This window comes from Schistocerca piceifrons, chromosome 7 (genome assembly GCF_021461385.2).
Source record: "Schistocerca piceifrons isolate TAMUIC-IGC-003096 chromosome 7, iqSchPice1.1, whole genome shotgun sequence".
Classification (NCBI taxonomy): Eukaryota; Metazoa; Arthropoda; class Insecta; order Orthoptera; family Acrididae; genus Schistocerca; species Schistocerca piceifrons.
In genome coordinates this window covers 447,887,203-448,019,116 of record NC_060144.1, presented here as the reverse complement: position 1 = coordinate 448,019,116, position 131,914 = coordinate 447,887,203, and the positions used below count along the sequence as shown (strand labels likewise).

The 131,914-nt window shown below is 43.3% G+C and overlaps 1 protein-coding gene across 1 annotated transcript; it reads left to right on the top strand.

Annotated features, from left to right (window-relative positions):
• The first annotated feature begins 10,563 nt into the window (after positions 1-10,563).
• On the top strand, positions 10,564-126,488 carry LOC124709003 (UDP-glycosyltransferase UGT5-like). Its single transcript, XM_047240636.1, has 8 exons — positions 10,564-10,717; positions 55,314-55,458; positions 74,205-74,409; positions 92,368-92,549; positions 92,646-93,105; positions 109,825-110,038; positions 110,121-110,340; positions 126,212-126,488. The coding sequence occupies exons 1-8, from the start codon at positions 10,564-10,566 to the stop codon at positions 126,486-126,488; spliced, it is 1,857 nt and encodes a 618-aa protein (XP_047096592.1).
• Positions 126,489-131,914: the final 5,426 nt, after the last annotated feature.

The following is a 131,914-nucleotide window of genomic DNA, read 5'->3' as shown; positions in this document are numbered from 1 at the left end:
GCAAGGAAATTATTGCAGTCTGAATATTGGTCAAAATTTGTCGCATTAAGTCACGACAGAATTAGGGGTACACTTTGAGTCGACTTGTTTGACCGGATTTTGCATCAGTAATCTTATAATTAATTTCGTTTGAATCAGCACAAAAAACTGTACAGGGTCTCATCTTACTAACCATTCTTATGAATTGGTTTCAATTTTATGAGACCCCAAAAATGGCATTTTGTCTGATGTCGCGCGCATGCGAACTTACTACCCTTCAGACAAGGGGGTGTAGATCAGCAAGTATTGCAGCTAGAGGCTTGAAATCTTGAGAAACTTAATTTAGCACTTGACTAGTGCTACAGATAAAATTTGAAGAAAATTGGAGACATGATGGTGGGAAGGTTTAGACCACTTGGCATGGAATGACCCTATTGCAGAACATGCTTTGCAGTCAGGAGACAGCAGAAATGGAATTTTACTTTAGTCAGTAGCAAGCCAAGGTATGCATCTGATCTCCAAAAAAGCTAAGCTTTCCTTGAAGATGCCCTCTGCAGAAGGGGAAGGAACACTGGATATAAGAAGAAATTATTTGACAATGGCATAATAGTCTGGAAGATCTCGTTAAGTATGACATCTGCCGCTGTGAAATTTTATAGTTTAAATCTAATTCACATACTATTTGCATGCAGCATCCATTTCACTTTGACGATGGTGGAGGTGCATAGTGGCATGGAATCCACAAAACAACCAAGGCATTGAGGAGTTATCAAGTTACAGAGTGCCACATTGCAGCCCAAGTGAAGGGGAGTGGTCAGATTGGAGGTAAGACATACACATGTAACTCGATGGATACCCAGATGTGCCCAATACTATTAACATTAGATCATCTGAGGGACAACAAAAACACTCTGATATCCATGGAGTGTACCTCAAACTGCTATGGCACAATTCAGAAGTGATGAGACTGCCTGAGTGATGTAGGACAGGAATAAATGGATACTCATAATGATTAAACAGAATTTGGATAGATCAGGTGTGCTTGTTATTCCAATTGATTTATAATGAGGAGATTCTCAAGGATTCACATGGCAGAAAACAAGAATACACATTAAATATTGACAAAGAAAGAAAAGATATGGTGATGTATCTTCCACAGAGCCCTACTGAAATAGTCCCCATGGATGTGGAATAAGTAAAAAAATCTTAAACATATTTTCATTCGAAAAGAATAAAAACATGTCACACAGCACATGAATGTTTAATACACTGATGTGCTTAAGACAATTCTTATGCTGTTGTACTCACATCTTCAGGTAGGCCTAGAAAAATCATTTTAAAACACTTATTTGCATTCATTGAATTACTGCACTGAATTTGTACAGAAGTCAGGTTTTTTATAATGCTCTTATTATCTGGTATTATTAATAAGATATGCACATTAGTCAGTTATATTAAAAAATTCATCAGTTGAGTAGAAGGAGTTGGCCACCAATAAAACTTTTAAAATGCTCTTAAACTGAACATTGTTGCTAGGTAACCTTTGTGGACCACAGTAAGCAACTTTAAATCTCTGTGAAGACTTGAAAATTTTTCAGGGGATAACTCTTATTTCTAGTACTGACTCCATGAACTGAGCTGTTGATTTGAAAAGGAAATGTATTTGCAATGATAAACTTCAGTCAGGAATATTTATGTTGAGGTGGAACTTTGGGCTGGTTACACCAAACAACACCCATTTAACAGTAGTTCATTTATTCACCTAAACATATCAAAGGCTCACAAAGAACTGAACATGGTGGACACTACCAAAGACCATGCTCAGAGATCAAAGATGAACGCGTATCAATGCTGGTGTCGACCTCATCGGCGCCACATAGCCCCCCCCCCCCCCCTGCAGTACGGAGTACTCTTGATAGGCCAGGGGAGGGGGGGGGGGGCTGAGTAAGGGTAGATCTTGTGAAGGAAGGTTCGGCCACCGAACCTGGAAGTCGTTGAAGCGAGCCGGGTGTCATACCGGGCGTGCTGGTCGTACGGCGACAGGTAGACCAGCGGTTTGCAGGTGGAACGGTGCAACGACAATGTCTCCAGTGAGCGTGGCAAACACACGAAGCACGTCCAGGTCGATGTCGGGCGGGAGGGGAACACATTTCACCAGGTGGCAGGGAATGGTGGAGGTTGTGTCATGAGCACTGGATGAAGAGAAACACACGACGAACAGAGTATCATCGTGCAGTATTATTGAGATGCGGATTATGTCCGAGAGGACAGGCACAAACACCTTGAGCAAGGGCATGTTCAAGATGGGGGGGCGTGAGAAGCCTTGACAGGGTGAGGCAGGTGATGGTGGAGAGGTCGAAGGGACTGATGAAGGGCCTGGCAGTGAGGGTGTGATTGTAGGTAAGCTCGACGTGGGGAGCATGTGGTCACTCAACAGAGTGGATGAGACCAGAGTAGAGGGTGAGGTCAGAGGAGAGCTCGACGATTGGAGCTGGAAGTCACTCAATCCGATGTGGAGGGAGTGGTCGGAATGTCGTGAGCCACGACAGTGAGTGGTGTCATCGTGGCCTGAAGGGGGGTAGAAGAAGGCTCGACATGAGCAGGCTTAAGTCTGTTGAGAGAGACTATAACAGCTGAATCTTTCATCTGGATGTCATAGGTGTTGGCTGAGCACCAGAGAACTAAGAACGGGCCGGTATATGGAGGTTGGAGGGGAGCATGGACAGTGTCATCTCGGAGCATGACGTACTCCCAATTGTCAAGAGATTTCGGGACGTGAACCTTAGTGCGGGAATGGCTGGCGGGCGGAGGGATATGGAGATTGATGAAGTGGCGTCTGACATGGTCCACGAAGGAAGGTAAGTCAGACTGAGGGAGAGAAGCGGAAGGGCTCACAATTTCGCCAGGGAGAACAATGTTCTGGCTGTATATGAACTCGGCTATTGTGCCATGAGGTCTCCCTTATATGAATGCAGAGTAGCACAAGGGGAAGGGCCTCTGTCCATAGAGAGTCATGGCATCGAAGAGCCGCCTTGAAAGTGTGGTGCCAGTGCTCGACTAGCTCATTACTTTGCAGATGATATTCTGTGGTACGGATGCGCTGGATGTTGCAAATGTTACCAATCTCATTGAACAGGGCTGACTCAAATTGTCTGCCCTTGTCAGTCATGATGATAGCTGGACATCCGAAACGCGATACCCATGACTCAATGAAAGCTCGAGCAACAGATTCTGCCGTAATATTGGGGAGGGGGACAGCCTTGACCCAGCGAGTTGTTCGGTCGATAGACGAGAGAACATAACGAAAGCCGTTAGAGGGGGAGAGAGGGCCAACAATGTCAATATGAATATGCTGGAAACGCCCAGAAGGGGTCGAAAAGGCGCCGAGGGGGGGGGGGGGGTGAAGTGTGCTTGTGTACTTTGCAGTGTTGGCACGCGACGCAGGAACGTGCCCATTGCTGGCAGTCCTTGTTGACATTTCTCCACACAAAGTGCTCCGCTATGAGGTGAGCGGACGCATGAACACCCCGGGGTGGGCTAAATTATGCAATGCGTTGAAGACAGCTCGACGGAGCATGGCTGGGATGAGGGGGTGTAACGCGCCCGTACTGTCGTCACACCAGATCTCACCAGAAATGCCAGGGAAGGTGGTGTGGACGAAGTGTAGTGAAGAAGTAGAGTCTGAAATCAAGTTTTGTGTTTCCTTGTCGACTCGTGAAAGGAAATCAGCAACTATATTGTCAGCACCTTTTATGTGTCTGACATTGGTGGTGAACTGAGATATGGGGTCAATGTATCTGAAGCGGCGAGGAGGCGGGTCAGCTAGCGGGTTTGTAATGGCCGCAGGCAGGGGTTTGTGGTCCGTTAAAACATAGAAAGGGCATCCCTCAACGTCAGTCTTAAAATGCTTGATCGCTTCATAGACCGCGAGCAACTCCCTGTCAAACACAGAATATTTCCATTGTGCATTGGTGAGCTTGCGCGAGAAGAACTGCAGAGGCGAAGTTTGGCCGCTGATTGTCTGGCTAAGGACAGTGCCGATGGCACTATCACTCGCGTCTGTGGTGATGAAAAGCTGCGCATTGGGATGAGGATGCGCGATGGTGCAGGCCTCGGCAAGAATATTTTTGAGGGCAGTGAAAGAGTGTCATAGCAGGGGTCCACGGAACGGGCCGAGATCCAGAAGTGTTGGTGCCTGCCAAGGTGTCCGTCAGTGGAGCGTGAATCTCTGCAGCCCGAGGTAGATGTCGGCGATAATAATTAACCGTCCCCAGAAAGCGCCAGAGCTCTTTGAATGATGAAGGTCTGGGTAGGTTTAGTATTGTTTGCATTTTCTCAGGGGGCAGTGAAATGCCGTCGGCAGAGACCCGAAAACCAAGAAAAGTGACAGCGGGTTGATGTAGCTGCAATTTGTCCTGGTTGGTCTTGATGCCTGCTGCCGCAAGAGTGTTCATAACAGTTTGCACATGTCGAATGTTGTCCATGATGGAGGAGCTGAAAACAAGAATGTCATCAAGATATGCAAAGCAGAATTTTAGGTCGAATAGCACTTTGTTGATGAAGCGTTGCCAGGTCTGGGTTGTGTTTTTCAGACCGAAGGGCATGAATCAAAATTGAAATAACCCCATCGGGGTGGTGATTGCTGTCTTCTCGATGTCTTCAGGTGCCATGGGGATCTGGTGGTAGGCCCGTTTGCAGTCAATGACAGAGAATGTGGTCGCACCTGCGAGGGAACTGGTAAAGTCGGTAATGTTGGGTATGGGGCAGGTGTCCATAATTGTTTGTGCGTTTAGTCAATGGTAGTCTCCACACATGCCCCAGGACCTGTCTTTCTTGGGTGTCATATGTATGGGCATAGACTGGTTACTGGCAGAGGGTTCAATGACGCTGGAGCTTAGTAGTTCAGAAATCTGATTTTTAAGTTCGGAGAGGCGCTCGGGACAAAGTCGACGTGGTTTACTGGAGATCGGGGGACCTGGCGTGAGGCGAAGCTTGTGAACCGTGTCGTTGGTGACGATGGAAATGTTGCCGGCGGCACGGGAGGCGGTTTGTTTACAATGTGTGGCAGGCGGGGCAGATGAGGCGTGGTCCTGGTGTTTGGAGCCACTCAGCGGATCCGGCGGGAGCCGAGGTGGCGAAGTGTCCCAGGAGTCGACGTGACAAGATGGCCACCGGCACAAAGACGTGGTACCATGGTTGGGTGAGCTCGGTAGAGCTCGTGAGCCGTTAGCGAGTCCATTGTTCGAGGGGGGCGGCCTGTGGCAGCACCGTCGCGGGCGAAATGCTTGGTGCGAGTGCACTGTTTATGTAGTCGGTGGCGGTTGCACGGCGGCGCTCAGGAGCCGAAGTTGCATAGTTTGAGGTGCTCTCCGCGAGGGGGGGGGGGGGGGGTAGGAGCCGTCAATTCGGGAACACGTGACACTCGTCGCACATGCGCACTTGTGTCCGGCCGAGCGTCAAACACTGCCATGTTAGGAGGGTGTGGCCCTGTGGAACTGTCAGAACACGTTATGGCAGCATTGATAGCACAGTTGTGAGGGGGTAGTGGAAGGTAAACACACGGAGGCTCGATTGCTAGGACTGCAAGCAGATTCGGCGCACTTACTGACCTTGCTTTGTCCTTACTGTAGTGTCTGTAATTCCTTTGCTGCATCAGAGAGCTGGAGCTGTGTTTTGTGGAGCCAGAGGGAGAGCTCAAAGTTTTCCTTGTGTAGGCGAGTGACGTGTTCGAGCTCGGTAGGGGACTTGTGCGTAGTTTCTTGTAACGTTGTCGACAGAGACAAGCATGTATGGATGAGATGAGCCCGGACTGATGTGTCATGGGTGGTTGCTCGACGGAGCACAGGGGAAGTGAGTCTTGGACGGATGATGAAACATGGTGTTTCACACTAGGTCCGGTGAAAGTTTGTGGTGTCACAAGAAGTCAATGCCTAGTATAGGTTTGTCAGTTTTGCACACCAAAAAAGTACACTCGAGTTTGCAGTTTGTGGAGAGTGAGACAAGGTGGGAAGTTGAACCCGAGCATTGTAGTTTAGTTGAATTCACTGCTTACAGTGAAGTGTGATGAGGGCGGGTGTTCGACGACGCTAAGGACGTAGGCAGCAGCGAAACATCGGCGCCTGTGTCCACTAGGAAAAGGTATTCCGACGAAATGTCTTTAATGTAAAATCGTCCGCAATTATCCGGTCGTTCCTGGACAGACTCGATCACTGGGGGGTGCCTGTCACGTTGTGCGCAGGAGGCGGCACCCGGACCTACCTGCGATTGGCGTTTGAGAAGTAGCAGGGTGGTCTGCAGTCCTGCGCCGCGTCACCAAACCGTGTGTGGAAGCAATAGTACGGGTAGTGCGGTTGCATTTCCTGCGGAAAGTTCATTGCCAGTGGCAGTGGCCGAGGTTCGGTTGCCGCAGCAGGTTCGGTTGCAGGAGGGGGCGTGACCATGGGCGGAGCCGGTGATGTCCCAGTTGCTTGTTTACTGCTTCCCGGAGCGGGCGGAATGGTCGGCACAGTACGGCCCCGGCCTCGTCTGGCCACAGGGCGATGAGCTTGAACCTGAGACTTGTCAGGTAGGCAGTGGCTGGCGAAATAGAGCAGTGATGCATCGTGTATCTTGTCAGCAATTGTCATTCTTTGCTCGACAGGTTCAGGAGACCTTTGAGCCGCAGCTAAGCGGATGTGAGGAGATTGTTTATCTGACCAGATGGCGAGGAGAGCTGTGTCAGAGAATAGATCGTCGCTGACCAGGGCATGTAGTCGTCTCCGGAGCTGGGAAGGTTTGTCGTTGTCTAGCTGCTCGACATGGAGCACTTGCCATATTGCTGCCTCAGTTGAGCGTGCAAGCTGGCGTAGAACTGTCTTTTTGGCTAAAGTGTACCGGGTAGATGAGTCCGGGGCGTCGACCAGGTCAGCAATCAAGTCCTCCTGGTCGTGCAGGTGGGTGATGAGGCACAGAAACCTGGTTGACTCGTCGGGTTTTTAATAATCGAACACTTCGTCCACAATTTTGAACCAGGTTGTTGCCCTGTCGGGATTAAATGGCGACAGCGTCGGTAAGCGTTGTAGAATGTTCAGAAGAACAGGTTGAGTTGAATCCGTTGGGGCACTGCCTGCATCGAGCTGTTGTTACTGTAGTATTCCAGTAGAGTGTGCCTCCAGGGGATGTGGCAACGATGGCTGTTCAGGTGGCAGTGTGAAGGTGACATATTGTGGTTGAGCGCGATCCATCGTGACACAGAAGGCCAATGCGGGTGAGACATCGTAATGTGTCGATTGTGGTTGCAAAAGCTCAACACGTTGCAGGTGTGTTCAGATTGACGCGTCGCAGAAGACCGACGCGAATGAGACACCGAGATGTGCCGTGAACGGTAGCGGAAGTTCGACTGGAGCCAGTGCGAGGGCGACAGGTAAGAAAAAGCTCAAAGTTTGAGAACACGTGTTAGTCCACGGAAAGCTCAGTGTATGATCAGAGCTGGGGCCACCTGTGTTGCACGGAGGCTACGGAGGTGGGGGCTGTCTACAAGCACAGTGTGGGAAATGATGTCGAACGTGGGATGGAATGTGTGAATGTTCACTGTACATAGTCACTCAAAACGGTGTGCGGATAAGGTGAATGTCATGGCACAAAACACTAAGGTGTAGCAGTGGGATGGAGATGGAGGTCAGACACAGATAACAAGTTATTGTTCCTGTCGCAGGCCAAGGTATCAAAGTAGGAAGGCATTTGCTGATGCTGGACCGAGGCAGGCATGGGCATGGTCAGATGTTGAGGGGGTAGCCCTGTGAACGAAGCAGTTCCAGCCACGTGGCAGGTATCCGCGTGGTACTGCACGGATTGCGACGTGGCAAATCGTTGTCCTGGTGGTAGTAGGTTGTCCGACAAAGGATTTGCAGAAATTGGCATTGGTCCCACACTGCACGGAGATCCCTAGGAGGTAACTGCACAGTCGATGAGGGAAGGCACATGTAGTGGGAACAAAGGCGTTTGATAGCCGGAGTCATGTGCACTCCTAACCTCACTTATTGTTGCAGGCTCGAAAACGTCCGGCGTAATCGTCGAGTGAGAGGCATTGTGTTGCAGTCCTGGTGGGTGTACATCGTGTGCAACAAGATGCATGTCGATCACAAAATCCGGCGTTAGGCGCTGGGCCAAAGTCATTGTTCGAATGCTGTGTCGATGTAATACACACAGTAAAACGGCGAAAATGGAAGACATTACAACTCGGGGTCACCAGTGAGATGGAAGTTCGGATTGGTTACACTGAACAACACCCATTTAACAGTAGTTCATTTATTCACCTAAACACATCAAAGGCTCACAAAGAACTGAACATGGTGGAAGCTACCAAAGACAATGCTCAGAGTTCAAAGACGAATGCATATCAATGCTTGTGCCGACCTCATCGGCGCCACAATGTATTGGGGAGCATAGTTGATATCTTCAGCTCTTTGAACAGGTCTCTGCAGAATGTTCTTGTGTTCACATTACAAGTAACTTGCATTAAATGTTTTTGGTCTGAGAAAATTTAGATTGGCTTGATGAATTACCCCAAGAAATGATCATGTACAACATTATGGACTGAGAGTAAGCAAAGTTTGCTAGATTTTTTATTTTTATGCTAACTGCTTCAAGTCAACATTAGCACTGCAAACAGGGATTTGTTTTCCAAAGTTCTATGGTATGCTTCTTGCAGCTGAATAATTCCAAGAATTTAACACTATCAACTTCCTCTCTCCGCTTGTCGTTATTTTTTAAGCATCTACTGGAGGGGTGGGGGGGGGGGATATCTTATGAGTTCTAAGCTGTATATAGTATTTTTTTAAAGTTGATTGACAAATAATTTGCTAGGAACCTTTTATTAATATCCATGAAATTTTCATTGATTGATCTTCCTAATGCTGTACTTGATTTGCTATTTATCACAATGTTCATGTCATCTGCAAACAGGATCAGTTTGGCATCTGATTACGTTACTGATGAAAGGTCATTGATACACACAAAAGAAGTAAAGGCCCTAAGAAGAAACCTTGTGGGACACCACACGTGATTAGTTCTTGGTTGGATGATGTCTGACAACTTAATTCACATCTCTTACCTAAGGAGATGTATTCTTACCATTTAGAAATATATGGTTTGAACCATTTTGCAGCATTTCTTTTTGCATCATACGTGAGACTATTAGGCTCCTGAATCATCACAGTGACATTCTGTTGGGGTTCTCAGTTTCATCCACTGCAAACATCTCCCACATGAGCGTCTTTTCACCACGTGCATGGACGGTGACTAGTTGACAAAAGGGATGCATTGCCTCAGTTGATTTGCTGTGAGTTGGTATTTGCAGAGTGCGCACAGTATAACTTGTCCCATACTTGCAAAGACAAAGCGTTAGGAGAGGGCACAAAGGTAGTGTTGGCATGTTAAGTGTTAATTATTTTCTATGTCTTGTAATATGTACGCTAGGTAATTTTATATATGTTACATGTTCCATGCAATAATGCTAAAATAGGTACTCTGTGTCAGTCAGTTATTTTCTTATCCAAGCATGCTGTAGTGCTGTACATAAGTGAATGATATATTAAAGTGTTCTCCTTTATATACCACAAAATAGTTACTTATCTTTAAAATAAGAATTTATCAAGAGGTTATGGGCCCAGAACGAATCTATAAGCTTGGCTAGATAAACGAAAGCATAAAACTGGATATGTAACTATTCGTCTGTTATTTTTAAAGAGCGCACAAACAGGTCAGTGATGCTTTGCATATCAGTAAATAGTCAGAAGTAGCGTCAATTGGCAAATTAGTGTCACGATAATTAAAGTCGCGAAAACTTTGTTAATCGTCAAAGTACAGTCAGAAAAGTCAGTTACGTGTATTAATTTCACAGACAGTAGAGTTTTTACCCGTAACCAATGGATTTTATCAAGTCACTGTTGGAAGTTTTGTCGGAGGATCATCACGGAAATGTTAACTACGTCTCTTGGCGATTTAAACTAGATTTAACATTAAAGTCAAAGAAATTGTATTCAGTAGCAACCGGAAAGGAAACTAAACCGACAGGAGGAGAAACTGATCAACATGTAAAAGCTTGGATTGAGAAAGATCTTGAGGCACAAATTTTTATAGGTTTAAATGCCGGTAGCAACATAGCCAGGAAAATAGCAAATTACAAGTCTGCTAGTCAAATGCTTAAAAAATTAGAAACGCTACATGGCAAGAAATCAGATTTGACAATTGAAGGTTTGCAGAGAAATTTCTTTAGTTACAAATACGATACGAGTGTGTCTGCTATTCAAAACTATGCATATTCAAGAATATGCGGAAGATTTAAGACAATTTAAGTTCGATGATTTAAATTCAGTTGCCACACCCATGGAGTGTGGAATGATGACAGATGTAGTAAATCTTATCAACGATGAACCATTGGAAAGGACTGAACCTTATATAGAAGTCTACTGTCTACTGTATCTTGCAACAATATCACTTCCGGATATTAGTTTTGTTGTTAATTACTTAAGTAGATTTAGTAATAAACCAGTGGTTAGTCACTGGAAAATGGTAAAACGAATTTTTCAGTGCCTAAAAGGAACTATGAAGTATGGCATATTATTTGATGGAGGCTCAACACTGCTTGCTTATCCTGATTCTGATTATGGTGGTGATTTTGCAACCAGATGCTGCACCAGCGGAGTTCTTATTATACCACCAGCGGAGTTCTTATTATGCGAGGAGCGCCCACTGTCTGGTAAGCTCGAAAGCAACGTCTTGTGGCAACTTCAATTGCTGAAGCAGAATACCGAACTGCTGTCTCTTCAATCGATGATATTGTTGGATACGACGCCTTGGACAAGAACTTAGAATTTCAGGCTTGAATAAACCAACGGAACTTTGTATTCTAAATCAAGCCGCAATACATATGCTGAGCAATACTTATGAAGGAAAAGTTACAAGAGGCAAGAAACACATTGAAATTTCACGAAAGTTTATTCAACAACACATGGGAACGACTGTCAAACTGAAACATGTAGACAGTTCAAGTCAACTTGCTGACGTACTCACTAAGCAACAGACTGTAAAAGTGTTTCAAGAATTAAGAAGAAAAATAATTAAGGAGGTGTGTTAAGTGTTAATTATTTTCTGTGTGTTGTAAAATGTTAAGCAAGGTGCTTTTATATATATTCCATGTTCCATGCAATAATGCTGAAATAGTTACTCTGTGTCAGTCAGTTGCTTTCTTATCTAAGCATGCTGTAGTGCTGTACATAAGTGAATGATATATTAAAGTGTTCTCCTTTATATACCGCAAAATAGTTACTTATCTTTAAAACAAGAATTTATCAAGATGGGGGTTCTGTTGTGAAGGACCACCACAGAATCACCATGCAGTAGGAGAGGTGTAGTTCGACAACTGAAGCCTTTGCACAAATATATTCGTATATCTCGCACAATTTCTGACGACTGCTAACTAGTCTGGAAATGAACATATTAACAGGCAATGCCCATACGGCCAGTAATTAGATATTCGATTCAACAGTTCCTCACTATATACACTCCTGGAAATGGAAAAAAGAACACATTGACACCGGTGTGTCAGACCCACCATACTTGCTCCGGACACTGCGAGAGGGCTGTACAAGCAATGATCACACGCACGGCACAGCGGACACACCAGGAACCGCGGGATTGGCCGTCGAATGGTGCTAGCTGCGCAGCATTTGTGCACCGCCGCCGTCAGTGTCAGCCAGGTTGCCGTGGCATACGGAGCTCCATCGCAGTCTTTAACACTGGTAGCATGCCGCGACAGCGTGGACGTGAACCGTATGTGCAGTTGACGGACTTTGAGCGAGGGCGTATAGTGGGCATGCGGGAGGCCGGGTGGACGTACCGCCGAATTGCTCAACACGTGGGGCGTGAGGTCTCCACAGTACATCGATGTTGTCGCCAGTGGTCGGCGGAAGGTGCACGTGCCCGTCGACCTGGGACCGGACCGCAGCGACGCACGGATGCACGCCAAGACCGTAGGATCCTACGCAGTGCCGTAGGGGACCGCACCGCCACTTCCCAGCAAATTAGGGACACTGTTGCTCCTGGGGTATCGGCGAGGACCATTCGCAACCGTCTCCATGAAGCTGGGCTACGGTCCCGCACACCGTTAGGCCGTCTTCCGCTCACGCCCCAACATCGTGCAGCCCGCCTCCAGTGGTGTAGCGACAGGCGTGAATGGAGGGACGAATGGAGACGTGTCGTCTTCAGCGATGAGAGTCGCTTCTGCCTTGGTGCCAATGATGGTCGTATGCGTGTTTGGCGCCGTGCAGGTGAGCGCCACAATCAGGACTGCATACGACCGAGGCACACAGGGCCAACACCCGGCATCATGGTGTTGGGAGCGATCTCCTACACTGGCCGTACACCACTGGTGATCGTCGAGGGGACACTGAATAGTGCACGGTACATCCAAACCGTCATCGAACCCATCGTTGTACCATTCCTAGACCGGCAAGGGAACTTGCTGTTCCAACAGGACAATGCACGTCCGCATGTATCCCGTGCCACCCAACGTGCTCTAGAAGGTGTAAGTCAACTACCCTGGCCAGCAAGATCTCCGGATCTGTCCCCCATTGAGCATGTTTGGGACTGGATGAAGCGTCGTCTCACGCGGTCTGCACGTCCAGCACGAACGCTGGTCCAACTGAGGCGCCAGGTGGAAATGGCATGGCAAGCCGTTCCACAGGACTACATCCAGCATCTCTACGATCGTCTCCATGGGAGAAAAGCAGCCTGCATTGCTGCGAAAGGTGGATATACACTGTACTAGTGCCGACATTGTGCATGCTCTGTTGCCTGTGTCTGTGTGCCTGTGGTTCTGTCAGTGTGATCATGTGATGTATCTGACCCCAGGAATGTGTCAATAAAGTTTCCCCTTCCTGGGACAATGAATTCACGGTGTTCTTATTTCAATTTCCAGGAGGGTCAACGAAAGCGAAACAAGATTAACCACACACTCACAAGACAAAAAAGAGGTACAAAACGAACCATAGTGCCCGATGTCATTTACTATGATACTGCAATGTAAAATAAAGAACATGTGTCATATAGAAATTGTGTGTCAGTCCTTTGGCAACATGGTTGGGTATAAAACCTAAAAATAAAATTATCATCTCCTTCATCCATATCTTTCCAAAGTAGTGAAGCCTTGGGGATTATAAGCGGCGATCAAAAAATTTCCGTTCGAATGCCGTACAGTCCAGAATCGCTAAATGAATTAGGCAAAATCACCAACATTATTGAGGCAATCATCCCACCAACGAAGCAGGTTGAAGGGTTGAAGTTACACTTTCGGTAAGACACTGTGTCCTGCCTTGAAGGCCTTTTTTAAGGGACTGGAGGTGTGATAATCTCATGGGGAAAGATGAAGACTATAGGGCGAGTGCTCGAGTACTTCCACTTTAGGTGGCGTAACTTCAGTTTTACGACATTTGCAACATAGCGACGTGCATCATGAAGCAGCAGAAGCCCTTGTCGCAGTTTTCCCCGGACGTTTCGCCTTAATTGCACTCCATAGTTTCTCCAGCATTGCATAAGTACCGTTCCCCAGTGATGGAGACACCAGGTTCCTTGAAATCAATAAGCAATGGGCACTGGTAAACAAGGAACAGGCTGAGAATCACCTTTCTTGCAAATGGATGGATCTTGAACTTCTTGGGACGAGGGGATGATGGACTAGAGTACCGTTTTTTCGACGCTTTCATCTCCGGTTCCCAGTAGTTATTGTATGTTTTATTTCTACATTAATATTATCTACAGTTGGTCTTAACATAACATATTATTATATACACAATACAAAACATTTCGTGTGACTGTGATTATTGAAAATGTACGACCTGTTTTGTGTCTCAAGATAACAGGTCTAAAAATTCGTGGCAATAAATTGAATTGAAAATTATAAGGAATTCAGGCTTTCTCACCGAATCCAGTTGATGAAATTTTCTTGGGTTATCAGCTGAGTCAAGGCATCGTTCTGTGGCAACGTTTCGACACGTTTCTTACTCATCATCTTCAGCCGAAGTTCAAGTCCACTGCGTGTCCTTATAGCAGCTGGCCAGTCTTCTCTGCCTCGTCCTCAACGGTTGTGCCAATTACGCCACTTCGGAAGGGGTGTGACGGACGTGGTGGTGGGAACTTGCAGCGCGTTGGAGGGTACGGGCATCGTGTCCTGGCGCTGCCTGTCTATTCCATCTGCTACCTTCGTCGCCTTCACATCAGAGCGTTCTTGGTGTATTCTTGCAACCGCCACATCCTGTGTGGAGTTCAACTGGAAACCACTATCGTAGTTGACACATAGATCCATATCATCGCTTCCTCTTTGATGATAGAGTCCCAGAACCCGTTCACCTGGCACAGCACCTTAGTCTAAACCAAGTTAAACAAGTGACATTTGTAGAGGGTGTGCTCTGCGATTGCAGATTTGTCCGTTTGGCCAAAAGGTGAACGCTTCTCGCATGTTCTGAGTGGCGCTGCAGAATACGCCGCTGAATCTCGCCGATGTATTGTTTGCCACATCCGTAGCTGATGCTATAGACTCCAGGTGTCTGAAGTCCTAATTTGTCTTTCATTGAGCCGAGCATATTTATGAATTTAGCCGCCAAATAGAAAACGGTTCTGATGTTATTTTGCTCCAAAATCCTGGCAATCTTGCCTGTGGGTTGTCCAGTGTACGGTAGGAACGCCAGGCACTTTGTGTCTTCTTCCATGTCGTCTTTCTTTATCTTGTTCGGATGGTGAGCGCTTCTTTTCTGTATCTCCGACTAGCTCGGTGGGCAGACTCCGCTTGTCACCAAGGTGGTGAGCATGGATTTCCTCGTTGTGCTGGATGGTGGCAGCTGCTAGTGTTTAAGTACAGGTCCATGTGGGTCTTTTTTCTATAGACAGAACGTCCCAGCATGCCATCAGTTTTATTGTTTATCAGGCATCCGTTTTCTTCTACCTCCATAGTGAACTTTATACTGTCGTGTACGCCGTTGAGGTTTTCTGTGCCACGCTGCCACACGACGAAAGTAGAACGCCTTTGGTTTTAAGCACGTGTTTTCAAAAGCCTTTTCTTCGATGTGCTCCATGTACAGTTTTGCGATACCAAGTGCTGACGGTGATCCCATAGTGACTCCGTCTAACTGTTGGTGGTAGTGAGCAAGTGTCAGAACAATTCCATAGTGTCTTGGCTGAAGTAGCTTTCTAGTGATGTCAAGGAGTCTGGTAGCAGTATCAGTATGAAAAGCGACGTGATATCGAAACTAACCAGGAGATCACACTTGTCCAGGTACATTTCTTGACGCACTTTCAAATGAATTTTTGACATGGTGTGAAAAGTGACTCATGAGAGGCTTTAGTATCTGCGCCAAGTGTTTAGCTGTCCCATATATTGGTGAATTCATCGTGTCCACTATTGGATGTAGTGGGACTCCCTTCTTGAGTATCTTTGGGAGGCCATACAGCCGCGATCGTATGTGCTCTTGTGTACAGCCTTCTGATCATACCCTTGACCATTCCTGACTTGTTTACGAATGAAATGATCTTCCTTGTCACCGTTTATATAGGATCCTTTTCTACATTCTTGTAACCTTGTCTCAATCTGCTCCCAGTATTCAATTGTCGTAGCAGTACTATCGCGTTGTCTTTATCGTCTCCTAAGTCGACTGTGTATTTTCTTTTCTGCATTCTGCCGCAGAAATGTTAGTTTTCAGCGTATTTGCTTTGTCAAAGACCCTGTAGGTTTTTCTTTCCAGCTCTTCAGCAGTATTGGAGGGAAGTCCCCCAATGGCTTACTTGGCGCTGCTGCAAAATTTTGTCCTTTTGACAGCACGTATGTTGTCGCCTTATCTAATTACTTTCCAGTCAAATTGATGATGGTCTTCGAGTCCATAGTGTCGGTATTCTGCGTGTGAGCCCCTGAAAGTTGGTGGAACTTGTTGCATTACTTCAAGGTAGCTTCTCACTTGCAGAGTTCATCGGATGCAAAGATGTTTCGATTCACCCACTCCCACGTGCAGGCGAGAGACTGGATGCCAGCTGCACTTGGCAGCGAATAGAGTACGTCCGATTTTATCAAGTTCAAGCCTCGTGGTGTGTGTATGTTCCTGCATCAGGGCCGAACTAGCACGTCGACGAACGGGTTCTGGGACTCAATCATCAAAGAGAGAGTGGAGATATGGGTCCATGATGATCTTGTCAGCTGGTACAGCAGTTTGCAGTTGCAGCTGAGCTCTGCATGGGATGTGACGGTTGCAAGAATAAGCCAAGAGCGCTTTGGTGTGAAGGCAGCAGGTAGAATAGACAATCAGTACCAAGATGCGACTCCTGGACCCTCCAGCACGCTGTGAGTTTCCCATCCCTATCACCGTCTGTAGCTCTCCGCACCACTGTCTCTGACATTTCTTCCGGAGGCGGGTAATTGGCACAGTCGTTGCAGATGAGGTAGAGAAACCCGTGGCCAGCGGGTATAAAGACATACAATGGACATGAGCCCGACATTCCACCTGAAAATGATGAATGGGAAACTTGTCAAACATTGTCGCAGAACGACGTCTTGACTCATCTGATAACCCGAGAAAACTTCATCATCGAATTGAAAATTGTTTGTAATAGATAAGGCTGGCCTCCCAGGTTGACCGGAGTATGTGTCGAATCGCGACCAGCACGAAATTTGTCTCACCATTCAACATTGGTGGTTTTCGACATATATGCCGCCACAGATACATTCTTCATTCTCCAATGGCTGGCTACCAGTGTCTGTTCTTTAACAGTCAAGAAAAGAATAACAGCACATTGGTCCTGTTTGGACGCATTTGGTAATAATGTTGCCATAGTTCACATTTCTGCGTTTACTGCATGTTCGTTGGAAAGACACATATGCCACACTAAACCCTTGCCTAGATGTCAGTGCTAATATACCAGCATGAGAGTAGCACAATGTCGCACATATACTGCAAAAACGCCCCCAAATGGAAACTATTTTATCGCTGCTGATGCTTGTAGCTATGTTTGCTTCCCCTTCTTTAATCACTTTTTTGAGTCACTGAAATATCAAATAGTTCTTGAAGCCCTCTTAGGCACAGCTTTTAATGAGATTTTTGCTTCCTTATTTGTGTCTTCCAACCAAATTTAATGGCAGTACACATCATTACATACGTTTGACGATGAACAGCTTCCCTGCACCTATGGTGTACAAAGACCGCAGTGCCACACTGAGACAGCTTTGAGAAGCTTCAAAGTGCATGGCTTGGCAGACAACTGAGGTGACCCTCCCTTCAGAACAATTGGATGGACTCGGCCAGTGATGACGACGAGAATGCATTTCTGCACCGTTGCCAAGTTATTTTGCGCGACCAGTACCCTATCCTCAGCGTGTATCATTGCTCGTCAGTCCAGGAGACTCTGTCCATGGTTCGAGCATCCAACGTAGTTTAATTTTTGTGTGTTGTTAACGATTAGTGAATGGTGGTACTCAGTGGAACGATGGTTTCTGTTCCTCATTGCGATGTGGTGGGTTTAAGTTATAAAGGTAAATATGTTCCTCTTTTAAGAGCCTCTGACACAACAGTGGAGAACCGGCTGCTTCAAACCTCATGCTGCCTTCCTCAAAAAAAAAAAAAAAAAAAAAAAAATTTGACACTATGATTCGTTCTCTTTTAATACAGAACATTCTAAATCCTTTTACCGAATTCCTATACCATCTCCTTCTCAGTGCCACTGTCTCTGCATGTCTCTCTCCCCTTCTGTCGCCTTTTTCTCCCATTGATTTACACTAAATCCCACTCCTACTGTCTCCTCTGTCACTTACACTGTCTCCTTTGTCTTCACCATATCTCGACCGCTCAGATATTCTAGGTTCGGTTTCGTTAAGTTCGCCTTTCTGGGAAGGTCCAGAACCCCCTCCCCCCCCCCCCCCCCCCCAAGCCTATGTGTGGTCTACGTACATCACCTTTTTTCATATGCACTGTATCCTCTCTCTTTTGGTTCTATCTCTATACGTCTCTATTTGCATCTCACTGACCGTCAATATATCCTCTCTATTTGGCTTCCATTGTTATTGTCTTCTTCCACCGTACTCCACACTGTCACTGTCTTCTCTCTCTTGCTCTGTCACTATCTCATTGCTGCTCTCTTTCATCACAAAAACACGACTATATTCGCATATCAAATTTTTCGTGAGGAAAGCGAAATGAGGATTGAGGCAGCTGGTTACCCACTTTTCTGCCAGAGTCTTGTAAAGAGGAAACATATTCGTCTTTTTCATGCTCCGACTGGAGCATTTTACCGATGGTTCCCTTCTTTTCCCTGCTACAGCAGAGTGTACTGCTTATATAAAACGAATTCTACAAGTCAGCAACGTTTTGACAGTTTATTAATATACTTTGACACATATAAACAACGAATAAGTACGTATAATAGTCCGCCCGGATAGCTGAGTGGTCAGCGTGACGGACTGCCGTTCTACGCGCCCAGGTTCGATTCCCGATCAGGGACTGGGTGTTGTGTTGTCTTCATAATCCTTTCATCCCCATCCGGCGCGCAGGTCGCCCAATGTGGCGTCGATTGTAATAAGACCTGCACCAAGGCGGCCGGACCTGTCCTGTAAAGGGCCTCCCAGCCAATCACGCCAAACGCTCATTTCCATTTCCAGTACATATAATATAAGGTTAACACAAAATCGATTGCTTCACGTTTTTTCTGGATTCTTTTCTCGTCGATCGCAGTTCTTCGAAAACTCCTAGTTTATGATTTGTATCTTAAAAGTAAAAATGTGTTTAGAAATGTTTTACTGAATGTGCTCTCCGTCCAGTTTAATAGAATTTTTGGCAGTAATTTTAAGTTGTTTTCAGGCGACTTAAGGCCTTTTTTAGCCCATTTTTTGTCGTTGATGTACCACTTAGGGCATACTTTGTAAGTAGGCTGTTTAGGTTTTTATGTTGGTAACGCCACGTAGCGCTCTGTCTGAAAATCACTGACTGTGCTGTATGCAATCTGTGGCTGGTTGGCATTGTTGGAATATTCGCTATTGTAGTGTTGGGCAGTTGGAGATTTCTACGGGGATGTTTCAACTTAAAATAGGCGTGAATGGTCCATTGCGCTGACATAAGTCATGGGATACCTCCCAGTATCGTGTTGAACCTCCTTTTGCCCGGTGTAGTGCAGCAGCTCGACGAGGCATGGACTCAACAAGTCGCTGGAAGCCCTCTGCAGAAATATTGATCCATGCTGCCTCTAGAGCAGTCCATAATTTGCGAAAGTGTTGCCGGTACAGGATGTTGTGCACGAACTGACCTCTCGATTAATAACTAATATAAACTCCTCCCGAACAGGCCATGAAGGCCCAACGACACTGACCAGCCGCCGTGTCATCCTCAGCCCATAGACGTCACCGGATGCGAATATGGAGGGGCATGTGGTCAGCACACCACTCTCCTGGCCGTACGGCAGTTTTCCGAAACCGATACGTCTCAATCAAGTAGCTCCTCAGTTTGCCTCACAAGGGCTGTAACTTCTCGATTGTGTCCCATAAATGTTCGATGGGATTCGTATCGGGCGATCTGGGTAACCAAATCATTTGCTCGAATTGTCTAGAATGCAGAATGTTCAAACCAGTCGCAAACGATTGTGGCCCAGTGACACGACATTTTTGTTTGGGAACATGAAGCCGTTGAGTGGCTGCAGATGGTCTCCGAGAAGCTGAACATAACTACGAGGCGTGTTTTTTTAAGTAAGTACCGTTTTGAAAGACGTGCTAAGATATCTAAATAATTTTATTTTTAATGAAAGCCTGTACCTTGATCTACGCACTGTCGCCATTACAGTCTAATTCTTTCTTGTTTACGTTGTGTACTGAGTGTTTAAGATGCCTCCGATAATCGTGAGTCCCGCCGACTGTGAAGTACGGGCTGTTATAAGATTTCTTAGTGCTAAAGGCCTAAAAGCGATCGATATCCATCGTGAGATCTGTGCAGTTTACGGAGAAAACATTATGAGTGATGGAATGGTAAGAAAGTGGGTGAGAGCATTTAAAGATGGCCGCACAAATGTGCATGATGAACAACGGAGTGGGCGTCCTTCGGTCGTTAATGGAAGTTTGGTGCAGGAAGTGGACAATAAGGTGAGAGAAAACAGACGCTTTACTATTTCCACCTTGCGGGATGACTTTCCTAATGTTTCTCATAGTGTTTTGTATGGCATTGTGACCGAGTACTTGAATTACCGAAAACTGTGCGCACGTTGGGTACTTTAAATGTTGACGGATGTGCACAAAACGAAACGTTTAGACAGTGCATTGACTTTCCTTGAGCGGTACCACAACGACGGTGATGATTTCTTAAGCCCAATTGTTACGGGCGATGAAACATGGGTGGCCTACGTCACACCAGAATCAAAGCAACAGTCCATGGAAATTGAGCAAGGGCATCGTTTTGCTGTTAGACAATGCCCGTCCGCATGTGGCGAATCAGATCGAAGATCTCATCACATCTTTTCGCTGGAAAACTCTAGATCATCATCCGTACAGCCCTGATCTTGCGCCCAGTGACTACCATCCGTTCCTTGCACTTGAAGAAACATCTGGGCGGTCAGCGTCTTCAAGATGATGACGAAGTCAAAACAGCAGTGATGCAGTGGTTAACAAGTCAGGCGGCAGACTTCTATGAGGAAGGTATTCAAAAGCTGGTACAACGTTATGACAAGTGCCTCAATATTGACGGAAATTATGTTGAAAAGTAGATTAAGGTACAGGCTTTCAAGTAAAAATAAAATTATTGAGATATCTTAGCACGTCTTTTTTTAATTTCAAAACGGTACTTGCTTAAAAAAACACGCCTCGTATTTCCAGTCAGTGATCGGTTCAGTTTGACCACACGATACTGTCCATTCGATGTAAACACACACCACACCATTACGGAGCCACCGTCAGCTTATACGGTGCCTTGTTAACAACTTTGATCCATAGCTTCGTGGGGTCTGCGCCACACTCGAACTCTACCATCAGCTCTAACCAACTGAAATCGGGAATTATCTGACCAGACCTCGGTTTTCCAGTCGTCTAGGTTCCAACCAATATGACCACCAGCCCAGGAGAGGCGGTGCAGGTAATGTCGTGCTGTTAGCAGAGGCACATGCGTTGGTCGTCTGTTGCCATAGCCTATTAACGCGAAATTTTCCCGCACTGTCGTAAGGGATACGTTGGTCGTACGTCCCACATTGATTTCTGCAGAAATTTCAAGCAGTGTAGCTTGTGTCTTAGCACTGATATCTCTACACAACGCCACTGCTTTCGGTCGTTAAGGGAAGGCCGTGGGCCACTGCATTGTCCTTGGTTGAGAGGCAATGATTCACAGTTGGTATTCTCAGCACACTCTTGGCACTGTGGATCTCGGAATATTGAATTCGCTAACGAAATGGTACGTCCTATACGTCTAACTTCAACTACCACCCCGCTTTCAAAGTCGGTTGATTCCCGTTGTGCGGCCATATCACGTCGGAAACGTTTTCACATGAATCACCTGAGTACAAATGACAGCTGCGCCAATGAAGTGCCCTCTTTCCCTTGCGTACGTGATATTACCGCCATCTGTATATGTGCATAGCGCTATCCAATGACTTTTGTCACCTCAGTATATATTAACTGTAAATACGTCAGGAAATGCATCCATTATCTGCTGTATTGGTCGTGAAGAAACATAACCTTTTTGTGAAAAATAGTTGCAATAACTTTGATTCTAATGTGACTAAGGCTCCCTCAGACCAGTATTCTGTAGGAAATTGTAAAAGATACTCAACTGTCATTTCAGTCTGCTTCTCGTTCCGGAATTACCATTGCGAGCGATGTGGAATAACATTCTTCATTCTTGCATCACAGCAGTTAATTTTGTTTTTGAGGGACGGACATTAAAATATTGCCTCCGGTTAGTCTTTTATTAGAGTAACAGACCATAATGCAGATACACGGAGTTCTGCTGAAGTCTTATTTTTCTGTCGCTAAATGCGACTGAAATCCTTAGCAATAGGTACTTAAAGTGTGTGAAACATGCCAAGTCGCACTATAAATACGTAAGAACATAAAATTCTAGTAGGATCACGAATAGTAAAGTCTTGTTATATTCAAGCAATTCAAACCGATTTACATCCTACCAGTATATCTTTACATAGGACTGCAGTTATATTTATTACCACTGATAATTAAATTCATTTCCTTGTTTTCTGGCACTGAACAAATTTGTTGCGAGTTTCGTTCTTTTTTTTTAGTAAATTATGTTATTATTGACATGTTTTTCACCAATACTCACGTCCTGTGGAGTGCGTTGTTTTTCGGTAGCTGTTTGTTCCAATTGCCTCCCATGTGAGTGACAATAAAAACAATAAAAGCCTCAAACACGATCGTGTTCGATATTTAGCAACGCTGACATCGCAGTCATTCATAACCTGAACAGAGCTGCTGGCGGTAGCACAGCTACACGTGTGACGTTATTATTCGTTTTGTGCGCGAGCAGTTTGAAAACACGGTCTTTGTGAGGCTGCTGCTCTGCTTTTGTCTGTCGCTGTGGGAACAGAGAAGCTGCATCTCTAGTACAGATGTGTCAGTCAAAAATTTGCGTAATTAATATAGTGATATACTCCGAATCTCGGGATAACGGGCACGATATTTCGGCAAACAATCATCGAGTGCGCTGATGAACATTCTTTGCGAAATATTGCCGAGGTCCAGTTGAACACCCATGACATAAATTGTCTTCATCTACGCCAAAAAGAATGACAGAGTCACAATAAAAAGTATTTTTCCTTTGCAGTAATTTCTTTTTCGAGCTGTGAACATCTTAGGCGCACACCCGCATTTTGTAGTACGTGTTATTTACTGCGTTAGAAATTATCACGTCTCTGCCGAAATCGTGACAAATTTGCAACAGTTTTGGCTGTTTGTGGTGCGCCTGCACATCACAGGAAGGGAAAACAGCCTTAAAATAATTTGGCGATTCCATTACAGAGTTTCTCTGAATTCTAGACTCTCGCAGTCAGACGGGAATGCCAACTGAACTCTGCCACTATTTACGCTTGCGTTAAATGAAATCCCCGTTGCATCAGAATCTTCTTGAGACTTCATTCGCCAGGTGTACTGAGACTGTATTTGTTCATAGCTCACCTGTGCTGCGTCAACGAGACGTCGTACTTCATGGGAGTGTTCATCGAAAAAGTGCATTGGTTCAAAAATTGTTTCAAAGTTTCCAGATGTACTAAAAGCTGTATCAAATTTCAGTTTACGTTATACAAGGTGACACAGAAAAACGGGAACATTTCCACAATCCAATAAAACTAGAAGTGATGAAGGAAAGAAATTGCATTCTTAGTCATTTAAACCTTACAACTTTGCTATTTACGAAACAATGATGTCATTTATCTTTTTTTTAAATTACGTCCTTTAGATGGAGTCTTCCAGTATGACTACATTCGTGAAATCTGCTGTTGAGATTCCTCATTGACCGCTGCAACATCTCAGCTGGGATACTGTGAATTGCATCCAGAATTCTCTGTGTTAACCCATCTTGGTCGAGTCGTGGAGACTTTGCTCTTGATGTAACCCCACAAGAAAAAATCACAAACGGATAAATCTGGCGATGTAGGGGGCCAGGGAATGTTACCGAATTGTGAGATCACACGGTTGCCAAACAATTCTCGCACATATGCCACTCATTGCCGTGGAGTGTGTGATGTCGCTCCGTCCTGTTGAAACCAGGCTTCTTGAACGTTTGGAACGTTGTTCAATGCAGGTGTAACGAAAGTTTCTAACATCTCCACGTAACGATTGGCATTGACAGTTATTGTGTTTCTTTGTTCATTTGCGAAAAAATGCGGTTCGATAATGCCATGTGATGGAACACCACACCATACTGTCACTTTACTTGCGTGTAAAGGGCGCTCATGTACGTCATTAGGATTTGTGTTTGTCCAATAACGGTAGTTCTGTTTATTCACATAACCTGTGAGATGAAAATGTGCCTCATCTGACATCCAAAACTTGTTTAGAAATTCATAGTAATCGTTATTTTTGTTATCATTTGTTGACAGAATCCTAATCGTAACCGGTAATCGTTGTCCTTCAATCGTTGCACCATCTGTAGTTTGTACAGATGAAATTTTAAATCAAGATGAAGAATTCTGCGAACACTCCTGAGACATTCCAACCACAGCAGCTTGCTAACAAACTGAATGCCGTGGGCTCCGTAAGACAGACTCGCGTACAACATCAATGTTCGCTGGAGAATGCACACTTCTTGGTCGACATGTTGGTTTCTTCTTGTGGGCAGATCCAGTCTCTTCAAAGTTATTGATCCAACATTTTATCGCGTATTTCGATGGAACGGTATACGTCGTCCTAAATTATAAAAACGTCGAAACTCCTTCTGCGCTGCTACCATACTATCATTGTTTTTATAAAACATTTTTATGGCTAACACACACTGTTGCCCATTCCACTGATCCATGACTACTGAAATGGCGGACTGTTTACTCGCTGTCACGAACCCGCAGTGCTGCCACCTGCAAACATTTCTGTTATTCTTTGTCATCCTGTATTTAAATTTCTAGAAGGATATGTATTGATACAAAGTGAATGCACGTCGTTTAAAACTTATCACTAACTACAACTTGATATAACCAAAGCGTAATCGAACTCTCTGCTCTTTTCTCTCCAAAGCTCAATGCCTTGCGATGCAATGTGCGCTTTCCGCTCTGACAGCGGTGACTTTCACACAGCCCACCCACGAAAGAGCGGTGTTCCGGGGTGCCGGGGATGTTCGATCTTTTGGAGGCGGAGTGCTATGTTCATCTCTGGCCTGCTTCCTGCCGTCCCTGTGGGGGAACGCCGTCTCTTCCTGCCGTCCGCTCGTGAGCTCTTCATCTGCCGCCAGAGTGTGCGCGGGTTTCACTCTGCCTAAAGAGACGGTCTACCGTTTGCCTTTGACCTCTGTCTGTATTGAATGCTCGCCTCTCAACAGTACTTTGTACGACCTGAATAAGGTGGGTGTAGTAGTGGTCGAACTGCGCCCATCCTCAGCATGACATGCAAACGTGAATGAAGCTCCTTGTGCAAGAACGTGCTGCTGCTCCCAGGTGGTGAACTAGGTCAAGAGCGGAGCTTGGATGTGTGGTGCCGTACTTGTTGTAGGATGTACGGTAATTCCCCTGTGACTGACTGCTCATGTGCGACGAAGAATTCTGCTGACAGAAAAATGGTTCAAATGGCTCTGAGCACTATGGGACTTAACATCTATGGTCATCAGTCCCCTAGAACGTAGAACTACTTAAACCTAACTAATCTAAGGACATCACACAACACCCAGTCATCACGAGTCAGAGAAAATCCCTGACCCCGCCGGGAATCGAACCCGGGAACCCGGGTGCTGACAGAAGCAGGGTCATTCTGTAAAGCAATTCTGCCATAGAAGCTCCCAAGTCCGGTTTATAAGCCGTGCATATTTCCAGTAGAACCAATGGCAAAGCCGAGGTCCAACTGTGTGTATGGCAAATGATTGTGTCCTATAAGATCCGATGCCAACACTCACCTGTTCCAACATTTAAATTTTTGAAATTTTTGAAAACATAGTCAGCGATCTTAAAATTTGTTAAAATTAAATTTTAAAACAGTCTTTGTCGCAATTTTTTATTATCTTTTATTGGAGTGAGTGACCGGTTTCGACTCTTTCATAGAGTCATCTTCAGATTCCAGAGCGGTGGATGGACACTGCCAGACGAATATAACTGCTCAAATACTCACTGGTTGGTAGGCAGTTGCGTGGTGACACTAAAATCTGCATAGTCTGGACAGCTCCAAGAATGATGACGAATAAAACTGTCTCTGGTCTGCAGTAACAAGCAGAAGTTAAACAATCCGCTCTGTAGCCAGGAAGATCTGTGTTACTGTCTCTGCCGATTTGTCCGATAGTGACAATGCTTCAGCCCAGTGTGTATATCTGTCCACGATTGTTAGCAGGTAATAACACGATGTCAAACTGGTCGTGAGAAAACCGTTCTGTCACTGGTGGAGAAATCCCCTACAGGTGTGTGGACGTGGCGTCTGACTTTCCAACTCAGCCGAGGTGTGTATGTATTTGCCCATCTACGGTAATCTTCCCTTATTCTCAGCCACACAGATAAGCTTTATAGTGTTGCTTGCATTCAAGTGGGTTAGCCCACGAATACTGTCAAAGAATGACTTCCACAGCCCACTGAGGACAAATGGCCACGCCTTGTCTTGTGAGACGTCACATGAAACTTCAACCCATGTTCATGCCAATAATACTTCCCTAAACTGCAGTCTCTTAGAAACATTTTGCTGTTACTCTTTGAGCTGGGGTCAAGTGCTTGTGTCCTTGCTAATTGTTCATAATCAGTCATCTGGGAGATTGCCTATACTCTGGACAAGAAACAAGCAACCATGTTCTCCGTCCACTAATGTGCAGCAAGTCCATGATAAATTGGCTGACAAACTCCAACTGCATGAATTGCCATGGGGAGCAACTGTCTTCATTCTAGATGAATGTGAAAGTTACCAGTTTTATGATCGGTGTAAACTGTAAATGCTCTAGCTTCCACATGTGGACGAAAGTATCTCACTGTCTCATATATGACCAGTAACTCCCCCTCATAAGCACTCCATTTGTCCTGCACTGTAGTAAGCTTGAGCGAAAAGGACCCTAAGGGCTGCCAGAGCTTGTTCACTACTGCTTGAGGACTGCTCCAATTGCCTATTGGCTGGCATCGCTCATTGTAGCTAATTGTGCGTGTGGAACATGATATGATAACAGGATTGCCTTCCTCAGGCTGGATTTGATTTGCTCAAAAGCCTTCAGCATTTCAAGGGTCCATTTCAGAGGTTGTCGACCTGTAGCATCTCTGCCCGCTAGTGATGCTGTAAATGGTACTTGCATTTCGATTGTTCCTGGTAGATGCTCTTGGTAGAAGTTAACCACTCCAAGAAACCTAAGTTGTTCAAAAATCAGTAGGGTATGGAATTTTCAATGAAAGTGTCAGTAGTGGAACAAGAGTGGCACCAGCACATTTGATTAGTGCGTGTTGCCTACATCAGGGGCAGGTATCCACTCAGGGGCAAACCTATTGTTGTCTTCTGATTGATGGGTACTTAACCTATTGTTCTGCTAAAAGGATCTGTCCTTTTATTTGACAGGCACTTAACCTATGCTCCCCCTACCCCCCTCACCCCTCAAGAAACCTCCCCCCTCTCTGCTACAGCTATACTTTCAGGTTTATGTTATTAGAATAGTCCCTCTCACTCTTATCAATTTGATTGTCTGCTTAATTAAATTGATCAATTAATTAACCTCTCCCCCATGGTAAACCACCTCCCCTCCCACCGTCTCTCTCGGAAATTGCTGGGAAAAGACTCAGTTGATCAATCATTTGGAGGGAATTCGATTATAGTGTATGGAATACTGTTTAAACAATTTGTGCAATGTACAGAATATTGTTTAGTTATCTAAGGAAGTGTAGGGGATTATATTTTATTTATTAGTTAATGAATTTGTCTGGAAATCGATGGCTATGTATGGAATGTTGTTTAAACAATTTAGACAATGTGTGTGTATTGTTAATTTAAACCATTTAGGGGATTCAAGGCAGTGTATGGAATATAGTTTATTTATTTATTTAAAGAATTTTTCAAAAAATCGAACACCAACCCCAACATCCCATCACCTCCCCGCCCCCTCCCCTACTCTACCTGGAAATTGGCAGCCCTGCTGTGGAGAGGATGGATACAAGGAAGGGAAATTCAAGGGTATATTGCTCTTATATATATATATATATATATATATATATATATATATATATATATATATATATATATATATATATATAAACAGTACACAGGGCTTGGAATTCACTTGCTCATCATTCTCTGCTGTTTGGAAAGATGCAGGTCTTGTGAGAAGTAATAACATCGATTGCATTTCTCTTTTATTCCGATTGCGTAAGGAATACCGTCATGAAACACACATCACACGTAATTATACAGAGTTAAAAACCTTTCGATCACGAAGCACTCACCGCCCGCCATCAACTGTCCACTGGACCACACAGGACGCTACCGCAAACGCTTCCAGGAGTCAGGATGCATTGGCGGCCCCCGCAAAGTGACGACACGCTCGTCTGTTGCCGAACTACGTGTAAGAGTCAGGTCGGGTACCTCAAGGATGAGGCGGCGGCATCCCTTTGATACAAGACACTTGAGAAACACCTGTCGGAATACGTGTTCACCTAGGCACCGTCGCTGACGCGATGATGCAGAGGTGCACGTCCAGCTCTGAGAGAGATGTAACGGGGCAGCTCGTCCAATACTTATCAGTCCCTTCCCAGGATTCATAAAGTGCTGCACAAATAGTTAAGTGTCGCTTCTGTAGGAGCTTTCGTAATGTCTCAGCTTGCCTGCAAGGAAATTCTTGCCCTCTGGACCTGTTTACGAAAATAGTCCAGAATAACACCGAATACATTCTTCCTGATGGTCCTAACGTGACACCACGTTTTCCCTTCCTGGAAATCGTGACGCACTGCTTTCAAACCGGTAAACGTTCTCACCGCTAAAAGCCCTCATCATGTCTGTGCCCGCTCGTGAAAACACCATTAACCATAACCATTGTTTGGAAAAAGAGCACTGTCTAAGCACAAATGGGAAAATCGGAAGAATTATGCAAACAGAATTCGAAACACTCTCCTACAGAAGAGAAGAATGGCTGGAATTTTCAGTGTCCTACAGCTACTGGTCTGGAGATATCCTAATGTCACAGTGGCGGATGAGTGACGGCATCCCGGCCAGAGATGGTTGGTCTGCTTCAACTTGTCTTTGAACACTTGCTTTCTCAGAAGTCTCCGTAGATACCTCGTCCCCATCTTGTTCGAGTCATTTTGGTTTAACTACAATTAAATATTAGGATTGCTGCCACAGTCTGACACCGATCGATGTACAGGTAATGTCTCCTCTTGACGGCTGTGGTTCTGGAACGAATCTCAGTATCTATAGGGCACATAATTTTCCACGTAAAAATCTCTCTCACACCCTCGCGGTTATCGAAGTGCTAAATCTAATCACGATAGGACACGAACTCATTTTCTCTGGTCATGCCACAACATAAACCACAGTAACATTACACTGCAATATATACACATTTTACATAAACAATGTAGTTATCTTTTATATCTGTACAGCAAACAAAAAAAATACGGTGTGTATACACACACACACCAGCTATATGTCTCGATTTTCCTCAGTCCTAGGAAATCATCTGACAAAGTCTACGAGTCAGCGTTTCTGGAAGGCGCTGCACCCTGCCAAGATTCTCTCAAACATGTGTTATGAGAGACAGGCGTCTGGCACTATGTGCGATGATGAATACCGCACCCGCGGACGTAATGCTTGGAAAGACATCTCCGACGCGGTTGGTGTACTGTAATCAACATCACTATCGATAGAACAACAAGGAAAATGCGAGGGTATGCTTAGAGGTGCCGATGAGGGGACGTATTGTTACAGCCATATTGCCTGTCCTGTTTGCACACTATAGCAGGTCCAGTTGAACACTTGCACTACTATACTATATTGTGCAGCTGTTTACGAAATGAGTCTGTCACCACTTACGCTCGGATATACTCCTCAGTGCGTTGAAATCACAATTCACCATGTTCAATCTATCCTTCCATTATGACTAGACATATGTAATTTTTTTTTGTTTTTACATGAGTAGTAGACTGATTACTTCCCACAAACGTATGTCGCAACATAAGCCATGGTACCTTTACGTTCTAACAGCAGCATAACATTTCTGACTATCAATTATAGGGTATAAAAAATTATGATACCTGCACCAGCAGGGTGTCGTTTTCGCACTGCAAAAAAGCCTCCCGCCATTACGTATTTGTCGATGAATAAAGGCTGTAATTACAATTTGCTCACACAACATAATTCCGAAGACATAGACTGGAAATTATTTCTCTAGAAACCCAAAACCTTAGCGAGGTGGAGCATGATGTAAACCATTGAGTAACTAGAAACTTATTCTGTATGCGAAGACCTTTATGTGAAAACTCGAAAAAAATAGAGGAAACTGATATTTCCACTCGTGAATACCGATGTAGGTGATGAAACAGATTCGCAATAATCCCTATAAATTACAAAGGTGTTTCTCATGTCTAGAGAACCTGCAATCGTGTCTTCCGCCCGCCTTTCACCTACTAGGTGGACACACCACAATCGATGCTCTCTCAACTAAATAAAGACGCGAAATGTGTAGAAGCAGTCAACCGGATAATTTATATGGGAGGGAATAATGGTCCAGCGCAAACACACGTCGATATTCAATCTTCTCAAATTTCCGTGCGATCACGAAAGCTATCCAACACATACTAAGTGTTAGTTCGCTATTCGGCCGTCTAGAGGGCGAAACGGTTAAGTCAGCTACATTCCTGCATCCCAACAGGCCTCTCCATTCAGACAGCTTTTACCGTTAGCCGGAAACGTGAATCATTCCCACCACAGGCCACCGCAGGCGCGCCACACACCCCTAGACAGAATCGTCCTACATATTTGATCTCTATACTTACAGTTAAATGTCACTGATAGCGGTCTCAGTTGAATGACATTCGACAATGAGCGTAGTATCGGAAATGCACCCTTCTGACGGCTGTGGCTCTGGAAATAGAAACATCTGTACCATTCTTATGACTTGACATAATCTTCTCTTAACTCAGTATTCCTCGTCAAATCCATACCTTCCTTACGACTGGACACAGTCATTTCCTTTGCACATGTCGGAACACACACACATACCTTATAAGCCTGATGCTCAAGGTGAACATATCATGAATCCCCTACTACTAAGTATAATACTTCGCCAGTAACTAATCGCTGGCGATACGAAATAATACCGACCGAAAATCAGCGATGGATGAACATGTCTCATACGTTTTTCTTGCGAGTGGTGCCACTGTGACTTAGAAAGAGAGACGTAATCGTCTTACAAACCGCCAGATGTTAGAAAACACGACCATATTACTATCACAAGCGGTTTTGGTTGTACAGGTGCACACAAGTATCCATGTTAAAAGCTGTACTGGCTTTATAAATCGAAGTATGGCATTACCTCCGAATGAATTGGTTTTACCAGGCAAATAAAGCGACACTGGATATAGACAGTGATCATGGATCCACACTCGAATGCCAACTCTGGACTACTGCGGGTCCTGGGAGCCATCCGCGACACATGCACATACACAGACATACAGAAAAGAGAGCAAACGCACTGCAAATGTGGAGTATATGGGTGGAGGTGACTGGATGCAATCGAGTACAGTGCTATACTATGCCTCCCGTCACAAGAATAGCGCATTTGCGCTAGGTATTGGCAGCTGTACTACATTTACAACCAATTTTAGAACACGAAACGAGAGGTTACGTCATGATTGCATGGGTAGAACTGGCATAAAATCGATAGAATTGAGAAAAATCATGGGAGAATACATATAAATCGACGGAATGTACACCGATGTGTTGGGAAATTGAAGAAGTACTTGCGTGTCTTCTGATTGGCGCAGAACAATTTGTACATAGGGACAAGTATGGGAGAGCAAAGGGGACCAGGAAAAAGTAACTTTTTTTTCTGTCGAGGCAGTATATCTACAGTATGTCTGTTGAGATAACAGTGATACATGCGAGTTGACTACTGTATTTGACGATTTTCAGGAAGACAGAGAACCATCTGCTTTTAAACTTACATGCATCTGCGTTAAAGGATAACAGAGCGTGGATGGAGCTGTAATGAGATACGATTTAATGGCAGATTGATGATGCTTTCTAGGGAGGGACAAGTTGTTGCATGCCATTTGATCATTTTTTCCGCTGTTCTGTCAGGATGCATCAGACACATGACATAGCCTGCGTTCGGCTCGTTTACAGCCTTGTGTTCTGTATGTTGTGACTTAAGAGCACTGTCTACTTGCGATCGTTAACGGCAAACCTCTCGGCCATCAGACGACTTGTATCTCATGTGTGATGCAACGTACCATCCAGTTTCGACACATTCCTCTAAATGAACAAAGATTAATCTGATGTACTCCATTCCCCTGTCGCATCTTGGGTATAAAATCGAGAGTTCACTTTCATAACTATGATGATTCTAAGTTAGCAACAGGTGTTTGTGAGACACTGCAATCCCCATCCTGGACAGATCTTTGCATCTACATCTACATCCATAAGTGTGTTTAGAGAGTTAGTGACGGCATGACATACAAGTTCACATGTTGAACGCTGCTATGCATCTATCTGTTTCCTTGTAAGAGGTTTTCTTTGTTGCTAACGATCATTTTATGTAGGACTGATGTGGGCACAGTATAATTCATCTCTTGAAAGCTATATTATTCTCGTATGATGCAGAATCGATATTTTAAGGACGTAGTTTTTCATTTTACAGTTTGTTACCATAGTTTATCGTAGAGAAACCGCCAAGAAGGAAATATATTTCATACATTGGAATATTAAGGCGCTACATTCCACACGACTAATAAGCTGGAAACTGAAGTGATCTAACATTATAGCCTGTTTTAAGTGCAGAACCATGTAGCCTCAGGAGTGGGTGTGTTTATGTTCTCTCTTACCAATACCCTCCTGGTACTGATCCCAGACACTACTACAATACTTTAGAATTGATAGTGTAGTTGGTTTACGTAAAATGCATCGAACTCCATCCGTCTGGAGCTCCATCATGCATAAAACCACCCATTTCTTGTTCTTCTTAACCATCTGCTATTACATCACAACACTTTCAAATTTACTACTATACACTGATAAGGGGTACTAACCTCCTTGACAAGAGCACGTCTGAAAAAAAAAAAAATTATGCACTTGGATGGGCGGGAACTCGGCAAGCTCCATTCATTCAAGAAATGTGGAATGTATTGGTCTACTTCTGACTGGCTGCAGATTAAATCGGTAATGGTGCTGCAGGGAAGATTGATCAAAGACAGTGCGAGGGGTTTTTCAGTCTCTTATTTTATGCTAAGACTGCGAGAATGCTCTGTGACTTCCATCCGCATAGAGACAGATCGAACATTATGCACTATACTTCAGGTGCTAGAAATATGTTGAGCACTGTCTGGTGTACTTTGATTATGTATATGTTCGAGAATTAATAGTGAATGGATGTACTGCAGATTCATCTATCTACATTCGCAATGACACTCTCAAAGTAGAGAATGGGTGGTTTAGCGATGATACTGAATCTGGGAAACATGCCATTGCATCATTGGTCAGTGTTTAAATTACTGTAAAATTCCTAAAATTGTTCACACTATCAACTGAGATGCTTATTATTGCAGTACATGGACGGTGTCTTTTCCATCCCATTCATCCACTGGTACGCAGTTGGTCACCACATAATGATTGACTGACATCGTTTGTTTGAGATGGATAAAGAGTTTGGTGGAGGGGCGACACCTTTTGGGGGTGGCTAGCACCAAAACAGTGATCACGTACATTACTGTAATATGAGAAATCAGTTGAAACAGAATGCAGAGCCATCAGCTATTCCGCCACTGCGACAGATGAGTTTAAATGTAGAGGTCGTCAATCACCTGCAGACTGCAGTTTGGAAACTCTCCACAATGCCGCCAAACTCTTCCAGTTTCCTTATGTTGTAACTGTCTTCTATTTAAAATCATCCAGGGTGTGTGGTGTGTTACGGTAGCAGCAGTAACAACTTGATTCACACAATGCGACATCTAGTTTTCTGCAAGAGGGAATGGATCAGAACATGTTAATGTCAGTTTAGAACCTGACATAGACCTCGAAGTCATGGTGGAAAAACAAAATGTATGGCAGTGTGCAAAGCGTGTTACAGTAGAAAAAAAAAATGTTTCAAACAACGATGTGGTGTCACAGGGATCATTTCTTGTGGCTTATAGTATAGTCTGTGTTATACGGTCATCCTCCTACAGTAAAGGCGATGCAACATTAAACCGGTGTGTGCAGTGGATCCTTTATATTTAATAGGATCGCGACATGTGCTCAGTGTCGGCACACATAATGTATTTGTTTTCGATATATGGGAGCAGTGAGATGCGTAAAAATCTTATCATGTTCTCTATTGGATGAAGTTAGTTGAGCTTTTATAGTTCGCAATTTTTCTCTGTTAGATGGTACGGAATAAAAATGATAGCATGTTGGGGTGATAGACATGAGTGGGTTCTGAGGGACGTGGATCTGCTTCGGACTGTAGTATCTGTATGTAGTTTGGGGATGCACCACAATCCAGTAGCAAAATCCTCATCCTTCTCCCAGCTCCTGTACTGTCTTTTATAGTCTCTATTGCTGCAGGAGCAGGCTTCATTTGATGCTGACCTTACACGTTGTACACTCTTGGCGGAGCTATGACAACTTGTTCCCATTTCCACCAAATGGTCAAAACATGGTCCTGTCGCACTAACTCAAGTCACTCTGTTTCTGCACGGGTTGAAGAAGGTGGTGGATATAGCTATCTATGGCTTCTGCTCAATCCCGACTTAAATTGGAACGATCACATGCATAAAGTTGCGGAAATGGCAGCAGTTGCAAGATGCATAGGGACTACCTAAAACCACACTGGAATTTTACTGTAGTAGACAGGTTCCAGAAAGGTGACTCGTTTCGAGATCTGAGAGTGCCAGAAATATGATTCACTAGTGGCTGTATCATTAAAGGACTTCTCCATAGAATCCAATGCGGATATGTGGTTGAATGGAAAGACTTGATTCCAAATCATAGACATAATTTCTAGTGGATAGCGTAACACTAGAGATCTGAGGAGCCTGTGTACATTTCTTACGACCTTAATCAGCACACCATCTACTGTTTGCGATCCTTCTCGATCAACCATCACCTATAATCCAGTGGATATATCGTGACAGCTCTGACATGGTAATGAGACAGAATATGTTACAAATACTGGAGAAATATCTAGCGGCAGCATGAGGGAGTTGCAAATAGCAGTTTCATACCACGTTCCTTAGCTGAATTACTTTCAAAATTCAGCAATTTTATCGCAAGGTTGCATCGTGGGCTATGTGTAACCGCACTGCTGGTCTCATAATATACACTCCTATGATCACCGTCTATATTCAGTCCTTGTGGGACCTCAACTGACGCATGTACGTGGTTCGGCAGTTGACTGCCTCGTCGTCACTTCACAGGGGCCACCAGTGCATCCTGACTCCTGGGAGCATGTGCAGTAGCGTTCTGTGTGGTCCAGTGGACAGGGGATGGTGGGTGGTGCATGCATCACGATCGAAAGATTTTTAACTGTGTGTAATTACGTGTGATGTGTATTTCATGAGGGTATTCCTTGCGCAATCGGAATAAAAAAGGAAATGCGATCGATGTAATTACTTCTCACAAGACCTGCGTGTTTCCAAACAGCAGAGAAAGATGAGCAAGTGAAATCTATCCCCCACAAGCTGATTTTTTAAATAAACGAACAATATACCCTTGAATTTCCCTTTGTGAGATCCTTCTTCTCCACAGCAGAGTAGCCAGTTTCCAGGTAGAGGAGGGGAGGGGGAGAGGTGGGGGGGCGAGGGGAGCAGGGATGAGTGGCAGTGGTGGTTATCGATTTCCTGAAATTTTTTAAACATAAATAGATAAACTATATTCCATACACTGCCATGAGTCCCCTAAATTGTTTAAATAAACAATACACCACACATTGTCTAAATTGTTTAAACAATATTTCATACACTGCAATCGATTTACGGACAAATTCTTTAACTAAATAAGTAATCCATATTCCATACACTGCCATAAATAACTAAACAATATTCTGTACATTGCATAACTTGTTTAAACAATATTCCATACATTACAATCGAATTCCCTCCAAATGACCAATCAACTGAGTCTTTTTTCCCGCAAATTTCCGAGAGTGAGGGTGGGGGAGGAGGGGGTTTACCAGGGGCTAGAGGTTAATTAATTGACCAATTTAATTAAGTACTCAATCAAACTGAGAAGAGTGAGAGGAGCTATTTTAATAACTCAGACCTGAAAGTGCACCAGTAGCAATGATTGGGGAGGTTTCCCGAGGTTGGGGAGCTGGGGGAGCAATACATTAAGTGCCTGTCAATCAAGAGGAAGGATCCTTTTAGCAGAACAATAGGTTAAGTATGTGTCAGTCAAAGGAGAACAATAGGTTAAGTAGCTGTTAAACAAAGGAGAACAACAGGTTGCCCCTGAGTTGCATACTTGCCCCTGATGTACGCAACCCTCACTAACAAAATGCGCTGGTGCCGCCCTTGTTCTGCTACCAGCATCTACCAGCCGCTGATACAGTGATACCCAGAAATGTATTTCATGTTGCCAATGTGTGCACTTTGTCTCGTTGACTATGGTTCTGCACTTACTCATGTGCTCGAATACAATCTTGACGTGTTCTTCACTCAAGAATAATAATATGTCGTCTAGGTACAGGAAAATACACTGTAATTGTCATAGCACTTCGTTGATAAACTGCTGCCATGTCTTTGGAATATTCTTCATCCACATATATTCAAAGAAACCGAAGGGTGTTATCACTGCTGTCTTTGATATGTCATTTTTCATGATCGGTATCTGATGGTTACCTTCTTGCGGTCGATCGTACTAAATATTATTATCCCTACCAGTAAGGTTCAAATGGCTCTGAGCACTATGGGACTGAACATCTTAGGTCATCAGTTCCCTAGAACTTAGAACTACTTAAACCTAACTAACCTAAGGACATCACACACATCCATGCCCAAGGCCACAACGGCTGGCCCTTACCGGTAAGTTGATAAAATCCCTGATACTGGTTATCGTGTAACAATCTGGGACTGCATGGGCATTAAGTATCTGGTAATCAGCACATAGCCTCCAAGTACCATCCTTTTCCTTCACCAAATATAATGGCGAAGGCCACGGGCTGTCAGCTTTGGGCCCGCATCTCGTGGTTGTGCGGTAGCGTTCTCGCTTCCCACGCCTGGGTTCCCAGGTTCGATTCCCGGCGGGTCAGGGATTTTCTCTGCCTCGTGATGGCTGGGTGTTGTGTGACGTCCTTAGGTTAGTTAGGTTTAAGTAGTTCTAAGTTCTAGGGGACTGATGACCATAGATGTTAAGTCCCATAGTGCTCAGGGCCATTTTGTCAGCTTTGGGTAACATTCCCAATTGCCGCAAGTCTTCGAACTCTGCTACGGAACAGTCAGAGGCTAGCCTCTGTGGTCACTGTGAAACTTTGTGACCCTGTGTCATTTGACTGTAGCGAGCCATGCTGTGTATTAGTTGTGTAGGTGACACATCTGCTATTACAAAGCTTGAGTGACGACTCTGGCAGAAACCCAAAATTACTTTTATTGTACTCTTATTTGCTGTGATGAGGCCAACTTGAGGGGACCTGTCTGTTGCTGTGCAGCTTCCTACCAGCAGTAGACTGACGTCTCACGTAGAGTCTATGAGGCAGTGACAGTCTGCCTTCAAGTCTCTGATGTACGGCCTAGGAGACGGGGTAGGTAAGTGAGATAACTTACTATGCTCACTTCCCTGCTGCAGGCACTTTCGTTGAGCCTCACGGGCCGCTGTGGCTATTGCTGGCCGCTGACACCTTTTGGGTAAGTGCGTGGTGCTCTGCATCTCACAGCGTCATCGTCGCATCGCTGATATTACCAACAGACCTGCTGCTGAAGATCAGTGTGGTGCATCCTGCTTTTTTTTCCTTATGTGTCGCAGGATGAGCTCTTCTCGCCCTCTAAAAAAGTTGATATCTATTTACATCTGACTGTTTCCCTCTGTGGATAGCTGTCGCCTCCTGGGTTTCCAACTCGTCAGCAACCAATGCGACGCTCGCAGTACTTGAGGTCTTTAATGTTGCATAAACTTTGTCCACTAACACTATCAGCGCAGTAACATAATCTTTTATGCACATAACCACTGCTGTTTTGACTGCTCGCGGTAGCTGCTCTAATCACATGTGCCCCGGCATTCCGTCCGGTAATTCTGCGTCTCGAACGACGGCACGGAAGTGCCACATATACGCAGCATGATTATTCTGCAATTCACAATTAGGTGCCTGGCAGAGAATTCACCGAACCACCTTCAAGCTATTTCTCTACGTTTCCACTCTTGAGCAGCGTGTGGGAAAAACGAACACTTAAATCTTTTGTGCTCGCTCTGTCTTCTCTTATTTTATTGTGGTGATTATTCCTCCCTATGTTTGTGGGCCTCAAAAAAATATTTTCTCACTCTGAGGAGAAAATTGGTGAACAAAATTACATGAGAAGATCCTGCCACAACGAAAAATGCCTTTGTTTTAATGATTGCCACCCGAATTCACATACATATCCGTGGCCCTCTCTCCACTATTTCACGATAGTACCACACGAGCTTCCCTCCTCTGAACTTTTTCGATGTCTTCCGTCTATCCAATCTGATGCAAATTCCGCACGCTTTGGTTTGCGTTACCCAGAACATTATCTATGTGGTCATTCCAGTTTGAGTTATCCGTAATTGCAATTCTTAAGTATTTAGTTGAATCTGCAACCTGTAGATTTGTGTGATTTATCGTGACCGAAATTTAGCGGATTCCTTTGGTATTCATGTGGATGACTTCACACTTTTCATTATTAAGAAAAAATTGCCACTTTTCGCACCGTACAGATATTTAGTCCAATTGTTTTACAACTTGTTTTGATCATCTTATGGCTTTATAAGACGGTAAATGACAGCAGCTCTGCAGCAATCTAAGAGTGCTGCTGGGATTGTCTCCCAAATCGTTTATGAAGATTAGGAACAACAGAGTGCCTATAACACTCCATTTGGGAATGTCAGATAATACTTGTGTTTTACTCGATGATTTTCAGTCAATTACTACGAACTGTGACATTAATGACAAGAAATCACGAATCCAGTCGCACAACTGAGACAATACTCCATAGGCAAGCAATTTGATTAGCGGTCGCTTGTGATACGCTGTGTCAAAAGCCTTCTGGAAATATGAAAATACGGTATTAGTTTGACATCCCCTGCCAATAGCAGTCATAATTTCGTGAGAGGGCTGTTTGTCAATAAATTGTTTATTTCGATATACAAAATGTATAATGTTCGAACACAGTATCCCACTGCAAATCCTACTGCAAATCGACGTTAGCGATATGGGTCTATTTTCTTACTGGGCGTTGGTATGATTGACAACTTTCCAGTCTTCAGACAGAGATCTTTCATCAGGCAATAGGTTGTATATGATTGCTAAATATGGAGCTATTGTATCAGCGTACTCTGAGAGGACCCTGACGGGCACACAGTCAGAATCGGAGGTCTTGCCTTTGTTAAGCGATTTAACCTGGTTTGCTTCACCGTGGATATCTACTGGCACTAGATCTTTGTTCGAATTCAGCAATAATTACTTTTCTTTGGTGAAAGTATTTCCGAAAACCGTTTGCAGCAATTCTACTTTAATGGCACTGTCATTAGTAACGTCACCATACTGTCGCGCAGTGAAGATGTTGATTGTTTCTTTCCGCTGGTGTACTTTACGTACGGCCAGAATCTCTCTGGATTTCCTGCCAGAGTTTCGTGTTGGAAAGTATTAAAAGTATCTTGCATTGAAGTTCGTGTTACATTTCGAGCTTCAGTAAAACTTCGCCAATCTTGAGGGTTTGCGTCCTTTTAAATTTGCCAAGCTTTTTTCGTTGCGTCTCCCACAATGTTCTGACCTATTTTGTGTACAATGGGGGATCAGTACCATCTCTTATTAATTTATATGGTACATCTCTCTCAATTGCAGTCGACAGTATTTCTTTGAATTTAAACCACATCTAGTCTACGGTTACAGGAGTGGAGACTGTCCATTAGAAAGGCCTCAAGAGAATTTTTATCTGCTTTTTTAAATACATGTATTTTGCGTTTATTTTTGGTGGGTTTGGATGTTGCGGTAGTCAGTCTCGGTACAACAACCTTGTGGTCACTAATCCCTGTATCCATCATGAAGCTCCCTATTTGCTCACGATTATTTGTTGCTAAGAGGTCAAGTATGTTTTCGAAACCATTTACAAATGGTTCAAATGGCTCTGAGCACTATGGGACTTAACTGGTGAGGCCATCAGTCCCCTAGAACTTAGAACCACTTAAACCTAACTAACCTAAGGACATCACACACATCCATGCCCGAGGCAGGATTCGAACCTGCGACCGTAGCGGTCGTGCGGTTCCAGACTGTAGCGCCTAGAACCGCTCGGCCACCACGGCTGGCGCAACCATTTACACTTCGAGGGGGCGCCTGAACTAATTATTCAAAATAATTTTCTTATAACGTATTCGGAACTATTTCGGACGACGTTCTCCACATACTTCCGTCTTTAAACATGTCTTTTAGCCAACATATCGAGGGCGCGTTGAAGTCACTACCAACTATTGCTATATAAGTGGCGTACTTATTTGAAATAAGGCTCAAGTTTTCCTGGAACTGTTCAACAACAGTATCATCTGAGTCGGGGGCGTCGGTAAAAGGAACCAGTTATTCATTTATTCTGGTTGTCAAATATAACCTCTACCCATACTACCTTACAGAATCTACCTACTTCGATTTCACTACAAAATGGTCAGAAGTGTGTGAAATGCTGAGGTCATCGGTCCCTAGACTTACACGCTACTTAAACTAACTTAAATTAACCTATGCTGGGAACAACACACACATCCATGCCCGAGGGAGGATTCGAACCTCCGGTGGGGAGGGGCCACTCAATCCACGACATAGCGCCTCAAATCGCGCGGTCAATCCGCGCGGCTATTTCACTGCAAGGTAAACTACTTGTGACAGCAGTAAACACTCCACCAACAACTATATTTCATTTTTGAAATATGGAAAGTTGGCTAAAGTCGGAAATAAGTTACGCCGAAATTTTTATTATATATATATATATATATATATATATATATATATATATATAAGCTTCAGTGCTTTCTATTAGCGCTTGGAGACCATCTAACCTAAAAAAGTACCCAAACCTCTCCACACTACCCGAGTAGCCGTTTCCTGTGTGTAGTGGACTCCTGATCCATTAAGCGTAACTCAGAAATCCACCACCATATGGCTCAAGTGAAGGAATCTGCAGCCTACACGGTCGCAGAACTGTCTAAGCCTTTGATTCAGACCCTCCACTTGGCTGTGTACCAAATGATCTCAGTCAGTACTGTCGACGATGCTACACATGGCGAGATGCACCTTCATCTCGCAAGCAAGATGCGCAGTCTTTACTACCTCAGCTAGCCGCCCGAAACCATAGAGAATCTCTTCTGATTCAAAGTGACAATCATCTTAGTTCCGACATGAGCCACCACTTTCAGCTGGCTGCACCCTGTTCTCTTCATGGCCTCCAGAAGCACCCTTTCCACATCTGGAACGACTCCTCCTGGTAAGAACACAGAATGCACACTGGATTGTTTCCCATCCTTGGGAGCCACATCCCTAAAGGGTCCCATTACGCGCCTAACATTCGAGCTCCCAACTACCACTAAACCCAGCCTCTATGGATGCCCAGATATTGCAGGCTGAGAGGCTTTCTCTAACAGTGCGAGGTGCAGGGCTAGCAGTGTATTTAACACAAAATTCTTATAGAATCTTCATATATAAATGATGCTCTAAGCGCGCCCCCCCCCCCCAATTATAGCTCCGACTTTTGCTGTTGCACATGGATTAAAAAGAACTACGAACTGACTGGAATCGACCCTGCAAGTGGAGTAGAAAAGTGTTTGGCACCTGCAATAATTTAATTTGATAAATAAGTTAAATAAAGGAAAGTTTCATTGAAGTAGTGAGAAATGAAAGGGTTGCTCTACCGTTTAACAGAATGACAATTCTGTCCGAAATAACAATATGATTCATTATGACTAAACTCAAAATAATAAACAAAACATATGAAACATTTACAATACATCAAATTGGCTCAAATTGGATACTCAAATAAATGCTGTGAAGGTGAAGTTGTCCCTAAACTAGATTGTGACATTTATGACGAAGTGGTATGTGGAGCCAATTCCTTGCAACTCAAATCTTAAGATAAACACACAGCTAACCCAACATTAATTGCTGCTACAGTAGTGAGAACTCAGACAATGAACACCCAAGACAGAACAAAGTTAGAAAAAGACGAACAGGCGCGCTCTGCTGAGCTCTGATTATCACCTAGGAAAATCCCTAATCTGCCGGTGCTGCGGACATACATTACCAAGCTGTCTTCTTAACTGCAAGAACACGATCTGGTGTACTGGAGCCGATGGCTGTTTGCTTCGACGTCCCGTCGTGGTGATGATAATGTCGCGAGTATAGCCCGAAACACATTATCCTGGTCTGGTTGTTCCAGACTAAAGACTTCCTAGCAATACAAATGCGCCTCTGAGGGAGATGAAGAAGGCTCGCCACACAATCACTGACGGTACAGTGATTGATTTTAACAAGCGAAGTCACACAGTAATTCCGATAGAGTCAACTTTAGCCAAAACTGCTCAAGACAACATAGGCCGCTTGTACACAGAACGCTCAATTGCCAACTTTACTCGGAAAGTTACGTTGAAGTCGAAACTTCAGCAACTTCGGCAAACAGTTACAATTAAATAAAAGTATATTAGACAGCCAATGGAAGGCAGGCTGTCCAGAGCAGTGAGAGCTCAGTCTTGTAACCTACTCTGACCGAAAGGCGAGAGCCGACTCCCACAAGAGCACCCGTACAAACCAAACACAGAACATTCCCGCCCCCACGACAGGGGCCGTGGTTAAACGTTCCAATGAGCAACTCGAAAACCGGCGGAAAATTCCACTCTATTGCCAAAGCACTACCTTTCCACCAATGGAGATACTTGGCGCCAATTTCTGCGCCGATTTTGCTACGTCACGGAGCTATGCCCTGAGCAAGCCAATCACTGTTACGAATTTGCAGAAAACGCTGGAATTTGCCCGCCAAGACTGCCTGGGAACACAAGTCTTTACCACGCCTCGCCAGTAACCCGCCAGAAACGGTTTTCACTAAGTTTCTGCGAAGTAACGGAATCTCTAGCCCAGCCGCTCCATCAGGCCCCTGTGGGCGTGTCGCCGCCGCTCTTATGACAATGTTGGCGTCTGGAAAGCATTCACTCGACTCCCTCACACCCGTCAGCTTAACCCTTTCAAGATCAGCTGAGCCCACCTGTCACTGGACCACCCGGGTGACGAGAGACGCTGCGTGGGAAGTCCGTGTGTGAGGGAATAACGACTTTTCACCTCATGCAATTAGAGAGGAAGATCGAATTACACAGAGAAATATGAGAGGGGGCTCATGCCACCTCTCAACAGGGCGTGCAACTTTATCTGGCTCATGATCTTTGTCAGCCACAGATAACACCTGAAACCTATTCGTCAGATGAACCAGGGTTGCCCTACAGTCAGCTCCCTAGAAAGTCCTTCATCGCCCTGGTTCTCCTTGGAGTGACCTCTCACTCAACCACCAACTTCTGCGTGGGCACCACCCAGGGCAGCCACAGTAGTGGACCAATTGGGAAACACATGGGAGGTGCTGGATGTCCCCATGATCCCCACATCTGGTCCTCCACAGTAAAGCTCATTGGCAATGGCCTCAAGCTGCGTGACTGAGGCCAACACTGCCTGGAGCTGTGTTCGAAGGGTCACCAACTCAGCTTGTATCTGAATACTGTAATCACAGTTGCTATCCATACCAAAACACGGCAAATCTGTACACTACACAGTTATTAGATTGATAGACTCTTCCTGATAAGCACACAAACATGCAAGAAATTAAGAAAGTAAACTAATGTCTACCACGTAACTGACTAGAAGTCGCTTCTGTTTGAAGCTCGTAAATATAAATATGCAAACAAACAGTGTACTCGACTTATCTGCAGGGACGTTTGCAGCTGTCGCCCTGTTTTTTGTTGTTGTCACAATCCTCTTCAATGACCGTATGTCATGATCGTCGAACAAACACTTTCGTCCGTGTTGTGACATAGTAAGCTGTGGATAGCTAAAGGAACTAAAATTTCGTGTAAGAGGAAAAGTTAAATTTATGTAAAGGTCAGAGTAAGTCAAGATCCGACATTACGAGCATACTACAAAAAATAGTATAGCATATTAAGGAAAGTCATTAATATGTCCAGAAGTAAATAAGGCAGATAATAAGGTTAAAACTATATGAGACATTGTCCAACAGGAGACAGGACAGCCAGTCAGTGTGCAAGATTCCATAACAATTAAACTAAGTAACAAAGTTGTGACTAATAAATCACAAGTTGCAAGTACTTCTAAGAATCACTATCTAAACGTTGCGGCAAATATAGGATTAAATGGTTCAGTTGAGGAAGCAAGAGAATATATTAAAAACGCCATTCCACAAAACTTTAAACAACTAGAAGTAGCACCAACATCCTTCACTGAAATTAGTACAATGATAAAAATTCTAAATAACAGAAAATCTTCTGGGGTTGATGATATTTCAAACAGAATTCTGGAATTTTTTTCCAATTTAATAAGTGATGTCCTTAGTGAAATGCATCATTGACATAGGGAATTTTTCCAGACATGTTAAAATGTGCAATTATTAAACCACTTCATAAGAAAGGTGACAAGATGGACTTAAACAATTATCATCCAGTTTCTTTACTGACATCTCTTTCCAAAATATTCGAAAAAGTAATGTGTTCGAGAGTAGTCATACACTTAGCTGGAAACAATTTGCTTAGCATCACAGTGTGGATGCCAGAAAGGTTGCTTGATTGAGAATGCTATTTATACATTTACTCATCAAGTAGTACAAGCCTTAAATAATATTACCTGTTCGCATTTTTTGTGATCTCTCCAAGCCTTTAATTGTGTAGAACTTGATACTCTCTTAGAAAAACGCAAATTTTATGGAACTGACAACTTTACACACAACTTGTTTGGATCATATTTAACAAACAGAATGCAAAAGGTTGTACTAAATAATTCAGACAATGTCGAGAAGGTAAAAAAGTATAGTAATTGGGGTAAAAACACAAAGGGAGTCCCACAGGGTTCAATTTTGGGTCACTCCTATTCCTTAAATATATGAACGACCTTCCAGTTAGCGTCTTGGTACGTTTTGCAGACGATACTAGTGTTATAATAAATCCTATTAGAGAGAAAAACAGAAGAGTTAGAAAATGATATGTTCCAAAGAATTATTAAGTGGTTCTCTTAAAAAGAACATTCGCTAAATTTTGAGAAAACACGCTACATTCAGTTCTGTACAACAAATAGTCGTACCAGCAATTGATGTAGCACATGAGCAGGAGTCAGGAAGTAGGGTAGAGTGCTCCAAATTTTTGGGTGTACATGTTGATGAAAACTTGAAGAAGCATATTACTGAGCTTCTCAAACAATTAAGTTCAGCGACTTTCGCTGTTTGTATAATTGATCCTGGCATATTTGACATGTTTTCCACTCAATAACGTCGTATTGAACAATTTTCTGGGGTAGCTCATCACTGAGGAAGAAAGTATTGGTTGCACAAAAGCGAGCAGTAAGAATAATAAGTGGTGTTCACCCACACACTTCATGTAGGCACTTCTTCATGGAGCTGTGCTGCCACAATACACATTTTCGCTTGTGAAATTCATCACAAATAATCCATTACAGTTTGAAAAGAACAGTGATGTACATACCTACAACACCAGAGAGAAAAATGACCTTATTACCCATTATAAAAGCTGTCATTGGCTCAGAGAGCAGTTCAGTATGCAGCAGTAGAGATTTTTGATCATTTGCTCATTACCATAAAATGCCTGACAGACACCGAAGCAAATTTTAAATCTAATTCAAAATCATTTCTTCTGGACACTCCCTTCTATTACACTGACAAATGTGTACTTAAAAAGTGGTAGCTAGTAAAAAAAACCCTTGTTTTTATTGGTATTTGCATGAGTAGTAAATGATGATGTGTTCATTAACGTTAACATAAACATACATACATATCCCGTAAGCTGACTCGTTCGACATCGTTTCGATAAAAGAAACGTCTATGGAACTAAATCAGCGGATTATGTTTTTCCACTTTCCTTGGTTACGACATACGTGCACCAACAATTTGGTCAAGTTCGATTTCACTGAGCTCCGACACACGTGCAACGTACTGAGATTATTACATAGGATCCTTTTTTGGTCAAATACAACAGCTCAACCTGCTGGTTTGGCCAGCATCTGCATTTCTCGCGGTGCTTCCATATTTTTGTCCAACCGCTGTATACCAATGGAGTAGGCAATGTCCTATTCTTAAGCAGGTCATTATCATTTCCTTCCAGTTGTGCGGCTGGCATGAATTTCACAGTGCCTGGGTGGTCGGCGTGATTGACCGCAGTTTGTCGTTTACCACCTCCAGCCATTCATCTTCCCAGTTGTGCATGATACTTCTGTCTGGAAATGGGATGATAGCGTGCATAGGGACGCCACACCAAACCACGACGCATTCTCTATATTCCTCTTTCGATGATTTATCAGTTTCATCATTTACCCAGCAGAATACCAATTACCTACGTTGTTTATGAATTTGCTGTAAGGCATCCTCGACAGTCTGAATAGATTTTCCTATTGTATTTATTTGCTGTACAGACTGCAAAAAACGTTATGGAGACGTGGAAGATGGGGGACAGTGGACGGCCTTAACATGACGGAAATGTAATGGCTGCTGTACGAATAACTGGAGATGATCGTGTTGTGAACCCAATGGCTCCCAGCACCATCATGCCAGTTGCTGTCCCTATAACGATATCGAATACAAACTGGCTACGTTCATCCTCCTTAGAGACTGATGTGTACACAGAACTTAGACGCGTTTGAAAAGTCGATGTGGTTCCACATCTGTGACCAGTGTTGTCGATTAATGAACCCACGATAGGCAGAAATTTGGCCCACCACTACTGGTGCGTTTCTCTGTGCTGCCATATCAAGGGAAGCTGCAACAATGGTCACCATGATCATACTTGGTGGTGGTCCATTCTTCACCAAACTGTTCGTGTGGATGGTTGTCTTGCTTAAAACAATCCCATTTTCTAAGTCAATGAGTGCCATGTCGCTGTACAAGCCTACACGACTGAACGGACAATGATTGAGTTTCCTCGAGAGCTTATCATTTGGTGCCACTGAGATCCTGCATGGCGTTAAGTATGGCCATCTGAACCCTTTGTTTCTATGTTCGCATGGTAATCAATGAATCTCGACTACATAGTCCAGTCACATTAATGTGATCATCTATTAAAAGCCTGAGTAGCCACATTTTGCAGTGCGGACTTGCAGGAACAGAGGTTCTGGAAGGTAATGTCAGGCAGTGATGATGAGCCATGTTGACTCCAGTGCCATGACCAGATGTACTAGGTTTCTCGGTTGAGGAGCCATGGCGAGAACAGACCGATCGAAATGTTCCCACAGATTCTCAACTGGATTTAAATGTGAGAAGTTTGGTGGTCAGAGGAGTATGCTAAAGTCATCCTGGTGCTCCTCGAACCAAGCATGTACACTGCGAGTTGTGTATCACATTGCATTGTCCTGCTGGTAGATGCCATTGTGCCAAGGAGAAAACAAACTGCATGTAGAGATGGACATGGCGATAAGGATGGAGACTTTCTGGTGTTGATCAATTGGGCCTTCAAGAATGGAAAGGTCATTCCGGGAGTGCCACGTAAACATTCTCCATACCACAACGCTCCCTCCTGGTTGCAGGGTGTTTCGCTTCAGACGTTTCAAGCCGTACACACCTAAGGCCATATGTCCGATGGAGCATGACACGAAATCCATCTGAGAAGGCCACTTGTCGCCACTCAGCGGACGTTCAGTTACGGTATTGGCGTACAAATTCCAGTCTTCGTCGCCGAAGAACAGCAGTCAGCGTGGGATGCATGAACCAGGTGCCTGCTGTGGAGGCCCATACGCCACAATGTTCACTGAACGGTCATTGAGGATACGCTGTTGGCAGCCGTTTGGTTCATTTTTGCCGTCAGCGCTCAACAGTTGCACGTCTAATTACCCATACACATCTCCACAGCGGTCTCTCACTCCTGTCATCTAAGACCCGTGGTACACCAGACTTGCCTTGACACCGGTTTTGGATAGCGACATTTTGCTACGTACGGTATACTTTAACCATGACGGCACACAAACAGTTTACAAACATAGCCGTTTCGGTAATGCTTCCATACTTAACATGAAAGATAGTGATCTTGATCTTTTGGACGTCACATAAATAACTCCATTCCCGCATTACGACAACAACTGCACTATTTTCCGCAACCTCGACACGCTTTATAGACCCTCCACTGCTAGTGCTGCCACCTTCCGTCTGTGAGTGGTTACGACAAGCTGATATCACACTTAGGTGGTTGTCACATTAGCGTGACTGAACAGTGTAATGCAAGCACCAGTTTCGTGAACGATAAATGGCAGTATCGATAGGCCACGATCCTACTGCTATTGAATTCTTACAAGAGAGACAACACAATCTTGACACAAACAAAAATGATTTAAATGTGATTCCTGAATGAGAAGACCGATGCATACTCTTTTCTTGTATACAGACTGTAAATGGCATTATTCCTATCTACTTTTTGCGGTTTTGCTGAAATGATAATCACTTATGTGTACAACAATCTCAGTTTTAAGTTTGTCACACGCCAACTTCACAGTATAAGAATTTTAAAGACCAGCTGTGTATTTAACAGCAATTCTGAGTGAGTGCTCAAGTGTTACAGGAAATTTGTGACTGTGATTAGTGGCTAACTCGCAGGGGAGTGACAAAAATCTGGAAAAACTGCGAGAAATTAATTCTTGAACAGTGCAAATCCTAGATAAGCCTGCAGGTAGCGCTGTTGCGTTTGCTGACAAATGGTACCTGTGCAATGTCCTCAATACGTTGCAATTGTCAGTCGTGATGAGAAGAGTGTTCTGTGCAGTTCTGAGAGCATTATGTGGGAGCCAACTGAGTTCGAATGTTGGCAAGCTGTTGGTGCTCACGAGGCGGGTGTCTCCGTAACGAAGATAGCCGAAATGTTTGGTTTTCCAAGGGGCACCGTATTGAAGATTTATACCACTTGCAAGGAAAGTGGAAAAACATAATCGGCTAGGCCACAAAGTGGACGAAATTGTGTCTGAGTGATCGTGACATACATACTTGAAGAGCATTGTGGTGAACAGCTGCATAAGTCAATGTAGAACTAAATGTCGCATTCGCGATCCCTGTCAGCACCAAAACAACACAAAGGGAGCTCCATAAGCAGGGAATGTCAGGGCAAGCTTGGATTCTAAATCAACACAAAAGTGATACAAATGCCCATAACAGGGAAACGTAGTGCCTAAGCCTTAAAACCTGGACTATGAATCAATGGGAGAAAGTCATTTCTACATCTACGTCTACAAACATACTCCGTAATCCACCATACGGTGCGTGGCGGAGGGTACCTCGTACCACAGCTAGCATCTTCTCTCCTTGTTCCACTCCCAAACAGAACGAGGGAAAAGTGGCTGCCTATATGCCTCTGTACGAGCCCTAATCTCTCTTATCTTTGTGGTCTTTCCGCGAAATATAAGTTGGCGGCAGTAAAACTGCACTGCAGTCAGCCTCAAATGCTGGTTTTCTAAGTTTCCTCAGTAGCGATTCACGAAAAGGACGCCTCCTTTCCTCCAGAGACTCCCACCCGAGTTCCTGAAGCATTTCCGTAACACTCGCGTGATGATCAAACCTACCAGTAACAAATCTAGCAGCCCGCCTCTGAATTGCTTCTATGTCCTCCCTCAATCTGACCTGATAGGGACCCCAAACGCTCGAGCAGTACTCAAGAATAGGTCATATGTCGGCAGATTTTCGTGACTAATGTTTCTCCTCGTGATTGCATAAAACAAGCAAAATGCACATTACTACTTCAGCTAATGTTAAGGTGCTATGTCGTACATTTTAACTTCAAAAAAATGTTCATCAGTGTTAAGAGCAAACTATTTTGCCTCAGTAGATCCAAGCATGGCCTGGTGGAATATTACGTCTAGGAACTGGCAAAGTTGTGGAAATATCCCATATCAAATACTGACGTTTTGAATGCGTATCTAAAACGAATTGCACAAGACTTTTCATTGACGTACAATACATTTAAAACAGAGATAAAGATAACAGATGAGACAACAGACTTTAGCCACGAATGTTTATTAAGATTACTACAAGACCTCTCAAGGAACCAAGTGTTGAAGAATAATACTGAGAAAATTTATGAACTGAATCAACAAAATTCTACCTTTTAGCACAGTCCATTTTCGAATGTAATATCGCAGCGAACTCATACCATAATTGTAGATTAATCCTACAATATACGGATTCTTTCCTACAGTGGGCACACATTATAAAATTGTTGATGTACCTAGCAATCTCGTATGCCTTCCAGCGACTGTTCAGACGTTAGACTATTTTGAGTTGAATATTGTAGATCAGAATGATGATGTATTCGATTTCAGCGGTGAGGAAATCGTAGTATGACTACACTTGAAGCAAAATTGGTATAAAGTATAAAACTGATGCACACACTTATCAGAACAACACTTTTCAGTGGAAGCAGAGCACGATAACACGTGAGGATTACGAGTTCCTTGAATTAACAGAACTGAAACCTTACAATGACGTCACTTGCTTTAAGAACTAGTTCGATATGAACGTCAGATCATTTGTCAGGAATATTTCTCCCACAAATCTTTTGCTTTTGTGACATTTAATAACAGCAACTGGATAAGAATTCTCGTCCAACATCAATATCATTTAATACTACTTAGCAAGAGCTTCTAGTATTTGGAAGCAAGATTTTAGATGAAGCGTGCAAGACCTCCAGTAGCAATTTCACAACTTACGCATTATGTGTTGACCTTTCTACACTCCTGGAAATTGAAATAAGAACACCTTGAATTCATTGTTCCAGGAAGGGGAAACTTTATTGACACATTCCTTGGGTCAGATACATCACATGATCACACTGACAGAACCACAGGCGCATAGACACAGGCAACAGAGCATGCACAATGTCGGCACTAGTACAGTGTATATCCACCTTTCGCAGCAATGCAGGCTGCTATTCTCCCATGGAGACGATCGTAGAGATGCTGGATGTAGTCCTGTGGAACGGCTTGCCATGCCATTTCCACCTGGCGCCTCAGTTGGACCAGCGTTCGTGCTGGACGTGCAGACCGCGTGAGACGACGCTTCATCCAGTCCCAAACATGCTCAATGGGGGACAGATCCGGAGATCTTGCTGGCCAGGGTAGTTGACTTACACCTTCTAGAGCACGTTGGGTGGCACGGGATACATGCGGACGTGCATTGTCCTGTTGGAACAGCAAGTTCCCTTACCGGTCTAGGAATGGTAGAACGATGGGTTCGATGACGGTTTGGATGTACCGTGCACTATTCAGTGTCCCCTCGACGATCACCAGTGGTGTACGGACAGTGTAGGAGATCGCTCCCCACACCATGATGCCGGGTGTTGGCCCTGTGTGCCTCGGTCGTATGCAGTCCTGATTGTGGCGCTCACCTGCACGGCGCCAAACACGCATACGACCATCATTGGCACCAAGGCAGAAGCGACTCTCATCGCTGAAGACGACACGTCTCCATTCGTCCCTCCATTCACGCCTGTCGCGACACCACTGGAGGCGGGCTGCACGATGTTGGGGCGTGAGCGGAAGACGGCCTAACGGTGTGCGGGACCGTAGCCCAGTTTCATGGAGACGGTTGCGAATGGTCCTCGCCGATACCCCAGGAGCAACAGTGTCCCTAATTTGCTGGGAAGTGGCGGTGCGGTCCCCTACGGCACTGCGTAGGATCCTACGGTCTTGGCGTGCATCCGTGCGTCGCTGCGGTCCGGTCCCAGGTCGACGGGCACGTGCACCTTCCGCCGACCACTGGCGACAACATCGATGTACTGTGGAGACCTCACGCCCCACGTGTTGAGCAATTCGGCGGTACGTCCACCCGGCCTCCCGCATGCCCACTATATGCCCTCGCTCAAAGTCCGTCAACTGCACATACGGTTCACGTCCACGCTGTCGCGGCATGCTACCAGTGTTAAAGACTGCGATGGAGCTCCGTATGCCACGGCAAACTGGCTGACACTGACGGCGGCGGTGCACAAATGCTGCGCAGCTAGCGCCATTCGACGGCCAACACCGCGGTTCCTGGTGTGTCCGCTGTGCCGTGCGTGTGATCATTGCTTGTACAGCCCTCTCGCAGTGTCCGGAGCAAGTATGGTGGGTCTGACACACCGGTGTCAATGTGTTCTTTTTTCCATTTCCAGGAGTGTATTTCATGATATTAGATGAGAGTTAATGGCTGCGAGATCGACCGTACAAGAAACTCTAGAATAAAATTGACCTTAAAAATACGTGATTGCAACTTCAGACCTTACTGCTGTGCAAAATGCAATATGGCTAACAGACGGATTGATAAGATGTCACTTTAGCGTGTGCATCACACTCAAAACGTTAATGGGGTTAAGACATAAAAGAATTACAGACATTGGCTGCAAGCGCGCATTGGTTGCAATCAAAGGGGAAAGTTGAAAATTTGGTCCAGACTGGGATCCCAGTCCGGGTGTCATGCTTAATAAGCAGATGCTCTGACCACTGAGCCACCCAGACACCGTAGTGATTGCAACTGCACGGACTACTCTAGCAACTCTGCTGCCAGGCCCAAATTCTCAACTTATCCACACACTACCAGTGTAGTACCTTTTGCCCATTATACTCATTACTCGCGACATTTCGCCGATTCTCGTAAATGTTCCAGCCTGGTGTGCATCTGCTCTGAAGGGATCATTCGCTGTATCGCCTTGATTATATTCAGGGTGGGCCATCTGAAGTTTCGGATGAGATTATCTCGAAAACTATGCATCGGGTAAAAATAGTGGGTAAGACAAATTCGTAAGCTCAGAGGGCAACATCAAATGACACTACACGTGACCCCCAGCCCCCGCCCCCTTTGGTGGCGCGGGGGGCAACTTTTAAATCTTAAATGGAAACCCCCATTTTGTATTGCAGATTCGGATTCTCCATAAAAAAGTACTCAAGTCTGAAACATTTTTTAAATCATTGTCAGATGGCGCTGAAATCGAGAAAAATTAAAATTGGGGAAGAACTCCGATTTATTCTGAATGATCCGAGAAGGACGCATCAAATCGGTACAAAATGTGCACCAATTCTTTCATTACGCCAAATTAAGCTATTTTTTACACAATGTATTCTATCCAACAGTTTTTGATGGAGGGAGGCGGAATGGTATTTAAATCTCGTTAGGGAACTCTTCACAACTGGATTACTCACCCGATTGTGGCGCTACCGTGGGCAAACTGCGAACTGTGGCTCAGTATAAAGGTCGGTGCAATGTGATCAGACGACACTTCAGTTTCAGATTGTGAACCGTAAACATCAACGGACGAAAGTTAATTATTCTTTAGCGAAACATGGCTCACTATCGTCCTACAAAGATTGTTGATATGATGTTAATTTTAGGTGAATGCCGTAACAATTACGCAGCAACTGCGCAACTGTATGCGGATCGTTTTTCAAACAGACGACATCCAATCGAAAACTTTATTCGAAATTGTACTCAACGAGCTCGAAATGGATACATGCACCGTCCACCTCGTCATCGCGAATACAATGCAAATGACGCTCGTACCCTTACCGTTCTCGCCTGTGTTCAACTGGATCCCGAAATTAGTAGTCGTGCGATTCAGAGACAAACTGGAATACCGAAATCAATTGTTTTGATGATTTTGAAGGTACATAAATATCATGCGTATCATATCACACTGATACAGGCATTAACGCCGAAAGATATGCAAATACGCGTGCATTTCTGCCAATGGGCCTTGGAAATGATAAGAGGTGACAATGATTTTTTTTAGATAAGTTATGTTCACCAATGAAGCCACATTAAAAACGATGTCGAATTAAATCATCTTGATTGTCTCTATTGGTCCCCTGTCAATCAACACTGGCACAGACCCGCTGACAATCAACACAAATGGTTGTTAATGGTCTCGTGTAGAATTTTAAACGGCTAACTGATAGGACCGTATATGTTTGACTGAAATGTTACTGGGGAATCTTATTTACAACTTCTCCGCGATGATTTGTTGGAGCTAATGGAAGATGTTGATTTAGAAACTAGTCAACGAATGTGGTTCCAACAGGACGGAGCAGCTCCCCATGTTGCTAAACACGTGCGGAACGTTTTAAATTTCGTTACCCTGGTCGGTGGATAGGACGCGGTGGACCAATTCAGTGGCCTCCACATTCACCAGACCTAACATCTCCCGATTTTTGCTTGTGAGGTTATTTTATAAAAGACAGCCCACAACCAGAAACGATATGGAGCAACGCATTCAAAGAGCGTGTGCAGCCATACCACGGGATGTGCTGCTCAAAGCTGTGGACAGCTTTGGCAGACGATTGATTTTATGCATTGAAGCAAATGGGGATAATTTTGAACAATTTCTTTGTGGCTAATTTCATTAATCAAGCACCCCAAATTGTGAGAAGCAAGGGGACTCACACTAATGAAGCACCCCAATTATAATTCGAGGCTACTGCATCAATATGAATAGCCAGTCTGACTCTCCGAATGGTGGGTAACTGTCTGTCAGATGATGACAACGAGGCTGGAAGCATACCATCACCGCTTTCTGACAATGAAACTATGGCTTTCCTCATGAATGATTCACAGGAGTTGACTATAAATACACACATTTATGTTCATATGTGTGTGTATGTGTTTTAAAAATATTGATTCACTTTTGCAAACAATGTTTATATGATAGTTTCTTTTTTTCTAGGAAATATGAATATTACACACGAGCAGGATGACAATGTACCATCAGCATCCTGTGATGATGAAATATGGCTTTTCTAGTGTATTATTTGTGGGAGTGTGAACATAGGTGTACACACACACACACACACACACACACACACACACACACACACACACACACACACACATATATATATATATATATATATATATATATATATATATATATATATATATATATAAAATAATTTATGTTTGTAAACAATGGTATAATAAGATGCATTCTATTTTTCGCTAGGTGATATAAATGCCATATGTGAGTGAGATGAAATTATTCCATCGCAGTTCTCAATACATAGTATTACTTCTTCTGTTTCTTGTTCTTCTTCCACAGATAATTTATGCCTGCATGATATGACACATCTTATTGTTTTTTCAAGATGCACTTGACAAGAACACAATGAAAGATGTTGAGGCTCAGCTGAGAAGGAAACCATTGGAATACATGAATAATAATATATTCAGTGGTGATGGCGATGTACAGCTGAAATTCCACACTTGCTTCTGCAATGTTGATGACTCAGTGTAAGTTTACAAAATCTTTGATGGACGCATATGTCTATTGTGTGTGTTACACACAGGATACTTATCAATCTCACATCTTCTTTTGCACAAGTGTTGGAACCTCCATGAGGTGGCCTTGCACCATCAAAACAGCACCATAGCCAGACTAAACTATGATGTGTTCGTTGCCCTGCACAATCCACTGATGATGATACATTAGTTTTCCCCCCAAAACCTCACACAGGCTGCTCGAGTGCTGGACAGACATGACTATGATGTGTCCCAGTGTGCGCCATTGACTATGACTGATTCGCCACAGGTGGGCCCTTTGACGATGATGCATTTGCCCCAGCCTCGACTGCTATATACTGTACCATACCAACATCGGCATCAGTTTGTATCTAGTAGTCGCAGCCCTACAGCCTGCTGTGTTACGATCAGCAGGTAAATCTTGCAACCACATTGGACTACTCTGAGCCTGCAGGTACTTTTAGAGCAAGATCTTACAAGCTCACATTGACGACACTAATTCGAGCTTCTGATTTCCTCTCACTTTCTTTAATGTCTGTCAAGCCACTTTGGAAAGAGAGGCCCCTGAAATCGTCGACGACCCGCAGTGTCCCGCCTATAGGTGCAAGCATTTCTATACTGTAAGCTCACACTTCTCTCCCCCCCTCCCCCATTCCCCATTAAAAAAGGCAGTGATGCTGAACAACATCACCAAAATTTGGAGGAAAAATGGAGTGATGTAGTGGGGTTAGTGAATTGCAGAGTAGTTCAGAACTTTTGCCAAGAGTGCATATTTGACCGTTTTTCCAAATGCAGGAAAGAGAGTCAGGTAAGGCACTTGGCCATGTACCTGATCTCAATGTGTACCGACATATTTTTGATCTTCTTAATGGTGGTTCAGTTTCATCCCTCCTCCAAAAGGAATTTTCGCTAGAAACATATATTAGAACCTAGATGTGGGGAATAAATATTCCTCTGCATGGTCAATTCTGCCCTCCAATAGAAATTACTCGAAACATGTATATCTTACATATAATTACAAAAGAAGCTAATGTTTGCCGGCATTACAACTTAAATTGCATCCCACTGCCTGTCGAAATCGATGATACGCCAAAGTACGAGAGGCAGAAACCTGATTTATCAATTCATGTTTATGTATTGGATGTAGATAAAAGCAAGCCAGAAGAAGATGATGAGCGGGAGCATTCTGTAGAGAAAGAAGTGAGACATAAAGTAACTGCTTTCCTTTACTGCTCCAAAGTAGCTGGTATGCATCCCTAACACATAGGTAGGTTGCTATTCTCCAATGGTGAGATGCAACACTACATCTGGATCAAAAACATGGCCTGCCTATTTTCCACCCAGTAGAGTAAAAAAAATGCAAGTTATTTTCTCTGTAGGTGCACTAACTCTCTTACTAAGAGCAAGTATCCAGAAAGACCTTTGACTGATTGCTCTAGCTGGGAATCTGTACATGAAATGCCTAAGGAGGCAAACAATTTCTTAACGTTTAACAATGCTCACCACCACGAGCGCTGCACGGGGGATTTGGCCAATGTGTGCTCAGGATGTAAAATGGAAGAACCTGTGAATGAGGGAGGAGCAGTACAGGCCATTTGAAGATTTCAGTTACATCCTTGACTTGTTTTAAAAAACAAAAAAACAAAAACATCTATTCACATGCCATGCAGCAATCTCTGCAATTTGGAATGTTCTGATGGCTGTCCAAAGCGAAAATGGTCAGATTGGAGAAAAAGATCCAAGATGTGGTGGCGGATTCTGGTGAACGCCTTGTGTTGGTGGCAGACCTGGTATATCTTACCCATTTGCGTGACACGCTCAGCATCTTGCCGCTATGTCCAAAGCACCTAGTTCTGCAAAATATTTTTGTATCCGAGCTGATGACAACACTGGAGAATAAGGAGAGATACATTCTGCACAACAGAAACCTCCGTCAATGTCTTATTTTGGAGATAAAACTTATTAGAATCACCCATGGCATCTACTTCAAGCTCCATCTCTGTTTGAAGGAGGGCACTGATGTAAATAGGGCTATCTGGATGTTAGATTTTGACAATGATGTTTTCAGTTACTGAATAGTTCTGTTTTCGGCAAAATCATGAAAAATGTTAGGAACGACTATGAAATTCACTTAGTTTATCGCTGGGAGGGACGTTATGCCTTCAGAGATTACATCACCAGGACAAATTTTATGTGGGCCACAGTATTCGATGCAGAGCTAGTCTCTGTCCAGATGGCTAAGGTTCCAGTGGACGTCACGGAGCATGTCTATATAGATGTATGTATTCTGGACCTCACTAAATTCCACATGTACTGATTCCACCACGTGTTTGCAGCACAAAACTTTGCTGATTCCATATTACTTTATATGGATACAGACAGTTTCATCTACTTTCTGGAACATTGTAATCCATATGAAGTAATTATGTACAATCCCACAGTATATGTAAATATATGTAGTTTTTCTTCACCTACTTCTGGAAATTCAGTTGATAATAATTATGGCTTAACACCTCAAAACAAGAAGGTTGTCAGCCTGATAAGATGGTGAACGGATTGCAGATGTGGAGTTTGTAGGGCTCACTGTCAGATCTAAAATGTATGCATAACATATAGATGTGCATGTCTCCCAAAGGTGAATTAAGCGTGTGCTTTGTGTGATCCAAAAGACTTTCAAGGTCTAAGATTACTAGAAAAGCCTGTGCGAGGGCATTAGCTGTGCTCCACATTTTTTGCTCCTAGGTAGTCTTTCGATCATAAGGCCATACTGCACTGCTGCTGAAAGTCAGTCTATCGTCTCATAACTATATATGGTTGATCTGTGTAGATGGTATTGGGACGCTCCCATTCTCACACTATTCAGAGTGGCTGAGTATGTGAATGTATGTTTATTTAAAAATAGTGGATGTGTATGTGAATGTGTGTGGAATAGGTGGATGAACCATATGTCATAGATTTGTGTAAGACTGAATGATTGCACACTAGGTGTTGTATATGTTATATCTACTACGTGCATGACTGCACACTATGTGTGTGTGTGTGTGTGTGTGTGTGTGTGTGTGTGTGTGTACATTATATGTAAATGTCTGTAGTTTTTCTTCATCTACTGCTGCTGGTTTACCCGTTTCCCAGTCATTGTAAATATTGTATAGGGGGGACGTAAAACGTAACACAGAAAAAATTGAAGTGTATATAGATGCTTTATTAGCTTTAGTGTAAATAAATTGTATTTCTGTACCTGATAGTATTAGTTCAAAAAGAAATATATATATTCATCTTTAAAGTCCGAAAAAGACGCATGTAAGTCATCTTTTTAAGGTAGAAAAAAAAAACGTTGAAAATTATTGTTCATAAATGAAACAATTTGTTACATTGTTATTCTTTACAAAAGAACCAGGTCACTTACTACAGTGTATAAAAGACTAGAAACATGCAGCTGCTCAAAACGAACGGTTGGAATTAATTTGCTGTAACAAATACCCAAACTCTGATCCCTTCACTTCAGAGTACGAGCGACTACTTTTTGAGCTCTTGCCTGACGTTATAAACTGCAGTGTTGAGTACATGGGTCGGATGTATTGTCTTCACCCATGAGGGATAATTCATTCTGTATAACCATTTGGATCACTGTTTTGGCGTTGATGAATTCTTTACTTTGCATACCTCCTTTTGTCTATGCTTTCACTGCGTGTCCATCACTCGACCATATTTATATCAGAGTTGCTTCATGGAAATTGGTCTCATTTTTTCTACATTGTGTTATATGCTTGGACAACAGCAGTTAATTATGCAGCGCTTTTGCTACTGTCTTCCTTAGAATTTTCACAGCATTACAGGCAGGGCTACGATATTCGATTCTCCGACGAATGAAGTTGCAGGAACAGCGTCATTGAAATTAAGGCTCTCCATCACGCCATCTTATAGAGTATCAGATTTTCATACGTTGAAGGTTACAAATGACAAGAAAAGTTGCCCTGCACGTGCTGAGTCTAGAAGGCAAGGCTTAATACATGAAGATAGGTAATCACGCCGTGTTTGTATTCAGTGTTCAAACCTAAATCTTTCAGGATCACTTCAGAATAGCCCCTTGTACTTGCCAAAGTTCTGCTACATACAAAGTATCGTTATGTAAGTCACATTGCGTTTCCAGGGCACCCTGTTCAAACATCTGGGGTTAATTTCAGGGCAAGCCATGTTTAAAGTATCGAACATCTAGCTCCGCATTTTCGAAATGTACGATTTGAACATTGTTCGTATTTTTTGCAAAGTTCAAACTACCTATTTACAAAAAAAAAAAAAAAAATAATAAAAAACGCCTTTGGAAGAGCGAAGGAAGACTTCAGGCAACGCCTCGTTGACATAGATAATGACAGAGTTCTACAACACCATTGCTTTTTTTTTGTTTGTAAACTTGATCAAAAGGACAGGAAAAGAGGAGATTAGCCTTTTACTTCTCGTCGGCGGTGAGTTCATTACAGACGTAGCACAAGCTAGGGTTAGGAAAGGATAGGAAGGGAAATTGAATATGTCGCTGTCAAAGGAACCATCCCGACATCCGGCTCTCTTGATTTAGAGAAACCACAGAAAATGTAAATTTGAAGTGCGGGATCTGAATCACATCCAGTCGAATGCGAGTCTTGTGTCCTACCACTGCGCCACCACAATCGGTTTATGGGCAAGAAATATACGAAAATGTAAAATAATAGCTTACGGAGTTTTCTTCTCATAAAGTGATTCCTGCACCCAACAGTCTAAACTACGAGTATCCTCCATTTCCTGAAACATAGTATTAAGGGCTTAATTTTGGCCGGGACGCACCTGAGATTTAAAACAGTACACGTGTATTAAACGACACTGGAACTTGAGAACTGTTGAAATATTGTAGTGACGTTTATTTTCAAATATCTTGCTTATTTGTAGTAATGAATATGAACTTTGATCAGTTCAGTGGTAATACAACTCTATCATCAAAAAAATGGATCAAATGGCTCTGAGTACTATGGGACTTAACATCTGAGGTCATCAGTCTCCTAGAACTCAGAACTACTGAAACCTAACTAACCTAAGGACATCACACACATCCACGCCCGAGGCAGGATTCGAACCTGCGACCGTAGCAGTCGCGAGGTTCCGGACTGAAGCGCCTAGAACCGCTCGCCCACCGCGGCCGGCAATCAGTAAAAGACAAATGACATCTAAAGCGTTTACTAAAGATCTAACTCCGTGCTGCATGTTTTCCTCCTAATTCTTCGGGGAGTTGGAAATGTACGTGACTCCATTGATGAAATTTTGTACATAACACAAAAAATTATTGTAGTCCAAAGAATTGATGGTTATCCACACAATATGTATATCTGTTATAGATAGATTACTTGGATTCTTAAAAGGTAAGCATGACTCAGATAACCTTTAGCAAAGCATTCTGTATTAAGATGATTATAAACGTGACCCATTTCTGAAGTCGCAGATCTAAAATTATATTCCTATACGATTCAAGTTGACCTGTGTCCAAGAGAATGATCAAAATATAGGAAATAAAGCAAAAAAATATTTAGAAAAGGTATTTTTATTCATACACCAATAATGCTTATTGATATTGAGTGTGAAAAATCCGGAGTAGGAAATCAAAAGTGAGAATATAGCTGGTTATAAATAAAATAACCGGTCATAAAGAACCTTTGACTAATCTTCCTCGAAAGCGATAATGAAGCGAACAAATTATAATATATAACGGAATGCACACAATACCTTACACGGACGGCATCCTGTGAAACGAAGCAGTGCTCCAGGAAGCACTGCGTTTTTACGGTAGGAGACGGTGACGGGGTATTTGATTCCACAACAGCGGAAACGTCTCTAGCCAACTTGACATCAGTACTTCGAACAAGGCAATAAAGGACGTCGGCACTGTACACAAGAACGGCTTTTTCTCCATCTTGTTTTGATTCGCGAAACAGCAGCGTGGTCATTGTTATAGAAAGTAGAACGGCTTAACAGCGCTCCACAATCGAATGCCTGGAGTTAAACATTTTCCAAAGAGGCGACACAAAGCTACAATAGCTAAACGAGAGGTTTTGCGGAATCACGGAAATTACTCCTAGAAGTGTATGAGCATTCTGCAATGAACAAGAACTCTGTACCCCAGATTCCAGACGAGGGAGGGGGGAGGGGCGTCGAGCTTCCCTCTTGCCCCCCCTCCTCCTCAGCTGACGCCTATGAGCGCCGTAATTTCCCAAGAACATCTACACTAATACCGCAAGCGACATTACGGTGGGTGGCCGAGGTTACTTCTGGTACCACTAACTGATCCCCCCATCCCTATTCCATTCTACCATGGCGCGTGGAAAGAATAATTTTATGTAAACGTTTGTGTGTCCGCAGCTCGTGGTCTCGCGGTAGCTTTCTCGCTTCCCGAGAACGGCGTTCCGGGTTCGATTCCCTGAGGGGTCAGGGATTTTCACCTGCCTCGAGATGACTGGGTGTTGCTGTGTCGTCTTCATCATCGTCGTTCATCCCCATTACGGTCGGAGGAAGGCAATGCGAAACCACCTCCACTAGGACCTTGCCTAGTACGGCGGTGCGGGTCTTCCGCATCGTTCCCCTACGCTCTGTCAAGGAGTATGGGACTCCATCAGATGTCTGTGTTAGTTCAAATTTCTCGAAATTTCTCATCTCACTGAGTTGCAAACAAAAGAAATCCAATATATTGTAGAGACTGCTGTAGTCACAGTATTTCCCGTTGTCCTAGCAGAGCTAAATCTACAGTTCAGCCCACATCTCGTGGTCGTGCGGTAGCGTTCTCGCTTCCCACGCCCGGGTTCCCGGGTTCGATTCCCGGCGGGGTCAGGGATTTTCTCTGCCTCGTGATGGCTGGGTGTTGTGTGATGTCCTTAGGTTAGTTAGGTTTAAGTAGTTCTAAGTTCTAGGGGACTGATGACCATAGATGTTAAGTCCCATAGTGCTCAGAGCCATTTCTACAGTTCAGTGGAGTAGCCGATAATCATTGCTAGCAAGTGAGAAGCGCGGTTCCAGATTCCAGGAGAGGGGCTAGTGCTCCCTCTTGCGTCTCCCTCCACCCGCACCAATATTTGAGGACGCCCATGTACTGGACGCACGTTCTCTCAGCAACAATGCAACTTTTTGATTGTTGCGGCTGCGAAAACTGATCCCTACCATGCTTCCGCCACAGCACACGCCGAATCAATAATAATGTCGTGTGACGAGGGCCTCCCGTCGGGTAGATCGCTCGCCTGGTGCAAGTCTTTCGATTTGACGCCACTTCGGCGACTTGCCCGTCTATGGGGATGAAATGATGATGATGAAGACAACACAACACCCAGTCCCTGAGCGGAGAAATCTCCGACCCAGCCCGGAATCGAACCCGGGCCCGTAGGATTGTCAGTCTGTCGCACTGACCACTCATCTACCGGGGGCGGACGCCGCATGAATGAGAAACCAGATTGACGCAGCCAATAGCGTAAGGCGCGCTTGTTTGCGGCTGGCAGCAGTTGAAAACATGACGTCACAGTAACGAAGACGAGGCCCACGAAAAAAACAGGCCACGGTGCGTACGTCACGAAGGTAGTCCTGAACTCGCTCGCTCGCTCAGCTCAGCAGACAAAATGCGTTTCTAAACCTGTTTTCTCGCAGCTGGGCGTGTAAGTACTAAGAGAATTGCATCTTCCACTAGAATCTGCTATTATGAAGTCTTACTGATTAACAGTACTACAGCAAAATTTAATTTGAGATCAGTACTCGATATAAATGGTATAACGCTTTGTTTATAGCAGTTAGTCTCTTCTGCTTAACAGTACTCATTACATGCTGGAAGTGGTGCATTATGCACCTGATTATCATTTTAGCATGATTTTATTTTACTGTACGCAAGTACAGCGGTAACAAATTACAAGTAGGCCTATGGACTTCCCATCATTATGGGACTAATAACAGTAAGATTCCATAGTAGCGGATTCCAGTAGAAAATTCAGTTTTAGTTTGTACAGACACGTCTAGTTACGAGTTAACAGGTGAAGAAAAGTAGTTTGTCTGCTGATTGAGAGCGCGAGCAGAGCTATGGGAGAAAAGTGACACTGATAGGGGGACAGACGCCAACAACTGTTGTTTAAAATATAATTTATCATTGTAAGTTTTATCACAAGTTTTTAAAAATAGAAATCTGTGATTTTATGCCCTAGGTAGGGGAGGGGTGGTGTGGGGGGTGGGGGAGACTGTGTGAAGAGGTGCGTTCCGACACCTAAAAGTTGAGAAATTAAACTCTGTGTTATTATACCGTCTTCTGCAAAGTTGAGGGAAGTAAGAAGAAGAGTTGGGAATGCAAAAAAAAAGTGTGTGAAATCTTATGGGAATTAACTGCTAAGGTCATCAGTCCCTAAGCTTACACAATACTTGACCTAAATTATCCTAAGGACAAACACACCCACCCATGCCCGAGGGAGGACTCGAACCTTCGCCGGGATCAACCGCACAATCCATGACTGCAGTGCCTTAGACATGGGAATGCAGATTTTGTGGTCTCCGTGGTGATAACTTCAACAACCAAATACTCGCACAACGCAGAAAAGATGCGTATTCTGAACTAGAGTTGTCCTGTTATGATGACTAATCTGTAATTTATATAACGTTAAACGCGTTTTCAGGAGATAACTATTCCGATGTCCAGGTTGACTAGGTGGTGTATACCTTCAGACATACGTGACATATGACGTCTGTCAAGGCGGAGCAAGGAGATATAAATGCCACAGAGATCGCAGCTGTGGCCAGAAGCCGTCAAACTACTGCAGACACGAGGTCGACGACCGTTGTTGTCATCACCATTGCCAGCACACACACGCCTTCTGTTTCGCTGCTGTTACACCATACACGAAACAGGTGACAGGCTTTTACGTCACAACATAGCAATTATTTTTCTCTCGTTAAGGGATAGGCCGTTCTTTGATGATTGTGTTATAACGGAGGCGCTCTTCTGTTGTGTTCGCTGTATTTTCTACTACTATTATACAACATTACGTGGGAGCTTTTCCTTGGTATGTTGCAACATGGAGTTTCTCTTACATTCCTTGCCTTTTTCATTGGGGCTTTCTGAGTTTCAGTTCGTTTAAACTGGTAAGGAGAAAGCATCTCTACTGATTTAGTTTTACCCCTCATTGTGTCCCCATTTGAGGGCGTTGCTGCTTAAGCTGTATTACTCAGGCTGTGTCGTAATTATATGTGGATTAGCTGCTGTAACGGATGTTATCTATAATGCAGTGTGGTTCGTGCAGTTTTGTCGACTGACTCGCCTTCGAATGCTCCGAGCGCGTACGTGCTCTGCGGAACTGAAGTCGTGCCTGTCCGCCGATTGCGCGGCGTACGTGAGTATGGCCCGTTAAAAACAAATGTTTTTTTAAGACAAACACGCTTTTGCAGGTCTGTGTTTAACTTTCACGCTCCGTTTGAAACCAAGAATGTATAGTTACCGAGCACTTCTCGACAACGTTGTTGTTGGTTTCAGCATATAGCAAAACGGAAGAACTGATTTGGTAAGCTGACAATTCCAGTACAGTGTGTTAACTGTAAGACGGCAGAGTTGTGAGGGGAGTGCGGGGAGAGGAAGAAGCAAGCATTGGCTGGCGTGGGAAGTGGACCCGGCGGAGGGGAGGGGGGGGGGGGGAGAGACAAGGCACGCCTACCAGTTGTAGTGCTGGCACCACTACAAATTGCACGTCATATTTAATTTACACGAAAGCAGACGAAAAGCTTGGAAGTTGTTGGCGACTCCCGAGATGGGCCAGCAACTACTCATTTTGATAATGTTTTCGCACAACTGCACAATAAAAACACGCAGAACAGTACAGCGCAAAACAATAACGAAGCAGACGACAATGGCTACCTTGTACAACACAGTCAGCCACGTAATGTTGGCAGCAGTCGAAACTGCGTGCCTACCGAAGCCTCCCGACGTTTACCGACTTCTACCGACTCAGGACTAGGGAGAGGTCTGCCATCTAAAAGTTTACACACTGTAACTTGAATATTCGGGTAATTCTCTTACCGAGCACTGTGTGGTAGCGGTGACATCTCTTATATTTCCATCGCAATGTTTCAGTGTTCCCGGACGTTTTGACAATTTTACTAGAGATTACAGTTTCTTGTATCTCATGACAGTGAAAGTTGCATGCTCATTCGGCAGTTTTGTTTCTTGCCATTATATATTACTTTTAGCAGATCGCGACAGTTATCTTTGCAATACTTCATGCGTTTCTACTATAGTCAGCATCTTTAAGAAACCATTTTGAGCAGTCACTGAGGCGGTTTCGCATCTTTGAGCAGACAGTTTGTCTTTCGACCAGTCGAAAGCCATCACAGAAAACCAAAATATCAAAAGCGCAAAGACAATGTTAACAATACGGGAAACGGAGGTCAACAGCAGCGCTCCAAGCGGCCTGGCAGTGAACTTCGAATTCGGAAAAATGTGGGGCGATGATCTGTATTTTAGCTTTTCGAAATACGAGTGCTAAAATATTTTTCATTTATACTTTATGGGTGACTCTGGTGGTCAGGTGGTAAAGTGTATTTATTTGTAAAGCTCAACATTGCAATTTCGACCGTGTGGCTGTTATCAAATGGAAATTATGTTCCTGATTATGGTCTTATAGTTTGTATTACACTATTTGAACTGCACTGTAAATGTGTTGCTCGTATTAGGCTTAATTTTCGCTCTCATCCGTAATACTGGGTGGGGCAGATGATTCCATATTTGTGTCATGTGAAAAAGAAGCTGGTGCCGTCGCATGGTAGTCTGTGGACTCATGTCTATTTGTTACTGATTACCAGTCCGTGAGTGAGCTGCTTGATTTATATGCATTGCAAGTAATTGCTAATCATCTACGTTATTGGTATGCCCCATCCCTTTTTTGTACTCTTGCGTCGAAAGTTTCATTGGCTTCTGCTAAAATGTAGTGTTTGTGGTACCTGTTAGTAACGTGTGAAAACATTTGCGTACCTACCGTAGCATTTACAGAGAAGAATGCTCTAGACTACAAACCGTACTCATCTATATGTACATCCATGCTCTGTGATACGTGCCACTCAGAGGCAAGAAGCAACACCGTTCAAAGCAGAATTACATACTCATTTCGTGACAAGATGTAATAAAGTTGAATCCAATATCAATACTGTCTCCATTAAATGCGAGAAAGTACAGAAAACGGATGTAAACAAAAATGAAGTAGGATAAAAGTAATATATTTAATGCGCATTTAACTCGTACAGTTCATACGCAGATTCGTAAACATTAACAATTACACAAAAGCCCACACAACACCATGCAAAGTAACGAGCTTGTGTTTTAAATCGAACAAAACCAAATATAGCATCATTTACCTAACCAAGTATTACGGATGTTAGCAGAACTCAATCAGAATACGAGCAACATATGTGGTGACAGCTTCTGTAAGTTCTGTTAACTACAAAACGAAAACAAAAACGGAACACTAAAAATCAGCCAATATGAAAGCGAGATGATGGACTGACAAACCCACACCGCGCTCCAAGTGGCCTAGCAGTGAACCAAGGTCGTGTTACCCCAAGTTTATGTGAGATTCAACCCCATGAAAGCCACAACGGTTTAGACACCACAAATCGGCGTTTTTTGAAAGAGCTTTCGTCGTTCTATTCCTGTGTTCCAACCTGGGAGGAAAACTCATTTTTGAAGACGATCAGTGCTGGTGTGGATTCAACAATGATTATAGGAGTGGGTGAGATAATTTCAATTCTTTGCTGCGGTAAAGTGTAGGCGAAGTTATTAGGTTATTTACAGAACTGCTCGTAAATTTCAGCACTGTTTGCTCAAGATTACTCTGCGTGTAAGCATGCGACAGAATTTATACTCCGTTAAAATGGAAACTTTTAAGGCTGCTCAAACCTGATTCAATGGGAGTTAAGTATAGTGACAAACATTACTTTTTAGTCCGTCTGGCTGTAAGATTCAAGGTATCAGCTTCTCCTAAATTATGAAAGAGTTATTGCTTTGTTTAAAGTCGTGTACTGGGAACATAATACCCCGATTAGTCTTTGTGAAATTGAATTTTATACCTGCTGCTTCGAGGATCAATGTTGGCTTGTAAACCAATTCCTTTCGTTTGGTAACAATTATTAACCAACTTCCAACTGAATTATTTCGATCCAAAGCGAGTCATTCTTTGTTACTTATGTACGAAAGTGCCACGTTGCATGGCAGTCATCTTGTGTTTTATGGATTTGACCAATAGTGTAAATGCATCGTAAACAACACACGGAGCTGCAGTCACAGAACATTAGCGGTGAGTAACTTCTCTTTCCATGCTATTACTTTACAAATGCAGACAAGACAGGTCGATCCGAGTAAGCTGGTGCAGTGGTTAGCACACTGGACTCATATTCGGGAGGACGACGGTTCAAATCCGCCTCCAGAAATCCAGATTTAGGTTTTCCGTGATTTTCCTAAACAGTTCCAGGCAAATGCCGGCATAGTTCCTTTGACAGGGCAAGGTTGATTTCCTTCCCCAACCTTGACATAATCCGAGCTTGTGCTTCGTCTCCAATGACCTCGATGTCGACGGGACATCAAACCCAGTCTTCCTTCCTTTGAGGTAGATCGATGAATGCTGACTCGATGGTCGTTGCTTGCTAAATGTGCTGCGAGTTGATCTAGCAAATTACTGTGATGTTAGGTGGCAATGATATAAATTACATGTTGATTCTGATGGCTCGCCTATTCCTTTGAACTTAAAGTCAGGCCGGCCGAAGTGGCCGAGCAGTTCTCGGCGCTACAGTCTGGAACCGCGCTACCGCTTCGGTAGCAGGTTCGAATCCTGCCTCGGGCATGGATGTGTGTGATGTCCTTAGGTTAGTTAGGTTTAAGTAGTTCTAAGTTCTAGGGGACTGATGACCACAGCGGTTAAGTCCCATAGTGCTCAGAGCCATTTGAACCATTTTTGAAATTAAAGTCAATGATTGCAAAACCGAGGAAACGTCCTTCTAAGCAGAACTGAAAAGTATAAGCAGAAAGCTAAAACTTGCTTAGTCCTAATCACTTTCTTGATGAAAATTACTCACTGCTTAGTATTCAAATAGTAGCTTTACAAACCTACTTTTCAGCTGCGCACGTTTATGAAAGCGTGCGTGTGACTTTCCGTTAAACATTACGAGCCAGAGTGCGTTTCCAAATTGTTTTCTGGGACATAAGATTTATACTTATTGCAGAGCATGAGGGTAGGTTCTGGCTGTGAGGCACGAAAAATAACTGAAGTCTAGATTTTTGTTCTTCATAGAGGGATTGTTTTTATTAAAATGAGGGTTTTCCCACTTTACTATGCGCATATTCGTGTTCGAAAAAATTTATTTTTTCTTATAAAAAATTAAAAATGCAGCGGCAGACTATGTCAAAGTATGCGCCTCGCGGCACGTTCTTGTTTGCGCGAAGCGTTGTACAGACTCGTGGCTATTTCTGAAACCCGTAAGAAATATAAAATTCGTAAATCAAAATGAATCGGGGATGGCAGTTATTTTGACACACTGTCAACACGAATTTAGAAAACATCGTTCTTGTGAAACTCAACTAGCGTTTTACACACACGAAGTGTTGAGTGCTGTCGACAAGGGATTTAAAACTGATTTCGTATTTCTAGATTTCCAATAGGATTTTGACACTGCATCACGCAAGCGGCTTGTAATGAAGTTGCGAACATATGGAATATCATCTCAGTTGTGTGACTGGATTCGTGATTTCCTGTCGTAGTGATCACACAGTTCGTAGTAATTGACGCAAAGTCATCGAGTAAGACAGAAGTGATCTCTGGCGTGCCCCAAGGTAATGTTATAGACCCTCTGTTGTTCCTTATCTATATAAACGATTTAGGAGACAATGTGAGTAGCCGTCTTAGGTTTTTTGCTGATGATGCTGTCGTTTATCTTCTAGGAAAATCGTCAGAAGATCAAAAGAAACTGCAAAAATATTTAGAAAATGTATCTAAATGGTGTTGACCCTAAATAGAGAAAAGTGTTGTGTCATCAACACGAGTGCTAAAAGGAATCCGTTAAACTTCGGTTACACGATAAATCACTCTAATCTAAAGGCCGTTAATTCAACTAAATACCTACGTATTACAGCTACGAACAATTTAAATTGGAAAGAACACATAGAAAATGTCGTGGGGAATGAAAACCATAGACTGCGTTTTATTGGCAGGGCATTTAGTAAATGTAACAGATGTAACTAAAGAGCCTGCCTACAAGAGGCTTGTCCGTCCTCTTTTGGAGAACTGCTGCAAGGTCTGGGATCCTTACCACACAGGATTCACGGAGTACATTGAGAAAGTTCAAAGAAGGTCAGCATATTTTGTATCATCGCGAAATAGGGGAGACAGTATCACAGACATGATATAGGATTTGGGATGGACACCATTAAAATAAAGGCGTTTGTCGTTGCGGCGGATTCTTCTCATGAAATTTCAATCACCAAATTTCTCCTCAAATTGAAAAATTATTTTGTTGACGCCGACCTACATAGGGAGAAACGATAATCATAATAAGATATGGGAAATCAAAGCTCGCACTGAAAGATATAGGTGTTCGTTCTTTCCGCGCGCTGTTCGAGAGTGGAATAATACTGTGTAGGTGGTTCGATGAACCCACTGCCAGTCACTTAGGTGTGATTTACAGAGTATCTATGTAGATGTAGATGAACATGTCAATTTCTTGGCATGTTTTTCTAAGTTCAAATGTTTAAAAAAATATTTAAAATTCGAATACCAAAAAACCTCTCGGTAAGGCTCCCTACATTTAATTATCTTTCATGAAAAAAATCAATGGAATCGGTTAATCTGTCGAAGCTCTAGAGCACTTCTCGAGCTGAAAAATGTTGTTTCGAGAAAAGTAAGTGTAAGTACTAACTAGTAGTACAAAAAAGAAACAGTACTTACATATCACGTATAAAACTAAATACCAAGCGATAAAGCTTTAGTCACAAAATTTTTAAAACAGAATATATTTAAGGCAAGCCATAATGGGCTGCGCACACGCGCCGAGCTACGATAGCATCAGACCAAGACACCCTCGTTAGTAAGCAATTGCGGGCAGGTGAACATTACACCAAGGGTGCCAAGCCGCAAATACAAACAAGCTAGTTAACATTCAAAATAAGGACAGAGGAATGTTACAATGAACATTACTTTGTGCATGAAGTAAAAGGCAATAATTTTATCTGACAGCAGCAGACACGCTAACAACATGAGAGATCATAAATACAGTTTAAATGCTTAAAACGCCGTTTTAGAAATACAAAGGGAAAAAAAATGTTCAAATGTGTGTGAAGCCTTATGGGACTTAACTTCGAAGGTCATCAGTCCCTAAGCTTACACGCTACTTACCCTAAATTATCGTAGGGACAAACACACACACACACACACACACACACACACACACACACACACGCCCATGCCCGAGGGAGGACTCGAACCTCCGCCGGGACCAGCCGCACAGTCTATGACTGCAGCCCCTTAGACCGCTCTGCTAATCCCGCGCGGCAAATACAAAGGGAGATGAGTAACTTAGAGAGCAGCAAAATGGTATAACATGAAATGCAGTTAATTTAAACCATTTAATAAACAAAAGAATTATGAGTCGACATGGGTAGAAAAAATATTTCGGTAACTGAACGAGGGAACACGAAATCATATATCAAGTAACGGCTTTATACCATTGAAGAAGCTTTTATTATTTAATTATAGCTGCTTTTTAAGAATGAGGCCATCATTACGAGAAAGATGTTTAGAAATTTGTAATTCTTTGAGAATATCTAATCTAGGGCCTTTCTTCTCAATGTGGAAAATGTTGATATTGTGAACAGCTTTGGGCACGTGACCTGTAATCAGAAGGTGGTCGTCAAAAGGCGAATTCTGGGTGCTAGTGCCATTTTTTCTTAAAAGATGTGCTTAGTATCTGACTGTAAAGGCACGTCTTGTTTGTCCTATGTATTAAGAAGAGGAAGTGTCGCGAACAATCTTATAGACACCAGAGTTTTTCAAAGGGGAACAAGACGATTTTAAATTATGAATAATTTTTTTTCAAGCTATTATTGGTTGAAGAGCCGACATTAAGTTGTATTTATTACGAAGAAGTCGCTGAATCTGATAGGAGATGGGCTCCAAGAAAGGAAGGGGAAAAGAAACTTTTCGTTTAGTTGGACTCAATTATAGAGATGTCGAGTGTAGTAACTCTTTCAACAGTTTGCTTTTTAAGGATGTCGTCAATTATGGCAGGTCCGTATTCATTATTAACTGCTCTCGTTTTGATCAAATTAATTTCTTCCTCGAATTTTTCTTTCGAGAGTGGAATAGAAGTAGCTCTGTGAATAATAGACTGAAAGAAACCGTTTCTGTGAGATGTGGGTGTTTGTAAGACACAGGTACGATCTGATCGGTATATGTTTCTTTACGAAAAGCATTAAATGAGATTTTATTTTCTTCTACAGTTAGCGTCAGGTCAAGAAAGTTAAATTGGTGTGCCTTGTTTTCAAGTGCACTGGTGAAGGATATTTTCTCGCTAAGTTCATTAAAGAGATTGAAAATACGGGAAATGCTGTCAACAAGTCCTTTGTAGATGACTAAACTATCATCGACATATCTGAAAAAAGAGGGAATGCCCAGCGCTTAAGCTGAGAAACAGCTGAAGAACTTTTCTTTCAGAAAGTTAATGATACCAGCCAACGTATTTCCCGTAGCGAGATCATCGGATTGCTGACACAATTGTTCATTAAGTTCAAAGTAGTTGTTTTTGACTACGACTGTGGTTATATTCATAAAAGCAGTGATTTTTACATTTGAAAGTTATTTTTTGAAATTACATAAATTTTTTTCTACGATCGTAAGCCTTTCTTGCTCGTGTAAAGATTTTTGATGTCTAGTGAAAACAACTCGGTATCTGGGCTGCGTTCTAAATCTTTTATTTTATCGTCTAAGGCGTGACTATTGGGGATGGAATAATTTCTCTGGAAGACGAATGATTTTTTTCAGAGTTTCATGCAGTAATTTGGCTAAATCATGGTACGCGCTGTTCATGCTATTAGAAATCGGGCGTAACGGATGGTTAGGCTTGTGAATTTTGAATTGTAGGAGTCTTTTGACAGGAAAGTAAACTGTGGTGTTGTCCAAAGAATAATGTCGCAGGTTGCAGTTGGTACTTCATGACGGATCTATAGGCTAAAGACAGATGCTGCCAGACGCAGCCACGAATGAGAGTAATCGCGAAGACATGTGAAAGACGTTCCATACGCCGCCGCTGGCTGAAGACTATACGTAAGTCAGAGCGCAGTGAAGACTACATCAACACATCTCAGATCCAGAAGCTCATGTATGTTAGTCAGAACTGTGTGCCAAATTTTAACGTTAATTGTACATTCATGGATAACTGTTCTGTAGCACTAATCAAGTTACTGCAGGTTATAAACAGTATTCTTGTACTCGGCGACATTAAGAAATATTTATTTTTATTTAAGTGGACCTGGAAGCATCTAAGATAAGTATTAGAGATCAAAGTGTTTGTGGTAACCACTCGACCTCCTCCTGAAGTAAATCTAGATTTGCTACGATACATAAAAGAAATGACCAGCAGTGGTACGTGTTACCGTCCACAATGCATGCATGGTAGCTTGCGGAGTATGTATTTAGCTGTGGATTACCCATAACGTACAGACACAAAACACAGTGGAAGACTACTTATAATTTTATAGATAAGACATTTAAAATATAGTGATTACATGGTCTGGGTGAAAGGAATGAAAGAGGAAGGTATCTGGTAGAATATTGTGAACAGTATAATTTAATCATTTTTTATCAATTTGTTTAGGAATCATGTAAGAAGGGTAGACACATGGAAAAGACGTGGGGACACTGAAAGGTTTCAGATTGATTGTATAATAGCGAAGTAGAGCTTTCGAAACGATATTTTAAACTGTAAGACATTTCCATTGCCAGATTTATGCTCTTATTGTAATTTACTGGTTATTGTCGGCAGATTAAAATGGAAGACATAGCAAAAACTCAGGAAATTAAGGAGATGGGACTTGGATAGCTTGTAGAAACCAGATGTTGTTTGTGAGTTTCCGATGGAGCATCAAGCGATGGTTGACTAGACCAGGGGATAGAAATACATTAGAAGACGAATATCTACGTGTATTTCATATTGTTGTTGGCCTCAAAGATAGATGGATCAAGTCATACCTTTTTGTTGCCAAATGGAAGAACATTATGAGATAACTAATTGTTTATAAATAAAGATATCGTTACTTAACATGATGCTGTGAAAGTAAAATATATGAAAATCACTAGCAAGTTTAACTTAGAACAGCAAGTAGACTCAAATCTAGATATTTACGTTTCGAAGGCAATTGTCTTAGCAACAATACTATCAAAGTACTCCTCATGATTAAGCTAATAACGTCAATATGACAGTGCCTTTCTTCTACTATTCCAGATTTCACTGACCTTCCGTCCCTTTGCTAGTTTAATATATGAGAAAAAATGATTGTCAAAGAGTCGAAATGCTTTATGCCGTAGCTATTTATAGATTGAATCTATCCTTCTGCAGCAAGGTGTAACTTTGCATGAAACGATGACAGAATGGCATGCTAAGAGCTGAGTTTCAGTATTTAATTGCCACAGAAACATTGTCTCGGCGTAGAACTTTGACTGTGTTTGCAGGTTCGCTGCCGACACGCTCGCCATGAGGACTGCTGTGGCTCTGTTCCTGGTTCTGACTGTGGCGGCTAGAGTGACTCATTCCGCCAGGATTCTAGGTGTCATCCCGACGCCCTCCATCAGCCACCAGCTGCCTTTCAGACTCATAGTGCTCGAACTCATCAGGAGAGGGCATCAGGTGACACTCATAACAACAGACCCGATAAGAGTAAGTCGATATCATCATCATCGTCAGCCAATTCATTCACTTGATGATATGTCCTCAGCATGCAATGTGGACCCCATCCGGTACTTCGATTTATGCCGATCTTCAGCTTACTGTTACCAATTGTATCCATCTGTCTTGAGTGAATCTCTGTTCCATTTCTCTGATGATCTTCCCCTTAGTCTTTTTTGGTAAACTGGTCTCTAATCTAGTATTTGTTTTGACCATCTACTCTCATTTCCCTAAATACATGACCAGGCCACTGCCATTTCTAGGCATTTACTCTTTCCATTATGTTACTGACCTTTCTTGTACATCTGATATCTACTGCTTCCTTTCTGTCGTTCTTTGTGTGACCAAATACTAATCTTCTTACATTTCCTTGAGCAATTGTGAGTTTTCTAACAATGAGCTCGTTTAGTGCTCGTGTCTTGCCGCCGTAAGCTGTTATTGGTCGAAAACTGTTAACATAGCTCAGTCGACATGTTAAACTTGTAATATGGATGGTATCCTCCGTAAGCTTGCCAGCCTAATTTAATATTTCACAATATTTCTGGTTTTAACTCTAGGTTCGTACGAATGGCGCACAAAATGTGTCACGATTTTGTTTTAAAAGCTTTACTGTCAAGACAAATTCAAAGGAACATGTACTGTCATGGAAAACACTTTGTGGAGGATTGCTGTAACTCAGCACATGTCCGTATGCCCACCAGTTTGATTCCTAGTTTCGTTAGTTCGAAGAGTGATGTTAGCAATAACTCTACGGCACATGACTTCCGTGACTTCACTGCAAGCTTGAAGAATAAGGCGCTGAGGTCTATGTGGACTGCCGGGAAAATTATTTGCTTTGGTTGCCCCAAACAAAGAGGTCATATGGGTTGAGGTCTGGACTATCGGGGGGACAAAATTGTCCATCAATGACACGACCTGGAAATCTGAGTGAAATGACCCGCAAATCGAAACGCTCGTGTAAGAAATTCAAATCCATTTGCTGTGTTCCAGTGTATCTGATGACTGCCTGCCTGGAGGTATTGCAGGCCAGTCACGGAGGCCACGCCTGCCGGTCGAATGGGTCCCGCGGGACTGCACTATGCTCCCCCCCCCCCTCTCCCTTTTTCGAGGGTCTTAGCCTGAAGGCCAGCCTTGTCGGATAGTGTCACTAGAGCAGTGAAACAGGCATCACGAATGTAACAGTGAAGGTTATGAATGTCACAGTGGCAAGAGCGAATTATTCAATTCCACAACGAATATTTATTTACAATTTGTGTGGGTGTACAGAATCTGCTAGTACTATTCGGAGATTGCTGAACAGAAGTTTCCGGGTGTTCAAGTTCTGAGTGGTGATGCAGTTCACAAATTAGTGAATAAATTTTGTGAAACAGGAAGTATTCAAGACAATAGCCTAAACGACAACTTACAGTGCTCACAAAGGCTTGACTCGACATTGCACATCGCCTGGAAAATTCGCCTAAAACTCTCTTAGACGTCTTTTGCAGTGAACTCAAACATCATGCACCTCTGTACAAAGAGGTATTAGCTGCTTGTGCTAAGGCCCGATAGAGCATGAGCAGTACAAGAACTTTGACCTGGTGATTCTGCACACAGGTTTAAGTTTTGTGAATGGGTTTTAAAACAAGTGCACGATGGTGAAATCGACCGTTACCTCATTCTGTTTTCAGATGAGGCTTGATTCCATTTACTGGGTATTTTAATTCCCAAAACTATCGACATTGGAGTGCAGATAGACCTATTGTGCTTCATGAGGAATCCCTTGATGATGAGAAAATAGCGGTGTGATGATGATGATGAAGTCCCATACTCCTCGACAGAGTGTAGGGGAACGATGCGGGGAACCCACACCACCGTACTAGGCAAGATCCTAGTGGAGGTTGTTTGTAATTGCCTTCCGCCAACTGTAATGGGGATGAATGTGGTGTGCAGTTGATGGTGACAGAATAATAGGCCCAATTTTTTTTAATGACACAGTTACAAGTGAAAGATATGTGCAAAACATTTTGCGAGCGTTTTGCAATGAAGTGAGTGAAAGAGAACGAAGCTTTGCATTTCAACAGGATTCGATGAGGGCTCATATTGTGGCCAATGTTTCTGTGCTTCCAATTCACCATGTGTTCGATGAAAGAGTGATTAGTAACAATATCTGGCCCACTAGAAGCGGACGATTTTTATTTGTGGTGTGCACTGAAGGACAAAGTGTACACAACAAATCTTCACACGATAGAGGAGCTCAAGGATAATATCTAAGAATCAATTAATTCACTATCTCAGAGAGAATTACATGTGTGAATAATAATTTCTTGTGTGGATGTCAGAAATGCGTGAAAAATAATGGCAGGCAGTTGCAGCATCTTCTTGGGGGACACGGGTGAGTACAAAATTTATTTGATCATATTTTAAATGTAGTCATGTGGTACCGCAGCAGTAGACAGGCGACACGGCATCTGATCTCCAGGCAACGGAGCGCTCGCGCTGCTCTGCATCTACTGCGCCACACAGACGGTCATCAGATAAATGGAGCAAGCTCTACATAAGATGGCCATTTGACTAATGCAGGACTGCAGCTCCAAAGTGTACGAAGTCGCTATGTTGACTTGTTTTCCAGCAGTTTTGTTTGTGGTGTATAAAAGTGAATAAAGTCAGTATTATTGCTGTGTTTAGAATTGAATAATGCGACATGAAGTTGCTAATCAGCCAAGAGTATTTTTTACTTAAATTTAAAATGCATTAATTTTATAATATGTCGAATTTAGCAAATGGTGGCCAAGTTATAAGTTACTGTGTTGATTAAGGTACCGGTAAGATGATACAGGTTTTAAATAACCAAACAGAGCAGAAATCGTGGTCTTTCGTCGTCATATTGCATCGCCACGCGCTGCTTGGTGCCCAACAATTCGAAATTTAGATTACAGAACTATTCGTACCAGTGAACTTAAAATCACAGTTATATTATCAGTGACTGAAGATTTCTAGCAACGGTAAACTGGTTACTGTTTAAATACTTCTGTGCTGCAGATTTTTAAAATTATTTTATTGCTCCATTCCAAGCCCTAGTTCGCGCTTGTTATTGACTGCAAATGCTCTGCTTCCCCGTCAAAGTATTTATTGTATGCTATCTTGGCACTGTATTGCATTCAGTTAACAAATTTTATGTGAGACCACTATTCGAATAAATTTGTGTGTTTACTTGAATAAACAGATATTCCAAGAGTAACCCATCTATTATTGGCCACATTATCATGCTATAGGATTGTTTCGTGGTATTTATCCTTCAATGATTTATATTCATTATCATTTATTCCATTAATTCTTTGCTAAAATTTTTGCTAATTAATGTGCTTCGCGAGTGAACCATACTTATAAAAGGGCTTAAAGCAACAGTGCATGACTGAACCACTTTTGATTAAGCGAGCTACTCTGAAACTCTAGGTCGTGTACTTGCCTTAAATTGGTGAAGCTGATATAGTTGATCACGACAGCAATAAAACCTAACTGGCAGGCAGAGTTGCAAGGATCACCAACCTGTCGTTGAAGCAGGCGATTATATTCCTGACGCTTGAGTCAATATGTGTGACAGTAAGGTGATATCAAGTAAAGTCAAATTAGACGCACATTCGATTCTCAGAGTGGGAGCTGATTCAGTGTCACAATATCTCAAGTCTACAAAACGAGATAGCAGTAAATACCGTATGGAATAAAGAACTATAAGTTAATCCTTGATTAGGCCCAGCGGATCATGTTTGCTTCTGACTGCCAATTGCTTTTGCCGGACCTCCACAACTGTTGCACGAGGCATAGTGAATCCTACTACACTCTTCCAACCAAGGAAAAATGCTTGTAAGTACTGAGGACTGGACTCTATTGCACTGTTCAGAGGTTGAGGTAGAAGCTTATTACATGACATTTTCGCTCCTAGAAATACTGTACATACCCATATCCATTACTGAGAAATTATTTAGATTGTTACCAATGGTGGGAGACCATCATACAAGCACGTAACCTTAACACACAATATTTTGCGTGATACATACAGAGTGTTCCTGTAAGAGCATGCAAAAATGTAACAGTACATAGAGGATGATCCACTGAACAATTTGAGGTAGGGAACATGGGGTCGGAGAAGCCAGCTTAAGGAGATGCCAGGAAAAAAATCACATTACCGTCTACTTTTTTATTTACATTAGTTAATTGCAAATAATATCATTGACACAATGAATGTACAGTTTGTACCGTATCTTGTAAAATGTGCTGAAACTGATGGCCATTAACCTCAACGCAAGCATGACATCGGCGAGCAAGATTCTGATGCACCCTGACAAATATCCCTTGTGTGTTTCGAATCACATCACAGGCAGCTGCAATTCTGGCAACTAGTTCCATGTCTGATGTCTCATACACAAGTGACTCTAGATATCCCCATAGGAAATGATCAAGGGGATTCAGGTCAGGTGACCTCGCAGGCCATGGAATAGAATCACCTCTTCCAATTCAGCGAGCAGGAAATACTGTACCGGTACTGATCCATCGTATTGTACTGTACGTCTCTGAACAGCACTGATTAATGAATGGGTCTGTAGTTGATTAGTAGCACGTTCTGTCATGGGAAAATGGAAGTACGACTCAACAGAGTCATCTTATGGACAAGTAAAGTAAACAAAATCTGCATCATCAGCACTGTTTAATGAATGGGTCTGTAGTTGATTAGTAGCACGTTCTGTCATGGGAAAATGGAAGTATGACTCAACAGAGTCATCTTATGGACAAGTAAAGTAAACAAAACCTGCAACTCCTTGGTAATCAGGCTCGTCCGCCTCCTTTCCTTGCAGGAAATAAAGAAGGTATATATAAATAAACAGCACAGTTTGTGTAAACTTGTACCCACATTAGTTGTAAATAAGCTGGAAAACAGTAATATTAGACAAAGCGGTAGACAAGTTTACTTCCACATCTCCTTAATCTGGCTTCTCCGACTCCAGACTGCCTATCTCAAACTGTTCAGTGGAGCAATCTCTATGTCTTGTTACATCTGTGCACGCTCTTTTGGAAACACTGTGTATGTAGAGATAGTGGCCCCGAACGATGATATACCTGAGTGCAACTCGTTCTATGTTACTGTAAGCTAAGCCAAATAAAGTAGAATTATGGCCAGTAGGTCATATATTTTACAAATATAATATTCAATAATTTTTTAATGCTGGATAAAAACAGCCCACCCTTTGCACACATTCTATTGTAATGACCTGCATTCGATACCAACGAAGGGATCTTCAACTGAATAAGTTACAGGTGCTCATAATTTTTTAAAATAAAAACGGGAGAATAACAACCATTTAAAAAACCTTAAGCAATATTAGAAGTATTAAAAATAGCTAAAGTATTATTTACATTAAATAACGTTGCATGGAGATGTAACAAAAACATATGAGCTAATGTGCTCAATTCAGATAAGTAAAAGTTATCTTGTAAAGCCAACATTAAAAGCATGAGTGTAGCAAGCCTCCAGGACTGACATTAGACTGAAAGATTTGTCAACTGATTTTGCCGCTAAATGGAAACAGCACAGTTCAAACCACCTATGGGGCATGAAAAACACAGAGTGGCACACATTATGAAAACAGTTACTTTACGAATGGAAACAGTTATAAGAAGAGACCAAGTTTAACAACAGAAGTATAAAGATAGGTAATAAACGAAATAAACAGAAAATGCTGAAAAATGAAGCAGCAGTTATACGTGCCACCTGTCCAGTGCAGTCAACATTAAAGTGCTTCAAGTAACAGTATTAACATAGTAGGAGTAATAGCAACGGGATACCATAAAAACAGTTAAAAGAGGAGGAAAGTGATGTTTGAGAACTATGTGTAACGACCTACAACCAAAGAACGGCAGTATGTCAAATAGTATTAACATAGTAGGAGTAATAGCAACGGGATACCATAAAAACAGTTAAAAGAGGAGGAAAGTGATGTTTGAGAACTATGTGTAACGACCTACAGCCAAAGAACGGCAGTATATCAAATAGTTGCGAATAGCGGTTGAAGGCCTTTGAAGAAAGTTTCGTTATGCAGTTACAGCCATTAATTGAGACCGACTGTCAGTAACACACAGATGCTTAAAAGTTTCCAGTTCTACATGAAACCTATAACCTTTCCTTTCTTTATGGAAGATAGTAACCTCATCTACTCCCTTAAGTTTCTGGCCTGTAAAAAGCATGTGATCCGTGAAGGACGAATTATGCACATTGGTATTCTTTCTTTCTGATGAACGTTCCTTAAATCTGATACTGATGACTGTTCCAGTCTGTCTTATGTAACAAACTGGGCAAGTGTCACAGGTGACATTATAAACCCTTGAATTACACAAAGGAATATTCGAAGATGTCAAATTTTGAATTAGGTTTTTCTGCAAACTGCTATTTATGGAAAAATCAACTTTGCATCCATATCCTTTTTCTAGCAGACATGGAATTCTATAGAAAATAGTCCCTAAGAACAGTTTTGTGAAAATTCCTCATTGTCATTATTAGCAATATTGGCTAAAGTAGTAACTCTGTTGCTAGTTTTCTCTTCGAAAATGTTATAGGAAACGTATTAACTGCTATGGTTCTTATTAAATTAATTTTAACTTTACATTCTTTGGTTAGTCTTCAAGATTGTAGTATTCAATAATTATAGACTGCAGCAGCCAGCTGGTCAGTAAACGGAGAAGAGGTGCTTTCATTATTGAGTCGGTTAGTCTCCAAAGAATTCACATACTGTCTGAAACACCTGTATTACTTCCTGTTCCTGTAGAGTTGTGGGGGGGGGGGGGGGGAGTGTGGAAAGTGTCCCCATGCAATGCAAACTATATGCCCAATCCGACTGCGTCTCAATCTCTGCACGAATGGAGTTGCTGATGTGATAACTTTTGGAGACTGCCTGAACAATGCCGCTCGCATTGTTCCTAATTCGTCAGCTGGCACTATGGTCTGTCATCTTGGTTCATCAGTGGCTACCTGCTATTAGCTGTAGAAGATGGTAGATAGCATAGTGTAGTATCAGCAGGGTGCTGATAGAGTATCTCACAGTAACAGTAGCAGGACGTTATGGTTACTGGAGTGGTCTCCATGGGCGTGGACAATATGGAAGAGAAGAGCTTCCGTGTTTGGGTGTGCCAATGACCAGAACGCGAGTGAGTTTCCCGATTGGTTGGTGCACCAACGTGGACAGCCAATTTTGCCTCCCAAGAACGGTGTACCACACTCAGCCATGTAACACGAAGTACGAACTAGGCACGGCGGTTATCGCTGAAACAACCGGTTTTCGGTTATATCGGTGTTTTTGAGCTTAAGTTTAACCTCACTATGAAAGCGGCACGAAATAACCGGTTTTTGAAATAATCGATTTTCGTTATTTTATTACTACTATTTTACGTAAATAACGTGCACTGAACAAAGACTGAAAAATTCTAAGACATCTTCACACTTTTGCTTTCGAAGGTTCGAGATACGTAGAATGTTAATACAAAATAAAACAATGAAAGAAAAATTAGTCTGTTCACTGTTACCGACTTGTCTCGAAAGATAATGATTGAGTGACTAAACTATTTGGGCATTACGAACACTCAGCGCTAAAGCATAAAGACAACTCTATTTTTCTTGTTAAGTTATCCTTTTACAAGGGCTAGTTGCACCGTCTAATAGACCACATCACACGGCAACAGGTACATCACTGTCTCAGCAATAGTGTACTGATTCTTAAGTGTTCACTGCTCCTTTCTACCTATCGGTTTTTCCTATTGTCTTTGATAATCGAATATTTAAAAACAACGGAAAATTTGTCAATAAACATTAATCATCCAGAATGAAATTTTCACTGCAGCGGAGTGTTCGCTAACGTGAAGCTCTCTGAAAAATTAAAACTTCGTGCTGGACTGAGTATCGGATGTGTTACCTTTGCCTTTTGCAGACAAGTGCTCTACCCACTGAGCTACCCAAGCACGACTCACGACCCCTCCTCATACTTGTCCCCTACCATACGAACTTCACAGAAACTCTCCTCCAGAACTTGCAGGACTGGCACCATTGTGGAGAAACGGCTTAGCTACAACCTTGGAGAATGAAATCTTGATTCTTCAGCAGAATGTGCGCTGGTATAAAGCTTACTGGCAGATTAAAACCGTGTGCTGGACCGAAATTCGAATGTGGAGCCTTTGCCTTTTGCAAGTGCTCTAAAGATTGAGCTACCCAAGCTTGGCGCACGACCCTCCCTCATAGCTTCACTTCTGCCAATACCTTATCTCCGACCTTCCAAACTACACAGAAGGTCTCCTGCGAAAACTACAGGACGACTTCCGGCAGAAAGACAATTTTAAGCTTCCAGGGAGTTTCATGTCAGTGCACACTTCACTTCAGAGTGAAAATTTCATTCTGTTTACATCCCCCAGGCTGTGGTTAAACCTTGTCTCCACAACATCCTTTCTTCCACAAGTGCTAGCCCTGGTTCAAATAGGTCAAATGGTTCTAAGCACTACGGGACTTAACATCTGAGATCATCAGTCCCCTAGACTTAGAACTACTTAAACCTAACTAACCTAAGGACATCACACACACCCGTACCCGAGGCAGGATTCGAACCTGCGACCGCAGCAGCAGCGCGGTTCCAGACTGAAGTGCCTAGAACCGCTCGGCCACAACGCCCGGCCTGCTAGTCCTGCAAGTTTCACAGGAGAACTTCTGCGAAGTTTCGAAGGTAGGAGATGAGGTACCAGCGGACATAAAGCTGTGAGGACGAGTCGTCAGTCGCTCTTAGATAGCTCAGCTGGTACAGTTTGCCTTAGGCAGTGCAGTCGTGCAGATGTGCTGTTTGTGTCCTCAATGTGGAGCGAGCGCTCGTGTTGTTTACTCAGTAATCGGCCATTTCGTGTGCGCCGACCTAGGCATATAGTTGAATACAGAAAACAGAAGCTCAGATTTATGTTCCAAAACAATATGCACGACCAAAAGCACTTGAAGTAGAACGACTTTTGGAAGAAGAGATCAAAATCTCAGCAGCATACATTTATCCTTAATGAGTAGTATAGTATATGTAAAGATAATTAACAACGCAGCTTGGGAACAGATCCTTTGGGAAACGAAACAAGACCTTAATTTTTGCAACGCTGAGGCGACTTTTGGAAGTAGAGATCAAAATCTCAGCAGCATACATTTATCCTTAATGAGTAGTATAGTATATGTAAAGATAATTAACAACGCAGCTTGGGAACAGATCCTCTGGGAAACGAAACAAGAACTTAATTTTTGCCACGCTGAGGCCAATGAGGATACTATAGACGTCGATGGTGCTGGTTTGGGACTCCGCACAATCACCATATTTGTACTTCTATTGGACTCCCAGTAGAAGACGTCGAGTTGGCACTTTGCCTGTACGTCACAGTGCATAGTCATGTTAAGGAAATATGGACGCAATTCCGAACATATCCTGTCCTGAACGGAGTCCGACAGGTCTGAACTTGTTCTCACATATCTGTGTATTGAAGTGCCATCGTCATTTACCTCAGACAACCAAAATCCTGTTCTAGATGTGAGAAGGAGTGGCACCTCTGATCCGAATGCATCCAATGCTGGAAGACGCAGCTGCTGCTTACACACACGGCCGTGGCTTACGTTGCCACCCTCACGACTGCTGCCACTTCACCATAGCATCTGACACCCTCCTATGATGTAACACAGCATCCTCCGATGCAGTGGCAATATGAAACGTCCGTTATCCGTGTTGCAGACTCCACTCTGGCAGCACCGTCCCCAAAGACAGATGACAAGGTTCATGACGATTGAATGGTGATAGACTCACTGATCTTGCTAGCTGTGGCTTTTGTGCAAGAGCATCGTGAGTCAAGTCTTCACCTACCACAGATGGACACACCCAAAATCAACGATACCCTAAGCGCTGTAAGCAGAGGCGCAGAGCAACTTCAGAAAGACTTGGGATCATCTGCTGGAGGATGAGGTCTCCTTCTGCCACGATACGCTCCCATGGAGGCAGCCACCACTGGCTGCTGTCTGGGAACGCAGAATGGGAACGAGGAAATTATGTATTACCCACAGCTGAGCGATTAGCCATCAGTCTACGAGATGGGTACTGCCTCCACCCCCTCCCCGCACGCAACCATCTTGTGCCCTGAGGAGACGATGAAAGATGGTCTTGCTGTACGTTCAGCAACGTTGGAGGAGGACGTTACACTGTAGGGGCCCGTGCCAGTGGTGTGGGCACTTTAGGAACAGGTCCAGCCGAATTTGAAAAAAAATGCAGCTTGATGCTCAACAGACATTTCTGACCTAATGAGTTACGTAGCACCTGCAGTTCGATGACAGGTTCATCGTATCACTACAGTTAACCTCAATTTGACTGGAACAATGGTCAGGCTCCATATGCTGCAAATAGATGCTTCCGCTTTATTGCAAGAAGTTCCCATAGCTTCCCTTCATGACTTCTATGGTTATGTGACATGACATCGATGGATTGGACTGGCAGCAGTTCGTGATACTAGTGCAGGATGGTACTGAAATCGAAGATGTGACCTACCTCCCTACAGCTAGGAGGATGGCGATTGTGGCACTGGGCACACATATTATTAACGTTTACTTCCATCAGGAACCAACAAACGCTGCGAGAGATTTCAGTTCTACTTGGAGGAAATCATCTCTGTTTCTTGGCTGTTAGGATTAATATACTTCGGTGGCGATTTTAACAGTTTTTTCCACCGCAATAACTGGATCCATTATTTTTCGACTTGTCAAGAACTTCGGATACTGGTGCGGGACCTGCTTCTCATCGTTACTAAGGGGGAAGTACAAGGCGACCACCATGGACACACATATCTCACCAGTCACTGCCTTTCATCTTGATCGCATCTACGTTTCACACGATCTTGCTCCAGGAGTGTTGAACGCCGAGCGATGGCCACTTGCCTTCTCTGACTGTAGAGCCTTCATATGATATGTGTGGTCACCATGTGATCTGTAAGATGAACGCAACACATTCCAGGACCCAGAATTCCGTCAGATTATCACCGTCATATAGGCGGACCGCCAACGACGTCTTCATTGATAGTTCGACATTGGCAAGGTGGATGGAATATGCAAAACAGGCATTCTGGAGGATGCTAATACAATATGGAAAGGACGTAGTTGCATGGCATCGTCTTACTTTGTTGGGCTTTTATTACACGTTACTTCACGAACTAGAATCCCAACCGTTGTCACCAGACCGACAGATGGTAAGCCGCCGTATTAAATCCACAATATTTTCTCTTGCATGGCGAAAATTGGAAGAGGTTGTGTGGTCGCGGTGTCATGACCGACCGAGCGGCGAAACCCCATCTTTGGGCAACGTCGTGCTCGATAGCCGTTGACGCCAACAACAATCAATCATAGACCTCCCTTTATCGGATGGTCGATCCTTAGCGATCCAGGCGGCCATTGAGAAAACCACTGCAGACCATTATACGATTTTACCAGGAAAAGAATATATTGGTGGGGGATGATAACGACATTTTACAGCACATGTCACGCACGCTTAGCGTCACAGCAGCATCATCGCATTTAGCTGAGATTACGCAGGAGGACATAGAAAACGAGTTAGACAAGATGTCATGTTGGATCGCCATGCACCGACAGAGATGATGTCCCCCAGTTTCAGCCGCCTTCGTCGATGGACTACTCATTCCTATACACAGGTACTCAAGAGGACGAACGATCGAGGACTACCGCCTGATTACAATGTTAAATTCGGACTACAAGATCTTTGCTTGGCTTCTGGCGGCGCGAGTAAAGAGTGTACTACCACTAATCTTTTCAATGGAGCAAACGACACAGGGAGAAGAGACCAAGATGCAAACGGCCACGAGCGAATGTAGAAATTTGATACCTATCACCACATCCTATACCTTCTAGCTGCTGTGATCTTAACTGATTCAACCATGCTTTCGACAGAGTGCATCATAATTTTCTTACCTCAGTTCTGGCTTCTCACATGACTACTTCGACGTAGTTTTGCACCTTTCACAACATGGAGCATCATCCAATATACTGGTAAATGGACGTACAATGGGTCCCTTACAGACCTGGCGTCCGGTTCGATAAGGATGCCCATTCTGCATAACCTTTTAAGCGATCGGACTGGTACTGACCATAGGAGGGCTGAAACACAGACTCTCGGTGATTAGGTTGAGGAGCCACACTATCCACTGCAGAGTGTATGCTGCAAAACTTCTACTGCTGGCCCAATCAGCTGATGAGGTGCACACCGAGCTTGAATGGATCAAGTCATGTGGACTGGCGGCGAGAAGTCACATGAACGTTGCCAAGTCGGTGGTGATGCATATTGGAAGGAGCCTCCAGGAGGACTGCATAGCTCCTATCCCACAGGTGGATGTGAGTAGATATTTGGGAATTACCTTCACACAGGACATGCAATGTACGGCTATCATGGTCTGTAGACGACTACTGCAGGAGATCTGCACAGAAGTCCACCAGAATCAACTCTGACGCACAGAACTACTACAGCGTCTTGAGCACCTTAGTTTTCACGTGGTGAACAAGCAGACATACATGGCTCAGGTTGTCCTACTACCGACAGCGATGACATGCAGACTGAAGGCGGTGTTTGGATTAGAAGTGAGCTTCCTATTTAAATTCCGCTGACACACGCTCACCCTTTCACTCTCCCTCTGTGTGAAGGTCGACTGGAACTTAGAAATGTAGAGCGAGTGGTGCAGCCCTATATTTGCACACTGGAGAAATTGTGGACCCATTGACAAGCTTCACTTCCCATAGAATGTCCTATGCCTGGAGGATACTTCCAAACCGCGAAGACTCTCTCACATGGTTTAAAGACACATCGATGCACTACTTGTTCCGTCACAAGGAGGAGACCTCAGCTATTAGTAAAACATAAAAATACTGTTATAACCAAGGCCTTACAATTGTGAAAAATTTCTGTTATTTTGAGCTAAAATACTGGTATCGGTTTTTACAGACAGGTTGACTTTTCCCATCCCTGACAAGGAACAGCGCTTGTACAAAGATGCTAACCAACAGAGATTGAAGACGAGTGTCATGCCTTGTCAAATGGCAATCACTTTTAAACCAGGCAAAAATTTGTACAGCTAAGGAATTCAGGTTCATCTCATCCGGAGTGCAAAGGAGCTTTGCAATGGTACAATGGACATTTGGAGTGGGTATCTCGCAAGAGGCCCTTAATTGCAGCAATACAAAAAGCTCCACGTTTTCTATGGGACGGACAAGACAGAATGGACAGTTGCTGACTGACATGTAGTGTGCTGCTACTTCCTCTCCTTGTATCTTGGGCGTAAGCATGGCTATGTTGCCGACTGGCAAGGATCGCTATTTCGGGTAATATCTTTGCATACCAGCAGAAAGCGGAGCCCGTCTTCTTGGAAAAATGTTAGACAGCGAGAAGATACAATATTCTAAACGTAAACTTGAACATCATTCGGTGATTAGGCCTTAGACCTGCTGTAACTACCCGACTACGGCCTACAAGGTAGCAAGAGGAGCGGTCTATGACTGTGGGACATGTGATCGAAATGTCACCAGTCCCTCCAGCCGTAATTTCCATTAGACGAATCCTGATAATTTCACTGCTTTTTTATCCTAGCAGCTTCTCATTTGGCATCACAAGGGCAGAATGGATCCCGTACAAGACGTTCCTAACTGAGACAAAATCCGAGTAGGTGCCGCGAATTGAACTTGGTTTGTAGTTCCTTTGCCTTTGTGATGTAATAGTTGCAAGTATATTTCTTCTTCTGTGAAACTAAGTGTTCTGACGCTCTTAAAACAAAGATATACTTTATACTCATAAAAAGGATATTCTTCTTGTAGTTAAAATTAATTTCATAAGAACAAATAATTACTGACTCCTGTGCCGTTGCAGGGTAAACAAATTGGGCACTTTTCCCGGCGAGTAATGTGGCCACTATTCCCGATCGGACAGCAGCTGGCTTTAGTGGTTCACAGATGAAACTATCAGACAGGAACAAACAAAAAGGAACTACGTTTGTAGCCCAAAAGACTTTGTTGAAACAAGTGGTATGGTAAAAAGGTATTACTCTAAATATAAGTGTGGCAACAAGACTAGTATAACTTGCTTACATCACATTAGATGACTAAAAATCAGAAAAGTTTTTACTAAAATATAACGGAACAAACTTCCTGTGTCAAACTCACTGACAAAAATGATGGTGTATATTGGAACTAATTTGACCACTTCTCGATAGGCAGCAGCACTATTCAGGGCAAAACATATGCAATGGCCACTTTTACCGTCCGGGGTACGTTACCCTACCTTTCCTTCCAACTGTAAAAAATCGGACGAAATTATCTTTTTATTTCGTGCAATGTAGTAATTTTTTGTGCTCCACTTCCAGGTAATACCAGTAATCAAGACTCATTTCGATTTCCTTGTTAAGTGAGTAGATGATATAACTGGCTGGGCAACAGAGAAATGGGTTGTGTTTCGTTATTAAATAAAAGGACTTGTGCAGGAATAGAATCTCTTCTTAACTGTACGTGGACGGCGAGGTAAGCGTTAAGATTGCAAATTTTGTCACGTCCATTGCCAAATTTCAGCTTCTCACAACATATAAAAAAACCACGCAGCCACACCTCGAGGCTAACCCTGCTCTGCTACTGAACTGATCAACGGGTTATGGTTAATTGCCCATATTTTTTCCAGTCCTTGCAGCTATATTCAGTTTCAACATTGCTTGTAAGTTGTCAGCATATTGCATTGTACACTGTGATGACAAAATCATGGGATAGCGAACCGTATATACACATGTGGCGGTTGTCTCTCTTACACAAGGTATTAAAGGACAGTGCACTGGCAGAGCTGTCATTTGTACTCGGGTGGTTCATGTGAAAACGTTGCCGACGTGGTTATGGCCGCACGACGGGAATTAACAGGATTCGGACGCGGAATGGTAGTTGGAGCAAGCTGCAATGGCAATTCCATTTCCGAAATAGTTGGGGAATTCAATATTCCGAGATACACAGGGTCAAGAATGTGCCGAGCATAACAAATTTCGGGCATTACCCCTCAAGTTGGACAGCGCAGTGGCCGATGATCTTCACTTAACGACCGTGTGCACCGGCGTTTGCATAGGGTTGTCAGTTCTAGCAGACTAACAGACTGCGTGAAATAACACCAGAGATAAATGTGAAACGTAAGACGAACGTTTTCGTTAGGACAGTGTGGTGAAATGTGACGATAATGGGTTACGGAAGCAGACAACCCATGAGAGTGCCTTTGCTAACTGCACATCGTCTGCTGCTCCTCTCCTGTGCTTGTGACCATATCAGTTGGACGCTAGATGACTGGGAAACTGTGACCTGATCACAAGAGTCCCATTACAGTTGGTATCAGCTGATGACAGGGTTCGAGTGTGGTGCAGACCGCAAGAAGCCATGGACCCAAGTTGTTAACAAGGCACTGTGCAAGCTGGTGGTTGTACCATAATGATCCATAACGAGATTTTCTCTCTGCAGCGGAGTGTGCGCTGATATAAAACTTGCTGGCAGATTAAAACTGTGTGTCGGACCGAGATTGAACTCGGGACCTTTGCCTTTCGCGGGAAAGTGCTCTACCAACTGAGCTACCCAAGCACGACTCACGACCCGTCCTCACAGCTTTACTTCTGCTAGTACCTCGTCTCCTACCTTCCAAACTTTACAGAAGCTCTCCTGCGAACCTTGCAGAACTAGCATACCTGAAAAAAGATATTGCGGAGACAGTTTTAATCTGCCAGTAAGTTTCATATCAGGGCACACTCCGCTGCAGAGTGAAAATCTCATTGTGGAAACATCCCCCAGGCTGTGGCTAAGCCATGTCTCCGCAATATCCTTTCTTTCAGGAGCGCTAGTTCTGCAAGGTTCACACAAGAGCTTCTGTAAAGTTTGGAAGGTAGGAGACGAGGTACTGACAGAAGTGAAGCTGTGAGAACGGGGCGTGACTCGTGCTTGGGTAGCTCAGTTGGTAGAGCACTTGCCCGCGAAAGGCAAAGGTCCTCAGTTCGAATCTCGGTCCGGCACACAGTTTTAATCTGCCAGGAAGTTCCATAATGATGTTGGCATCATTTACATGGAATGGACTGGGTCCTCTAGTTCAACTGAACCGATCATTGGAAGTACCAATGTTAGGCTTCTTGGAGGCTATTTGCAGCCATTCATGGACTTCGTGTTGCCAAACAACGTTTGGAGCTTTTATGAATGACAATGCGCCCCGTCACAGGGACATAATAATTCGCGGTTGGTTTGAAGAACATACTGGATAATTCGAGCGATTGATTTTTCCACCCTGATCGCCTGAGACGAATCCCGTCGAATATTTATGGGACATAATCAGAGGTCAGTTTGCGCACAAAATCCTGTACCTGCAGCATTTTTGCAATTGTGGCGGCATGGCTCAAAATTCCTGCAGTGGTCTTCGAATGACCTGTTTTAACCATGTCACATCGAGCTGCTGCACTACGTGGGCAGAAGGAGGTCCAACAGGATATTAGGAGGAACTTTCTTCCCAGGATAAAATTCAGGCATCTGTTGCAAATAAACTTTATTATATTTTACCGGTTTCTACAAATTAATATGCCATCTTCAGAAGCCATCAAAATTAGGGATGATATGAATCCTTAGACTTTGGCTGTATATTTACGTGATGTATGAAAAGTATATTACAGAAACATACTTTGTTTTGGTTTTGCAGATGTCAATATCTTCTTCATTGAAGCATAATGTCGTGGTATGTCCAGAAATATACATACTGTATGTGATTATTTTAAACACTGATTGACAATTTACAGTAACTGAATGACATCTACGTGTCTACGAGTATTGTGCTAGCAGTAAATATAACTGAGGTATATAAAGAAGTTATGCATATGCATTTGAAAGAACATGACATGTAGTTCTAATATATCAAAGGAATGGACTAATTTTCACGTTTTATGAGAGATACTATGCAACCAAAATAGTTGTGTTTTTAATGCAAATTGATCATTCAACAAACCTTTTGAATTTACGTGAGAATGTTTATATTTTTCAAATTCTTCGAATAGACTCATTTTGTAGCCCTTGTCAACTATTTGTAAAATTTGTATGTTAAGCATAGGTGGCGGAGGAAATGTGTGCTTCTCTGTTTTGAGATGTTCTGCAAAAGTTGAGTTATATGAATTCTTGCCATTTTAGTTGAGCAAGTGCTCACGAAAGTGAATATTCCATGATATTTGTCACTTCAGTGTTTATCTTCTTAGTTGCCGGATTTCGTGCAACTGATTATTCTCTAAAGCTGTACTCTACGAAGAATCAGCGTAGGTGTATGACATGGGTATTGACGGGGCTAACATCAACTGGTGTTTCTCTACTTGGTGGCTCTACCTCGTTGATGATGCAGCTTGTAGGACTGCGCTCTGATATTACAAGCAGTAATCCTCCTCTTTCATAGGATGTATACATTATATTGTGCGGAATTTTTAGCGTTGCGACGTTGCGACGTTGCGACGTTCTACCTAAAACATCTGTGTTTCGGCTACAGAGGCGATTTAGGATATTCTGGCTAACCAAAACCGATTTTATGTCTCTTACATGTGTTCTGCTAGCTACGTTCTTTAAATTAGTGTTTGGTTGCTAATCGAAGATTAAAACACATTTTCGGTATGGTTTATTGATATTTTACCAGTTCTTAACTTGATAGATAAACGAATGTTGCTGATCCACGTTTATAGCAATTTGTGGAAGAAATGTGCTTACATCTGACAGTTTTACTATAAAGATCTAAAGAGTGCGAATCAAGCATGAACAGTACTATAATAAGCAACTGGAAGTACATTCTGTACAACTTTCAGTTTACTGTTACTGACTACTATATCAAAAAAGTATTTTCTTTTCTGCAGGAAAATATCCATAATTATACTGAAATTGATCTGTCGATGTCGTATGATTACTGGAAAGCCTCATTCGACTTTACCTCAACCTCAGATGTAAGTCCTATTGAGCTACTGAGCATCTGCGCTCTCACAAGAAAAGATATATGTGAAATGCAGCTAGGCTCCCAACAGATGAAGGATTTAATTCAGTAAGTAAGCATCTATGTGAGAATACCCGTGATTTCTTACAATTTCATACTCAAGAGGGCATTTGAAGAAGGCCGATATCTTAATTTTTTTTGCAGGTCCCAGATATCTTTCGACGTCGTCATCCTAGAGAGGTTCATGCATCACTGCTACTACGGCTTGGTGCACAAGCTGGGATCCCCACCGATGATTGGCTTCGTCTCTTTGGGCGCTCCCAGCCCGGCACTAGCAGCGCTGGGAAATCCCAACAACCCCTCCTGCTCCCCTGATATTATGGTCGGCTACTCGGACCACATGTCCTTCTGGGAGAGGCTGTATAATGCGTACGTAACAGCACGCTTCCATTACATATGGAATTATAAAATGATATCAGATCAAGAAGAGGTACTTAAAAAGCATTTCGGCGGTGATCTCCCCCCTGTAAGTGATTTTGAGAGAAACTTCAGCCTCCTTCTTGTAAACAATCACTTCAGCATGAACTACCCACGACCGAGACTGCCTGGTGTGATAGAGCTGACGGGACTGCATCTAGAAAAAGAGCGGAAGCCACTTCCACAGGTATGTGTAAATTTAATGTTCAGCAATTAATCAAAGCTCTTATCTTTTTCTTCTCAGGACTGTATTAAACACACCATTAATACATATATACTAGCTTTTTACCTGAGGCTTTGCCTGCATACACGTAAGTGTATCACACATTTATAGCACACATCTCCTCCTGACCCCTCTCTTTGTGCCTCTCCTCCTCCCTCTCTCTTTCCATTTCCTTCTTCCCCTATCTCTCTCTCTCCATCTCCCCCTCCTCTTTTCTCTGTCCATCTCCTCCTATTTCTGTCGATCTCCTACCTATCTCTTCATACATCTCTACTTGGTGGCTCTACCTTGTTGATGATACAAGTTGTAGGACTGCGCTCTGATGTTCCAAGTAGTAATCCTCCTCTTTCATAGGATGTCATGGCCATCTACTGATGTCTATCCATCCATCTTCTCCTCACTTTTTCTGTCCATCTCCTCCTTCCCCTGTGTAAATCTCCTCCTTCATCATATATCTCTGTCCATATCTCTGTCCTATACCTCTCCCCCTCTCTCTGGCCATCTCCTTCGCCTTTTTCTCTGTCCTTCTCATCATCGCCCCTCTCACTATCCATCTCTTTCATTCTCTTTGCTTTTCAGGCATCCATATTTTCATGTATACCTCATGGATGCATTTCAATACTGCTCGCACATCAGTCATGCAGGGCAGCCTGGATATGAAGTGTTAGCACAAATTAATCACACCGACCCCAATCCTATGGGAGCTAGAAGGAACTTCACAGCACTTCTTTCCGGATAGTAACTAGGATGTGTAACGTAGTTGGTTCAAATCTATCTAGTGGTTTAGGAGTAGATGTGGAACATATATACACACCTGGTACCCAAATATCGGAAAGTGCTTTACCGATTTACTTCAGATTTTCACATAATACTCTAGAAAACGTTAGGGCAGACATAGGCTACAAATTGTTTAAATACACTCTCAGGTAACAAAAGTCAAGGGATAGCCATAAGCACATTTATACATGGTGATAGTATCGTGTGCACAAGGTATAAAAGGGCAGTGCGTTAGCGAAGATGTCATTTGTATATTACGTGATTCGTGTGAAAAGCTTTCTGACGTGGTTATGGCTGCAGAACGGTGTTTGACAGACTGTGAATGCGGAACGGTAGTTGGAGTTAGATGCACGTGACATTCCATTTCGGAAATCGTAAGAGAATTCAATATATCGAGATCCACAATGCCGACCGGAGTGGCCGAGCGGTTAAAGGCGCTACAGTCTGGAGCCGCACGACCGCTACGGTAGCAGGTTCGAATCCTGCCTCGGGAATGGATGTGTGTGATGTCCTTAGGTTAGTTAGGTTTAAGTAGTTCTAAGTTATAGGGGACTTATGACCACAGCAGTTGAGTCCCATAGTGCTCAGAGCCATTTGAACCATTTGAACCAGATCCATAATGTCTAGAGTGTGCCGAGAATACCAGATTTCAGGCGTTACCTCTTACCATGGACAAAGCATTGGCCGATGGAATTCAGTTACTGACCGAGAGTAGCGTTTACATACGGTTGTCAGTGCTAACAGAGAAGCAACACCGGGTGAAATAACCCCCGCAATCAATGTGGGACGTGCGGCGAACTATGGCTTCAATGGGTTATGGCAGCAGAAGGCCGACGCGAGTACCTTTGATAACAGCACGACATCGTATGCAGCGCCTCTCCTGGGCTCGTGACCGTATCAGTTGGACGATTTTTTTTCTTTTTGAGCCATCCACAGTCTTCTATTCTAATCTCTGTCTTCCTCTACAGTTTCTTCCCTCTACAGCTCCCTCTAGTACCACTGTAGTCGTTCCCTGATGTCTTAACAGATGTACAATCATCCTCTCCCTTCTCCTTGTCAGTGATTCCCACATATTCCTTTCTTCCCCGATTGTGTGCAGTACCTCCACACTCCGTACCTTATGAGTCCACCTGATTTTCAACATTAGTCTGTAGCACCACATCTCAAACTCTTCGATTCTCTTCTGTTACGATTTTCCCACAGTCCATGTTGTACTACCGTACAACGATTGGACCCTACACGACTGGAAAACCGTGACCTGATCAGACGAGTCCTGATTTCAGTTGATAAGAGCTGATGGTAGGGTTCTAGTGTGGCTCAGACCCTATGAAACCACGGACCCAAGTTGTCAAAAATGCAGTTGATGGGATTTTTATGAATGACAATGCACCATGTCACCAAGCTACAGTTGTTCACGGTAGGTTTGAAGAACATTCTGGACAATTCGAGGGAATTATTTGGCCACCGAGGTCGCCCAAAATGAATACTATCGAACATTTATGCGACATAACCAAGAGGACACTTAGTGCACAAAATCCTGCATCGACAGCACCTCCGCACTTATGGGCAGCTATTTAGGCAGCATAGTTAAAAATTTCTGCTTGGGACTTCCAACTACTTGTTGAGTCCATATCAAGTCGATATGCTGCACTATGCCGGGTAAAAAGAAGTCTGACACGATATTTAAAGGTACCCGATGCCTTTTGGCACCTCAGTGTATGTGGTGTATGCACTATGTGATCAAAAGTGTCAGGACACCTGGCAGAAAATTACTTACAAGTTTGTGGCGCCCTCCATCGGTAATGCTGGAATTCTATATGACGTTGGCCCACCCTTAGCCTTGATGATAGCTGCCACTCTCGCAGGCGTACGTTCAATCAGCTGCTGGAAAGTTTCTTGGGAAATGGCAGCCCATTCTTCAAGGAGCGCTGCACTGAGGCGAGGTATCGATGTCGTTCGGCGAGGTATGGCACGAAGTCAGAATTCCAAAACATCCCAAAGGTGATCTATAGCATTCAGGTGAGGACTCAGTGCAGGCCAGTTGCTAGAGGGACGTTATTGTCGTGTAACCACTCCACCACAGGCCGTGCATTATGTACAGGTGCTCGATCGTGTTGAAAAATACAGTCACCATCCCGGAACTGCTCTTCGACAGTGGGAATCTAGAAGGTGCTTAAAACATCATTGTAAGCCTGTCATGTGATAGTGCCACACAAAAGTAGTGCAAGCCCCTCCATGAAAAACATGACCATACCATACCACCACTTCCTCCGAATTGTACTATTCTCACTACACACGCCGGCAAATGACGTTCACCGGGCATTCGCCATACCCACACCCAGCCATCTGATCGCCACATTGTGTACCGAGATTCGTCACTCCACACAACGTTTTTCCACTGTTCAATCGCCCAGTGCTTACAGCTCGTTTCACCAAGCGAGGCGTCTTTTGGCATTTACCGGCGTGATGTTTGGCTTATGACCGTCCGCTCTATCATCTAAGTTTTCTCACCTCCTGCCTAACTGTCTTAGTACTTGCAGTGGATCCCGATGCAGTTTGTAATTCCTGTGTTATGGTCTGAATAGATATCTGCCTATTACACATTACGACTCTCTACATCTGTCGATGGTCTCCGTCAGTCAACAGACGAGGTTGTTCTGTAAGCGTTTTTGCTGTTCGTGTCCCTTCACGTTTCCACTTCACTATCACATCTGAAGCAGTGGACTTAGGGGTGTTTAGGAGTGCGGAAATCTCGCATACAGACGTATGACCTAAGTGACAGCCAATACCCTGACCACATTCGAAGTCCGTGAGTTCCGCGGAGCGCCCCATTCTGCTCTCTCACGATGTCTAATGACTATTGAGATCGCTGATATGGAGTACATGGCAGTAGGTGGCAGCACAATGCACGCAATATGAAAAAGTATGCTTCTGGGGGTGTCCGGATATTTTTGATCACATAGTGTAAATATACATATAGTGTGTAAAGTGGAAATGTTGTTAGCAGAAATCTCGGTAACATCTTGTCCGATTTACTTCATACCACTACATGATAAACGTTTGGAAGGACTTAGGCTACATATTTTTTACATAGATTAGTATATAAACGTTTATGTACACTACTATATAAAGAAAAGACTTTGCTGAACGTTCTTAGCAAAAATCTCGAAACATTATTAATCGATTTACTTCAGGTTTTTACACAATGCTCTAATGAACATTTGGATAGATGGAGGCTCCATATCTTTAACATATACAATATACACCGAAGCGTCAAAGAAATTGGTATAGGCATGCGTATTCAAATACAGAGATATGTAAACAGGGAGAATGTGGTCGGCAACGCCTATACTGGGTGAGTCACCAGGAATAATTCCGAAAGTATGATAGGAGCTGAAAAGTTTGTAAGACAAAAGTTGCATGGGACAACGGTGACCATAATATGACGTTGGTTTTTTGTCTCTAGGTGGGGTCGCTTCAGGGATATGATGGTCAACTTAGTTTCTTTTAAATGGGTGGCTATAGTTTGGTACTTATTTTCTGATAACGGCTATCGAGACGAATCCAGTAATGTCTAACAGTAATGCCTTTGAACGTCAACGAAGGTCACAAAGGTGGCATGGACGTCCATTTACAGAAGGTGTAAGAAGTGATGACCATTGGTATGAATTAGTACTGTAATATTCTTGTCATGGATTGAGTGGTATTCCTTATCAAATCGGCACTAATCGTACCACATGCTCTGACAATTCTCTCGCATATCTTCAGGTGTAGTGGGAACGTCTTTATAAACAATGTCTTTGACCAATCCCCACAAGAAAAAATCCAGAGGCGTTAGGTCTGGTGCACGAGCCGGTCGCGACACATCTCCTCCGCGTCCAATCCAACGATTTGGGAATTGCCTCTGCAGCACATTTCTAGCCGTGAGCAAAAAATGTGCCGGACACCCATCGTGTTGATACCACATTCTGTTCCTTGTTCCTAAAGGTATTTCTTCCAATAACAGACCTAATGTCTCTTACATGAATGTGGTTTAATTCCTACCATTCAGATTTCCTTCGATGAAATAGGGGCCTGCAATTCTGTCCTCCAGAATCCCACACCATACATTCACCGACCACGGTTTCTGGTGTGCAACTTGCCGCAGCCAACATGGATTTTAAGTTGCCCAATAATGCATGTTATGCAAATTAATATTGCCATGGCTCTTGAATGTAGCTTCGCCAGTAAGTAAAATCAGATTAATAAATGTGTCATCCCTCTGAATCTGAAGTTGAGCCCGTCGGCAGAATTCAATGCGACACATACAATCCGTGCCAGTTAATTGTTGTTGGTAGAGACTGACATGGTAAGGATGATATTTATGGCGACGCACAACACTACTCTGGCTCATGTCAGATTCCCTTGCAATTTGACGTGAACTAACACAAGGATCTCGAACCACAGTGGCAAGAGTACCAATTTCCGTGTCCTCGTTAATAACTTTCCTCTGCCGGGAATGTTTCTGATGCGTGAAAGATCCAGTTGTTCTCAATTTATAATACACATATTTAAATGTACGACGTGTAGGGTGAGTTCGTTGAGGAATACGACCAACACTACTCTGGCTCATGTCAGATTCCCTTGCGGTTTGAAGCGAACTAACACAGGGATCTCGGACCACAGTGGCAGGAGTACCAATTTCCGTTTCCTCGTTAATAACGTTCCTCTGTCGGGTATGTTTCTGATGCGTGATGAAAAATCCTCACGCACATTAACCGGTACCACTTTGTTCTGCAAAGATGACTGTGTGGGGCGGATTGATGGCCTGTTTATCGTAGGACCGTATTTTTTCGAGGAGATGAGTCCTGCAGGTCCTGTTACCTGTACTTCACTGGTAAATGCTATGAGAGTCTTTTGTGCACCAACGTCATTCCAGCACTTCAACAGTGAGAATGCGTGGGTAGGATAATTTTTATGCAAGGAGGCGCTCCTCCGCATTTTGTACAGCTAGTGAAGTGGCTGCTGCGGAGGCATTTTGGGAACGTTGGAATTATCAGTCGTCGTTTTCCTATAGTCTGGCCATCCAGATCACCTGATGTTAAGCCGTGTGACTTCTGGCTGTGGGGTCATCTGAGGGATGTCTTCGATGCTCCAATTACGAACATAGCCGAATAGAAGGCACGCATTGCGCAACGTATTCTGGACGTGACCCCTGAGACATTCTGATCTTTTGTGGAATATGCTGTTTCTCGGTTTCAGCTTATGGTAGAAATCGGTGGTCAGCATATTGAACATGTCTTGCACCAGTCTCACGACAATTAGAAACCCATGTCATTTTACTTTTTGCTGAGTTTTTGGCCTCAGGACAATTAAAAACGGATGTCACATCTTGCTTTTTGTGTTGTTTTTGGCCTCAGACACTTAAAAACCTATTTTTCCCATCTGATGTGGTACGACGTTGACGTGGTAGAAGTCATCTACTTGTAAAATTTCGTAATTTTTTTTTGTTCCATGACGTTTCGCCCTGCGTCAATGAAATGCTGTTCAAATTTGATGTCCTTTTGAGCAGTGGTTCTCTATCTACAGTGTAATCCTAAAGAAGTTGTGTTCAATGCTCCAACTACGAACGTAGCTAAATTGAAGGCACACATTGCGCAACTAATTCTGGACGTGACTCCCGAGACATTCTGATCTTTTGTGGAACATGCTGTTACTCGGATTCAGCTTGTGGTAGAAGTTCTATATAGGACAGCTGAAACGTCAAAACAATCTAACGAAGTGCAGTGAGACATGCAGAGGACTGCCATTTGTTGCAGGGTTGTCAGTTGACTCCAGGCGTAAAGAAAAATAACATATTATACGTCAATAGAAGGAAAGAAAAGGTACTGTTCGAGTACATTGCCGGCGATAAACTGCTAGAAACAGAAGCAACAAGTTAATAACATCTTGGTTTTGAAGCTACGTCGAATGAGATAAATTTCTCAAGCTTTCGCCATCCTTCTCAGGAATTAAAACTTTTGACTGTCGGAAGAAGTGAGGTCCCAGAAACCGAAACGTTCAAACTTGAGCCGAAATAACGTATTTCGGAGGAGGGCGAGTTAAGCTATCTCCCACAGCACCGACCCCAAACAGGTTCGATGAGGTCAGTAGGTGTAAAGGTCGGGAGCCATATTCGAAAATACTGCTTCCACCGCCCAGTCACTGTCAAGTGCTTTCCCGAGTTTCCGTTCGATACCAAAACTCGCCCCCATGTCATTCTAACACAGTGGTTCACAATTTTTCAGAGACCATTGCCCCTGAGCGCAATCAGATATTAATCAGTACCCCCCACCAACCCACCCCCACCCCCTCTCACACCATTATTAAAATTAGGTCTTAACTAAACTTTATAATGAAAAATAATTTTCTTTGACACTTTCATTTTTAAAATGACAGAAGATAAATGACATTTAGTTGTTGTGGGTTTTCATTAAACCACGAACTAATGAGCCAATGGTGCAATCGGCACCTTTTTTTATTGAACGATGAAGCAGTCCTCAGTGCATCGATAATGCTACCTACAACTTCTTCTCAGGGAAGAAAGATATCTACCCACATTGAGGACAGACACTTGTTACAAAACATGCTTCCTCTTCACCACCTCTCTCCCAAGCAACATTTGCGTCACCCACATCCTGCCCCTCCATTTAAGATCAACCAAGCTGAAAGGTGTTCACTGTACTTACGCCTACTGTTTGTAAATCATTCGATTGTTAGACTCCTTACCTTTGAACTGGCACAAACTAGAAGACTTCAGGCCGCCATTGCTTTGTGTCTGATCACAGCCACAACAACAACAACAACAACTACTACTACTAATAATAATAATAATAAGCGCGGTTCCTCCCGCCGGAGGTTCGAGTTCTCCCTCGGGCATGGGTGCGTGTATGTTGTTCTTAGCATAGGTTAGTTTAAGTAGTGAGTAATCCTAGGGACCGATGACCTCTGCAGTTTGGTTCCTTAAGTACTTACACACATCTGAACATTTTTTGTAACGTCCACCACATTGTCAAGCGTTAATGCTGGCACAGTAGTCTCGATGATTCGAGGTGAGCGGGACCGGGACCACCTCGAACTCTAAAGCCATGTTCATAAGGGTAAACCACATGAAGAACGCCTCACTAGCTCTTTTTCTTCTTCTACCAACTCCGACTTCTTTGTAATTTTTTGGTTAAGAGATAATTCAGAGCATTTATTTGAAGAAAACTGTTTCACTTTAAGTCGGCTGCTTGCTCAGTCATCAGCAGTAACTTCGTCGACACTACATTCGAAAGCAATTTTTATTTATTGTTTCTCCTTTATCGAGTCGTTTCAGTGCTTCTAACTTAACATACAGAGGCACAAATTTGCTTTCCTTTGTCGCAGTAATCACTTTTAGGTGTACAAGCAAAACAGTCAACGAAGAAAACAAAACACAACACTGTATTTTACCGATAATGATAAACCTAAAACACCATTTTCAACAAAAGTATGCTTATGTAAACAATTAAGAAGCGGGAGAAGCGTATGTGTGGTGTCGTTGAACTGGTCTTGTGCCATTAGTGGCTGGCGGAAACGCATCGAGGTTCCATACGCTGTATAGAAGTATTTTGATTTTTTTTTTACGAGGCTCGGATTTATCGGACACTCGTAATTTCAAGAATCGTAATATCGAGACTCTACTGTATTTGAAAGAAAAGTGATTATTGTTCACTTATATAATCAGTATCATGAATTAGTGATGGTAGTAATGATCTTTTAAAAATAATTTACTTCGTTACTTCTTTTTAAACATCAGAAAACTTCATTTTACCCCATAGGGGATAGTTACCCGGATTAGCCGTGCAAGGAACAACTGCCTGTGCATTAACCAATGAGGCCGAGGCTGTTATACTTTGTCGCTGACTGGAAGGAAGTACTATGTTCCTTAGGTACTTTCTGAAGTTGCGTCGGGAGCGTTGTAAGACATATCCGTTCTGTAAACTACAGCTCCTTCGTTTTACTTTCGAAACATGAGAGTCTCTTCTGGTAATACTACCAAACAGACATGGGCTAAACTGATAAATAAAAATTTCTTCATGGTAAGTAGTGAATATCTAACGTATTGTTAGTACCGACATTTTTTTTTTGTTTATGTCCCTGTAAGTGTGTATCTAGGTTCCGTTACCTGTGAAGTGAGAGCATTTGGATTATAGTGCAAACAGGTACTGCAGTCGACAAAAGCTACAACTTAAGTCGGTCCACCAACCATTTATCAACTTCGCCTCCATATACATATATTCTGTGCAATGACAAAAGCGTTCGGGATGCAGCAGAGAACATCGAGTGACACTAAGATTTTGGGCATATCACAATGGATGCTGATGCACTGTAATGTGACATTGTTGAAAATATTTGACCTACAGACAAATTTAAGAACAAATTTGATTCTAAGAAGGCAGAAGAAAATGTGTAGCGAAAGTGATGTCAAGTTGGAGACTTAAAATTATATATATGTATAGCGTAAAAAGCTACATGTACAGAATTTTGAAGTGTTTAGAGGAGATAAAAAGAAACACAGTTTTTCATGTGACAAAACATATCACAGGTTCACCGTGACACGTCCATGAAGGTTTCGACACTTATGATGTCCAGAGACGGTCTTCATGCTGCCGCGTGATGGACATTGTACTAGAGATGTTCCTGAAAGTGTCGTCCGTTTACATTAATGCACAACTAGCATCTGCGCGCTAATGATTGTCTAACACGTTCAAAGCAACCAGGTGTTTCACGAATAATGGTTCCAGCTTCAGCCATGAGAACGTGGTGGTTACGGTACTGGCCCACCGCTCCCAGTCCAACAGTTGGGGAAAATATTGGCTAAGTATTGTCTGATGTCAATGACAAAGTGGGGTGGAGCCCATTGCAACGTATTTCTGTTTATTAGGGGAGATGGTGTACGAGATACCGATACACACTCCACAAGAGCTAGTTGCTCGTTTGGATGAAGCTACAGCCGTTCCTTGTCAAACACCTGGTTGTTTTGAACGTGCGTAACACTCATAAGGGAAACTCTCCATCGCTCCCTCTCACATTTAGCGGTAAGAGGGTCCAGTGTACGGCGCGTCAAAAACTTAACACAAATGTAGCATGAAAGCAGCGAGAAGGTGCACTGGACTGTGAGAAAATGCAAAATAGAAACAGTGAACGGTCCTAGAAAAAGAGCTGCAATACTCGTATAGAGCAGGGGACAAGACAGCCGGCACCGTAGCTCGACGTTTTCGATCAGAGGGTTAGCCACCCCCTGTAATAAAAAAACTGAGTTAATGGATCGACGATGAACCTGAACAAGCACCATGTGACGTCCGCCACGCACAAACAGAACGAACGATAACGAACAAAAATGAGAGCAAAAAAAAAAAAAATTGTTACGGTGTAGGACCGCAAGCGACCGAGCCGTGCAAACATCCCTCGTGCAAAATTAATTAATATTTTCTCGCTTTTTTTCAAATTTGTGGCTGTGTCGTGGCTTAACGTTCATTTGCAACAGCTAGGTGTAATTGATGACAAGGCGATAAGTCAATCGAATCCTCCACCGGAGAGCACGTCTGGTGCGTCACATACGGTATTAGTGACAGTACATGCGTTATTTGATAGAAATCTCTTATCGACGCACCAAAGTCGCACGGCTGGTAAGTGAGTGAGATATGCCTCCTTGCCTGATATAGGTGTCCGTATGAATGTGAATGTGATTACTCCCAAGGAAATGATGAAAACATAATAGTTTGTCGCATAAGATGCAACAAATGAACACAATGGTGTTACAGTCAAGCAATTTCTCTGTGCTCTGTCAAAACACATGTTTTTAACGTTTCTGAAGTTGCGTTCCTTTTGGGTGTTTTGAGTCTTGAATTCCTTTGTTGTAACATAGTTCACACCCGTTTATTTGATGTTTTCATTTCTGTGAGACATCTATGTGGTATCTCACCTGCTCTCACTATTCATCACATGTACTTGCGACGGTAACGTATTCTTACCACATGACTCATATTCTACAACCAATCTGTAGTATGTCAACTGCCAAGATTACGGAAAGAGAACAAACATTTCAATGGCCGGACGGACGATTCATAACGTTGCGAAAACAATAAATGGCAGGAGGGAGTTTCGAATACCGTTCGGCCGTTTGGCAGTCCGACACCAGGACCACTTACCGACGAAGCTGTTGCTGCTTCAGGCTGTTCTTTATTGCACTTCTTATTCTAGGGCCGTCCACTGTTGCTATTTTGCTTTTTCTCACAGTTCAGTGCACCTTCTTCCTGTTTTGACGCTTGATCTGTGTTCAGTTTTCGACGGGCTACCCACTGGACCACCTTACCACTAAATCTGAGGGGTGTACAATAGGGAATTTCAGAAGACACAGCAGGTCTACTAAGAAGACTGCATACACTGCGATTGTCCGTCCTCTTGTCGAGTATTGCTGTGTGGTGTGGGAAGCTTATAAGAGAAGATTGAAGGAGGACATCGAAAAAGTTCAAAGAACTACAGCTCGTTTTGTGTTATCTTGAAACAGGGGAGAGAGCGTGAGGCGTATGACACACGAGCTGGAGCGGCGATCATTAAAACAAAGGCGTTTTTCGTAGCGACAAGATCCTTCCTCGAAATTTCAATCAAAAACCTTCTCCTCTGAATGCGAAAATGATTTATTGAGGCCTACCTAGATGTAGAAAAATGATCGTTGTAATTAAATAAGAGAATAAGCTGGCACGCAAAGATTTAAGTATTCACTTTTCCCGCGTGCTGTTCAAGACTGGAAAGGTAGCGAAATAGTCCGAAAGTGGTTCGATGTGCCATCTGCCAAGCACTTCAGTGTGAATTGCGGAATAGTCATATAGATTGTGTCGCCGCCATTTAGGTATAGCAACAAAGGAAATCCCAAAATTGTGGGATTAAACACCTTATTATACAGTGTGGTCCATTGATAGTGACCGGGCCGAATATCTACGAAATAAGCTTCAAACGAAAAAACTACAAAGAACGAAACTCGTCTAGCTTGAAGGGGGAAACCGGGTGGCGCTATGGTTGGCCCACTAGATGGCGCTGCCATAGGTCAAACGGATATCAACTGCGTTTTTTTGAATAGGAACCCCCATTTTTACTACATATGCGTGTAGTACGTAAAGAAATAAGAATGTTTTAGTTGGACAAGTTTTTGCGCCTTGTGATAGATGGCGCTGTAATAGTCACAAACGTATAAGTACGTGGTATCATGTAACATTCCGCCAGTGCAACTGTATTTGCTTCGTGATACACTACCCGTTTTAAAATGGACCGTTTAACAGTTGCGGAAAAGGTCGATACCGTGTTGATGTATGGCTATTGTGATCAAAATGCCCAACGTACGTGTGCCATGTATGCTGCTCGGTATCCTGGACGACATCATCCGAGTGTCCGAACCGTTCACCGGATAGTTACGTGATTTATGGAAACTGGAAGTGTTCAGTCACATGTGAAACGTCAACCACGACTTGCAACAAATGATGATGCCCAAGTAGGTGTTTTAGCTGCTGTCGCGGCTAATCCGCACATCAGTAGCAGACAAATTGCGCGAGAATCGGGAATCTCAAACACGTCGGTGTTGAGAATGCTACACAACATCGATTGCACCCGTACCATATTTCTATGCACCAGGAATTGCATGACGACGACTTTGAACGTCGTCGTGTACAGTTCTATTTAGTGACGAAGCGTGATTCAGCAACAGCAGTAACGTAAACCGGCATAATATGCACTATTGGGCAAAGGAAAATCCACTATGGCTGCGGCAAGTGGAACATCAGCGACCTTGGCGGGTTAATGTATGGTGCGGCATTATGGGTGGAAGGATAATTGGCCCCCATTTTATCGATGGCAATCTAAATGGTGCAATGTATGCTGATTTCCTACGTAATGTTCTACCGATGTTACTACAAGATGTTTCACTGCATGACAGAATGGCGATGTACTTCCAAACAGAATGGATGTCCGACACATACCTCGCGTGCGGTTGAAGCGGTATTGAGTAGCATATTTCATGATAGATGGATTGGTCGTCTAAGCACCATATCATGGCCCGCACGTTCACCGCATCTGACGTCCCCGAATTTCTTTCTGTGGGGAAAGTGGAAGGATATTTGCTATCGTGATCCACCGACAACGCCTGACAACATGCATCAGCGCATTGTCAATGCATGTGCGAACATTACGGAAGGCGAACTACTCGCTGTTGAGAGGAATGTCGTTACACGTATTGCCAAATGCATTGAGGTTGACGGACATCATTTTGAGCATTTATTGTATTAATGTGGTATTTACAGGTAATCATGCTGTAAGAGCATGCGTTCTCAGAAATGATAAGTTCACAAAGGTACATGTATCACATTGGAACAACCGAAATAAAATGTTCAAACGTACCTACGTTCTGTATTTTAATTTAAAAAACCTACCTGTTACCAACTGTTCGTTCAAAATTATGAGCCATATGTTTGTGACTATTACAGCGCCATCTATCACAAAGAGGAAAAAGTGGTCCAACTAAAACATTCGTATTTCTTTACGTACTACACGAATATGTAATAAAAAATAGGGGTTCCTATCTAAAAAAAGAAAAAGCGCTGTTGACATCCGTTTGACCTACGGCAGCGCCATCTAGCGCGCCAACCATAGCGCCTGGTTTCCCCATTCAAGCTAGACAAGTTTCGTTCTTTGTAGTTTTTTCGTTTGACGCTTATTTCGTGAGATATTTGGCCCGGTCACGATCAAGACCACCCTGTATACCGTACATAAGAGTATTCTGCTGTTTGTCACTGTACTGCAGACGCGTAGTACTGAATACACGTTGTGCAAATATGAGAAAATCATTTTCTTAGTCTGGATTTCGGGTTAAAATTACCTGGAATAGCAGTAAACACACTGTGGAGAACTACACTATTGGATAAAAAGTATTCGGACACCGTTGTGTAATGCGGAATTAACCACTGCATGCCAGTAGAATCGGACCCGCCATTATAAAAGGAGGCGCGGTGTATTGTGTTCTCAGAAGAGCAGCATTAGGAGCAGAATGGGTCTTTCAGGAGAGGTAAGTGATCTAGAACGTGGACTAAATATTGGGTGTTACCCCAGTAACAGTTCCATCAATATCATTTCAAGCCTTTCAAAGCTGCCCTAGTCTGCTGTTGTTGATGTCACGAAGGAACAACCACAGCTAAATCGAGACCAGACAGACCACGTGTACTGACGGACAAGAGACCGTCGAACATTGCGGAGGATGGTTGTAAAAAGTCGTATGAAATCAGCGGAAGGAATCACTCGTCAGTTCCAAAGTGCTACTAGCAGCCCAGCCAGCAACAATGCTAGCTTAGGGAGTTAAAAAGAATGGAATAGAAAGTTCGAACAGTTCGTTATGTTGCAGGTAAACTGATGGTGGAGAGGGGAAGAGAGGAAAGTAAAGAGAGTGGATCGCTGCTGTCAGCTGCATCGGGACGTGACGCGGAATAAGCTGCGACGAGCGAAAGTGTGTACCGGACCGGGATTCGAACCCGAGATCTCCTGCTTACTAGGCAGGTGCGGTAACCACTGCGTCATCCGGGACACAGCGTTCTCGCAACTGCGCGGACTATCTCGGCACGCCTCATGGCAGATTTCCAGTCCCATCGAGCGCCCCCTATCCGCATTCCCTGTCCATTTCCTCCATGTTCGCCCTCTGAGATTCCCACAGGAGGTCGGACGAATTTGTACATCCGCACTGAAGAAGATGGATCCATTGCCCAGCCAGGCAAATCAAATTATGTGAATGCATTCACATAATAGTTCGTCATGTGCCACACAGGTCTGTAGTCAATGCTAAGCGACGCCTGAAGTGGTGTAGTCTATGACGAAACGAGTGTTGTGCAATGATGAGTCACCCGATGGAAGAGTTTGGATTTCACGAATGCCTCGATAACGTTATCTACCATCACATGCAGCGCCAACGGTGAAGTACGGAGGAGGTCATGTAATAGCATGGAGATTTTTTAGTGGTTACTGTGTGGTCTCTTTACTGTGCTTAGGAAAACGCTAAATGCAGAAGGATATGGACACATTTACTACCATTGTGTCCTACTTATACCAGAGGAACAGTTCGGAAGCGATGATTGTTGGTATGAGCATGATATTGAATCCTGTCATAAACCAATATGAGGCAGTGGTTTGTTTGCAATGACATTCCTGAGATGGACTGGCCTACCACGATTCCAAACCTGAACCCAATGGAACACCTCTGGAATGAGCCACGACGGCAGTTTTTCTCCAGACCCACAGCATCTAACACCACCTTCTCTGATCACAGTTCTTGTGGAAGGTGTGGCTGCCATTCCTCCACAGACCTCCAATCACCTCGCTGTAAATGTCCCTAGCTGAATTCAAGCCATACAATGAAGGCTTTCACGACCGGATGTTTCGGCTGCTGAGAATTCTTCCGGGTTGTATGGCCGTGGTCCATGGAACTCTTCAATCCCTGACGTTTCGTCCAAGGCTACGTTGGACATCTTCGGAGGTGTTCCTGATTGTGCTGAGTCTTGCCGACCGACGAGTCGGACGTCGAAGAGCGGCCTAAATACTGTGGAGAGCGGCCGTGGTCTGGATTTCACGCGATAGCAGAGATAAACCTTGTCAAAGATAAAATTTTTTAACTATCGATCATAGTACATCAAAGATAAAAACTTCTCATCGATTCTGTAGCGCCACAGTCCATATATCACTGAGTTTCATGGCTTCTACTTTTCTGTTAAAATTATCCCCATGTTGATATATTCCGATGGTTTCTCCATATAGCCGTGGATAATAGTTGGTCATAGTACATAGAACTTCAGTTTCCCAAAATTTCACTACGTGATCACCTGCTTGAAGAGCATGTTCCGCCACGGCTAATTTGTCTGTTTTCTCTAGTCGACAAAGACTTTTATGTTCCTTCAACCGTGTATTCACACTTCTCTTTGTAGTTCCAATGTAGACCTTGCCACACGTAAACGGAATCTTATATACACCACTTGCAGACAGAGGGGGACGTTTATCCTTGGCCTATTTTCTTAGTTGGTCTGAAAATCGATTGAACGTCATGTTTCCTTAGAATCTTGCCGATTTGATCCGTTACTTTTTTGATGAAGGGTAGAGAAACCGTTGTCCTTAGGCCTACTGTTATTCGGTCGCAAAACTCTATTTATTTCCTTATTAGAGTACTAGAATACCCATTCTTCTCAAAAGCCTGCTTTATATGTTTTAGCTCGGCGTCCAGGTGTTCCAGAGTACAAATCCTTTTAGCTCTGTCCACTAGACTTTTAATTACACCTCTTTTCTGTCGTGGATAATGATTGGAATCCTTATACAAGCATCTGTCGGTATGTGTAACCTTCCGAAAGACTTTATGTTTCAAGCTGCCGTCAGTCTGTTTCATGACGAAGACATGCAAGACATTTTTCTGTTTGACATGCTATGATCGATAGTTTAAATTTTTTTATCTTTGACAAGGTTTATCGCTGCTATCACGGAAACCCAGACCACGCCCACTTTCCACGGTATTTAGGCCGCTCTTCGATGTCCGACTCGTCAGTCGGCAAGACTCAGCACAACCAGGACCACCTCCGAAGATGTCCGACGTTGCCTTGGACGAAACGTCAGGGATTGAAGAGTTCCATGGACCACGGCCATACAACCCGGAACAACTCTCAGCAGCTGAATTCAAGCTGTCATAAAGGCAAAGGGAGGACGCTCCCCATACTGATGGTGTGTGATACTTTTGATCAGATAGTGAACGCGTATCGCGTATAGGCAAGTACAACGAGTTTATTTATTCCTTAACTGAATGACACGTTGGACACTTTACAGCAACCACCTGTCTTGCAGAATATCCAGAGTTTCCTCGACGGTGCAAAAGACGGAGTGATTTACTTCAGTCTCGGTAGCAACGTGAGAGCAAGTGCGATGCCAGAAGACAAGAGACGAGCCTTCCTGTCGGCTTTCTCGCAGCTGCCACAGCGCGTTCTGTGGAAGTGGGAGATGGACAACCTTCCTGGGCAGCCGGATAACGTCATGATAGCCAAATGGCTGCCCCAGCAGGACGTGTTGGGTAAGTTTCTCTACAGTTCACCAGTCCTGCCAGCAAAATTTCGTAGAAGTTGTGTGTATCACCTCCTTTTTCGCTTTTTCAGCACATCCTAACATTCGTCTGTTCATCACCCAGGGAGGACTCCAGAGCATGAATGAAGCAAGCTACTTCGCAGTGCCCTTGATTGGAATTCCTTTCATGGGGGACCAGCAGCACAATGTAGCTAAAATGGTACAAGCTGGAGTGGCATACCGGCTGCAGTTCAAGGATGTTACGACCGATACCGTTCTGAAAGCCATTCACACCATCCTTGGCAATAAAAGGTAAGAGCATAGGAGAATAATACGAGAACTACTTGAAAACTTCTGCAAGGAACGTAAGCGCGTTCGTAACAGTGGAATGGTTACTGTGCACTCAGCTTCAGTTGCCAGCCATACCTTCAGCTACCACCACGCGGCCGGCCGGAGTGGCCGTGCGGTTCTAGGCGCTACAGTCTGGAGCCGAGCGACCGCTACGGTCGCAGGTTCGAATCCTGCCCTGGGCATGGATGTGTGTGATGTCCTTAGGTTAGTTAGGTTTAATTAGTTCTAAGTTCTAGGCGACTGATGACCTCAGAAGTTAAGTCGCGTAGTGCTCAGAGCCATTTGAACCACCACGCGTTTTCAGTGTTGTGATAATTTGTGTTTTGAGCGAGAAATTGTGATTTGAAATGAAGGGAGAGAATGACTTAGTCAAAGCTCGCGCAGTGACCATTGATCGTACACTAAAATTGAGAGTTTAATGGGAAACACATCAACTGAAATTCACAATGCTCCAGTTGAGGTTTGTGGGGATAGTGATCTGGATTGAAGCACATGTCACCGTGGAGTTACAGTTTTTTCAAAGGCTGGACAAGGACTGGAGACAACCAATGATGGGTGGTCAGCAACTGCAGCAGACTACGCTTCCGCTGTCGAAAATAATTTGCAAGAAAGTCTACACAAAACATACAAAGGAGTTTCATCATCATCATCATTTTCTTTGGGCCTTTGTCCCACTTCAACGCGGGGTCGGCCTTGTTACTATAGATATGGCCATGTTACTGTCGGAAGATGGCCGAATGCCCTTCCTGTCACCAAACTATACCAACTGGGATTAAATAAGTGTACCACAGCTGTCTGTGTCTACTGAAAGCCTTGAAATAGTGCGAACATTTTCAAATATCTACGAGTCGTGTAACTCAGACGGGACATGGAGGCCAGCCTGGTATTCACCTAGTGGGATGTGGAAAACCGCCTAAAAACCACATCGAGGCTGGCCAGCACACCGGCCCTTGTCGTTAATCCGCCGGGCGTATTCGATCGAGGGTCGGCGCGCCTACCCGAGTCCAGGAAGCAGCGCTTTAGCGCTCTCGGCTATCCTGGCGGGTCTCAGGCAAGGAAATTTCAAGTGAAGTAAACATGTCTGCCTCTTTGGTGTACAGAATCATAACCGAGAAACTACAGAAAAGAAAGGTCACTGCAAAGTGGGTTCCTCATCATGTAAGAACAGAGTAAAATACAAACCACAAGATAACTGCACAACAATGGCTTCAACGCTACGAGTCAGAGGAAGATCAGCGTTTAAAATGATTTTTGCCACATGGGTTCGAGATATTGAGCCAGAACTGAAATATCATTTCTTCCTGTCGAAACACCCCGACTCTCCTCGACCAAAAAAATGCCAACGATGATTATGGCAAATGACAGTAATTAACTGTTAGAAACAAATAGAGCGCCACGGGACATCACTACGCGGACTTTCTAGAAATGTTTTGCGGCCAAAAATTCTTCAAAGATAGTCCTACACTTTTTCATCTGGAGTGCTCATTCTGCACGATAATGCACGACCATGTATTACCGAACCTGTACACAGAGTTTGGGGAATTACGGATATAGGAAATCCTTCCCCATCTACCCTAGCGCCTGACATCGGCCTAGTAGACTTCGGTTTGTTTCCAAAACTCAACAAATCACTCCGACGAAAACATTTTCAAACCATTGATGAAGCTTCTGACGCTATGATCTGAGTAATCAGACAGATCAACAAACATGGTACTCTAACGGGAATACAGTACTTACAAAGGGACTGAGTCGCTGTTGTTGAGAAGACTAGAGGTAACGTGGAAACCTGTAAAGCCACTTTGTGAAAAAAGATGAATCGAACCATAATTTTACGTTATTCAGACTTTTTGAAATTACCGTCGTATTTATTCCACCACTCCAGTTCCCGAAGTGCCACATAGTACTCAACACGAAGGGATTACCGTTTTAATGAAGCATATGCGGTTATATCCTATTATGAAACGTTTAATCTGCACTACATCTAGTGTTTGCGCAGTCTAAGCTGATACTCGCCGCGGTGGCTGATGGAGCGACCTCTACATGCAGATCAACATGGATCCTTCGCAAATCACACACAAGTGCCCGGGAGAGGGTTCATAGAACCACCTTCACGATAATTTTCTATTATTCCAATCTCGACCAGCGCGTGGAAAAAATGAACACCTATATTTTTCCGAACGAGCTCTAATTCCCCTTGTTTTATTACGATGAACGTTTCTCCCTATGTAGATCGGCGTCAATAAAATATTTTCGCATTCGGAGGAGAAAGTTTGTGACTGAAATTTCGCGAGAAGATTCCGCAGCAACGAAAAACGCCTTTGTTTGAATGATGACTGGTCTGCGCTAGTACTGCGGACATACTCTGCAAACCACTGTGAAGTGAATGGCAGAACGTACTTACCACTGCATCGTATATTAGGGTTTCTTCCCGCTCCATTTTTGAATGGAGCGAGGGAGCAGTGACTGCCTAATTGCCGCTGTGCTCGTTGTAATCTGTCTCATATTATCTTCACGATCACTAAGGAAGCGATGTACGGAGGGCTGTAATATTTTCCTAGATTTCCCACTTAAATATGGTTGTGGAAACTTTCTCTGGATAATTGACGTCAGTCTTCAAGGCTCATGCGTCTTTCAGTTAAGGTGTTTCAGCATTTTTGATGTTGCTCTGCCGTGTGTCAGTGATGTAGCAATTCGTTCTGTCCTTCGTCGTATACATTCAATCTCCCCTGTTAGTCCACTTTGGTTTGTGCCCCCCTAATGTGACCAATATTTTACAGCCTGTTTCGTAAGCATGTCAGTAGCAGACTATCTCCATTTTTCCTGTATCAAGCCAATAGACTGGAATCAGCCTTCTGTGTTATTTACAACTGATCCTCTATCGTCTTTCTATTTAGTATCTACATCAGTTGTGGCAGCCATGTACTTGTATGAGTTGATTAATTTCAATTACAACAAACTGATATTGTGGTCATACAATACTACGTTTCTGCGTTTTATGCTTCACATCGAAATCTTATCAAGGTCTGCCTGAACAACTGTAAAGCTTGTTTTACTAACCGTTAACGACCAACAATTAACTGACGGCAGATGATCTGGCATATGAACAGGAAACGCAGATGCTGCTATTGGGCGTATGTAGTAACAATATAGTCTCAAAGAATTTACAGATGTCAGTGGCTTATTTTGATGACCAATCACTTCTAGGAAGCAGTTCTTATACAAAGGTACGTTAGGTTAGGTTACTTTACATACCCGAGCAACTCACATAGTCGAGAATTCTGTTTTTTTCCCCCCCTCGAGACTCCCGAACGAGATACACATCCATCTCTAGTTATGCTACAGACTTACGAATAAAAAAAACAGTTAAATTTTTAACCAAGGTACAGAGGTTGGGCAAAAATGTATTAACACCAAAAACACAGCACATTTCCATGCCTCATATGGTGCAGGAAACCCGTTGGCATTGAAAACAGCTTCGAGATGCCTCAAAATGTGTAAATAAAGGTCCTGTATGGTTTCCAAGGGAATCTTATGCCATTCTTCCTGCAGAATAGTAGCGAGTTGAAGTAACGATGATGGAAAAGTAGACCACAGAGGCTCAGAAATAATGAATATGGTGACTATTGTGGCCTGGTAAGATGCGACCATTCACTATCGTGCACAAAAAAAAAAAAAAAAATCGGTTCTGGATGATTCGAGCTATGTCAGCGGGAGCTTCGTCGTCTCCGAACACAGTTTCACAGTTGGGGGCGGGGGGGGGGGGGGGGGGGGAGCAAACCTTGTATTATAGGATGGGGCTGATCAGCTACAATGGCCACATAATCCTTGGGGGTTATGCGGCTTTGCAGACTAACCAACGGGCCCAGGAAATACGACGATATGATTACCCAAATCACCACCGAACGCCGGTCATATTTTACTCATGGGACGTAAACTCGGCCAGAATTGGAAAACAGTGCGAAAGAAGACTCATCCGGCCAAATGACTTTCGTTCATTGGACATTCTTTCATCGCTCCGTAGTCGAGGTTTTATGGATTCCGCACCACGTTTTCTTGTTACGGACATTTTCACCACTGTCCAGCGGGTTTGGAGTTACAGTTCTCCCTGTAATTCACTACTTATGGTACTCCCTTCGTGTTGTTTTGGTGCTGACAGGCTTCGCGAGTACGACATTCAGTTCTCCAGTGACTTTTGCTGCTATAGTCTTCCTGCTAGTCATGAAAAAACTCTTGAATGATCATTTGTCATGTCAAGATCACTCAACACGCACCTTCGACTGCTTTGTGACTTAGCGGTCGATGTTTCTCTGCTTTCCCCTTATGCGATATAAATCTTCGATACGAAGCGTCTTCAAACACCAAAAACTTCGGCCCACTAGGTTACGGAAGCGTCCACCACACGAGCAACAAAAATTTCTCTACGTTCGAATACTACGCATTGTTCCGATATAATACACTCACAATTCCACAAAACACTGTTAACGCGACTGACTTTGCAACGTATTGAGAACATTACAGAAGTGCCGTTCATGGTAAAATACACACATCAAAAAACGTTTTGCATCACCTCTGTCCCTAAAGTTCCGGAACCTGCACAGAAAATTGGAATAGAGATCAATAAAAACGTCATTTCCGCCCATTTTATTCCTCATAAAATCACACATTGCGTGTTGTATCACCATAGTGCGAGACCTTCAGAGGTGGTGGTCCAGATTGCTGTACAAACCGGTACCTCTAATACCCAGTAGCACATTCTCTTTCATTGATGCATGCCTGTGTTCGTCGTGGCATACTATCCACAAGTTCATGAAGGCACTGTCGGTCCAGACTGTCCCACTCCTCAACGGCGATTCGGCGTAGATTCCTCAGAGTGGTTGGTCGGTCAAGTCGTCCATAAACAGCCCTTTTCAATCTATCCCAGGCATGTTCGATAGGGTTCGTGTCTGGAGAAGATGCTGGCGATGTCGTTATCAGAAGGAAGTCATTCACAAGATGTGCACGAAGGGGCGCGAATTGTCGTCCATGAAGACGGATGCCTCGCCAATATGCTGCCGAAATGATTGCACTATCGATCGGAGGATGGTATTCACATATCGTACAGCCGTTCGGTGCCTTCCATGACCACCAGCGGCGTACGTCGCCCCAAAACAGCAAGGAACCTTCACCTTGCTGCACTCGATGGACAGTGTGTCTAAAGCGTTCAGCCTGACGGGGTTGCCTCCAAACTCGTCTCCGACGATTGTCTGGTTGAAGGCATATGCGACATTCATCGGTGAAGAGAACGTAATGCCATTCCTGAGCAGTCCACTCGGCATGCAGTTGGGCTCATCTGTACCGCACTGCATGGTGTCGTGGTTGCAAAGATGGATCTCGCCATGGAAGTCGGGAGTGAAATTGCGCATCATGCAGCCTACTGCGCACAATTTGAGTCGTGACATGACGTCTTGTGGCTGCACGAAAAGCATTATTCAACATGGTGGCGTTGATGTTAGGCTTCCTCCGAGCCATAATCCGTATGTAGCGGTCATCCACTGCAGTAGTAGCCCTTGGGTGGCATGAGCGAGGCATGTCATCGACAGTTCCTGACTCTCTGTATATCCTCCATGTCCGAACATCATCACTTTGCTTCAGTCCGAGATGCCTGGACACTTCCCCTGTTGAGTGCCCTTCCTGGCACAAAGTAACAATGCGGACGCAATCGAACCACGGTATTGACCGTCTTGGCATGGTTGAACTACAGACAACTCGAGCCGTGTACGTCCTTCCTGGTGAAATGACTGGAGCTGATCGGCTGTCGGACCCCCTCCGTGTAATAGGCGCTGCTCACGCATGGTTGTTTACATCTTTTGGTGGGTTTAGTGACATCTCTGAACAGTCAAAGGAACTGTGTCTATGATACAATATCCACAGTCAACGTCTATCTCCAGGAGTTCTGGGAACCGGGGTGAGGCAAAACTTTTTTTGATGTTTGTAGAACAGCGCAACCTGCAGGGCTTGGCTAGAATCTGCATTTTTGTTCAAGCGTGGACTTCTCGTGGTGTGTTCATATTTTTGTCCAACCTTTGTAACTGTCTCTGTTTGAAAAATTATTAACTCCTATCCTATGCATCACATGACAATGTATGATTGTGAGATTTATGTGATGAAGTTATAATAGAAAAGCTCCGGCTTGGAAGAGAGGTTATTATGAGGACATACATACTGTACTATACTGGTGGCAGGAAGATCACTCGAGAAGTTAGGCTATTTATAGAATGTGAGGTATGTAGGATGTGAAGCACGCTGTGGAAAGATGTGCGTTGTATAATCCTTGTAAGTCTTTGGTTAGGTATCTGAAAGAAATTGAAGTTTTATTGAAACTTAATCACGTTTATAATGCTCTCCCACACGTGGCATGAAGAGGTCTATTAAAAAAAATCTATTGTCACGTAGTAATCTCTGTTTAGTGACAGCCATCACATCCGGTTGTTTCAGTTATGGCACAGGGTGCAACATTTCTAAGGCTACGAAGGAAATGAGAATTGTATGAATAAGCGTTTTAAAGTTTAAGGAAACAAATGTTCATTAATTTAAAAAAAGGATGCGTTATGTACACTCTTGATTTGAGAGTGTGTTAAAGATGGTTGCTGTGTTGGAAAGACAGAGAATCTCTCACCATAGCTAACTGGTATGTCACATGACTGGGATGTCGCCAAATTTAGTGGTGCCAGTCGGCATGACAGTCGCACACAAGCTAAGTAAGCAACTCATGATGGCCAGAACGTGGGTGCCCAACACAGCGCATTGGACTATCTATCGCCGCGGCAGTTGTACCTCAGAGTATCTAGGTTCAAAGAAAATCGCAAAGACAGTAACATATTGATGATAGGGCTCGCTGTCGACGTATGTGGATTGTAACAGCAGAAAGGCCGGCCACATTTCAGCAAACCATTTGCCAGTTAAATTATTGGCAATAGCAACGGGAGTGCAACCACAGCATCCAAAGTCGCCTTAGATCTATGGGGCGCAGAAGCCATTGCCACACGCGTGTTGCCTCTGATCACAGTGAGACATAGGACGCAGAGTTCGGCGTCGGTGCTAGGACATCGCCTTCCGAACCTTAAAGCATGGAAATACGTCGTGTACCTAACAGAGCACAGTTCATGCAAGTGGCGACAGATTTCTCGTGCAAGGCATGTTTACACTGGGGAAATGGCATCTCTCAAAGATGTACTTTCGGCTCCCACCGGTGCACGATACAAGAACGCGTATATTCTGCACATCAGAATACTGTGTGTGATGGAGGACCTTAACATCATTAGCGATTCATTGTGCAGTTCATATAGCATACAGAGTGAGGGGAAAATACACTCCCTATGAACCATAGACCTTGCCGAGGTGGGGTGAGATGATTTGCGTGTATGAATCATATAGATAGGCCGAACTCTAGGTGGAGCAACGTCGGAGGAGGATATGAGGAGAGGACGGACTAGGATTAGGACAAGAGTCTTTTCAATAGTCGGTGGAGCAAAAGTCTGGATGATTAACTCATCAGCCTCCGTAATATAGCCTACATGGCCTTTGAGCACTAGTATTGCGAATAGCAAACATTTTTCAGCAGGACATGCAACTCTACTGTGTGGTTAAATGATGATGACATTGTCTTGGCTAAAGTATTCCGGAGAAGGGGATAGAACCCATTCCGAAACTCTGGGCCAGGACTACCCAGAGGGAAATCTAGGGAATCGTCATCAGAAAAAAACAATACTAGCGTTCTCCATTCCGGACGGTGGAAAGCTAAATTCCTTAATCGGATGGGTAGGTTAAAGAAACTAAAAAGAGTAATAGAAACGTTGAAATAGTGTGAATTAGTGAAATGCGGTGATAGCAAGAACAGGACTTGATGTCTGGACAGTAAAAGGTTATCGACGCAAAATCATATAGGGGGAATGGAGGAGTAGGACTAAACATGTATATGAAAATAAGAATGCGCGTAAGTTAGTATGAGTAACATAGAAAACGCATTATCGTAGTCCAAATAATTACAAATCAAACACCGACTCTAGTAGTATAAGTTTACATGCTGACTAACTCCACAGATGATGAAAAGATTGGGAGAATGTATGACGAGGTAAAATAAATTACTTCAGTAATTAAGGGAGACGAAAATTCATTGCCATGGGGAATGGTGTTCGATAATAGGAGAAGGACGAGAACGGAAAAAGAATAGGAAAATATGGACTGGATGAGAGGAATGCAGGGGAAACCCTCCTGGTAGAATTTTGCACAGAACACAATTTAATCGTTGCTAAAACTTGATTTATACATTAAAGAGACCTTGAGACATAGAAAAATTTCACGCTAATTACGTAATAGTAAGACAGAGTTTATGAAAGCAAACTGTAAACTAGACATTCCCAGGGGTGGCTGCAGCCTTAGACCTTAATTCATTGGTTATGAACTACAGATTACAACTGAAGAAACTACAAAAAGATAGGAAATTAAGAAGATGGGGCTTGTATAAATTATAAGTACGAGAGATTGCTAACAGTTTCAGAGGGAGCATTCGTTAAAGATTGACAAAAACAGGAGAAAGAAATGCATAAGAAAACGAATGGTTAGCTTTGAAAGATGAAATAGGAAAGACAGCAGACGATCAAATAAGTAAAAAGCAACGCCTAGTAGAAACCCTTGGATAACACAGGACATATTGATTTAGTTGCCGTGAGGAGAAAATGTAAAGATGCAGAAGATGAAGCAGGTAAAAGGGAATACTGACGTCTAAAAAATGAGACTGGTAGGAAGTGCAAAATCGTAAAGCAGGAATGGCTACAGGACAAATGTAAGGATTTAGAAGCATATTTCACAAGGGGAAAGATTGATACCACCTATAGGAAAGTTAAAGAAGCCTTTTGAGAAAAAAACGCAGCTGTATGAATATCAAGAACTTAGAGGAAAACCAGTCCTAAGCAAAGAAAGGAAAGCTGAAAGATGAAAGGAGTACATAGAGAGTCTATACAAGATATATGAAATTGAAGGGAATATTATGGAAGGGGAAGAGGACCTGGTTGAAGACGAGATATGATACTGAAAGAAGAAGTGTCAGAGCACTGAAAGATGTAAGTCGAAACAAGGCCCCAGGAGTACATGACATTCCATCAGAACTGCTGGCAGCCTTGGGAGAGCCAACCATAACAAAACTATTCCATCTGATATTCAAGATGTATGAGACAGGCAAAATACCTTCAGACTTGAAGAACTCTGTATTAATTCTAATTTCAGAGGAAGCAGGTGCTGACAGATGTGAATATTTCCCAACTATCAGTTTAATAACTCATGGTCACAATATACTAACAAGAATCCTTTACTAAAGAATGGGAAAACTGGTAGGAACCGACCTCTAGGACGATCAGTTAGGGTTATGGAGCAACATGCGAGGCAATAATGACCCTACGACTTATCTTAGAAGATAAGTGAATGTAAGGCAAACCTACGTTTATAGCATATATTGACTTAAGAAAGCTTTTGACGATGTTAACTGGAAAACTCTCCTTGAAATACAAAAGGTAGCAGAGGTGAAATATAGGGACCGAAAGGCTATTTACAGCTTGTACAGAAACCAGACAGCAGTCATAAGAGTCGAGGGATATGAATGGGAAGCAGTGATTGAGAAGGGAGTCGGACAGGATCGTAACCTATCGCCAATATCATTCAATCTGCACATTGTGCAACCAGTAAAGGAAAGCAAAGGAAAATTTGAAGTAGCAATTAAAGTTCAGGGAGAATAAATAAAAACTTTGACGTTTGGTGATAATACTGTAATTCTGTCAGAGACAGCAAAGGACTTGGAGGAACAATTGAGTGGAATCGACAGTGTCTTGAAAGGAAGATATAAGATGAGCATCAACTAAAGCGAACAAGGACAATTGAATGTAGTCGAATTATATCAGGTGACTCTGACGAATTAGATTAGGAAATGAGGCACTTGAAGTAGTAGATTAGTTTTGCTATTTTGGGAATCAAAATGACTGATGATAGCTGAACTAGAGAAGATATAAAATTTAGACTGGCAATGGCAAGAAATTTGTTAATATTCGAACATAAATTTAAGTGTCAGGAACTCTTTTCCAACGGCATTTGTCTGGATAGTAGCCATGTATGGAAATAAAACATTAACGAAGAACAGTTTGGACAAGAAGAGAATAGAAGCTTCTGAAATGTGGTGCTACAGAAGACTGGTGAAGAGTAGGTGGATAATGAAGAAACATTGAAGAGAACTGTGGAGTCAAAAAATTCGTGGCACTGCTTGACTGAAAGAAGGGACTAGTTGATAATACGCATTCTGAGATATCAAGGGGTCAGCAATTTAGTATTGGAGAGAAGTGCTAGAAGTAAAACTTGTAGAGCGAGACTAAGGCATGAATACAGCAGCAGATTGAAATAGATGTGGGTTTCAGTAATTATTTGAGATGATGAGATTTGCACATGATAGAGTAGCTTAGAGAGCTGCATCAACCTAGTCATTGGAAGAAGACCATCACCACCACCACCACCACCACCACCATCGCAACAGCAGCAGCAGCAGGAACAACAACAACAACCCAGCCTATGTAGAGAAATTGGTGCTGAGTACCCCTCATAATCTCTGATATGCTATTCTCAGTATCCCTAAGTAAGATACAACCACAACAGTCACTCACTCTTCCTCAAATTTGTGCAACAACATTTAGTGAGAACTATGCTGTCTTTGTTGTAATGATTCCCAGTTCAGTTCTTTGGTTTTAACATAGGTTATACCTACAAATGCATTATGAATTCATTCGATGTCAGTAGTAGGGCAAGGGCGGCACCAGCGCGATTTGTAAGTGCAGGTTGCCTACATCAGGAGTGGGCATGCATTCAGGGATAAACCTATTGTTCTCCTTTGACTGACAGGTCATTAACCTATTGTTCTCGTTTGATTGACATGTCCTTAACCTATTGTTCTGCTAAAAGGATTCTTCCTTTTGAGTGACAGGTCCTTAACCGATTGTTCCCTGCCCCTGCACCCCCACAACCCCTCAGGAAATCTCCAACCCATCCCTTACCTCTCGCTGCTACAGATACACTTTCTGGTTATTGGAATAACCCTCCTCAGTCTTATCAATTTGATTAACTACCTAATTAAATCGATCAATTACTTAACCCATCCCCCCCCTCTGGTAAACCCCCTCCCCTACAACCCTCCCTCCCAAAAATTGGCAGAAAAAAGACTCAGTTGACCAGTCATTTGGAGGGAATCCGATTGCAGCTTATGGAATATTGTTTAAACAATTTAGACAATGTATAGAATGTTGATAATTATTTATGTCAGTGTATGGACTGCAGTTTATTTATTTAGTTAAAGAAGTGGTCAGGATATCAATTGCAATGTATGGAATATTGTTTAAACAATTTAGACAATGTGTGGAATATTGTTTATTTAAACAATTTGTGGGATTCAAGGCAGTGTATGGAATATTTGGAAACTGGTCATAATAGGAAATTCAGGGGTATATTGTATATTTATAAAAAATTCAGTTTGTGGGGGTTGGATTACTCTTGCTCATCATTCTCTGCTGTTTGGAAAGATGTAGGTCTTGTAAGAAGTAATTACATGGGGCAAACATGTTTCATAACCTATTGTTTGGCACTGTACTCTGGGTGTCTTAAACTAACGTTTTTCTCCCTTTGTTGACACTTAACCTATTGTTCTGTTAAGTGATTTTTCATGTCACCACCATCCCCCTAAACTATTGTATCGACTTTGATACCAAATTAAGTAATTCGCTATGTCCTCCCACTCATTGTGGGATATATTTGACAATCTATGGATCACTTTTACAGGGTCTGACTGTCAGTGCAATGTGGCTATCTGTACAAAATATTTTTTTCCCACTGAAAGTCTCATCTGCAGAAAAAGAGATGTAGAGTGTTTCCACACTGGCAGCATCAGTAATTTGGCGGGTAAATTCAGTAAGAGCCAATCAGAATGCTCCATTCATTCACAAGACATCCTTTGTGCTGGGACATAGGAGCCTCTACAGATTGGTTCAAACAAGATGGATCTACGGAAATGTCTGAGAGTAGTGTGATGTTTTCATCTTTGTTCAAGTGTTCAAGGACAAGTTGAAGTATGCCATCCATCTGAGGCATGATGCTGTCCCTCATCTGCCATTGTGGCATTAGGACATCTCCAGACCAGTAGGTGTAGGACACCAAAAATTCCAGCTGCACTACACACACATCTTGCATCTACACATCAGCCATACTGGACAGGTAAACAGGTGCGCATGGCCGACACATCTCTCATGTGGGATGGGATATCCCATTAGGATCACTAGGAGACTTCAAACTGTGTTATTCTATGAAGCACTGCAACAGATTTCTATAGCACGTGCAGAGGGAGACTTGGCTGTTATTTACATAGACATGTGACATCAGTATAACACTCAAAGAATTCTAACTGTATACCCGAAAATAGATTTGACATGGTAAACCACTTCACAGAACAATAGGTTAAGTGATGACAAAGAGGCAAACATTAAGTTAAGACACCCAGAGTACGGTGGTAAACATTACATTATGCAACATGTTTGCCCTATGTAATTATTTCTTACAAGACCCATCTTTCCAAACAGCAGAGAATGATGAGCAAGAGAAATCCAACCCCTGTAAACTGAATTTTTTATAAATAAACAATATACCTCTGAATTTTGAGTTATGAGATCCTCCCTCTCCACCACAGAACAATTAATCAGTTTAATTATGCAGTCAATCAAACTGATAAGACTGAGAGGGGCTATTTCAATAACTCAGACCTGAAAGTGTACCTGTAGCAGTGATGGAGAGGAAATGGGTTGAAGGTTTCCTGGGTTGGGGGGGTAGGGGGTGGGCCAACAATAGGTTAAGGATCTGTGAATCAAAAGGAATGATCCTTTTAGCACAACAATAGGTTAACGACCTGTCAATCAAAGGAGAACAATAAGAGTACCCCTGAGTGCACGCCTGTCCCTGATGTAGGTAACCCGCACTAACAAAATGTGCTGGTGCCACCCTTGCCCTATTACTGAAGTCTGCTTGATAAGGACTGGAAGTACTCGAGTGGTAACCAAGAATTAGTCTTAGCAGCATCTTGTAGCAAATCAACTTTTTAGATGCATCACACTTTCCCAGAACTCTTCCAACAACGTTATACTAATGCTCACGTAATATGAGAAATCGTCCAAGTAATTGAGAACATTCAAGTGTGTAGATCCATTTTTTCACCCGGACTGTCATGCAGGTGACTGATAGCTTCCAGAATGCGATGCACTACCCAACCAATTCCAGAACTGAGAAAAACTTCATGGAACTGGGGATGATTCTGCGCAGTTCTACTGACCCCCTTTTCTCCTCGCAAGCTACCTGACCTCTGTCCTATTCAAGACACCTGGATGGCTACTGGGAGAGGCGTGTGTGCCTTATTACTGGCTATGACCTACTTCATAGTGTATGGTGTCGGCCGTTTGGTGCACTTTCCCAGTATCGTCAGTGTTTCATGGAGTGTATATTATGACCAGTTTAGGCAGTCAGTCATTAGGGCAGGGATGGGTGGTACATGGTACTAGGTAGATGCCTCTGACTCAGTTGCTCACAAGTTTCAATATAATAATCTCGTGGTGAGGGGCAACATTACACGGTAGATTATAAGATTAAACTTCATCTAGGATGCTCCATCACGAAAAATGTTTAACATATAGTATGTTTAAATTAAGAGAAGTTGTTCGAAAATTGTGTTCTCCAACTGCACTGCAGATACTACAGCAAAATAATAAATTTTTATGATTAGCTCCAGTAACTGGACTGTTGTTTGGACAAAGACAGAGGCAATAATGGTTTATACTGAGAATTTATCTCGCCTCTCTACAGGTACCTAATAGCTAAAGCTTTTAACATCACGACATAAGAAAGTAGCCAAAGTGTTTCAGATAAGGTTAAAGCACTAACATGTGAGTATGGCCTTGTATATACGTGTCCCTGATGATTAAAATGGGGATGTCATGCGGATAATGTTATCCGTCTCTCACGAGATAGTCATCGATGCGATGCTAAAACCTAATTTTCCTTCCATCCTGTACTTTATTTTACGCATGTCGATGTACAACTGAAGAAATGTATATACTAACTTGAGAAGTCTATCTCTCAAATCAAGCGTCTCTCTCTAAGTTACTGAAATATTTATCGTGCATTATCACGTACACAAAATTTTTTTAAATGTCTGCTTTACGCAAAGTCCTCTGTGGCTTTCATTCAATACTGCTTCATTTTCTTCACAATTAAAAGTGTCAAAATACTGCAGGTTCCCATAAAATATTTAATCAGCCCAAAAAGCTTTGAGACTGTATTAATAATAAACAGAGAAAAGTTAAGATCATGGTTGTAATGCTTCGTATGTGCTGCATAATCTCCCGCCACTTGAGTACAAGGCACAGAACGCTCATACATACATGTGAAACTGTCGGAAAAGTCATAATTTTGGGTTTTGCTCATGTTGGGCGTCGTATTGGCTTGAATGTCGCTTATGTCACCAAGTCTCATCACCCGCAATAATTCCATTCCAGAAGGGAATTTTCTGTATTTTTGGTTTCAATCAAAACGTGGCGGGTGTCCAAGTGTCATTTCTGTTCGGGAGTCAAAGTTTGTGGGATAAAATTTGCACACACTTTTCTCCTCTTCAAAACATTCTGGTGAATGTCGAACACCTGACTTAGAGATGTTGCTCCACTGCGATTACCGAGCGAGGTGGTGCAGTGGTTAGACACTGGACTCGCATTCGATGGGACGACGGTTCAATCCCGCGTCCGGCCATCCTGATTTAGGTTTTCCGTGATTTCCCTAAATCGCTACAGGCAAATGCCGGGATGGTTCCTTTGAAAGGGCACGGCCGACGTCCTTCCCCATCCTTCCCTAATCCGATGAGACCGACGACTTCGCTGTCTGGCCTCCTTCCCCAAAAAACCCAACCCAACCCTCCACTGCGATTTGTAACAAAACAACGCAGTCGGCTGCACGTCTACAGTTTAAAACTACATTCTCATAACTGACTGATCGGATGTACATTGTTGTTTACAGTTGGTCGTTCAAGCTGCCACCGTGCTTAACTGCACAGTCGTCGCTTGTACGGCAATAATAAAATAAGTCTCGGAACTTCTTGGATGGATGGTATAGATTCGAAAAAAAGACGTAAGGCTATATGTCTACCGAATAGGTATCCAATCTCTGCCGCTATGGTATTTCCAACTGTAGTCTCTTTTCTTTACCATATTTATGAAATTTAATTACACGAATGGCAAATTAATATCATGGACGTAGTAATAAATTACTCTTCGTATGTAGAAAGCTGGAACAACTATCTGTGCCCGTTGATTATCTTCCTTTCTCTCCTCTTGGGCTCGTACTGCTGCCGCTGCATTCTACGCATGTCGCCTTTGGTTTTCATCTTCCCATGCTTTTCCTTCTTCTTCTGTTTCTCTTTTTCGCGAGGTCTTCTCTATCCCACCTAACCAAGCAACCTACGGTTCTACTTTTCTTCTTCTTCTATTAGGATGGTACATCAAGATCTTCTATGACCATCTGTCATCTGTCATTCGCATTATATGTACATACCAGGCGAACTGTCATTCTTCAATCTGTTATGCTTTTTTGAGTCTCGGTCACTGCCATGATCGTTGTATTTCTTACGTTATCTCGCCGAGATATTCTATAGGATCTTCTGAGATAGTCCATTTCTACAACTCTCATTTTATTTTTGTTTTTTTCCAGTAAGATACTAAGCTGTACCACTTTTTCTCAGCTACAAGGAGAACATGAAGCGGTTCTCGGCGGTATTCCGTGAGCATCAGGAGGGATCACTGGACAAGGCTGTCTGGTGGATCGAGTACGTGATCCGCCACAATGGTGCCCCACATCTGCGCACTGCAGCCCTCGACCTGAGCTGGTGGCAGCTGCTGTTGGTCGACGTCATCGCCTTCATGGTTGCGACGGCGTCCATTTTGGTCTACCTGCTGTACAAGGCAATTTGTTACTGCAGAAGCTTACCACGTGCATATATGAAACAGAAGAGGTCATGAACATGCTGGAGGAACGTATTGACAAAACATACATAACTTTAAATGGGAAGTGTAAATTATTTTAACTGTCTATTAAATCGGTGATGAATAGTCTGACATTTTGGTGCTACGTGGCTGAACATGTTTAATGATGTAATGTGAGAAACATTTCCTACTGTTCATGTGGTCAAAATATATATTTACCTATTTATTGATTAATGAAACTAATTTCGTTATTTCGAAACTCAGTTATTAGCTCTACCACTTTTAAAGGGCTTAATATTATGGTGCTTGTGTTTAATTATTTGTGTAATAGTGGATGCGACATTTCATGTCATAAAATGTTTTCACTCATTACCAGACGCAGCTGTGGTTACCTTCTTGCCTGTTTCAGTTGTAATCTACGTACAAAAGAGGCCAAAATGTAGTTAGACTTGATAATGTTACCTGATACGCACTGAATGTTTGTAGGCTTATAAATGTTATAAAACAGTCTACTGGTTATCTTCCAGACAATTACCCGAAATGCACTGATTTTCTGTTGGCTTAAAAATATGATTAAAATACCCTGTACGTATCTCTCAGACAACTGTAAATTATTAGAGAATTTTGTCCTAGTTAACATGAAAGCCTTATTTCTATAACAATAAATTCGGTGTTAATGAAGCAGAATGGTATTTGATGTGGTCTCGAAATTTTGGGAAATAGGAGACCTAAATGGTATTTTCAATGTATTATCATCACACAACTATCAGTGAAGGCATAAACAGATAAACACGAAAATTATCAGAAGTTCAATCTGACACCTAATGCTTGCAAACAACTGACTAGAAATCTTTACAGATAAAAATAAAAAAAAAAAAACATTGAAGACATTCTGGACAAAAGTAATTTTCTTTCCTGGGTATGTAAAGGTACCAGAATGCCACCTTTGATTATATGCCTAATTATCGAAGTAAGAACGTAGAAAACCGGAAATTTTTATAGCATTTGTCAACATAGATTGTGCTACGAAGCATGTCATCTGCAAATAGTTGCTCCTTATCTTCGGGAGAACAAATATACGGTTCAGATCCTAGAGCGTGTCATGAACGCCATCTAAATTCATGTGTATGTAATAAAAGTGGACAACGAAGGCAGGAGACTATGTTAAGAGAGATGTGCCAATGCTAGGGTTCAGAGATTTAAAAAGGTAATGAAGGTTTAAACAAACGTCTTTAACGACATTTTAATGTTAGCAAGCTGAGCTAAAGCGACCGCAGTCAACGTCGTTGCAAAATTATGGTGGTACTACACGTCATGATTGACAAGGATTTTGTAGTGGGTTGTGTGCAACTATTTATATGAGTACAATCATGACAGACCACTCTTGGTGTTCGAATACGACTACTCACATGCAATCTTACCAATATTTGCACAATGTAGCTCACAAGATCACGAACATCCATAATGAAAATTACATATGGGGCGTTTCTTTAGTGAAACAATCAAGGGGGTTCCAGAATCTTTTACTGTTAAATGTTACAAAGAACAACTGTAACTTGTTTTGCCTGAATAACTGAATATGAAGAAAAAATTTACGCGTAAATTGAACGTTTTTAGCTATTTATATTTTTATATAGCTAAACATCTTGAGCACCAAATGTATAATGACTGTCTGATACAAGTGTTAGTACCGTGTTCCTAGATTGGGTATTAACGACTAGTCCAGTGAGAAGTTCACAATAGTTCCAGAATGAGATTTTCATTCTGCAGCGGAGTGTGCGCTGATATGAAACTTCCTGGCGGATTAAAACTGTGTGCCGGACCGATACTCGAACTCAGGACCTTTGCCTTTCGCGGGCAAGTGCTCTACCATCTGAGCTACCCAAGCACGACTCACGCCCCGTCCTCATAGCCTTACTTCCGCCAGTACCTCGTCTACTACTTTCCAAACTTCACATAAGCTCTCCTGCGAACCGGAGACATGGCTTAGCCACAGGCTCTGAGCACCATGAGACTTAACTTCTGAGGTCATCAGTCCCTAGAACTTAGAACTACTTAAACCTAACTAACCTAAGGACATCACATACATCCATGCCCGAGGCAGGATTCGAACCTGCGGCCGTAGCGGTCGGACGGTTCCAGGCTGTAGCGTTTAGAACCGCTCGGCCACTCCGCTTAGCCACAGCCTGGGGGATGTTTCCAGAATGCGATTTTCACTCTGCAGCGGAGTGTGCGTTGATATGAAACTTCCTGGCAGATTAAAATTGTGTACCAGACCGAGACTCGAACTCGGGACCTTGCCTTTTGCGGGCAAGTACTCTACCATCTGAGCTACCCAAGCACGACTCACGGCTCGTCCTCACAGTAGGAGATGAGGTACTGGCGGAAGTAAAGCTGTGAGGACGGGGCGTGAGTCGTGCTTGGGTAGCTCATATCGTAGAGTACTTGCACGCGAAAGGCAAGGTCCCTAGTTCGAGTCTCGGTCCGGCACACACATTTAATCTGCCAGGAAGTTTCACAATAGTTCTTTATTGCTTTCAGCAGGTTACACCAAGAACAAAAATTACACAAAAACTACCTTCCGCTCCTCCTGCGGAATGACACATACACTGACCATCTAGACTGTGGCTTGGGCCCAAGAGTCAGAAAATAAACAATCTACATTGATAGCACTATGAACGGAGCTTCAGTTGGGATCGTCGTGTACTTCGCTGGCACGCTGTCGGAAGCTATTGAGCTGCAGTGCAGCCGGCGTCATGAGGCGGCCAGCTCTTGCCGACGGCAACTGTCCCCTCTGATCGCTACGTCTGCTTAAAAATATTCGTTCTTCCGGGAGAGATATGATCCCCTCATGCACACGTGACTGGCAGGGGTGTTGTTAGGCGGTACTGCAGCGACCAGTGGCTACGCCTGTTGAGAATCCTCGCTCCCGGGACGCCTCCTACGGCTCCTGGTGGTGACTTGCCAGTGACTTCGGCGTCCAGCGATGTCGTGGTAGCGTGCATGAGCGGCGCGGTTCCTGGCCTGGGCAGCGTAGAAGTCGTGCGGGTTGCAGATGGTACCCCTGGGCACCATAGGAGCTCGCAAAAAAAAAAACAACGGATCGTAAAGCATCAGTTGGTGTTATATTTGTAGCTATGCTGACATTAATTAATAAGATTTAGCAACTATCTATTAATGAAAACATAAATTTAAACAACCAGGTGCACCATTTGTTTCTATCGATCTATCTATACTAATAATAAAACTGTAAACCCGTCGTGTCTGTCCGTATGGACACGCTAATCTCCCAAACAACTTGACAAATTTTTATGGGATATTCACAGGTAACTTGAGCGCAACTTTCGATAGCGTATAAGCTTCATTTCATCAAAATACTATCACAGAAAAAAATATATCATGAATTAAAATTTTATCTAAAACCAGCGTGTGTCTCTGTTTGAAACCACTAAACACCAAATCTACTTGGCGAATTAACGTTGGGTTTTGACAGGTAACTTGAGTGTAGCTTGGGGCAAGGTATAGGCTTGATTTCATAAACATCTATCATGAAAAAAATATCTTAATTTAAAGTTTTAAACATCTCCTAAGCTTAGTAGTTGGATGTTTAATCATCATGGCGTAATACCCCTAGGAACCAATATATGACGCTTTTGGTTTCTTAGTACACCAAAGAACCAATAGATGGCGCTGTTACCTTTTTTTTTTGAACCTAGTGACAGCTGTATTTTCGGAAGTTTATGTCAGTGCCAGAATTAATCACCACAATCTTATCTTTACAAATACAAACTAAAAGTGAATTTACGCTACTGGCCATTAAAATTGCTACACCACGAAGATGACGTGCTACAGACGCGAAATTTAACCGACAGGAAGAAGATGCTGTGATATGCAAATGATCAGCTTCTCAGAGCATTCACACAAGGCTGGCGCCGGTGGCGACACCTACAACGTGCTGACATGAGGAAAGTTTCCAACCGATTTCTCATACACAAACACCAGTTGACCGGCGTTGCCTGGTGAAACGTTGTTGTGATGCCTCGTGTAAGGAGGAGAAATGTGCACCATCACGTTTCCGACTTTGATAAAGGTCGGATTGTAGCCTATCGCGATTGCGGTTTATCGTATCGCGAGATTGCTGCTCGCGTTGGTCGAGATCCGATGACTGTTAGTAGAATATGGAATCGGTGGGTTAGGGGGGTAATACGGAACGCCGTGCTGGATCCCAACTGCCTCGTATGACTAGCAGTCGAGATGACAGGCATCTTATCCACATGGCTGTAACGGATCGTGCAGCCACGTCTCGGTCCCTGAGTCAACAGATGGGGACGTTTGCAAGACAACAACCATCTCCACGAACAGTTCGACGACGTTTGCAGCAGCATGGACTATCAGCTCGGAGACCATGGCTGCGGTTACCCTTGACGCTGCATCACAGACAGGAGCGCCTGCGATGGTGTACTCAACGACGAACCTGGGTGCACGAATGGCAAAACGTCATTTTTTCGGATGAATCCAGGTTCTGTTTACAGCATCATGATGGTCGCATCCGTGTTTGGCGACATCGCGGTGAACGCACATTGGAAGCGTGTATTCGTCATCGCCATACTGGCGTATCACCCGGCGTGATGGTATGGGGTACCATTGGTTACACATCTCGGTCACCTCTTATTCGCATTGACGGCACTTTGAACAGTGGACGATACATTTCAGGTGTGTTACGACCCGTGGCTCTATCCTTCATTCGATCCCTGCGAAACCCTTCATTTCAGCAGGATAATGCACGACCGCATGTTGCAGGTCCTGTACGGGCCTTTCTGAATACATAAAATGTTCGACTGCTGCCCTGGCCAGCACATTCTCCATATCTCTCAGCAACTGAAAACGTCTGGTCAATGGCGGCCGAGCAACTGGCTCGTCACAATATGCCAGTCACTGCCCTTGATGAACTGTGGTATCGTGTTGAAGCTGCATGGGCAGCTATAACTGTACACGCCATCCAAGCTCTGTTTGACTCAATGCCCAGGTGTATCCAGGCCGTTATTTCGGCCAGAGGTGGTTGTTCTGGGTACTGATTTCTCAGGACCTATGCACCCAAATTGGGTGAAAATGAAATCACATGTCAGTTCTAGTATAACATATTTGTCCAATGAATACCCGTTTATCACCTGCATTTCTTCTTGGTGTAGCAATTTTAATGGCCAGTAGTGTACTTGGCTAAGACGTACGGGTTTACTGATTTCGCTTTTTATAACTACAAGTAACATGAGCTCAAATTTGTGCCAATTTGCAACGTCTTTCTCGTCGTCAGTAACACACAATCACACAGAGTTACAAATGAAACTGCGTGGCCATAAAAGCGAAGTAACAGTCGTCTTAGGTTATCTGTGTAACAAAAGCTTCGACTGTTATCCTCTTACCGGGTCTGGTATACATGGTGTTCAGAAACAGTCGAAAAAGTT

Coding starts and splice junctions, on each gene's coding strand:
- LOC124709003 (XM_047240636.1), top strand. CDS start 10,564: ATGAAGTATGGCATATTATTTGATGGAGGCTCAACACTGCTTGCTTAT. Junction 10,718..55,313: donor CGAGGAGCGCCCACTGTCTG/GTAAGCTCGAAA, acceptor TGTTTTTTCAAG/ATGCACTTGACAAGAACACA. Junction 93,106..109,824: donor AGCGGAAGCCACTTCCACAG/GTATGTGTAAAT, acceptor CAGAATATCCAG/AGTTTCCTCGACGGTGCAAA.